Source organism: Schistocerca cancellata, chromosome 2, assembly GCF_023864275.1.
Source record: "Schistocerca cancellata isolate TAMUIC-IGC-003103 chromosome 2, iqSchCanc2.1, whole genome shotgun sequence".
NCBI classification, from domain to species: domain Eukaryota; kingdom Metazoa; phylum Arthropoda; class Insecta; order Orthoptera; family Acrididae; genus Schistocerca; species Schistocerca cancellata.
This window is the reverse complement of record NC_064627.1, coordinates 361,400,557-361,544,735: the sequence shown is the minus strand read 5'-3', so window position 1 is coordinate 361,544,735 and position 144,179 is coordinate 361,400,557. Positions and strand designations below refer to the sequence as shown.

At 41.2% G+C, this 144,179-nt stretch overlaps 1 protein-coding gene and 1 non-coding gene across 2 annotated transcripts; both read right to left on the bottom strand.

Moving 5' to 3' along the window:
* Positions 1–34,503: 34,503 nt before the first annotated feature.
* On the bottom strand, positions 34,504–108,466 carry LOC126161753 (uncharacterized). The gene is made up of 7 exons (XM_049917802.1): positions 108,229–108,466; positions 93,623–93,747; positions 76,195–76,361; positions 60,627–60,824; positions 53,009–53,195; positions 37,450–37,557; positions 34,504–34,970 (listed from the first exon to the last, which is right to left on the bottom strand). The coding sequence occupies exons 1-7, from the start codon at positions 108,382–108,384 to the stop codon at positions 34,853–34,855; spliced, it is 1,059 nt and encodes a 352-aa protein (XP_049773759.1). The 5' UTR covers positions 108,385–108,466; the 3' UTR covers positions 34,504–34,852.
* Positions 108,467–112,719: 4,253 nt separating this feature from the next.
* Positions 112,720–112,803, bottom strand: Trnas-gga (transfer RNA serine (anticodon GGA)). The gene is given in 2 exon segments: positions 112,720–112,754; positions 112,764–112,803. It is a non-coding gene; the product is annotated as a tRNA-Ser (tRNA).
* Positions 112,804–144,179: the final 31,376 nt, after the last annotated feature.

Below are 144,179 nucleotides of genomic sequence, written 5' to 3'. Positions count from 1 at the left end.
TGAAGAACTTGGCAGTATGAGCCCACTTATCAGTATGATGTTGCACCACTTGTGGCATGGATGCTTGTACTATTTGGTTGAGAAGGGTATTGTAAAGCTGTTGTATTCTCTCCTCAGGCAAGGTAGCTCACAGCTGTTGTAACTGGTCCTTGATATCTTGGGTACTGCCACTGGGATGGAGATGACATCTGAGCTGGTCCCATACATGTTCTATCAGGGACATATGTGGAAATCCCACTGACCAAGGCAGTACCTCAATATCATATAGACATTTAATTGAGACACATGTCATGTGTGAATGAGTGTTGTCCTGTTGAAAACTGGACCACAGTACTGTCACATGAGAGGCAACACATAAGGACATAGGATATCTGTAACATACCATTGTGCCATCAGAGTTTCCTCAGTCACTACCAGCCATCACCTGAAATCATACTGAGTGGCTCTCCACACCATAGAACCAGGAGTAACACCATTGTGCCTCTCCAAAGCAATGGACAAATAGGACCTCTTTCCAAGCTGCTGCCATACTCGTGGACAATGGTCATGTGGGGTAGTGCAGAAGCACAATTCACTGCTAGACACAGTGTTATGCCATTCATCAGCTGTCCATGCTTTCCAGTCATGGCACCACCCCAAATACATCCATCTGCATTGTGGTGTTAATGGGAGCCTACACATGCGATGGTAATTCCCTAGTTCAGCTGCTGCTAATCTCTGGCCAATAGTGCAGGGTAACACAGGATGTTGCAGGGAATCATGCCTTGTTCTCAGATGGCAGGTGCACATGTGAAGGTGTTATAATGTGCTTGGTGCACAATATTGGGATAACTCCTTGTGGTGGTCAGACATGGTCAACCAGAAGCTTGATGGCAGGGACATTCCCATGTGTCCAACATTAGGGCCCTATCACTCCAACTGACACACAAATCCGGATACTGCATGATCCAACCAGCGGCCAAATGGAGACCCACAGTGAGCTCTCTTTCAAACACTGTCACCGAGCGAGGTGGCGCAGTGGTTAGCACACTGGACTCGCATTCGGGAGGACGACGGTTCAATCCCGTCTCCAGCCATCCTGATTTAGGTTTTCCGTGATTTCCCTAAATCGTTTCAGGCAAATGCCGGGATGGTTCCTTTGAAAGGGCACGGCCGATTTCCTTCCCAATTCTTCCCTAACCCGAGCTTGCACTCTGTCTCTAATGACCTCGTTGTCGACGGGACGTTAAACACTAACCACCACCACCACCAAACACTGTCAGGTGCTGTTAATGCTGTCTCATACAAGTACATGGTAGTTCCACGTCCTTCACAGTGATCTCTCATCATCTGATACTGTTCACACCTTTTATGCTAGGGGAAGTCACAAAGTAAAGTGACTTTTGCAATTTTTCACCCTAGGGCTTGGTAAAACTGATAGTATCCAGGGCTGAAGTATTTTTTTCCACCACAGTTCTATACAATGTGTCATTCTTATTCCCCCATAAGTCACTGTATTGTAGCAGACTGTGAAACATGGCAACTCCATTGTGGATCTGCACCAAGCAGGAAATGAGGGCAGTGATTCGCTTTTTGTTTGCGGAATGTGTTAAATCTGTAGGAATTATTCATCAAATGCAAGCACAGTATGGTGACAGCTGTTTATTGCAAAGCCAGATCTATGAATGGATAGAGTGCTTCAGACAGGGAATAACTTCTCTATGTGGTAAGGAAAGATTGGGCAGGCCATCAATGTCAATAACTGAGGACAATTTGTAAGTCATTGAGGGTATGGTGATGGAAAACAGATGAATCATAGTGGACAAATTGCCAATACTTCACATATCAGGCATGGTTAAGCATATTCCACCTTACGTGAGATGCAAAATTTTCGGAAAGTATGTGCAAGACAGTTACCAAAATAACTGTTAGTGCAGGATAAGGGGCAAATGATTGACATCTCTCATAAACATTTGGCCTGTCATGATTGCACGGGAGATGGATTACTACAGCAAATCATTAGTGTGGATGAAACATGGGTGCCTCATCGCAAACTGGAAAGTAAGGGTGCGAGCATAGTTTGAAAACACCCATCATCACCAAAAGTTAAGAATTTTAAATGTCAACTATTAGCTGGTAAGATTATGCTACCACTATTCTGGGACATGGAAGGTGTGGTAACTGTTCATTTCACACCACAACAAGAAACTGTGAACACTGAGAACTATTTCGATGTGTTACTGAAACCTGCAATCAGATCCAAACACCACAAAAAATTATGAATAGGTGTAATCCTGCAGCAAGATAATGCTCAGCCACATTCTGCCAAACAAATGACCAAAACAATAAAGGAGTTGGGATTGGAATTGCTGGAAACCCCACCTCCCCCTCACCCTGCCCTATAGTCCAGACCTGGCTCCATGCAATTTCCATGTGTTTGTACCATTGACGGAAGCACTCAGTGGAATAAGATTTGCAGCCAATGCAGAAGTCATTCATATTGTACAAAATTGGTTACAGGTGGGACAAAAATAATTTTTCTGGTGAAATCAAAGTATTGTGAAACGTTGGACAAAGTACATTGAAGCGCAGGGAGGTTGTATGGAAAAATAACGTATGTTTTGGTTTTCTATCATTAGAACAGAGATTCCTTTACTCAAAGGTACCTTTACTTTTTGAGTTCACCTTGTATATCCTGTAAGGCCTGATGACAAAACTAAACAACAACAACATAAGCACACTCTTGTGGCTGTTCCACCTGTCATAGAGAATTGCAGCTCTAATCATTTTCGTGGCAGATGATGGTGTCTACAAGTACACAGGTACATTGACATTTGAGTATGTCTTCCAAGCACTTCACTGTTTTTGGCAACCAAAGTAATTTTAAACTGCCATGTTAATAATTTCTTGTCTGTGCCACATTATAAACACAAAACTCTCAAATGTAATGATACCTCTGCTTGTGTAATATGTGGATCCTTCATCAAGTACTGAAGCTATGACATAACAAAGTAAAAGGTATTGAAAGTCTCAATAAGTTCATGATGTTGCTCTGTGTTCCCAGTTATTTACATGATGTACCTTGCTTTGAATTCTTTAAAATTCATAGCATACTGCTCTGCAAAATTTAAGGATAAGATAGATAAAATAACATAGCATATTAACAATTTAGAGGAAATGAATAAGATGCATATTCCCAGAGGACTCCCAGTTGTATACAGAAAACTGGGTATCACAAGATGGAGAGAGTAAAATAGCAAATAGTTATGGTGCAATGCGGCAATGTTCTTCATTACAAAGTGGCTCAGAGACAACATTTGGATGGCGTCACATCAGGAAGATCTGTCAGGAAACTGGAAGAAGAATGAAGTATGATGAGTGAAGTTCAGTAGATTGGTATTGCTCAGAGCATTGTTTCACATGCATGGGAAGCATTCTAAACTACAGGCACAGCTGCCAATAGGAGAGGAGGAAGATGATCGCTACATTGTGCAACAGACAATTAGGGACCCTTGTCAAACAGTGGGTGCTATTGCAACCACTGCAAGAAGAGCAACATCACTCTCCATGGAGACACAGCAACTGCAGGATGTTGTCTTTACCTGATGAGTAGTGTTTGAATTGGTGGCAAAAGATAGAGACTGGGAAACAAGTAATGAGGCCAGACATGCTTTTCTCAGATGAGAACAGATTCAGTCTGAGTAGTGATTCTGAACATAACCTCATACAATAAGAAATAGGAACACATATTGCACCCAGGAACAGTCACAAACATGATTGCTTGGTGGTCCAGCTGTTACAGTGTGGGGAGACATAATGCTTATACTGACCTCCAAATATTTTAAAAGAGTACACTCACCACTCAGCATTAGTGTGACACTGTGTTCCCTCCTCATGTGTATCTTTTCATTTTTATGAATGACAATGTGTAACTGCTCAAACAGTGCAGCTGGAGCAGCTCACAGAACAAGAGGATATTTGATGAATGGATTGATCTGACCATTCCCCCAACTTAAATCCCACTGAACGGTTGCAAGATGCATTGGGGAGATGTATTGCACCACATCCACATTCATCAACGACCATACAGCAGTTGCCAATCACACTGGTGGAGAAACGGAACACCCCACCATAAGAATGCCTTACAAAACTTGTGGCTTCCTTGGGAGCATGCTGCAGAGCATGCATTGCCATCCATGGCCATGCATCCTATTATGGACCATGTCCAGCCTTTTGTAATGTCCTGGGGACCACCATAAATTACAATGATTTCAGTCTTATTATTGTCTTTGAATAAGAATGTCATTTATGTTCATCTGATAGTGTATGTTTTTCTGTTACCTTCTATACAATACCATAGCAGTCCTTCCTATGTATGGTACAACTTTCATTGAGCTATGATACTTGGCGATATAACACATCATGTGAAAGTCACTCTCTTCCTTCAGTTTTACGTACCATTGTAACTTAGCTGTTGATACTGTATGACAAACACACACACACACACACACACACACACACACACACACACACACACAGGCCAGCCACTGTGGCCGAACAGTTCTAGGCACTTAACTCAGGAACCACGCTGCTGCCACGGCCGCAGGTTCGAAACCTGCCTCACGTATGGCTGTGTGTGATGCCCTTACGTTAGTTAGGCTTAAGTAGTTCTAAGTCTATGGGACTGATGACCTCAGATGTTAAGTCCCATGGTGCTTAGAGCCATTTGAACCACACACACAAATATTTGAGTGTATGTGCATTCTAGCTCAAAATAGGTTTTGTATGAAAGCTAAGATAGAACTATGCATATGAAAAAATAATTAGAGATATAATCAATTTAGCAGCTAAATTACTAGAAGACATGAAACTTCATGGCAGATTGAAACTGTGTGCCAGACTGCGACTCAAACATGAGAACATTGCCTTTCACAGCCAAGTGCTCTACCAACTGAGCCACCCAAGAATGACTCATGACCCATTCTCACAGCTTCAGTTCCACCACTACCTCATCTCCTACCTTCCAAACTTCACAGAAGCTCTCCCTCAGACCTTGCAGAACTAGCACTCCTGGAAGAAAGGATATTGTGGGAACATGGCTCAACCACAGCCTGGGAGATATTAAGGGAGTGAAATTTTCACCCTGCAGCAGAGTGTGCACTGATATGAAACTTCCTGGCAGATTAAAACCATGTGCCAGACTGAGACTTGAACTCAGGACCTATGCCTTTTGTGGGCAAGTGCTCCACCCACTGAGCTACTCAAGCACAATACACGATTTGAAGCCATGAGGATGGGTTGTGAGTCATGCTTGGATAGCTCAGTTGGTAAAGCACTTGCCCATGAAAGGCAAAGTTCCTGAGTTCGAGTCTCAGTCCGACACACAGTTTTAATCTGCCAAGAGATTTATATCAGTGCACACTCCACTGCAGAGTGAAAATTCATTCTGGAAACTAGAAGACATTTTTATGTGTAGAATTAGGGTGAGGATTCCTTTTTATTTATTTGAGGATCTCAGTTGACTGGAATACAAATAACTTAAAATGTCTCTTATGAAGACAATTAAGCCAGTAATTGAAATATTGTACATTAAAATGGAGTTTTTAGCTCTCGTGTGTACCTGAAATAATATCCTCTAAGACTTGGAAGAGCAGTTGAAGGGAATGGGCAGTGTCTTGAAAGGAGGGTATAAGATGAACATCAACAAAAGCAAAACGAGGATAATGGAATGTAGTCAAATTAAGTCAGGTGATGCTGAGGGAATTAGATTAGGAAATGAGACACTTAAAGTAGTAAAGGAGTTTTGCTATTTGGGGAGAAAATTAACTGATGATGGTCAAAGTAGAGAGGATATAAAATGTAGACTGGCAATGGCAAGGAAAGCATTTCTGAAGAAGAGAAATTTGTTTAACATCGAGTATAGATTTAAAGGTCAGGAAGTCGTTTCTGAAAGTATTTGTATAGAGTGTAGCCATGTATGGAAGTGAAATGTGGACGATAAATAGTTTAGACAAGAAGAGAATAGAAGCTTTAGAAATGTGGTGTTACAGAAGAATGCTGAAGATTAGATGGGTAGATCATATAACTAATGAGGAGATATTGAATAGAATTGGGGAGAAGAGGAGTTTGTGGCACAACTTGACAAGAAGAAGGGATCGGTTGGTAGGACATGTTCTGAGACATCGAGGGATCACCAATTTAGTATTGGGGGGCAGTGTGGAGGGTAAAAATCGTAGAGAGAGACCAAGAGCTGAATACACTAAGCAGATTCAGAAGGATGTGGGCTGCAGTGGATACTGGGAGATGAAGAAGTAGCATGGAGAGCTGCATCAAACCAGTCTCAGGACTGAAGACCACAACAACAACAAGTAACCAGAGAAAAAAAAATTGGAAATTACATAATTGTTACATTTCTTATTTATTAATTTGGTTCCATCAGGTTGCACAGCCACCAAAAAATTGTCTGAATGTCAACATTTTACTACAATGGCTGTCATTAGATTAAGTCAAATTTCATTTTATTTTACTTCCTTTAATTTGATTTTAATTGTAAAGCCATTTTCAAATATATGGTTAGCACAGCACATCAGAATGCTGTACTTGGACCATGATTCATCAAATCACATATGTAATAGTATAATCACAGGAGGTTCACTACATTAATGGACTTGCAGAAACCAGCAAACTATTTAACCTTAAAAGATATAGTATATTTAAATTATATAATGCAACTGTCACTAATTCTAACTTCTATGCATTTTACCAAAAAGTCTCATTTGTTAACCTCTTAGGCATTATCTTCCTCTGAAAAAAACTTTGTAAGCAAATACCTTGCATATCACAATGAACATGTGTGCAAACTGATGCGGAGTTGTCAAGAATGGCAGTCAGTTTGAAAATTGTTAGTGTTGTTTTGATGTGGGATATTGCCATACGACTCTCACAAGTACTAATGCTGGTATTTTCAGGAGATGCAATGATTTTTATTTATTTATTTGTTTATTTATTTATTTAACCTGATTTGATTAAGGCCATCAGGCCCTCTTTTACATCAGACCAGAGTTTCACTTATACAGTACTTTTTTTACCTCATAGTTACCTAATAAATGATAATTTTAATATGACAAATAGTATTCAAATGATTTGAGTGTCTATAGAGACAATGTGAGTAAGTAATACTGATCATGAACTAATGCAGTTAATACTGGCAGTACTTCTACTACAACTTCTGTTGCTGCCACTAATATTGATAATGATAATGAGAACAATAACAATAATTATAGTGACAGATATAAAAAGAATTTACAGGTGTACAAAATAGATGTTTCATGATATAGCGAGGTGTGGGAAAAGGGAGTTTAAGGAGACTGTAAAAGCTAAGAATACTGGTAAATGAGGAAGATGTGTTTGGAGAGAAGGATAAATAGGAGCAATAAGTGCATACAGGTACAATGGTAGCCACTGTAGTTGATTCAGTAGATATGTCATTAACTGTCTGCTGAAGCTGGAGATGTTATTCAGTTCTTTAATACAATGTGGGAGGCTATTCCACAGTCAAGTTCCTACTACTGAGAAGAACTTAAAGAAAGTGGCTGAACGATGTAGTGGGGCAGAAATGATTTTGCTCTGATGGAGATGGGTGTTTCTGCCATGTTGTTCAGATAAGAACATTAAGGCTGAGGAAAGAAATGAGGAACAGTGTATGTTGATAAGGTAACAGGGAAGGCAGAGGGTATGCAAATCTCTGCAATTGTCTGCAGGCAGGCAACATAGCTGTACACATGATGGTGAAATATGATCAAATATTCAAACATCACAGATACAGGGTGTCCCACTTGAAAGAAGCCCCACAAACAAACATTTGCTTAAATTACACATAAAGACTCTGCATAATTATCAGGAAATGAAATGAAATGAACATGTTATACCATGTTCATAGGGAAATAAAAATGAAGGTGCTTAAGTGACCTCCCTTGACTTGTAAACACAGTTGAACACGATGCTGCAGATTGTCCAATGTTGCTGAGAGAACCTCTGGTGTCACTGTGTGGATTTCACGAATAATGTTCTCTTGTAAATCATCCTAGTTGTGTGGTTTGTTCTTGAAGATCTTGCCTTTTAGGCCACTCCAGAGGAAAAAGTCAGGTAGTGTTAAATCAGGTGACCTTCCTTTGCAAGTGACAAATGATTTGACTTCAGCTGCAAGCACTCAAGAGATGTGGAATGTGGTGGCATCCTGTTGGTACCAGCTAGGGTAAGTTCTTCATCATCCATCTGGTTCACAAACTCCCGAAACATTTTGATGTAAACTGCACTTGTTATAGTAGACTAGAAAAAATTTGGTCCGATGATGTGATGCTGTGATATTGCACAGAACATGCCAATCTTTAGTGAATACATGGGCTACTCAACCAGTGTATGTGGATTTTCATTACACCACAAACCTATATTCTGAGAGTTTAAACATCCAGAGATATGGAACCATGCCTCATCAGTGAACCATGTACGCTGCAATATTCCTGGCCTCTGAGCAATAAATTGCTGAAACCAACAGCAAAATGTAGCATTTTTGTCTTTCATGTTGACATTCAGTTCCTGCACAACTATAAACATGTATGGATACATGCCAGCGTTCTTCATAGCTCTGTGACATGTGCTCCATGACATGCCACATTTCTGAGCTAAACGTCATGCCTTTGCAGGAGAGGCCAACAACCATGGTTGTCAGTCACTTTTTCTTCCAATAATGGCAGCCATCCATCATTATGAAGATCCAACACTGTTTCACTGCTCTGCATCTTGTTCACTAACTTTTGTATGCAGCATTTTGGCAGTATATGCAGATCACCAAATCATTCAACAAACATTTGCTGACATTCCTTAATGGAACCAGTAATCCAGTATTATTTCACAAGAAACATGCGCTCCTTGACAGAATAGCAATACATTGTCACTAAACACTGTACACTGAGCTCCAGCCACAGTTACAAGTGGAAACACACTGCTGTTTCAAATGGCCTTGCAGAGAATAGTGTTGCCACGTCAAATGTCATGAATTATATGGTGCAGTTTCAGTGGAATTACCGCACATGTTTGTGGGGCCTCTTTCTGAGTGGGACACCTGTGTAATAAACTCAGGCATTCATAACCAGTTTCAGGAGTCATGAACTTTCCTGAGAAAGACCTTGCAGGATAACATCACTGTAATCAATAATTCTAGGACTTTCCACAAGTTTCTTTTTCATATCAAGGGAGAAAAGCTTTTTATATTTTTGTAGGGTATGGAGAGATGCTTACACATTGCATTTATATGCTCAGACAGATTTATATTTTAATCTATTGTTACTCCTAGACTCTCTGCTGAGGGTGAGAAGTTTATATTTGTCCAATTTGGGATTAAAGATGGTATCACTACCAACATACAATAATAGATAAAGAGGAGCTTGTCTTGAAACTTTGTGCTAATTGGGTAGTGCCACAGGAAGAACTATAAGTTTTGTGTGCTGCAGTCTGCAGTAGTAATCTTAGACTTATACCAGAAGATTACATTCCAATCAAACCTTCCAAATCAGTAAAAAATCATGGATACCTTGCAAATCTGGTTGATTTAGTTTAGCTGTCTTGAATAGCTTCAAAAGTATGGTGACTAGGATCAAAAGCATCCAGGTCTCCTATGAAATTCCAAACAATTTGACAGTATAGGGAATAAGATGTTACATAATTGTAGGAAGAAAATATTTAAGAACAAAAAGGCCTTACTGCTGTGTAGTAGTCATTGGAGGGGAATGTCAGGTCTGGTTCAGAACTCTTGGGAAAGTGGTTACCAGGTTACTAGCATTTTTAAACGAAGTGCAGGAATCATGGATTTCACCAGTGGTTTAGGCTCTTAGGGGAAGGATCCTGGAAAAGAAGATCATGTAGTTATTATAAAATTAAGAATGAAATCAGGCACATTGCAGAGAATGCTCCTCATACTATTGTACGCGGTTGTTTGAGCATTATAATAAGCCCTGGATGAAGTGTTCTGTGGAATTTATTAACAGAAAGCTTGGAAAATTACTCAGGGGACAGGACATTCAAACAAGAGCCTGACTGATGGATCACCCCACACTTGGTCACATGCTACACACCATGGTTTCCACTGAATACTTTCAGTAAGTGGCTGTTTGCATAGATAACTGCTAGAAGCATCCAGCTGGGCCAAAGTAGTATACATCCCATCCCAATGATTTCCACTGTTTTCACTAAGTCTTTTTAAAAGTAACTTCATTTTAAAGTCAGAGGTGCAGGCTAAATATAGTTGCACATGAAATAGCTACTAATATAACAGAATACTGCAGCTTGGACAAAGAACATGAAAGAAGATTCATTTAGTATCTTCCATCAAAAAAATCAGAAGCCTCACAAATAAAAATATGAATTTCTCATATCCATTCAGGGAAATGAATATTAGGAGGAATTACAGCAGCATGTTGAGCATGTAGAATATTATATTGCAGTCACTGATATCAAAAAGATTCATCTTGATGGATACAGACTAAAATCATACTACTGTAGAATCAATAAGAAGAATGAGGGGGGGGGGGGGGGGGGGTAGCTATATACACAAAAACTGGAGTGAAGGCCATTGAACATTCATCATTGTGATGTGGTGACAGCTTTTTTGCAAGGTGATTTGAAAGAAGAAATTAACGTTAAAATTCCCACAGTTGACTACGTGACAAAAACAGGCAAATATGAAGGTATTAAAAGACTCAAAAAAGCAGTGTATGGACTTAAACAAGGAAGTTGCTGTTTGAATATCAAACTGGACAAAGTTCTACTAAGTTTAAATTTCAGCAGGTCCACCACTGATCCATGTGCTTATCACAGAAACCAAGGAAGTGATATATTAATTGTAACTCTTTACATAGATGACATGCTGATATTTTGTAACAACATGCAGCAGAAAATTGCATTTAAAGAACAACTAAAAGAACAACTTAAACTAAAGGGCCTTGGAGAAGTATCCAACTGTCTAGGGATCCGAATGACAAGAGATCATAAGCTTGGACTTTTATGGTTGGATCAGACTCATTATATAAAACAGATTTTACAAAAGTATAACATGCAAGACTGTAATCAAGTATCCATTCCGCTTGACAATAACCAAGTATTAACTGATGAAATGAGCCCAAAAACAGAGAGAGAAAGAGATGCCATGAAGAAAGTCCCATATAAAGAAGCCATAGGTAGCTTAATGTATGCACAACTAGGTACTAGATGACAACTAGCATACACAATTGGAGTTGTGAGTCGGTTTAATAATGACCCTGGAATATTCCACTGGCAAGCTGTACAGTGAATCCTAAGGTATATAAAGGGAACTGAGGACTTCAAGCTACAATTTTCCAAAGAAGATCATGACATCACAGGTGCTGAGTGATGCTGACTGAGCTGGGGACATAGGAGATAGAAAATCAACCACTGGTTTTTTATTTATGTCACAAGGTGCAGCAATTTCATGGAATAGTAAAAAACAAACAACAGTAGCTCTCTCAGCCACAGAAGCAGAATATATGGCTTTAACTTCTGCGTGTCAGGAAGCACTTTGGCTGCAACTTCTGCAAAGAGAGATATCCCCTTTCCCAAAACAGGGCCCAATAAGATTGTTTTGTGACAACAAAGGTGCAATTGATCTGTCAAAGACAAGTGGATACAAAGGTCGCATTAAACATATTGACACCAGGTATCATTTCATCAGGGAAAAGATAGATACAGGAGAAATTACAGAGGAGCAAATTTCCACACATCTTGCAGGTATGATGACAAAGCCACTGCCAAGAACCAGACATCAGCAACTAACACAAGAATTTGGTCTCTGAGAATGAAGTACTGAGAGACATTGCTTCTAGTGTGGGTGTTGGAATTTAGAATTGAGGCCTCTGCTACATATTTATCTTTGCTGCAGTTGCTAAGACACTTTTATAGACATTCCTATTAACGTGGTTGTGTTACTTTCTTTCTGTGTGTGTTAATAAAAGTATTTATGTTAATTTTCAAACGGTAACAGCGTGTTTATTTCAAGTTCAATAACAACAATATCAAATGTACAAAAGAACATTCTCTGCAAATAGTTGCAGTCACTTCATAAATACACTGATTAACCAATAATGGGCAGAAGTACTGTTACAAACTAGCACAAATGCTGCATATAATGTTTTTTCTTCCCTGTTTATGTTGAATTTCGAAATGTGATTTCCTAAAAAAAACTTGTCAAAACAAACTCATACGGGCATTTACATGCTAACTCCTGGATCACAATTGGTATAAGAAATGCCTCCAGGACCATGTAAATGATTAACTATAAACTGGAAAGTTGAACTGACCTCAAGTTTAAAGACTATGTAACAAACAACAAAAAATATATAGAAAAGTAACTACAAAAGCAAAATTATTAAGTAATGACAAATTAATAAGCAAATCGGGTAATAAATCAATAACTACTTGGGAAATTGTGAAAAGGGAAATAGGTAAAGGCCTCAAGGATCAGGAAATAGTACTCAAAAATAGTGAAAATATGGAATTAAGAGGTGAAACTCTGGCAAATTACATAAATAATTACTTTTTGAGTGTATCTGTGTCATTAAGTAAGAACTTTACTAAACATGAGAAATTAACAGCTCCAAAAGTAAACAGTGGTATGTTGTTAACTCCCACAAATGATAATGAAATATTAAAGGTGACAAAGAGTCTAAAGTCAAACATGTCTGCAGGTGTGAATGAAGTGCCTGTATCTATAATAAAAAAAGTTTGCTAACAAATTATAAACCCCGTGGTACATATTGCCAATTTGTCTTTCAGTGGAGGTGTGTTTCCTCAGAGGTCGAAAATCTCTAAGATAAGACCACTGTTTAAAAAAGGAGATCCATACAAATTCTAGAGAAATGAATGAAAACCAGACTCATAAATTACTTAGATGCTTACAAACTTTTGAACTGCAATCAATATGGCTTTTGCTCGGGCCACAGCACAGGATCAACTACCCATGCATATACTGAAGAGATTGTCAGGAACCTCTACACTGAAAAATGTGTAGTGGGAATTAATTTAAATCTATCTAAAGCTGTTGTTACAGTAAATCACCAAATGCTGTTAAACAAGATGGAGGTAATAGGTGTAAGGGGAGTTGTGAGGCAATGGTTTGAATCTTACCTTCAAGATAGAACACAGGTGGTAGAAATCATCACAGAACATAAAAATCAGAAAATCAAGTGGGTTTCAGATGCAAAGAAATTGGAAATAGGTGTCCCACAGGGCAGTGTTCTTGGTCCCTTATTATTCTTGATTTATATAAATGACATAAAAAATCCAAATATTTCTACCAAAATAATGTTGTTTGCAGATGACACAAGCATAATTATAAGTGACAATAAAAAATCGTTAAACACCACAATTGACCTAGTCCTGAAATACATATAACAACTATTTAATGCTAATGATTTAACACTTAATATTAGTAAAACAAATTGTATACAGTATGGCAAAGCAACCCAAGATATGACCCTCCAGTTAAAACTAATTGATAAGGAGATAGAGATAGAGAGTGTGCAATCCACAAAGTTTTTGGGCATGCGCATTGATCAAAACTTAAGCTGGAAAGACCATCTCAAGTATTTATCCCACAGGCTCAATTTGGCATGTTTTGCATTGAGGATATTATCTAGAATATGCAGCAGAGACTGCACTAGACTGGTGTATTTTGCTTGCTTTCAGTCCATCATGTCTTACGGCATAGTGTTCTGGGGTAAAACTAAATCAAAAGCTTAATAGATATCTTCAAATTTCAGAAAAGAGCTGTATGAATCATAACACATAATTCTCCAAGAACTCATTGTAGGTCCCTTTTCAAACAACTACAAACACTCACAATACCATCACCGTATATATTTAAAAGCATTGTATGTACAAGAGCACATATGAAAAATATGTGTACAAATGAGGACTGCCACAATCACAATACTAGAAGTCTTAAGAATTTGTATATAGAAAGGGTAAGGACAACACAAACCCAAAAGCATGTAAGTTATTTTGGAATAAAACTTTACAATGCTCTGCCAGTATACATGAAGGAAGTAATAGATGAAGTAAAATTTAAGACTGAGCTTAAAAATTACCTTTTAAGCAAAACTTTCTATGACATAGATGAGTACTTTGATTGTGTGTAAATTTATTGCCAAAAATTTTAATTTACATGTCTAAACTTCTACTTTTAAAAATGCCTTGAAAGTGATACTCCACTGTTATGTTTGTGGTACTTGTATGATAACTGTTGTGACAACTCCTACATCATGTAAATGATTTACAGGAAGATAAGGAAATGTATGAACGAATGAATGAGATGGATCAGTGTTTATATTCACTCTGGGTTTTACCTAATTGCTTGGATGTGTTTGAGAGGAAGCATATCCCCATTAAAAAATTACCTGGGACAGGCTCAGCTAACTTCAATTGTAAAAGTATCACCCCATTGTATTGCTGGCATGCAGTGATCCTGATGGTCACTATTGTTGAAACTGGTTATGCAGGAAGAAATTGTGATGCTTCAGCAACCAAATACTGTTTTACAAAGGGAAGATTAAATTTTCTATTGCCTTCAAGCTTACCAGGTGATAAAAATTGTGGCGTCATAAGCACAGCATGTGCCACCAGGTAGTGCCACAGGCATCGATAGGTTGACAAGCCACTTCAAAGATGGCGCACGATCCAGCATCGCTGAACCAAGAAGTTGAAGTGGTGATACCAACAGAGAAGTGAATGTGCCAGTGTCACAGCAGAGCAGGCAGTTCCAAATCAGCTCGACTACCGAGAAGACTGCTCTCTACTTCTGTACTTCGTGCCACATCATCTGCTTCTAGTGAGTCCACACCAGCCCTTCATCTGTTAACATTCTAATGGTATAAGAACTATTTACTATCCAGCCCTAGCTTCTGGAATAGTAGTTGAACCTCAGGATCTGCTGCCTGAGTTGATTTGTACAAAGTTGAGTATCTGTCAATAAATGTGTGTGTTCCTTTCACTAATCATTATCAGTGTTCCAGTGTTCTCCTCTCATAGTTTTTCTCTCAGTACTCTATAAATAATTGATTATGGCTATGAGTAAAATCTCCTTCTGTAGTTGTATCAAAAGTACAATACAACAAACAGCCTGCGACAAGGATTGGATAGGATCTGTGCAAGTAACAGGACTAATTTTTGTTTTTGCCCCTCTCCCCACCCCCACCCACTCTTGTTTCTTGTTATTTGTTTCTTGCTGTTTCTTTTTGTATATCTAATACATTAGTGTGTGGACTTTTGACTCAGGACAGACACTGCTACTGAAACAAGTATGTTACTTTATGTGCAGCATCCAATTCTAATTCCTTGCAGGTATGGCTTCTGCGTCACAAGACAGTTCTCTAACGCATTTTATTCAGTTACAGAGCAAGCAAATCCAGCAGGTGCTGCATGCTATGACTGTTGTAACTCCTCAACAACAGCACAGCAGCCTCAGCTGCAGCCTCCAGCAGTCATCCACCATTTTGCAGTTTCAGCAAACAGCATGAGGACTGGTTGGAATACAAAGCTCAGTTGATGAACTGTATGGAGGCACATCAATTGCAAGGTATGAACAGCAAAACATTTTTTTTCTTTCTGTAGTGGGCACAGAAGTTTACAGGCTCAAAGTGAAATTGTTACTGACAAACAATCAGAACAGTTAGAGTTTGAGGCTTTAGTTTGGAAGTTAACCACTTATTTTGATGACATTCATGACTGCTGCAAAGTTCAAGTTTTTCCACCTTCAGTGGGCAGCAGGTCAAATTCGCAAACATTAGTGTGTGGACTTTTGACTCGGGACAGACGCTGCTACTGAAACAAGTATGTTATTCTGTGTGCAGCATCCAATTCTAATTCCTTGCAGGTGTGGCTTCTGCATCACAAGACATTTCTCTAATGCATTTTATTCAGTTACAAGGTTTAACTAGGCACTGCAAATTTTTGTGTCATTGTGGACAATCATACAGTGATATCATGCTGCATGATTCTATAACCAAAAATATTTGTGATGATAGAATTCGTGCCACTATTCTGAAGCAACGTGACATTCTATAGATACAGTGTTACAGTCAACTGGGCTCAGAACTCTTATAATTTAGATAAGTGTGAGACGCAAATGTACAATATTAATGAACTGCATAGTGACAGTGTTCATAGTGATGCAGGACATAAACAGTCCTGTGCTCACCCAGGCTGTGTGATACAGCATGTGACATCATGTACAGAGACAAAGAATGCCATGTCACAGTGGCAGACAGCCTGTAGGCAGAAAAACAGAGCAAAGTCTTGCCCAAAGTGCTTTAGTTACCATAAGCATGTTCGGTGCCAAAGTTGTGACGCTACTTATTATTTTTTCAACACAAAAGGTCATTTTCAGTCAGTGTGCATGAAAAAGTTGCATGGACAGCAAATTCCCAAGCAACATACCACTAAACCAATTCAAATCATAAATGTTGTCATGCCACAGCCTGCAATGGAACAGTGGCTGTAGTAAATGTTGTGAAAGGTCACCCGTGTACAAAACTTAGAGAACTCACCATAGTGCTCAGAGCCATTTGAACCTTAGTGAACTCCAGGCAGGTGATTTTCATGTGCCAAACAAGTCACACTGACGCAAACACAAGTCCACAACTAAATCTTGCCGACTTCATCTGTCGTGTATTGTAGTAGCTCACAGCAACAGGCAGGAAGGATAGTTCTCTCTTAGATGTGGGACATAGATGGGATAGGGAGATTGTTACTTTTACAGTAGCTAAGAAAGATGTCAAATTGCAACTGGACACTGATACTTCAGTTACTCTTCTGAACAAACTTGCTAATGAACAATTAGGTTCAAGCCGGCCAGTGTGGCCAAGCGGTTCTAGGCGCTTCAGTCTGGAACCGCACGATCGATACAGTCACAGGTTCGAATCCAGCCTCAGGCATGGATGTGTGTGCTGTCCTTAGGTTAGTTAGGTTTAAGTAGTTCTCAGTTTAAGGGGCTGATGATCTCAGATGTTAAGACCCATACTGCTCAGAGCCATTTGAGCCAATTAGGTTCACCAGTACTGAGTCCAGCTAGGCATGTGTTGTCATCTTATATTGGATAGGAAATTACATTTTTGGAAACTCTCAGTATGCCAGCTGCTTTTCAAGGTGTACCAAAGACAATTGTATTCCCAGTGCTTTCTGCCAAATCTTTGCAGAATATTTTTGGCTTTGATTCTTTTGGCATTTTCGGATCGTCAATCCACAAGTCAGTGTTGCAGAAGTTTCAAGCTCTGTGTGACAAATTCAGTGAACTTTTTAGTGATGGTCTCAGTTGTATGAACAATTTGACAAGGCCTAACCAAAGTATTGTCAAGCTAGGCAAGTGACTATTGCCATTAGCAAACAGATCACTGAACAATTATAGCAATGGCATGCTGATGAGGTCATCAAGCCAATCAGTGCAAGTCAGTGGCCTTTCCCATCAGTCATCCTTCCCAAACCTTCAGGATGTCTTTGACTGCATGTTTATTTCAAGTCAACTGTGAACTCTCGGACAGCGCCCTGTCCAGAGGAACTGATCGACAGATTAGGCAAGGTTCATTATTTTTCCAAGATAGACTTGTCAGATACTTACCTCCAATTGTCTTTTAATGAACAGACTTGGCAGATAGTTACCTCCCATTGTCTTTTAATGACTACTCAAAGAAATTTTTAGTTATGAACACTCATCTTGGGCTATCTGAATTTCAAAATCTGCCCTTTGGTAGTGCCTCAACACCTGTGATCTTTCAATGCTTTTTAAAACAGGTGACTACCAAGGTGCCTTCTTGCTCAAATTATGCTTGGACTTCCTGCATAAGAATATTTAACCAATCTCGTGTGTCTTTTTCAAGTACAGTTGTCAGCAGGCCTCACGTGTTGCAAAGACAAGTGCTCTTTTTTTCCAGACAGAAATATAAATATCTGGGACATGTCCTCAATGTCCAGGACAGTCACCCCACCCAAACTAATTTATGAGCCTTCAAAAATCTAAAAGAACAGCAAGCAGTGTAAGGGAAACTGGACTGCTACTTACTCACGTCTCTCAGGTTGCAGCTCCAATTCATGGGTTAATGTTCCGTTTGCATGGACCAAGGAATGTCAATTGGTTTTTAATCAGCTGAAATGGGTGCTACTTTGTAACACGTGCCTTGTACATTTTGATCCGGTTAAACCAGTGGTGTTGACGGTTGATGCTTCTTCTATTGGCCTACGTACCATTCTGTCACATCATGTCAGATCTACAGTTCAGCCAACAGCATTTGCCTCCAAACTTCTGACTAAGGCTCAGGCAAATTACAGTGACTGAAAACGAAGCATTGGCGAGCATTTATGGTACAACCATGTTTCATCATTACCTCTATGCAAGGAAGTTCTACTTGGTCACAGATGATAACCACTCACTTAACTCTTCCACTCAACCGAGGCTGTTCTGCTCAGGGGTGCAGGTACCGCAGTATCAATGATAGGGGGCCCCCGGGCTACAGGGGCCCTGACAAGTGTTAGCAAAAATTCGTAAAATGTTTTCCACAATCCCACTCAAGGTGCACACTTAAGTCTTAGGCCGTACCCTAAACTCTTAATTAACCGGGCGTCCAAATGTTGGCAACACTGAACGTCTCAGATTTCCCGCGGCGCACGTGGGCAGAAAACATCGATTACGGCATTTCTCCTTTTCAGTTGAATGAGATATCTATAAGCATTTACTTCAATCTGTGCATGACGTTCAAACGTTGTCAGTCTAGTGATTATTGGTTCTTTAATAATAATTTTAATTGTGAAAGAAACGAGCGAAAGAAAGAGATTACCACATTGGAGCTATGAAAAGATGAGATAAACAGTAGAAGGAGGAAGTTATAAAGAAATTGCCCAAAATTTCTTCATTTTTTTCACAGGGTGTCTACGTGGACAAGAAAAAAAAATTCCCGGATTTTTCCCGGATTTCCCGGTTAAAAACACAATTTCTACCGGATGAAATTACGTATAAAGCGGGTGAAAATACATCCGTGTTAAGTAACAATAATGCTTTCCCTCGGAGCTGTAAAACCTATCAGTCCTTTGAATCGTAAAGGTCTTATACCGGCGGAGGACGTCCCAGCACTTTAGCAAACGAAATCCATGAAAAACAATGCGTTTGGAAAGTTGTTTGATGCGAGACAATATGCACAAAGTTTATCTTCGTATTGCGAAAGTATATACACAAATTCCACAAATTACAGCACGGTAGCTTCCGAAACTCTAAAATAGAGATTGCGTTGAGCGATGCACTTTTGTCAGCCAGTCATAGCTCACATCACGTGATCTCGCTAGCGAATGACGGCAGTTATTCAGAGCACGAGGCCTACGAGAAAGACAGGCCGCGGCGCGTACGTTACGAAGATAGGCCGAGCTCGCTCAACTCAGCAAAGTGCGTTTCTACAGCGGTTAACTCGTAAGTAGAAGTGTATGTACGAACGAGAACTGCATCGCCTATTGGCATCCACTGTTATTAGTCCTACAATGATAGGAAGTCCGTAGGCCTACTAACAGGCTCTAATTTGGCAATTAAAATCGTGCCAAAATGATTATCAGTTGCGTAGAAAAGTCGAAGTGTTCTGGCATGAAGAGACTTCTGACATTGCTCAATAACACATTTTGCACATTTTTTTTGGACGTCAATTACACTTTTTGCCATCGATTGCATAATTTTTTATCTATGAAAGAACAACATTAAATATGAAAACTAACTTGAAGCTCGGTCTTTTTTTAGTGTGTGTTACACGTTAAGTCATATCAAATACAAATGTGCCAGTAAAATTTTAAATAGTGGCATAAATGACTTCTCTTCTGGCCCCGACATTTTTCAAATGGCTGATCCTCAAAGTGTTACGTTTTGAATGAGAGTTATAACGCCCTGTGATTTAAGAAATTCACTGCACATTCTCACACGTAACATAAATCATCTTGCGTGGAAATTTACTTTGTAAGTAACGCATCTCAAGCCCCTATTCGTAATATTTTCTGGTGATCTGTGAGAAGTGTAAACAATTGTGACGTGACGCACATCGAATGCACATTAGTTGTTACGGACGTACTGCATAATCTTCGACCTAAAGGCTTTGACGCTTTTCGGTGTCGGCAAACTGGTCTGTGCATTGTGTAAATTACCCATTTCTATATAACTAAACTTTTATTTTGGTGTTATTCTCTGATCTATGTTTCATTGCTGCAGTATTATTCGGCAGTAGTGGACTAAAGTTCTTTGTCAGCGTATCAGATCTTAACGTCAAACCTACAAAACTTTAACTGAAACCTAAAACAACGAAAAATCCCCGAATTCTAAAAAAATCCCGGGTTTTTCCCGGATTTGTCCCGGATGAAAAAATTCCCGGGTTTTTCCCGGATCTCCCGGATGTCCCGGGCCGTATACACCCTGTTTCAGCAATCAGATTCTGAGAATGATTTTCTTTCCAATAGTAAGTACTAAAAACTTATCTATCTCCACGGAAAGAAAAATACTTCTTGTTTATAATTTAGGTCACGTTATGTAGCGTTCTACGCTTTGTACCGTAGGACTCTTTATCGCGGAAATGTACCTATAACATACATAATTTTATTTGAATTACGGTAACAAACCATAGGGTTATATTAAGGGTGCGCATGCGATGCATGTCGCTCGAGAGCAGCTGCGTGTGAAAAGTTGTATCTAGGTCTATCGTTTATTCGAACAAATTGCAGAAGGTAAGTACATGCGAGCAGAGCGTTCGTAAAATTTGTACGCACGCAATACGCGTGTTTATAAAAAAAAAATATGTTGCATAATTTCATATACACAAGTTCTCCCACATAAGGTGTATATGCATGGATGTTTAATTTTGCGCGCTTCGTACAGAGTGTATTAAATAATTTTTTATCGTACACGATTAATAAGATGGTGATACATTAAATTTCTTTACAACAGTGAACTTGTATCAGGAAGAGCTCTCTTCCAGCCATCGCATCTGGTGTGGAAAGGGCAATGAAAAATAAAATCAGTCAATGTAGATTTTATTAAGTACATGTTTAGTAAAACAAAATTTTAATCAATACAGTACGGCACTACTGTTTAACCTCGTTATCGCGAAATCGCTCGAGACGAACTCATGGTTAACGTAAAGGAAATTTTTGTCCAGACAGGAATACATAAGTTCTAAAAGTAAATTTTATCTGTTAAGGCGAATTACAAACTCTTTTTCAGTCCCAAGTAATTAAATTTTATTTTAATAAAAACTTCCAATGTTGCAGTAATTTTTTTCCGAAATGAATGCTAGAAATGTAAACACAGGTCTAACTACCGATTGTTGACTAGTTTCTAACGTATCGTAGGGCAGGAGCCGCTTGTACGGTACATGTAATCAAAGGTTATAAAAGTATGTTTTACGGATATTTGCGCTTTGTCACGCTTAATGAAAACAAAATAAGGGCTGATACCTCCAACAGTAAAAAATAGTTCCTTGGGAGAACTGGCCCGATGGAAAATTCGTTGTAAGTAAGGACGATATCGAATTTTTCGAGTAAGATAGATGAATTTATGGGTTATAGGTTCGACAAAAAGGTCTGAATTAGCGACATAAATTCCAGGATGCTTTGGTGACTTTGCTGGTTACATACTCCTCAAGATCATTAATTTCGTCTTAGAGCTGCTACTAATATTTGTTTCTAATCTTGATGCGCCTTGGGAAACATAGGTCAATATGCGTACATACACTCCTGGAAATTGAAATAAGAACACCGTGAATTCATTGTCCCAGGAAGGGGAAACTTTATTGACACATTCCTGGGGTCAGATACATCACATGATCACACTGACAGAACCACAGGCACATAGACACAGGCAACAGAGCATGCACAATGTCGGCACTAGTACAGTGTATATCCACCTTTCGCAGCAATGCAGGCTGCTATTCTCCCATGGAGACGATCGTAGAGATGCTGGATGTAGTCCTGTGGAACGGCTTGCCATGCCATTTCCACCTGGCGCCTCAGTTGGACCAGCGTTCGTGCTGGACGTGCAGACCGCGTGAGACGACGCTTCATCCAGTCCCAAACATGCTCAATGGGGGACAGATCCGGAGATCTTGCTGGCCAGGGTAGTTGACTTACACCTTCTAGAGCACGTTGGGTGGCACGGGATACATGCGGACGTGCATTGTCCTGTTGGAACAGCAAGTTCCCTTGTCGGTATAGGAATGGTAGAACGATGGGTTCGATGACGGTTTGGATGTACCGTGCACTATTCAGTGTCCCCTCGACGATCACCAGTGGTGTACGGCCAGTGTAGGAGATCGCTCCCCACACCATGATGCCGGGTGTTGGCCCTGTGTGCCTCGGTCGTATGCAGTCCTGATTGTGGCGCTCACCTGCACGGCGCCAAACACGCATACGACCATCATTGGCACCAAGGCAGAAGCGACTCTCATCGCTGAAGACGACACGTCTCCATTCGTCCCTCCATTCACGCCTGTCGCGACACCACTGGAGGCGGGCTGCACGATGTTGGGGCGTGAGCGGAAGACGGCCTAACGGTGTGCGGGACCGTAGCCCAGCTTAATGGAGACGGTTGCGAATGGTCCTCGCCGATACCCCAGGAGCAACAGTGTCCCTAATTTGCTGGGAAGTGGCGGTGCGGTCCCCTACGGCACTGCGTAGGATCCTACGGTCTTGGCGTGCATCCGTGCGTCGCTGCGGTCCGGTCCCAGGTCGACGGGCACGTGCACATTCCGCCGACCACTGGCGACAACATCGATGTACTGTGGAGACCTCACGCCCCACGTGTTGAGCAATTCGGCGGTACGTCCACCCGGCCTCCCGCATGCCCACTATACGCCCTCGCTCAAAGTCCGTCAACTGCACATACGGTTCACGTCCACGCTGTCGCGGCATGCTACCAGTGTTAAAGACTGCGATGGAGCTCCGTATGCCACGGCAAACTGGCTGACACTGACGGCGGCGGTGCACAAATGCTGCGCAGCTAGCGCCATTCGACGGCCAACACCGCGGTTCCTGGTGTGTCCGCTGTGCCGTGCGTGTGATCATTGCTTGTACAGCCCTCTCGCAGTGTCCGGAGCAAGTATGGTGGGTCTGACACACCGGTGTCAATGTGTTCTTTTTTCCATTTCCAGGAGTGTAGTATTTATTACAACAATCATTTACCACGAATAGAGAGCATGAAGAAATAACTCACCAAAGAAAAGACAGGTACATTTTATAATGAAAAAGAACAATAAGACTACAGTATACGTAAATAAGTAACAGTTCGCGAAACTGTACCGTGAACGAACAGAGATATCTCTCGATGTACGCTAAACTCAGAGGCTTACTCTATGAGGCTTACAAATGGGGACAGCACAAATACAGAGAGGTCAATCAACGCACATTGCAGTTTTGCAGCTATTCCAAATTGATACTCGTGTGGAATGTTTTTTGCAAGCAAATCGTGAACACCCTTACGTAACACACAGGTCAATCACTGTCACGTTTACCGATCGGTGCCTTGGCAGTGGTGAATTCTATTTTACACTACGTTTTAAAATAAAAATAAAAATATTTCAATCTCCGGTGTGGACTAGGTCCACTCGGTTCCAAAAATCACCTCCATCGGTGGTGCCGAAACGCCTCTCCGGCGTGTTGTGGCTCAAACTAAGCCCTGTACTCCACTATTTTATTCACAATTTGACGATCCTCTTATGTTCTGAAGGAATCTCGCCCGTGATGTTGCGCTGCAGTATCAGTTACCCCGTGTATGTTTTATTATTGTTGTTATCGCTTGTTGGGCGCGAAGTCGAGTTTCTAGTATAACTAGATGGGTGAGGAAACTTTTCCAGGCACATTATCTGTTACTTTTTCAACGCATCAACGTCACGTAACAGGATCGTATAAGTTTAAAAAGTGCCATATTTTAAATGTCTGTCTTCTCTCACTCATGAAATATCTATATCAGAATCGACTTCCTTTAATGTCATATTCATTGGTAGAAAAATGTACCACATACGAATATCAATACTCTGCAAAGAAAGTGCTCCCACGAAATATCACTTGTATTCGTTGAATCTGCAGCCATGCGACAAGACAGGAAAATGGTGTTTTTTTTTTTTTTTTCACTGAATAAGATGGCGCAAATTAGGCCTATTTATTTCATCCCTTCCACCTCACCATTGTTCATCCGCCGTCTGCACTTCGCACCCCCCTATCGCAGCTATCTGAACAGCCATTAAAATATGACCCGCTTCGACGTTACACGTCATCAAGAGGCCTGTGGAACATTTTGGGTTCGCCGGGCCGGGTTGTTGAATTGCCATTTTTAATCCTACAGTCTTGAAAAATTTCCAAAAATTCTCAATATTAATTTTACTTCATTTTATTTTTAGTTTCATCTGGAACACATTGCCTGTCAGAGGTTCGGGAAATAGAAGAAACCCATACTGAATGTCTTAATAAGTCTGAGGGATTTCATAATATATCTTCGTCAGATAGAGGAAATTTTGGTGACAGCCTTACTGAATGCGAACGAAAAATAAATTTATACATTTGGCCCATTTAAACAATAACGACAGTTCAAAGCGATGTTTTTCAGCCTATCATTATTCATATTTCAATAATACTGGTATAAAAGTTTTAAGGCCATGGCTATGTTATTCTAATATTTTAAACAAACCATATTGTCACTTATGTTGATTGCAGATGGTCGAAGCAAATCATACTCCTCCGCATGGGTTCATGGTGTTTCAGTTAGAAGCAATTTTACGCAATGTAATCTGACCATGAAAACTCACAGCAGCATATTAACACAGCTCTATCTTTTAATAATTGGTTAGCAGGTAATGTCATCGATACTTTACTGCAAAGTGAAATTAGTAGTAAAGTTACTTTCTAGCGAGATGTATTGCATCGTTTTATTAATGTCATAATTACTTTAGCTTCATGCAATTTATCTTTAAGAGGCCATAATTCTGAATCTGGAAATTTCATGTCAATTTCACGTTTACTATAGAATTATGTTTCTCTTTTCAAAGAACTTCTTTTAAAGCCAAAATGTGAAATAAACTACTTAAGCCGTTAGATTCAAAATGAGATTGTTAATTTAGCCTACTTGCTACCGAAATTAGAGAAAATACTGTTTTAGAAATTAAAAAAGCTCAATTTCTGGCGATTATTTTGGATACAACTCAAGACCTGTCAAAAACTGACCAACTTTCTGTAGTTTTTCGATGTGTCCCGATAGCAGAAAATTATGATCGTGAGCCTAAAGAAATCTGTAGTGCAGAAGGGCTTAAAACTGCAAATTTTAATGCTATGAGAGAATATGGAATTGATTTGTTGAAATGTAGAGGGCAGGGTTACGATGGAGCAAATGTTATGTCGTGTGTGTATGGAGTATTACAAAACCTTAAAAGAACATGCGCCAAATACCGATTATATTCATTGTACGGCACATGCATCAAATTTCATTTAAATGATGCTGCGAAACGTGTTCCTGAAGTTTGAGTTTTTTTTCGATAATTTGGGAAAAATATATACCTTGTTTGGCAATAGTATAAAACGCTGATCAAAGCTGAGTACCGTAACGATAAATATCTAAAATAGAAAATTACCCTTAAGAAGGTATGCCCTATTAGAGGGTCTTAAAGACACGAGCCAAATCGGCTATAAATAAAAATTATTCGTTAATAATTACAACTTTGTACCAGATAAATTTAATTTCCAATAAAAAAGACGAGCGGGACGAATGTAAAAGTATAATTAATATTACAGACAACTGCGATTTTATGGTGCGTGTCGCCCTTTTTAATTCATTATCTGAAATCATTAATCCAGGCTCTGCAGCATGAAATTAATGACGTGCCGAAAGCTAGCATTTTACTAGGTAATGTTCTGATTAGAGTGAGCGAAGTAAGAAATCAAAATCCATTCCATGGTTTGCTAAAGAACAACAACCGTTTTCAAAAATAAAAGATGGAAGAAGACGAAGTGATATTTTGAAGAGTTATCAGATGAGAGAATTTCAGACGCGGAGTCGTACTTCAAAGTCAGTGTGTACTATTGCTGCTTAGATTCACTAATTTCTCAAACTAAACAAAGATTTCAAAGCCTCTGTGACCTTAGTAATACATCTGAAGTGTTACAACCGGAAAAACTCTTATCATTTTCAAATGAAGTAATAAAAAAGGAAGCGGAAAAACTGACTGCTAAATACAGTAAAAACATGCCATTTGACTGAATAATTAATTTCTTTGAAAATGTGCTTAAGACTGAAATTCAGAAAATCCATTCCATTAAGGAAATCACGGAATTATTACTGATTAAATTCAGGTAGCCTTGCATCCAGTTTTCCAAAGGTAATAGCAGCATATTTCCCATTTTTGACCCTTCCTGTAATAACTGCAACAGCTGAAAGAAGTTTTTCGAAATCGAAACTGATTAAAAACTATATTAGGATTTCTACGAGCCAAGAATGGCTTTCAGACTTGTCATTGCTGTCTGTAGAGGCAGAACATTTCGAAAAAACTAAAATCGTCTTCAGCTATGAATGATTTAATAAGCAACTTTAACGAAAAAAGGCGAGAAAAGTATATATTGTTTGGTTAAGTTGGCTCCTAGGAGTATTAATTGTAAATAATTACTTATCTATGTAACCTATACTTAATCAATAAATATTTATTTTATTCAAAATGAGAGGTTTTGTTTCTTTTGTGAAAATCTTTACCCTACATTTGATCTTCGCCACAGTCAGTTAAAAGGGCCCCACGAAATTTTGTTACAGGGCCCATCTAAGACAAGCTACACCACTTGTTCCGCCATACACGGCGCAGAAATTGCAATGATGGCCATTACTGTTGTCGAACTACAAGTACAAAGTCTTGTATCGCACTATGGCTTAACATTCTAACGTTGATGTGTTGTCAAGGGCCTGCAGGGGTGGCCGAGCGGTTCTAGGCGCTACAGTCTGGAACCGCTACAGTCGTAGGTTCGAATCCTGCCTCGGGCATGGATGTGTGTGATGCGCTTAGGTTAGTTAGGTTTAAGTAGTTCTAAGTTCTAGGGGACTGATGACCTCAGAAGTTAAGTCCCATAGTGCTTAGAGTCATTTGAACCATTTTTTTGTTGTCAGGGTTAATGGTGGACAAGGATGATCAGTTCGACTCCTCCAAAGCATCATGTTGTCAGACATATGCTCTGGACTTTTCTGCAGTTCACAGTTTTCCTATGGACTTTTGTTGCATAGCAGCTATGGATGTAGCATTGTACTGAATTACATGCGCACAGGGTGGCAATGGAGAGTGAAAGACATTGTTAAACTAGAAGTAGGCCTATGTCAATGCTTCGCTTACCATCGAGCTTTTTCGGTACAGAATGGTGTTTTACTGTTACACCCTGAAGTGAGCAGGCCCAGGCCATCATCCCACGCACCCCCCAACAGGTTCTTTTAAGGTTGCTGCATCTGGAACATTGGAGTATCCTGAAGACAAAGCAGCTTGTTCAACGTCATTGTTCTTGGCCGGTGATGGATGCCCAGATTTAACATGTGACATCAAGCTGCGCAGATTGCATGGAACAACAGACAGCCCACCTCAATTCTTTTCTGACTGCCATGTCCCAGCACGAAAATGCATCCACATTGATTTTGTAGGTCCTTTCTGGGACAAACGATGGCTTATTGTAGTGGATCATTCAGTTGTTTTCCCTTTGTGGTTCTGATGAGTTCTGTGGCTTCAACCAGTACTGTCAGAACATTTACTTCAAATGGTTGCTTTAAGGGCTTGCCGGAAGTTTTTGTGTCTCATAATGGACTGCAATTCACTTCACAGGAATTTGAACAATTTTGCATGGCCAATGATATTGAACATGTGACCACTGCACTGTTCCCCCCACAATCAAATGTTGAAGTTGAACATTTCGTGTGAAAATTCAAGGCGCAGATGAGTAAATTTCATGGAACTCACTCATGGGAGCAGGCCTGTCCAACTACCACATGAAGCCTCGAAAAGGACCTTCCCTGGCTAAACTCCTGCACAGCCACTGGCATTGCATCCTGCTTCATCTGCTGCACCCACCAACTAGGAGCACTTGTCAGTGCAAAGATTTTCATTTTCAGATCCATGATGCAGTATTGCTCAGGATTTTCTGGCCTGGACAGTGTTGGCAACAGGGGACCAATTCATGTGCCCTTGGACCAACATGTTCTTGAGTTCTTCCCCCACAGGTCGCTGCACAAAGGACATCAGAACCAGATGTGGTCTCTGAGGTTTCCTGATTCTGCCACTGCATTTTGTTTTACAGATTCAGCACACAGCCAGAAGCCAGAGTCACAGCTATCCACCACAGATCAGATGGCACATCAGCCCAAAGTGCTCCGATGGAGGTGGATGTGTTCTCATCCCCAGTGCCATCATCACAGCAGCCCATGTCACTGTGGGTGACACCTCAGCATGCTGCTGACTAGTGACACCAACACACACATTTATTGACGAACTCTGAACTTTGTACATATTGGCTTAGGCAGCAGATCCTTAAGTTCAACTACTATTCCAGAAGCTAAGGCTGCATTGTAAACAGTTCTTGTCCCACTAGAATGTGCACTGAAGACAGGCTGGTGTGGACTCACTATAAGCAGACGATGCTGCACGAAGTACACAATTAGAAGGCTCCTCTCCAAAGGGGATTCTCCAGCATTTGAGGCTCCCACCCTGGATGTAGGCATTTGCCCTCCCTGCAGTTTGCCAGTCATCCCTGTGGGGCTCTGGGTGAATGCTGGGGCATGGGTGGGAACCTGTCTCTGGCTTCAGTTCTGGTTCCTGCCCCATCTGCTGTGCCTGCACCCAGATCTCTCCCTTGCTGTTGGTTTGCACCACAGTCATATGCAACAACAGCCAGCAGATTTGTTGTAAGCGCAGCACGCACCACCAGACAGCACCACAGGCTTTGATAGGTCCACTCCAGAGACAGCATATAGCCCAATGATTGGTGCATCAAGAAGTTTCATTGGTGATTCTGCTGGTTGGTGCATCAAGAAGTTGTAGTGGTGGCACCGCCATAGAAGTGATACGTGCCAGCGCCACAGCAGAGCAGGCAGTTCCAGGTCAGTCAACTACCACGGAGGCCACCTTCTACTTGTGTACTTTGTGCCGCATCATCTACTTCTAGTGAGTCCACTCCAGACTGTCTTCAGTGAATATTCTAGTGGGATAAGAATTGTTTACTATCCAGCTGTAATGTCTGGAATAGTAGTTGAACTTCAGGATCTGCTGCCTGAGGTGATTTGTACAAAGCTAAGTATTTGTCAATAAATGTGTGTTTTCTTGTCACTAATCATTATCAGTGTTTCAGAGTTCTCATTCTCCTCTCATAGTGTTCCCTCAGGGCAATATCAATAGTTGAGGTGGCGAAGAGTAAAATCTCCTTCTGTGGTTGTATCAAAAGCACGATACAACAAAATAGTTTGACTTCCCTTACTTCTTCATTGGAGATGAAGCATTTCAACTGTCACACTATTTCATGCGACCCTACCCACAAAGAACTCTTGATAATGTTAAGGGAATTTATAGTTGTAGATTAAGCACAGGAAGAGAATCTGTGAGATTATGACACAGAAGTTCCAAGTCCTGATGAGTCCAATTCATTCTCAAACAACAGAAAGGATGGATGGTTGATATAATAAAATCTTTGTACATTTTACATAATTTCATTTATAAATATGAAGGTATTCAATACAGTTGTGGTGAACTACAGTGCAATAACCCTGAAATTCCCACTATCAGAATACAGCCAAGGTGAGTCATTGAATTGAATCCACAGTGTACTGCCTGAAGAAAGGAATTATTTCTCCAACTATTTTCTAACACCTTGTGCTTCCCTCCCATGGTTGTGGAAATACTGCCTCAACAATAATCTAGATTTACTATAATTGCTCCATTTATATTTTTGTGTATTTGAAGTATGTGTTTTTGTAAAATTTGTAATTGAATTTCTGCACATTTTATTTATATATAATTATGTAAACACAAACATTTTAGTTATGCTTTTATTAAATGTATTATTGTTTAATGAGTGCTTTTAAATCTTTGATCTCTATTAAAAATAAGATGGATTTCAAAGCATTGAATGCAGCACATATTTGTTTTATGTCATATTTTATTTGTATTTTTTTACTAATAATAATAACTTAAGTAACAGATTTACCTCCTCACCTAACTCATGACATGCTCTCTTCGAATAGCATTTAAATTTGTGTTGCATAGTACCAGAAGTTTATCCACATCTGCCACAAATTTTAAATTAAACAATGGTTCCCTCATTGCAGAAGCCAATGGTGTGAATGCAGCTGGGAGACTGGCAGTCTTGGAGCATAGTGCCTTCAGTCCTCCAGTATCCTTGTTGTGGCAACTAAGACACCACTGTGGAAGTACCCCCATCCAAGTGATGCCTTATTCCACTGGCAGACTTATACCACTTACGTTTGGATTCATCCTTCTACACATAAACCTAAATTATCAGCTTCAATGGGAGGGAAGTAAGTAAAAGAAGAGCATGAAGAGGCAAGTTGTATGTTTGGAAAATTCTGAATTAAAAGTAACTTAATAATGGAGTATAACACTGAATTTTTTATTTACAAACGGATTTCGGTACAGCAAGAGGTTTGTAAATGGCACTTTCCCACCCACAGTGGGCAAATACTGATCTGTGCTGTCATTTTGTCATCAGATGCTCATTACATCATTTTTAAAATAGACATATAATTAAAATTTATGATCAAAAGGGCAGATTGCAACTGACATTACAAAGTGATGAGCAGCAAATGGATAGCACATAGATCACCAGCATTTTGTATTTGCTATGAGATGCAGTATGTCATTTATTTATTTTATTTATTTTCTGTCCATATAACAAAAAGTTTTTGGACACTGTCAGGAAAATTTAGATTACATTACACTTATACAGTAAAATATTTACATTCTTTCATAACAACATATTGATCAAACACATGTCTGTACACATTATTTTTCAAAAGGGCACTACAAGTAGATCCCTTTATAGTGTAACACAATTTAGCCTATTATTGTTTAATTTAAAATTTGTGGCAGATGTGGATAAACTTCTGGTACTATGCAACAATTATAGTACAGTACACATAATACAGTGTATAATTACATTCTTTCATACCACTGATAGATCGGAGACATTGTCTATATACACTGTTTTCCAAGATGGCACTACAACTTAAAGTCTTCTATAGAGTAACAACACTTCTCTATTTATAATTGCTTCAGTCTACTCTTTAGAATATTTAGATTTACTTTAATGAGTTCACAATTGCTCCCATCCTGTGTGGGCTGTGGTCCGTTGCCTTTTTATAGGTCACAATTCTATGAAAATTTTCCCTTCCCCGTGTATCGTAGTTGTGTACATTACTGTTTCTCATATTAAATTCAGGATTTTGTCTCACGAACATGACTGTATGCAGTATATACATGGAGTACACCGTAAGAATTTTATATTTTCTAAAGATGTCTCTACAAGTCTCTCTCTTCTTTACCTTGGCTACCATTCTTATTGCCTTTTTTTGTAATCTAAAAAGTCTATCTATACGAACTGCTGATGCCCCACACCATATCTCAATACCATACTGAAGGTGCAGATGAATTAACACAAAATATATTTGCCTTAAAGTATCATGGTCCAAGAAGGCTGAGACTTGTTTCAGTAGATACACATTTCTACTGATTTTCTTGCAAATATTATCTACATGGTCTTTCCATGACAAGTGTTCATCAACAACAATGCCCAAAAATTTATGTGAATTTGCATATGCAAGACCTAATGGGGATGTAAATACAGTATCAGTTATGGCAGTATTATAACTGTGGATGAACTTCATTATTACCGTTTTGTCTTTATTTACAAGAAGATTGTTTGCTGTAAGGTATGCGGACAGAGTATTGAGACTGGTCTCAGTACTGTTAGCTGCAGACTGCCTATCACTGCCACAGCTGATGAAGGATATGTCATCAGCATAGCTTACAACCATGCAATTTTGGGGTTCAAATAAGTTATTTACATATACAAGGAACAGAAAAGGCCCTAGTATGCTTCCTTGAGGCACGCCACATTGAAGTGTCCTTAAGTTTGATTTGGTTGTTAGGAGCTGCTCATTAATTTGATAAGTTAGCTTTACACACTGTTTCCTGTCTTTCAAATAGGAGGTAAGTAGTTTCAAGGCTAGTCCTCTCAACCCGTACTCTTCTGGCTTACACAGAAGAATGGTATGATTCACAGTATCAAAGGCTTTACTCATACCTAGGAAAGTGCATATTACCTTGTCACTTTTGTCCAGCTTATTTAATATTTCATGTATAAAAGATGCTACTGCTGTTTTAGTAGATATCCCTTTTCTAAATCTATGTTGTAGGTTGTTTAACAGATTGTGTTTGGTGAAATATGATTCAACTTGATTTAGTATTACTCTCTCTAACAATTTGCCTAGTTCTGATGTTAATGATATTGGCCTGTAGTTTTTAGTGTCAGTTTTTAATCCCTTTTTATGCACTGGTATAATTTCAGTAATTTTCAAAAGGTCAGGGAATACTCCATTTCTGAGGGAGGTATTTATCAAGTGAGTCAGGGGTTTCACTAATTCATTCCTGCATTCCTTTAGCAGTTTAGGTGAAATGTCATTCCAGCCACAAGACATTTTTGGTTGAAGTGCTGATATGATTGCTAGGACATCCCTCTCAGTAATGCCGTGGATATAAAAGGGCTGGCTAGATTTTCCAAGACTAAAATTTTGTGGCCTGACATGAACTTCATTTGTACCAACTGTACTGAACTTTTGTATAAATTTCTCACACACTTCTTTCGGGTCATTTATTTCTTCACCATTTTCTTTTAATGTTATGTTGCTGTGTTCATAGGAATTCTGTTTCACACTTTCTCTATGCATTATTTTCCAGGCAGTTTTACTGATGCAGCTAGAGTTACTTATTTCAGACATATATTTCTGTGCTTTTAGGTTAGTCAAGGACACTCTGTACGTTTTTCTGAGCAGTTTATATTTTATTGAGAAATATTGTAGTTTAGTATCTCTAAAAAGTATATAGCAATCTTTCATTTTCTCCCTCAGTTCAATAATTTTAGAAGGGAGGTTCTCGGCTTTATGGTTTACAGCTTTATTTACTTTTTTAACTAAAGGACAGGTTTCATTTAAAGTGTTACTGAATAACAGAAATATTCCCATTTTTCATTCACTTCAGTTGCATTGTACATTGGTTCCCATTTTTCATTCCCTAGTGCCCTCTTAAGTTGAGAATAATCAAATTTTCTTTTACATATAACTGTATCACTTTCAGTTACATCTATGTTCCCTACATCAATTTCCATAGTAAGGGCTCTGTGATCACAAATGTAGTTTTCTAAGGTGTTTACATTTACTTTCTCTTTTCCTACATTTGAGAGAACATGGTCAATACATGTCTTTGTATTTGCAGTGACTCTTGTAGGTTCTGAGTTCATTTGTTTAAAGTTATAACACTGTAAAACATCCGTATAGTGCAAATAGTAAACACTATTATTTAATGAGTATGTTGATGTCTCCAATAAGCAACAAGTGTTTTTTATAAATTGCTGTCCTCTCCAGCAAGTCCTCTAGGCAATTTAGAAACTCTTCTGTGTTACTTCCAGGTGACCTATACAGTCCTGCTATAATAAGGCTGTTTCCATACTTCAGGTTTACTGCTGCAACCTCAAATACCATTTCAGTACTCAGATCGTCTATCCATTTAACTTTTTCACATTTTACATCATTTCTACTATAAATGCCTACCCCACCACTTTTGTGCCTTTTCTTGCAGTACAAGTTTATAAGTTGGTAATATTTTAGCCTGTAACCATATGCTTCCTCTTCTTGCATCCCAATTCACTCCCTAGGACAAGGTGTGGCTTAGTTTCATTTAGGTAAACACTCAGCTGCTCTGTTTTATTAGTTACATACTGGACATTCTGATATGCAAGAGTTAATTTATTATACTTTCTTCTAAAAAAACATCATTGTCTACTTTGTGACTGAGAATTCTGTTTAAGTCATCTTTTTCTTTGATAATTTCTCATATTTTGTCACACAAGAATTTTTTGCCTTCAAAATTTAGGTGCATACCATGCCTGATATGTAGGCTTCTTTTCAGTTTGTCTATATCTAATATTTTACATCATCTCTATGATAGCCTACATTCATTCTAAGTACTTTTTATTGTTGTAACTAGCATGTATACAAAGGTGCATAAGAAGGATCTGTGATATGCAGGCAGATTATACATCCAATGCTACCAAGCTGACAGATAGTCATCAGCCTTTTAACCATATGTTTTTGAATGATGTGCCACAGCACATATGACATATTGGTGGGAAACAAAAAAGAAATGTCCAAAACACAAGTGTAAGTAAATGTTTATTAAAAGAACAGCAATTTTTTATTCATCAACAATTCACTAAGGTGTACAAAATTTCTAGTTCTGTTGGAGTAACTATTCATCATGAGTACATCATTTTTTTGGTCATTTTTCATATGGAATGATGAACAAACTATGGTGCAGCTGATTCCCTGCTGTTTGTAAATTGATGTCATGAGAAGTTCCCCAAACTTGGAGAGTAGTGGCGTTCAGAATCTTGATTCAGTCACAGTAGTGGCCAAAACAGACAATAAATAAAGCATTCAGTAATCAGGAATTTTTTTGAAAAAATTACAAGATCAGACTGTAGCAAAAACAACAGTGCTGTAAAGTACTTATGGTGAAATCTTGAAAACTGCCTTTGAGATTTTGCCACTTTTCATTTCGGCTATTGCTTGCTCATAATCAGCTAGAGAGAAGATCTTGACTCCAAGTTTCTGGTAATCAATGTACCTGCAACAAAATGGAAAATGAAATTACTGTAGCTGTATTTACAATGATTTATACATCCTATTTATTTATTTTTATTTTGTTTCTTGTCAGTAACATAAATGCATCCTCTCTGGAAACAAATTATGACATGAAACTTGACTCCGCTATTTTGTAAAAATTCTGTTCCGGTATCTCTACCTCAAAGAAGGCAATACGGACCTTACGACTTATCTTAGAAGAAAGATTAAGGAAAGGCAAACCTACGTTTCTAGCATTTGTAGACTTAGAGAAAGCTCTTGACAATGTTGACTGGAATACTCTCTTTCAAATTCTGAAGGTGGCAGGGGTAAAATACAGGGAGCGAAAGGCTATTTACAATTTGTACAGAAACCAGAGGGCAGTTATAAGAGTCGAGGGACATGAAAGGGAAGCAGTGGTTGGGAAGAGAGTCAGACAGGGTTGTAGCCTCTCCCCAATGTTATTCAATCTGTATATTGAGCAAGCAGTAAAGGAAACAAAAGAAAAATTTGGAGTAGGTATTAAAATCCATGGAGAAGAAATAAAAACTTTGAGGTTCGCCGATGACATTGTAATTCTGTCAGAGACAGCAAAGGACTTGGAAGAGCAGTTGAATGGAATGGACAGTGTCTTGAAAGGAGGATATAAGATGAACATCAACAAAAGCAAAACGAGGATAATGGAATGTAGTCGAATTAAGTCGGGTGATGCTGAGGGAATTAGATTAGGAAATGAGACACTTAAAGTAGTAAAGGAGTTTTGCTATTTGGGGAGCAAAACAACTGATGATGGTCAAAGTAGAGAGGATATAAAATGTAGACTGGCAATGGCAAGGAAAGTGTTTCTGAAGAAGAGAAATTTGTTAACATCGGGTATAAATTTAAGTGTGAGGAAGTCGTTTCTGAAAGTATTTGTATGGAATGTAGCCATGTATGGATGTGAAACGTGGACGATAAATAGTTTGGACAAGAAGAGAATAGAAGCTTTCGAAATGTGGTGCTACAGAAGAGTGCTGAAGATTAGATGGGTTGATCACATAACTAATGAGGGGGTATTGAGTAGAATTGGGGAGAAGAGGAGTTCGTGGCACAACTTGACTAGAAGAAGGGACCGGTTGGTAAGACATGTTCTGAGGCATCAAGGGATCACAAATTTAGCATTGGAGGGCAGCGTGGAGGGTAAAAATCGTAGAGGGAGACCAAGAGATGAATACACGAAGCAGATTCAGAAGGATGTAGGTTGCAGTAAGTACTGGGAGATGAAGGAGCTTGCAAGGATAGATTAGCAAGGAGAGCTGCATCAAACCAGTCTCAGGACTGAAGACCACAACAACAACAACAACAACCTCAAAGAAAGAAAACAAATCATCTTCTTCCTCTATATTATTGGATGTATCACTACATTCTTAATGCATTCAAATTCTGAACCAACTCTCCAGATTTTTTTTTACACAATCCAGATGTTTTGAAATAAATTGTTTATCATTTAGGGCCAAGTGGATGAATAAAAGTTTTTGATCACATTACATCACAAGCAGCTCCCAGTTGCAATTAATTGTATTTCCATTTTAAATTTCTGTGCATGTGGTCATGGTTTTGTAATTCAGACTCCATTTAGCAACAGAGTTCACATTGCTTGTGTAGTTCAGTCATGCTGTATTATGCATCAAGATGTAATAAATAGAAACAAAACAACAAGAGCAATGTGGGAAAGACAAGAGAAGTAGACAGAAACAAGTATCTTGGGCAAAGTAAATATATCACTGTATATTGACTAGGAGGACAATCAATAGACAAATAAAAATAACAGAACAATGGGAATACAAGCAGTATACTGAAGAGTAGACACAAAGTTAGAAGGTATATAAAGTCTCTAGCAAAGAGAGACATTAGGTGTAGGAGACAAAAAAAGAGTAAACATATTAAAGCAAATTATCGTGTTGAAAGTGACAGAAACAGAGAATATACTGCAGAGAAAGTAAGTATATTTTGATTTATTCATTCACACAGTGTGTTGTTTGAATCACATCATGGAGGACCATCAGGAATGGGTAATGAGTCAAGTTATTAATTAACAGGTGGAAGCAACCACTGTTGCCTTCTTCTGTAAGGTTTACAACAAATTAAGACTAGTTTCACAGTAGTGGAGGCAAGATGAAAGAAGAAATGTAAATGCAATAAAATTTATAACCACCACTTCAAAATCAAAATGAGGATAAATAGATAATGTGGTGTAGAGCAACTCATAAGACTTGTTCCTGCCACCTTGTTGTCTCAGATACCTGAATACAAGCCACTGCATGTTGCCAGTGCTCCTTTAAATTTACAAACCTTGGACCACCTGTGCTGGTCTCAAAGCACAGAAATGCTGTAGCAGTCAGGTGTAGCTATACACTCACGTAAGTGCTCTTCTCTAAGGTAAATGTGATGTTTACATTTAGTATAACTACCAGTCTACAGTAATAATAATAGATAGTATTTACTTTGGTCCAAGAACACTCATCATCGCCCTTGCTTCTGGGAAACTCCACTGGTTGACATGAGTTCCAACAACAGAAATTTCATTCATCATTATCAGGAATGGCTTCCACCTGAAAAAAAAGTTGCAGAGATAGAATCTATATTCACAATAGAGAGAGTGACAGGTTGTACAAATGTAATACATGAACAAAGCTCTGAGCAATATTTGCAAATAATATTCTAGTATGACCTGAACTGTCTACTCGAAGATTTGATTCACCCAGAAAATTACTCTCATAGTGTTTGCATTCCATTTGGTATATTACTTTTTGTACTGGTATTTATAGCATTGATGATTACTACAAAAAGATACCAGACTCATGTAATAGAAGTAGAGATACAGCTGTAAGCTAAAAAAGAGAGAGAAAAAAAGAAGCAAACCTACCTAAAATAATTGAGAATTGGCTTCCTTTTATAAAAACAGAAATATGAATTAAACCATATCATCTTCATTTTCCTTTGCCTCTCTTGTCATATGGATTCCTCTGTCTAATTTAATACTGATTGCACACATTTACTTGGCCTATCTGTGAGCGGTGGTAGTCAACTGACTTTGTGCCACTCCAGAATGTTTACACTCGTTGCCAATATTAGCTATATAGCAGTATTGTGCACCATAACAATAAGTAGTCATTGTGAATATAGCGTTAACCTGTGTGTGCAGTTCTGCATTGTGATTATCAACATCATTTATAAAAGTGAGTGACGAAGCTATACCCGGCATTTCTAACGACTTGCAGTCAATTTTTGTTTCACTTCTGTAACACACAATTCTGCTACACATCCCTTTCTTTTATAAAATATAAGCTGGCTGCTCTGAGAAAAGGAAGCAGGGCTTGTCTCAGCAGCCAATGTGCTACAGACCGGTTGCAAGCTACTGCTCCCAACATCCTCCACTCAGGTGCGAAGTGAAAGTGTGCAGTCATTACCTGAAACCTGATGATAGACTAAATTAATTTATGTGGTAGATTCTCATTAACTGTTAATTAGTTTCCAAGAGGTTCCCTTGCCAAAAGGAACAAGAAAGATTCACTCCATGAACAATGCAACTAGACTAGTGTACCAGTTGTAAGCTTATTCCACCCTTAACAATAACAATAATAATAATAATTATTATTATTACTATTATTATTTCCTTTCTCAGACATTATGTCTGGTTAAATTATTATTATTATTATTATTATTATTATTATTATTATTATTATTATTATTATTATTATTATTATTATTATTATTATTCTTTCTTTCTTTCTTTCTTTTCTCAGACGTTATGTCTGGTCAAAAATGGAAAGTGACGCAGACCTTGATCAAGCGTGACTTCCTTTTAACTGTACGGTATATGTTATATTGCATTTAGGAACTTTCGGGTGATTGAACATGTATCAATAATTACGGATTTCTGTAGTTGTATATATAAGTTTGGATGTAGCTGTATTGCATTGATGTACTGGTGGATATTGTGTGGTATGACTCCTGTAGTTGATAGTATAATTGGTATAATGTCAGCTTTATCATCATCATCATCATCAGCAGCAGCAGCAGCAGCAGCAGCAGCAGCAGCAGCAGCAGCATCGTGGTTCATGGTGTGGGTTCCTGTTGTCATGTCCTAGTTCATGAACCACGGGCAATGTATGAGTGGTCAAGTAAGTGGTCCTGATGGTCGGGATACGAGTTACTTTGGAATAAGGCTGGGCATCTTGGACATATTCTGAGTCGTGGTCACCTCTGTGCTCAGACGGCATAGACTACCAGATCCACCGGTTAGTCCCTCAACCGTTAGGGGTAAAACTCAATGGGACCTGGGGCAAGTAAGGCTAGCAACCTGCTTCCCTGGTACTTTAAATATGATGCTGGCAACAATCAGAGCAAAATGCCACCTCTAACTGACCAACAAGGGACTCCTAAGATACGACTTGGCAAACAAATGGTAATGAGATGGGGAGCTATTAATATCAATGGGGGCTACTCTGGGAAGAAGGTAGAGCTGGCAGAGGCTGCAAGTAAGATGGGGCTGGACGTTTTAGCTGTTAGTGACATTCGGGTAAGGGGTGAGAAAGAAGAGGAAGTGGGAGAATACAAGGTCTACCTGTCAGGAGTCAAAGCAGGAATAGCACAATGGGGTGTAGGGCTTTACAGCAGGAAAGAAATGGTACCCAGCGTAGTTTCAATAAAGTATAAAAACGAATGACTGATGTGGATAGATTTGACAGCGTCTAGCAAGAAAATTGGGATTGTATCAGTATATTCGCATTGTGAAGGGACAGATCAAGATAAAATGGATAGTTTTTATGACGCACTCAGTGATGTAGTTGTTAGTGTAAAGGACAAGGACAGTGTTCTGCTCGTGGGTGATTTTAATTCCAGGATTGGAAATCGAACAGAAGGGTATGAAAAGATTATGGGCAAATTTGGAAAGGATATGGGAGCCAACAGGAATGGGAAACAACTCTTGTATTTCTGTGCCAGTATGGGCTTAGTAATCACACACTCCTTTTTTAAACATAAGAACATTCACCGGTATACTTGGGAAGGCAGGGGAACCAGATCTGTCATTGACTATATAATAACAGATTAGGAATTCAGGAAGGCTGTGAGGGACAGACGTGTATTCAGGGGATTCTTTGATGACACTGATCACTATTTAATCTGCAGTGAAATTGGTATTGTGAGACTGAAAGTGCAGGAAGTCAGGTCCATATGTAGGAGGATAAGAGTGGAGAAACTTCAGGATAAGGAAATCAGGCACAAGTACATAACAGTGATCTCAGAAAGGTACCAGTTAGTTGAATGTAGTTAACTACAGTCATTGGAAAAGGAATGGACAAGGTACAGGGACACAGTACTAGAAGTGGCTAAAGAATGTCTTGGAACAGTAGTGTGTAAAGGTAGGATGAAGCAAACAGCTTGGTGGAATGACACAGTCAAGGCAGCTTGTAAAAGGAAAAAGAAGGCATATGAAAAATGGCTACGTACTAGAACTCAGGTACACAGAGAAAGCTATGTTGAAGAAAGAAACAAAGCCAAACAGATAATTGCAGCATCCAAGAAGAAATCTTAGGAAGACTTTGGGAACAGGTTGGAGACTTTGGGTCAAGTTGCTGGAAAACCATTCTGGAGTGTAATTAGCAGTCTTCAAAAGGGAGGTAAGAAGGAAATGACAAGTATTTTGGACAGGTCAGGAAAACTGCTGGTGAATCCTGTTGATGCCTTGGGCAGATGGAGGGAATATTTTGAAGAGTTGCTCAATGTAGGTGAAAATACGATCAGTAATGTTTCAGATTTCGATGTACAATGGGATAGGAATGATGATGGAAATAGGATCACATTTGAGGAAGTGGAAAAAATGGTCACTAGATTGCAGTGCAATAAAGTGGCTGGGGTGGATGAAATTAAGTCAGAACTCATCAAATACAGGGGAATGTCAGGTCTTAAATGGCTACACAGGATAATTGAAATGGTGTGGGAGTCAGGACAGGTTCCATCAAACTGGACAAAAGCAGTAATCACACCAATCTATAAACATGGAAACTAAAGATTGTAACAACTACAGAGGTATCTCTTTAATCAGTGTTGTGGGTAAAATCTTCTCAGGTATTGTTGAAAGGAAAGTGCGAATATTAGTTGAGGACAAATTGGATGAAAATCAGTGTGGGTTTAGGCCTCTTAGAGGTTGTCAGGACCAGATCTTTAGCTTATGGCAAATGATGGAGAAGTGTTATGAGTGAACAGGGAATTGTATCTATGCTTTTAGTTCTAGAAAAGGCATATGACCTGGTTCCTAGGAGGAAGTTATTGCCTATTCTACGAGATTATGGAATAGGAGAGCAATTAAAGGTCTTTACATAGATAGTCAGGCAACAGTTAGAGTTGACGGTAAATTGAGTCCATGGTTCAGAGTAGTTTCAGGGGTATGACAAGGCTGCAACCTGTCTCCACTGTTGTTCATATTATTTATGGATCATATGTTGAAAACAATAGACTGGCTGGGTGAGATTAAGAAATGTGAACACAAAATAAGCAGTCTCACATATGCGGATGACTTAGTTGTGATGGCAGATTCGATTGAAAGTTTGCAAAGTAATATTTCAGAGCTAGATCAGAAATGTAAGGACTATGGTATGAAGATTAGCATCTCCAAAACGAAAGGAAAGTCAGTGGGAAAGAGATATAAATGGACTGAGTGCCAAATAGGAGGAACAAAGTTAGAACAGGTGGACAGTTTCAAGTACTTAGGATGCATATTCTCACAGGATGGCAACATAGCGAAAGAACTGGAAGCGAGGTGTAGCAAAGCTAATGCAGTGAGCACTCAGCTACGATCTACTCTCTTCTGCAAGAAGGAAGTCAGTACCAAGACTAAGTTACCCGTGCACTGTTCAATCTTTCGACCAGCTTTATTGTATGGGAGCGAAAGCTGGGTGGATTCAGGTTACCTTATCAATAAGGTTGAGGTTACATATATGAAAGTAGCTAGGATTATTGCAGGTACTAGTAGAGGGTCGGAGGAGTCGGGGTAGACCAAGGAGAAGGTACCTGGATTCGGTTAAGAATGACTTTGAAGTAATAGGCTTAACATAAGAAGAGGCACCAATGTTAGCACTAAACAGGGGATCATGGAGGAATTTTATAAGGGGGACTATGCTCCAGACTGAATGCTGAAAGGCATAATCAGTCTTAAATGATGATGATGATGATCAACTCCAAGTGGACTGTGATCTGTAGCTCTTTTTATTAGTCAGTACCTTATGATAACCACATCTGGTTCATATATTGTAATTATGAATGTCTCTGTTCATTATGCTCAGTTCATCATTCTCTTTTATAAAGACATACATATTCTTAAAGACATACAATGAATACACAATCTGGGAATTATAATTTTTAAAGTAATTCATATAGGACTGGTGTTTACTTACATTATCACTTATCCTAATTGCTCTTTTTTGAATACTGAATATACTATCCATGTAGACTGTGGGTTCCGCACCCCAAATTTTAACCCAATACTGCAAATGTTAGTGAATTAATCTGTAGCACTCTTGTTTAAGGTTAGAAATATTTATTGTATTTGAGAGCCATTTTAGTAAGTAAATATTGCAACTAATCTTTTAACAGATGTAGTTGATATGATCTTTCCACATAAGATGTTCACCAAACACAATGCCTAAAAACTTATGTTTATTGGATGTTTCAACAGCACAGTGCTTCAGTATGAAATTAATTATAATTCAGCAAGAACTGAATTACAGCAGTCTTGTTCTTATTCAGTGTAAGTTTATTCACTGTTATTCTGTGATCAATTCAGAGTTCTTTTTATTGCTTTTGTAGTGCTAGCTTTTCAGTACGGCCCAAGCATACTGTATCAGCAGAATAGTTTACTAGCTTTGAGTTTTGTGGCTGTGTTATGTGATTAACATATACAACAAATAAAAATGGGCCAAGACTACTTCCCTGGGGACTCCACAGTCTAGAGTTTTGTATGCTGATTTTACTGTTAGGATTTTACTTCCAGTGTTAAAAACAGTTTAGTAGACTGTCTTCAGTCTTGAAGATACAAACATAAGAAGTTTCGTACTACTCATATCATAAGTTTCTAATTTGGACAATAGTACTGCATGATTCACAGAATCAAAGGCCTTACACAAATCTAGAAAAGTCCAATGACTTTGTTTCCTCCATCCAGTCTGTTTGGCAGTTCATGAAAAAAAGTTGTAACTGCAGCTGTTATCGATCACCCTTTTTGAAACCCACGCTGTGAGTTTGTTTAATATGGAGTATTTACATGAGAAAGATTACATTTAGTCTAGACTTAATCTTTCAAGCAACTAGCCAAGCACTGAAGTCAATAAAATTGGTGTGTAATTATTTGTGTCAGGGATGAAGATTGTAAACCACTGTTACAGAATCTGAACATATTACCCCACCCATGTCAGTACATACTGGACCTACTATGTTCCACCAAGAAAAATATTAGCAACTTAGATATAAACTCAGACTGGCACCAACAGGATTCAAGGTCAAAGAACTCTCTACGAGTAATTCCCCATTCAACAAAACTATACAGTAAAGATGTCAAATATACTGGAATAAAACTCTACAATCATCTGCCAATAGCAGTGAAGAACATTACACAAGTGAAGGATTTTAAAGTAAAACTACAGTCACTCCTAATTAAACACTGCCTCTACAGCAAACAGGAATTCCTCAAAAACAACCGGCTTTAAGGAACTGCTCAACAAAAACATCAGATAATGGATCCCAAACTATTTACCTTATGTAACATAACTGAATGTTAGTTTTATTGGTATAAATGCTAAATTCTGGTACAGAATAAATATGAGACATAAGTACATTACACATGGATATAAATATGTAATCATACCAGTCTTTTTTTTAGTGCTATTACTACATGTTGGTTCAAATGGCTCTGAGCACTATGCGACTTAACTCCTGAGGTCATCAGTCACCTAGAACTTAGAACTAATTAAACCTAACTAATCTAAGGACATCACACACATCCACGCCCGAGGCAGGATTCGAACCTGCGACCGGAGCGGTCACTCGGCTCCAGACTGTAGCGCCTATAACCGCACTACATGTTGGATACACTTTATTTTCACATTCTTTGTTTAAGCTGTTTTACTCACATTGCTGGTGTCAGTTATTTGTTTAGCATAACAGTGTGCTTTTAGAGTCTCCAGGGATTTCCCGTATATTTTTCTTGTGAATTTCTACTTTGTTAGGAAGTACTTTAATCATTTGATAGAGTCCTCTTCTTATAAATGACTAATAGGTATCAAATGACCTGTTCTATATCATGATGTGCATTTCTGTACAATGTACACTACTGGCCATTAAAATTGCTACACCAAGAAGAAATGCAGATGATAAACGGGTATTCATTGGACAAATATATCATACTAGAACTGACATGTGATTACATTTTCACGCAATTTTTGTGCATAGATCCTGAGAAATCAGTACCCAGAACAACCACCTCTGACCATAATAACGGCCTTTATACGCCTGGGCATTGAGTCAAACAGAGGTTGGATGGCGTGTACAGGTACAGCTGCCCATTCAGCTTCAATGCGATACCACTGACGTATTGTGATGAGCCAGTTGCTCGGCCACCATTGACCAGACGTTTTCAATTGGTGAGAGATCTGGAGAATGTGCTGGCCAGGGCAGCAGTAGAACATTTTCTGTATCCAGAAAGGCCCATACAGGACCTGCAACATGCGGTCGTGCATTATCCTGCTGAAATGTAGGGTTTCGCAGGGATGGAATGAAGGGTAGAGCCACGGATTGTAACACATCTGAAATGTAGTGTCCACTGTTGAAAGTGCCGTCAATGTGAACAAGAGGTGACCGAGATGTGTAACCAATGGCACCCCATACCGTCACGCCGGGTGATACGCCAGTATGGCGATGACGAATAAATGCCTCCAATGTGCGTTCATCGCGATGTTGCCAAACATGGATGCGACTTATATGATGCTGTAAACAGAACCTTGGTTCATCCGAAAAAATGACGTTTTGCCATTCGTGCAGCCAGGGTCATCGTTGAGTACACCATCGCAGGCGCTCTTGTCTGTCATGCAGCGTCAAGGGTAACCGCAGCCATGGTCTCAGAGCTGATAGTCCATGCTGCTGCAAACATCGTCAAATTGTTCGTGCAGATGGTGGTTGTCTTGCAAATGTCTCCATCTGTTGACTCAGGGATCGAGATGTGGCTGCACGATCCGTTACAGCCGTGCGGATAAGATGCCTGTCATGTTGACTGCTAGTGATACGAGGCCATTGGGATCCAGCAGGGCGTTCCGTATTACCATCCTGAACCCACCGATTCCATATTCTGCTAACGGTCATTGGGTCTCGACCAACGCGAGCAGCAATGTCATGATACAATAAACCACATTCGCAATAGGCTACAATCCGACCTTTATCAAAGTCGGAAACTTGATGGTACGCATTTCTCTTTCTTACACGAGGCATCACAAAAATGTTTCACCAGGCAACACCGATCAACTGCTGTTTGTGTATGAGAAATCCGTTGGAAACTTTCCTCATGTCAGCATGTTGTAGATGTCACCACTGGCGCCAACCTTGTGTGAATGCTCTGAAAAGCTAATCATTCGCATATCACAGCATCTTCTTCCCGTCAGTTAAATTTCGTGTCTATAGCATGTCATCTTCATGGTATAGCAATTTTAATGGCAAGTAGTGAATGATTTAGAGGATCAAAACAAACAAATAAATAAATATTATAAATTAAAATAAATCTTTATACGCTGGTGGTACCTCAGTAATTTTTAAAAGTTCAAGAAATGTCCCCTCCTCACCAAACTTGCTTATTAAATTGGTTTTATTACTTAATTTTTTGCATTTCTGGAGTAATGTAGATGATATGTCACCTATGTTATTCCAGCCACTAGAAATTTTTATTTTGAGCTTTTAGATTATTTTCATTACCTCATATTCTGTTACACTCCTTAGGAAACATGAATCACTCAATTTAACTGAGTTTATTTGTAGTGTTGGTTCAATTTCTTCTTTGGATGCCTAAAATGTTTATGAAGGCCTCACATACTGTCTGACTTACTTATCAACATTCCAGTTTCTTTTACTGCTATCACTGCATCTTGGATACACTTTATTTTCACATTCTTTGTTTACTATATTCCAAGCTGTTTGACTGACATTGCTGGGGTGAGTTATTTGTGTAGCATAATAGTGCGCTTTTAGAGTCCTCAGGGATTTCCTGTATATTTTCCTTGTGTTTTCCTACTTTCTTAGGAAGTACTGTAATTTCATATCCATGAACAGCAGATATAGATTGTTCATATTTTCCTTTACTTGTGGATTTCTGGAGAAATTTTAATATTTTTCATTTCTTTAGATGTTTTACTATCGTACATGCCTGATTAAAACTATGGTTAAATATTTCATTAAAATGATCCTACTGTTTTATTAATATCATCTGATTTGTATACCTTTTGTCAGCCTCTGTGTTTCTTCAGTTTCTTATGGTGAATTTTTCTTTTATAAATGAATAAGTCACTATGTAGAACTATTTTATGGTCTGCCTTAATCTCTAGGGATAGAGCTCTAAGGTCCAAGAGACAATTCTTGATAGATCTTACCAATAGTTCTTCCCTATTTAAATTTGTAACAACATGGTCAATGCAAGATTATGAGTCAGGTGTTATTCTGGTAATGAATTTATGAATTGACATGGATATGGTTGTAGCATTGTAACATGTCAGAATACCCAAGATAACTTACATTATAGCTTAAAGAGTCAATGTTCACATCTCCAACATAATATGGCCTGTTTTTTGTTTGTTAATGGCTTATCCAGAAGTTCTTCTATGTGTCTGAAGAATTCATTTACATCACTATTTGATGACCTATATAGGCCTACAATTAAGCTGTTTTCACCTAGCTTTATTTTTACTGCTGCTGATTCAAACGATATCTTGACAGTGAGTTCATGAAACCAATCAATGTTTTCACACTGGACATTATTTCTAAATAAATGTCTACACCAACATCTTGTGGATCTTTCTACAGTAGTCACCCACTCACAATTTTATAATTATTTAATTTAAAGCAATGAATCTTTTCGGTCTTGCATCAAAATTCATTCACAATATGTAAGTGTGGATTACTCTCTCCTAGAAGTTCATGAGCAACAAGAGTTGTAGCTTATTGCACTCCAGACCATAAGGCCAGGGGTGGGGCCTGTCTCTCTTGAATTAATGCACTCTACAAGACAACACTCAACAGGTCTACATTATATGCACAAATGACTATCACTTGCATACAGGCAGAATCTGATTTCATCACTGAAGACCACAGCATGGCATTCCATCTTCCAAGTGATCCTCTGATAGCACCAATTGAGCCATGCACCTTGATACTGTAGCTTGTGTGGAAGATGGGCTATAGGTCAGTGTGCCCATAGTCCCACTGCTGATTATCAGTTCGCAACAGTTTGTGTTGACACATCAGGGCTCATAAGCCCTTTTATCTGTGCTGTAGTAGCTGTAAATCTGCCACTGCTGTCCTTATAATATGACAATTCTGGCAGGTGTCTCTGCTGTGTGGACATCCAGAACCTCATCTACGTGTGTAAGCATGTTCATGTGACCACTGACACCAGCAGTGTTGCACAACTGACACAGGATGTCCAACTTGTGTAGCAGTTCTCCAAAAGGATACTCGGAAGGCCACAGTTTGACCCCTTTCAAATTCGCTCAGTTGTCTCTAGGAAACACAAGTGGGTCTCCATGACATGATTGCCCACTTGCTTCACATTTTTGTACCACATTGAGCCTTCTGACTGTGAGCATTGCCTACTAAAGGGTAGGCACAAATGTTGCCCTGATAGCTATGCTACAATGCTATCTGTTGGCGGATGACACTGAAACCATTATCAATAAATCTACTGTCCCCCAGGTGGCATATGCCATCATCAGACCAAACTCCTCAATGTTGTCTCTCCAGGTGTGCTTTTTCTTTTTTCTTTTCTTTTTTTTCCTGGGCAGTGTACATTTCAAATTTTAACCTTGGAAGCCCAACTTACAGTTTTTTCCAATTAACTATTTCTGGTGTTTTATGTGTGTGTGTTTTTATTATTTGATTGTGCTTTTTACTTTTTTTTTGTATATTCTGGCTGGTAGTTAGTTCATGTATAGTTATGATATAACTCTGATGTCTTGTTCCCTGCATGTTATTTTCAATTGCAAGCTTGGAACAATTGTACAAGTCAAGTATTTTCACCATCTACTGCGGCTGTGATCAATAAAGCTAATGTTAACATCATTCAAGGGAGTTTTTGTGTAGTGTGGTTCCATCATATTAAGTACGCACAGGTTCTAATGGTCAAACAACAGTCTGCCCAGCTTGTACCGGTGAAGTGATGACCCCAGAGTGATTTATCTGCATAGTATCATTGGATTTATGAGCACTTAGAGAAGAGATTTGCAAAATGGCTGACGCGACAACCACTGTGTCACAATTGGCTGTAAGACTACTACCTTTTCTGGCCAAACATTCCAGCTTTCTGGTTTGCACAGGTGGAGGCCAATTTTTTCTAGTCTGGAATTTCTGCAGACACTACCTCATTTGCCTCAATAGTAGGCCAATTAAATCACCAGTATGCTGTGGAAGTGCAAGATATAATTACTTCGTGGCCAGAATTGATCCAGTGAGTGTCAGCACAACATGAAGAGCAGGTTCTCAGTTGGGAAGACATTGGAAACAGAAAGCCTGTGCAGTACTTGCGGCACCTAAGAAACAAAGTCAACATGTATACTGTTCTGGACAGCTTACTAGGTGCAATAAGGAGCACCGCCTGCCAAAGCAATTATAGCGTCACTGTCTGACACACCCTTAGACGTAATAGCAGAGTTGGCAGATAAAATCCAGGACGTGATGATACCAGCTCCTGTCAGAGCAATCACTGAGCAGTGCGCTAGCACAATGCCAAGTGTTTTGCACGCATATTACAACACCTTGGCAGCCAAGATCTACTGTTGCAGCAGATTAGCAAACCATTCATATTGCTAAAGCAATACAAGTGGCAGATGGCAAGTATGTGAAGCTGTTGAATGGATTTCCGGCTTTGACACGACCCCCTGGAGCACATAAGGAGATAAGGCACAGCACTGCCCACTACACAGAGATGACTGATGGTCCCCCCACGTCTTGCAGACCATGACATTTGGCTGCAGATCATCTTAAAATTGCAAAAGCAGAATTCAACAGTATGATTTGTGAAGATGTAATGTGGCTTTCAACAGCCCCTGGTCCTCACCACTACATTTGGTCCTGAAAAAGGGTGATGCATGGATGCGTTGTGGTGACTACAGAGCCATGAATGCCAGAACAATACCGTACAGATACGTAACTACAACTATGCATTGAGTGGTGCAGTTATTTTTAGCATCCTGAACTGTCCAAAAGTGTACACACAGAACCCTTGAGCTGAATGAGATATTCCCACAGTGATCATCACTCCTTTCAGCCTGTCTGAGAACAAATTTATGACTTTCATACTCAGACATGCTGCTCACACATGGCAACACTTCATTGAATCAGTGCTACAGGGCCTAACTTTTGTTTTCACTTCCCTGGATGATATTTTAGTTTTTTGTCATTGACAGAGCAACATTGGCAGCATTTAATGGAATTGTTTAAGCAGTTCAACACTATGGCTTTGTCCTGAACACCGCCAAATGTGTCTTTGGCCGGCCCCAAGAGGGTTTCCTAGGGTATAGGGTAACAGCAGCAGGATCGCTACCACAGCCAGAAAAGATAGAAGACATCTTACAGATTTAACCCCCAAATATGGCCAAGGAATTGCATCAGTTCCATAAAGCCTTCAGACTACCTAAGGGAGCTCAAGTTTTCACATGAAAGACACTGACAATTTTGGATGCACTCAAATTTGAATATTCAACACACTTCTTAGAGATATAAACTGTGTGACTTCCATAGTGTTCTTAAAAATATTCAACACTGGAGATGGAATTAAATATCCAATCAGTACATATTAAATTTAGTAATGTATATGTTTGCAGTAGATGGAGGGGACAGCCAATCTGTCTAAATAAGACTTCTTACTGAAGCCAGCTGCAGCTATTGGAACAGTTCACAGTTTAACAGTTCACAATTTAAAATTGCACACAATGTGTGCAAATTGCACACAATTTAAAATTGCTATATACAGATTACTTATGGGAGGTCAAGAGCCACAGAAAACTTCAATGGCAAGAGACATGGAACAATGGACAACAGATGAAAGGTGGATATTACACAGCAGTACATCTCAAATTCACATAAGACCATGGTTTAAGAGGACTCATTTGGACTGATCAACTATTTTCACCATCATTTGACACTACTTAAACCATATCTCCTTTTCTCTACATAAGAGATACACAGACTGTGGTCCACAGCCTTACAGATGTTACAAACAAAAATTTACAATAATGAATGATTATTCATTATTGTAAATTTTTGTTTGTAACATCTTTCATTCCATCCTGGAAAAGGAGGCATGGGCCTTTGTGGAACTACAAAAGGCATATTCCAGCATGATGAGGTTTGTGAAACAAATTATGTAAGCTGTTGGTTCTCTCTCTCTCTCTCTCTCTCTCTCTCTCTCTCTCTCTCTCACTTACGCCATCGTATTAGCAAATCTGTACCTCTGCCCCCCCCCCCTTCTCCACTCTACATCTGCACTGAATCAACATTTATGGTTCTTCTGCATGTGAATGTGATTCTAAGATAGAAGCTGATGTGAATATCTTGTATTCGTGTCCCAAATTTAACTGTGAAATATCAGATTTTTGAAGACATTGATGAATACAGGATAAACCCACCTTCAACCAGCTTCTACTATTTTGTTTCCAAAAGACATCTGCCTTTATGAAAAGATTGTTAATTTCCATGACAGTGTAGGGAAAAATCTATAGTTTTGAATAGTATTTATATTTTACAGTACCTTATCACTTATAATAAATTTAAGAAATAATGTGAATTGAACACAAATATCTAATTTACTTACACTATGCGATCAAAAGTATCCAGACACCCTCAAAAACATATGTTTTCATATTAGGTGCATTGTGCTGCCGCCTACTGCCAGGTACAGCGACCTCAGTAGAAATTAGACATCGCAAGAGAGCAGAATGGAGCGCTCCGCAGAACTCACAGACTTCAAATATGGTCAGGTGATTCGGTCCACTTGTGTTCTATGTCTGTACGTGAGATTTCCACACTCTTAAACATCCCTAGGTCCACTGTTTCCGATGTGATAGTGAAGTGGAAACATGAAGGGGCACGTACAGCACAAGAGCATACAGGCCGACCTTGTCTGTTTACTGACAGAGACCGCCGACAGTTGAAGAGGATCATAATAAGTAATAGGCAGACATCTATCCATACCATCACACAGGAATTCCAAACTGCATCAGGATCCACTGCAAGTACTATGACAGACGGGAGGTGAGAAAACTTTGATTTAATGGTCAAGCGGCTGCTCGTAAGCTACACATCACACCGGTAAATGCCAAACAATGCCTCGCTTGGTGTAAGGAGCTTAAACATTGGACGAATGAACAGTGGAAAAACATTGTGTGGAGTGATGAATCACAGAACACAATGTGGCGATCCAATGGCAGGGTGTGGGTATGGCGAATGCCCGGTGAACGTCATCCGCCAGCATGTGTAGTGCCAACAGTAAAATTTGGACGCGGTGGTATTATGGTGTGGTCATGTTTTTCATGGAGGGGGCTTGCACCCATTGTTGTTTTGTATGGCACTATCACACCACAGACCTACATTGATGTTTTAAGCACCTTCTTGCTTACCACTGTTGAAGAGCTATTCGGGGATGGCAATTTCATCTTTCAACATGATCAAGCACCTTTTCATAATTCACGGCCTGTGGCGGAGTGGTTATACAACAATAACATCCCTGTAATGGACTGGCCTGCAGAGGGTCCTGATCTGAATCCTATAGAACACCTTTGGGATGTTTTGGAACATCGACTATGTGCCAGGCCTCACTGACCAATATCGATACCTCTCTCCAGTGCAGCACTCCATGAAGAATGGGCTGCCATTCCCCAAGAAACCTTCCAGCACCTGATTGAACGTATGCCTGCAAGAGTGGAAGCTGTTAGCAAGGCTAAGGGTGGGCCAACACCGCTTTGAATTCCAGCATTACCGATGGAGGGAGCCATGAACTTTTAAGTCATTTTCAGCCAGGTGGCGAGATGCTTTTGATCACACAGTGTATCATGCTATTCGTTAAAAATTTACCATAGAAAAAATTGTGAGAGCTTGAGCTTTTAATTCTGTAGATATGAATTTCTGTATTTTCTCCATACAATTAAGTACACAACATAAATGTGTATCAGATGGCTGAGTGGAGTAAAAACTGTGGAGTGAGAGAAAAATAAAAAGACCCCACTAAGAAACTACAACCAAGATCTTGAAGGATTTTATTATTGAACCCTGCCTGACTTGTTTCTTTGGTGTTTGAAATCTCATGTGTTTGCTAAGAAAACCAACTTTTCTTGCGTGTAAATCAAAGATTAGAATTGCAATTTCTAAATAGAGTGCCCCAATTATGCTACAAGCCAAGAAATGAGAATATGGCATCAAAATTGTGTTGTACATCAGAGTTGTGTTGTATTTACAAATATATGAAACAGAATTGCTGGTCAGTACTTTACCTATAGAGGGCAAAATAATTGGTCCTGGCGACAAACACACATAAAAGTACACAACAACATCCTAGCTTTCAGAATTATTACTTCCCTCATTGGAGGGCAGAAAGATATAAGAAGAATGTAGGTTGGGGAAGGTTAAAAAGAAAGGACAGTTTCAGATCTAAGACAAGATGGACACTTTTGATAATATCATATTTAGTAAGAGGAGCAAGGGCAGAATTAGCATCAGCGAAAGCAAATTCTATTTTATATATTTTTGTTGTGAACTTACTTGACTTCAGCTTCCATAGGGGGCATTCCAAAAAGGAGCAGCTTTCCACCATCATTAAGCATTTCTAATGCTGTTTCTAAGGCAGGTATGGCACCACTGCAGTCAACAATAAGATCAAATTTGTATGATGGATCTTTCTGCATACGCTGTTTTAGTTCAGCAGGGCTGATGACTTCACATCCTGTACCTAAGAGCAGAATATGTAATATAGTTCATTATTCTTGATCTGAGTCACAAAACTGAAAAGTTTTCAAGGTGATTTACACACACACACGCACACAGAGAGAGAGAGAGAGAGAGAGAGAGAGAGAGAGAGAGAGAGAAAGAGAGAGAGAGAGAACTCTGGTGTCTAATTATCATGCAGTCTTAGGAAGCCCCCCTCCCCCCCTCTGATGTGGTGTTACAAGTGACATGCATGCCACAACAGATACATGGCAGTGGCATGGCATGCATGTGACTCAATGCTGATAGAAGTAAATTGGTACCATGTCCTCGTTGGATGATGAAGCTGTTCTGACTTCAGTCAGCTCAGTTATGTTATATGTAAATGAAGTGGAGTTACATCCATCTCTGTAGCCAGTTTCTAATTCAGCTTCTACATTTAAGTAAAAAATTTAAAACCACTGTTTTGGTATTCACGTGTGTTCTCCACTATGCAGTGTTTTTCCATTCGATTTTTAGAGAACTATAGGGGGAAAAAATTGATTCTTTTCCACCATATAGTCTCACATTACAGTTTGATAATGAACTTGCTCTCTTTCTGTTATTGCTTGTAGTTACCATACACTTCAAATTTAAGTAACCTACTGCACACATTTCAAAAAATTTATAGTGAAAACTATAGTCACTAACTAGTTTACACTTGATACATTTTAGGTCATACACAGCTGTACCTATAAAATGTAGCTCACATATCAAAATTATTTTTAACACCAGAAGGAGAGCCATGTTTATTTCCAAACTCTGGTAAGTAAATGACATATTTTTGGTAGTTGCCCCTGACAGACTACAATGCACCATACCTGACACTATCGCCACATGCTATGCAGAATTGTAGCTCATGTTTATCTTTTGTATGTTGTTTAAGAAGTCAGTTACTGTCACATTTTAAGTTAACATTGCATTAACAGTTATTTCCATTTTAAAACCAGAGACAGGCAATCACAGAGTAAGTGGCAGAGATACTACATACATCAACACTGTATTTTATATTGGGCGGGCACATGCAGCTGTTGAAAGGCATGACATTAAGAAGAATTATGCAGACAGCTGGTAAAATTCGTGTTTTATTGATACTTCTTGCTGATATTTTCTCTGGTAATACAGGCTCAGCCACTATGTTACCACCTGATGATGGCATAATGGAACGCGAAAACAAGTTGCCTCTGGAATAAACCAGAGATAAAAATACAGCTGTCAGTTTATTTGTTGCTGGCTATGTCTATATTGGCTCTCATCTCATCAATAAGGATGGATGAAGTCAATTTTTCTTGTCTGCACTAACTGTTTCATTCACAAAGTATTAAAAAACTGGTTTTGTTCACATATTGTCAAATCAATGGCTTGTATTCCAGCAAATAATGAATGTGAAATTGTATTTTGCTATTTATGTAATTATAAGGGGAATTTAAAAAAAAACTGAAGCATAATTACAGAAACCAGTACCTATGTGTCAGAAGTATTGACCCTGGCTGCTGAGACACTTGTCTCAATGTGACACAAGGTGGAAAGGCTGTCCATAAAATTCCTGGGGCTGCGATGTTAAGCAGTTCCACAGGTACAGCTGGATGTCGTCATCTGAGGTGAATGATTTGCCTCTCAGAGTCTTTTTAAGAGGACCAAAAATGGCATAATCACAGGAAGAGAGGTCTGAACTTTATGGAGGGTGGCCAAGAACCTCCCATTTGAATTCCTGCAGGAGTGCCGTGTGACTGTTGGCCGTATGACACTTTGCATTGTTGTGGAGCAGAATGACCTCAAGGGTGAAACTGCCTGGTCATTTTGATTTGATCGCTTGGCAAAGAGTCGTCAAGGTTTGTGAGTAACGTTGGGCATTCACTGTTGTCCTGTGCTGCAGGAAGTGAATCAGAAGGGGGCCATCTTGGTCAAAGAAGAACATCAGCATAACCTTTCCTGCACTCGTGTGGATGACAATGTCCAGCTGTATGTGTGGAATTGGTTAACATTGCAGCCCCAGGAATTTTATGACACAACCTTTCATCGCTTTGTGTCACAGTGGGACAAGTGTCTCAACAGCCAGTGTCAATACTTCTAACACACAGGTGCTGGTTTCTGCAATTATGCCTCCAGCTTGTTTCTTTTTGAATGCCCCTCATAAAGCATACTGTGTTCTGGATAATTGTGCACATGAGAGAGATGGTAACAACTTGTCAAACTGTGAAAGGATTTGAGCCTGCCACAAACTAGGATAAGAGAATAAGAAATTTGTCAGTAATAAGAAACTGAGATGCAAAGACTAATTATTTTGTAAGTGAAACTGATAAAGTGCTTTATCAGGGTAGCAAAATCTGAGGTGTTACTTAAGGCAGAAAATGAGCTGTCTTATTCATCTCCCTTTACATGTGCAATTTTGTTAATTTCATTGTTTTCTCTTGATTATTGTGTTCTATAGCTCCATCTGCAAATTATTCTGACATATAATAAAACAAACTAATTTGCTACTGCTGACTCTCTGTCACACTATCCGGCAGCCCATTTTAGAGCAGGGCTTCCTGAATGTGGTTTCATCAGTTCTATTTCTATTGATGTAAGTATCACTTTTTTCAGTAATGTAATTGATCAAGGCTATCATGTGGTTGGTTGATTTGTTTGGGGGAAGAGACCAAACAGCGAGGTCATCGGTCTCATCAGATTAGGGAAGGATGGGGAAGGAAGTCGGCCGTGCCCTTTCAAAGGAACCATCCCAGCATTTGCCTGGAGCGATTTAGGGAAATCACGGAAAACCTAAATCAGGATGGCCGGACGCGGGATTGAACCGTCGTCCTCCCGAATGGCTATCATGTGGCTTTATTCATGTGATGGAAAGAAAGCCAATGTCATTACTACCACTTGTTTATGAAACAAATGTGGGAACATTATCCCTTGTCATATTGTATAAAAAATTGTAATGCATGCTGCCACTGATGCCACATTCTCATCAGTCATTCATTTCATTTTCTGAGGACGTTTAAAATAAATAATTAACAAATTTTGTATTTATCTTTATACCAACAATGAATATACTATACATTTCCCAATATCAACCATCGACCAGTCATGCAAAGAATACTTCAGAAAATACAGCATTTCTAATTTTTATAGTAATCTGATCTCTTTTATCCCTAGTTGACTTCATTTATAAAATCGTTACCAGATTCCATCATAATTGCAATTTGCTAGATTGTGCCAGATGAAGCATGTGAACAATAAAAGAAGTGTAGGAGTTTCTCAAAACTTAACCATGCAGCTAGTGTTCAATGAACATTCCACTTCTGCAAAGTCGGCCTTAAGGTATTTAAAAAGTTGAATATGTATCCCACTTTACTTTTATTTTTTCTGAGCACACGGTACCATTCAAGAATTGTAGCTAAAATGTCAAAGGTAATTTGAGAACATCTGCAGCCTGAAAATTTACCAACACCAACTCAATAATTCTGGCATAAAACAGCTGATTGTTACTAGGAACTGTGGAATCTACCAAACTGTGTTGGTGGTTTTAATGGAAAGCACATCAAGATTGAAGCTCCCGCTAAATCTGGTTCAACATTTTATAATTCCAGTCCATAGTCGTGTTAGCTGTTTTTAGATGCAGATGGATTATTTTTATCAGCTGACACTGGTGAGTATGTCTGCAATAGTGATGGGAGAGTATTAAAAGAAAGTTGTTTCACTAAAGCATTGTTTGGGGAGATGTTCCCACTTCCAGACTCTAAATCTTTGTCTGAAGAATACCACAAATGTCAATATTGTTTTGTTCTAGATGAGGCATTTTGTTGTATATCAGTCATAGGCTGACTAAGTTACACTTTTAGCACAATGTCTTCCAAGTGCGAGTTGCTTACCCTTGGCTCGCAGGTGTCTCTCCACTGGAGACTATTTACAAATAGCACAATGGTATCACTTGTTGTGGATATGATACTGTGTACAAACAGTCTGTTGAGATACAGATTGTACAGGCTCCATCAGAGGGCACCAGACACGCTTCCAGCTAGCGCACACATCAGGAAACCAGTGGTGTGACCATAAAGGAAACAAATTAATTCTACACACCTTGTGGTCACAGACTTACTTCCATCTATTGGATGTTTAAGGTGAAGCACCACCTTCATCAGCAGCATTCAATTGCTTGTCCAGTTGTGGGCCAGGAAGTGGCTACACTCTTAGTTCATCAATCTGAACTCACTGAGACCAGCCCGTATGCTCCATCCTATCATCTTTGCATTCCTCCATCATTCCACATACAGTGATGACCTTTCTGCTACAGCATTCCCTCTTGTCCTTGTGCCATTCCCATTTCTTTTTGTGGCATCTCTCTGTCCTCTGGGCTTCATCCTACATCAACGCACACCAACATCTCCTCATGTGAATCACATTCTACACTCCCACTAATTCTGTTGCGTTTTCTCTTTGCAGCACTGGCTGGATTTGTCCACACACTGGACAGCATCTGCTTTACAACCTCGGGTCTTGGGTATCTGGGATTCAGCTGCAGCCACTCTGGACCTCCTGTTCCATGGGACCTCTCATGTCACCCCAGGGAAGTTGTGATGCAGGATCTGAGGCCTTCATCGAGCTGGCTTTGCCACCTGCTCAAGTGCGGCAGGGGGGAGGATGCGGTATACCAGCCATAGGCCAACTACATTATGCTTCCAGCACAATGACTTCAACCTGCAGGCATATCTTCTCCAGAGACTTTGTACAAACAATCTGTTGATACACCAGTAGTTACAGGCTCCACCAAGAGGCACTAGCCCTGCTTCCAAGGAGCACATGCATCAGGAAACCCGCAGTGCTGCTGTCGAGGAAACAAATTCTGTGTGCATGCCATATGGTCACAGGGTTACTTCCACCTGTTGGATATTTAAGGCAGAGCGCCACCTCCAATGGCAGCATTCAATTGCTCATTCAGTTCCAGGACAGGAGCCAGCTACACCTGTAGCTCATCAATCCAAACTCACCGAGACCAGCTGAGATGCTCCACACTACACCGCGTCATCTCTACACTACTTCACGGTACGCTGCACAGCGTGGCCTCCATGGACACTGATCTGCAGACTCCTGAGGTGAAGATTCCCTTGGAATTGGTATTATGACAAAACTTCATTTCTGTTACTTTCAAGTGATCAGAAACGATGTTTCAGTTGTTATCTGAACTACTTTGTTGTGAACTTTTGTCATGAATAAAGTGTTCTTAACATAAATCTGGGCCTCATCAATTATTAGAGTGTGCAACCCCAAAATGATAAGGATAAAACTTGGAACTAAATACTTTTCCTCTCACAAAACACATAATCAGTTACATTCTCATGGACAAGTACTTAATGAGAAGTACATACTTAATTACAGATTATCCAAGGTAAGGTCAGCAAAATGCTCTCTCAGTATGTTAGTTTCAAGGTTCTGGATATTGAATACTTCAATAAATTGTGACATGAATAAAATTGGTATGATAGTTCAGGCTTCTCGTTTGTTCCATAGCTTCATATGGATTCATGGTAATGTATCTAAGTCATCTGTGCACCACAAGGTAGAGCATGCTACTAAGAACTCGCATCAAAAGTCTTAAAACCAACAGAGACCCAGAAACAATGCTATGCAATTGATTATTCTACTAAATTGTTTCTTTCTTAGCATTGTCTTTTCAGAACAAAGTATCTGATATTACATTAGATCCAGCAAGTCAGTAGAAAGATTTGCACACATCTTTTATAGAAAACCAGCTTATATAATTATATATAATTCTATTTATTTCTATACCTTCAGTCTCTTTCACAAAAATATTAAATGGATTTCAGTTACTGTATCTGTTCATCATATTTCACTAGCAGCCCATGCCCACACTTTATACTGAGCATTTTCATTGTTGTATTAGCACTGGCGTGATCAAAAATACAATGATAATTTTTCAATAGACCAACAAAAATGAATATTTAACTTGGGACTGTTTCTCATTTTTCTGGCTGCAGGCACTCACAAAACCAAAACACAAACATTCGTAAACTGTCAGTAGCACAGCCGTGGCATGTGCCAAAAGTTGGAGCATGTTGCATTCATCTGGCAGTGGTGTGGCATGCCATATGACAGTTATGTTGCATCAGTCTGTGAGATACTGTTCCATTAGACTGTGCATGTTCCTTGTGCAGTTGCAAGCTAGATGCATGCCTTGTGCCAAGCAATGCTACATGCCACATGCCACATCATTCCAATGGGCACCCTGCCTTAAAATGAGGTCTTATAATTTGTTATGTCCTATCATCGATTACACATACACACTATGACAGCCAACCACTTCATTGGCTGAGATTTGCGTAATGTGTACGGGTGGCAGATCAGAGCCAATGGTTGGCTGGCTTTGGTTGTGGTTCGGTCTGCTGGTGGTAACATCAAAGAATTGGCAGTTGGCTGATCTTAGGAACCCTCTCATAGTGTCGACACCGGGTTGAATATTTATTGGTTCTGTAGCAATTTGCTGTGTCTCTGGGAAGTTCTTTGTCCATCTTCTTCTTTTTCTGACAATCAGCTTCTCACAATAAAATAAATGGTACACATGCGACAACTGCTAAATCCTCTTCTTCCCTCATAACATCAGCTGGTGATATCATAATTAAAACACAACTTATAACAATAAGAAGACATTAGCAATGTTGGAAAATTATCAGAGCCAAATGATCAGAGCCAACTGTGATTCCACATGGCTGAATCCCTTTGCCCCAAGCCATTAGTTTGGTGAGGATGAGAAGCCAAATGCACTGGAAACTAATGTTTGGCCGAATCCAGCATCTGTTGTTTATTGGTCTTCATTGGCCTATTGTGTACACACCTTAAGAAAAACTGTCTTTGAACAGCAGCTCATCAAAGAAGTAATTTCTGTGATCTCAAAAATGTTCAAACCTAGGTTGTCATCTAGCACTGCTAAGCATTGGTACAATGCTTCAGCATCTGTTGAACTCGTGGTAGTGAACATATTCTACAGCACTCATGGGGATATAACATGTAAAGAATGCTTTCTGTAAACCCTTGCCATAGATACTGGACATAAATGATTATGTGTAAGTATCACTGAAAATTATTCCCTGTCAATATTCTAGAGACATGAGTCCCTTGTGGTGAAATGTACAGCCAACATTGTTAATAAATCCTCAAAGTAAACAACACAGTTAGTATTAACATTGTATAAAAGTTGTTATTTGTGACAATTAAAATGCTTCATATGTATTGCTTTCTTAATACATCATTACTATTGAAAAATGCAACTTTATCAATGCATAGAAACTTAGTTTTGAAAGTCAGTGTTGCTGTACTTTTAATATTTCCATTGAAGATTTATAAAAGAAAGACACATTTGCACAAAATATCTATACACATACATTGTTAGAACATCCACTGTCATAAGACTGACCTAATTTAGCAACTACATTTCTTCTGTGCTCTACCATCTCACTCACAGTCACATTTTGGTAACCTCTAGCATGTAGCATTGCTGTCCAGAGAGTTCCAATAATGCCTGCACCCATTACTAAAATGCGCGAAGCCACTTTGATAGGTTGTATGCGATCCCAGCCATGGCAAATGCATGACAGTGGTTCCACCAGTGCACCTGAAAAGAAGAATCACTAAGTGATCACTCTGTTTGTAAAATCATTCATTCATTCATCCACACATCGTGTTCTGTAAACCCCACCAAGAAGCAGAGACTTCAGATGTATAGAACGAGTCAAGTTATACATTAACCAGCAGGGACAATCACTCCTCGCTGCTACTTTAAAGTCAGTTAACAACTAATTATGATTATCAGTAATCTACTAAAACTGAATTATAGTAATTACATCGTGGTAAAATTAGGATCCATTCAGAACAAATATTAGAATTACACGCTATTAACTTTCTTCAGTTCACGTATTCTATAAGCTATAGAGTGAGTAATAAGGTAATCTTTTACTTTTTTTGAAATGTTTTGAAATATTTTGAGGTTTTCTATTTCCTGCCTGATGTCCACTGGCACCCTTTTATGGATATTATTGAAACTCTGTTCTGAACCCTAGAGGGAAATTGTTTCTACTTCTAGAATTATGATAGTGAACTGCTCAGTTCACACTAAATTCACATTTGTTATTGACTATGAATACCATTAGAGTGTATAATTATGTACTGGTAAGTAAGTGTAAGAATCCCTTGATCCCTGAAGGGGCTTCTACAAATGTTCAGTTATCAACCTTAAACAATAGTTGTACTGCATACTTCTGCAATGCCCATGAAAATGATACCATATGACAGAAGTGAGGTAAGGTTTGCAAAGTACACAGCACACTACAGAGAGTTCTAAGTGGAAAGCATAAAAAACTGAAGTTTTTGAGTAACTTGTACACACACTGATGACACATCATATTTTTATTTATCTTGATTCTCAAGAACTTCACACATGGAACACATGGAGAATCTGCCCAATGAATTCTGCTCCCGGCCACTGTAAGTCAATTTTTTTTGGTCTGAATTAGCATAATGTTAGTGTTTTGTAACATTAAGGGTTAAGCTGTCAGCTGTGAACCAGTTGAAAGCCTGTTCCATTATTGCCCCGGCTGTGTATGGTATAGGTATATTTGGGCTCCCTGTCAATATACTTGTGTCATCAGCAAACATTGAGTTCTTGAAGAGTCCTCCAATATCCCAGCTAAATTTTAAGTGTAGACCAAAAACAGGAATGGATCAACACCAAACCTTGTGGCACAACATCTTTAATGTTTATGCACTCTGAATATAATCTTAACCCAGTTTATCATTTGCTAATGTGGCCCTCTGTTTTCTATTGACTCCATCTCCATCCATGTAAGAGAAAGGCCTTAATGCCATACCATTTTAGTTTCCCTAATAGATTTTTATGACCTACACAATCAAAGGCCTTTGCAAGATAACAGAAAACACCAGAAGGGTAGATTTTATTGTTTAGTTCTACTAGAATTGGATTTGTGAAGTCATATGTTGCCTTCTCAGAAGATAAACCTTTAGGGAAGCCAAACTGAGTTATTTTTAAGCATTTATTCTCAGAAATATGGTTCAGTATTCTGTTCCTCAAACTGTTTGAGAACATGGGAAGGAGGTAGATCAACCCATAGTTAGAAGTCAGTTCATCTTCCCTTTCATAAATTGGTATTACTGCAGCATACTTCAGCCTTTCAGGAGATGCATCTTGACTCATCAACTGGTTATAAAAGCAGTGCTCGATTTGTGATGTTACACACCAGTATGCTATACCAGTACCTCTGAGAAAGAAAAAAATCAAAACCACAGATTTTGATATGTGGTAGAATAGAACTATTTCTGTGGCTGAAATTATGTAAAACTACACCTACTTGGTGCAAAACTAGACTGTACTTTTTCTAGACATAGGCAGTGGCAGATGCTGTGGCCAGCTACCTCTGCTGCCTCCCTGCCTGCTCCGCCACCCTGCACAAGCTCCACTATGCTGCCATATGCCACTTCATTCAGTTTATTCGATTCTGTTCAGTTTGGTGTGTCAGGTACCCACTTTACCTGTCACTTTTCTGTTGAGCTTGCTCAGTTCTCTTGAGTAACATTCTAAAATCAATGTGCCTAAATTCTTTTCTGTCATTTACAATGGATAAAATAAGTAGTTATTTCAATAACAAACCTAAAAAACAAAAACCAGTCAAAGAAGCTGAAAAATTCACACCACAGCCAATGGACACAGTTCAAACTTGATCACCAGTTTGCCTTACAAAATTGAGTATGAAAGCCCCTGTAAATTTATTTTTGGACTTAGATGACATCAAAACTGTGACATCTCTTGGAATTTTTCTTGTTGTGGTTCACTGTCTTGAAAGCTACAATTTAGATGAAAAATTTTGAAGAGTAGACTAACTTCTGTGGTGTTTAACAGAGTTTCAATGACGACTGAACAAAAATCTGGAGTCAGAGTTATGTGTGATGCTCTTATGTGTGATGCTCTTCTAAGAACTTTCAGAAGTTAGTGAGGAACTGCAACACTTAGATGTAGACTTATTTTGTGCTAACAAAAAACTTAAGATATTGTTTAACACATTTATCGCTCAGAAAGTCAGCCGTGACAACTATCAACAACAAAAGAATTACGGGAATCAAACTGTATGAAGAAAAACTAAAGAACTTTCTATCAATCGTGTTGACTCTTATGACAACTTTTCACAAGGGACTGAAAAGAGAATGTTGACTGGGGGAGATGTCAACACAAGCACTTGGCCCAAAGACATTAAAGACAGTACTTTGGAGAAAAAGCAGTCGAGTCACCTGCAGTTCACTTTCAGTTGAACAAATGAGATATAATTAAAGAATTTTGTGAGTACGTTTCTGACAATTGTGGGAACTTTGATGAAAACTGTGAAAGCAAAACAAAGAATCTCACAAATTTTATTCCATTGACAACTAGTATCAAGACAATTCATGCCATGTAGTGAATGTGAGAGAGAGAGAGTTTTCCCAAATTAATTTGATCGTTGCTGGTGGTAGAGCCATTCTGTTAACAAAAACTGCTTCTTCACTATTTTCTGTGAAGTTGAATGGCCAATAATGAATCATTTTCACCCTTAAAAGTATGTGGAATAATGGCTGCTTCGCAGATGGCACTCCATTATAAACACCAACAGCAGGAAAAGAGGGAAAAGATAGATACACAATGAAAATCATGAAAATCTTTCAAAGCTTTGGACAGTTTTATAAACTGTAAGTTGAAACATTTATGATTTTCCCTTTTTTGGTATCTCATAGTTCACATTTACTTGTGTTCACATTGTAATTTCATTTTTGTAACAAATCATATACTGAGAAATAATACTTAAATTAATCAATAAAACATGTAGTAATTGATTGTTGGTGCACATGGGAATTTTATTTTTTACCAGTACAACACATTTAAAATGCTCAGAAAAGCATTAAAGTAACATTTTCAGAAGTCTAATTTTCAAAAACACCATCCAGAAGTCACAGTACCAGAACCTCTTTTTTTGCAAATCAAGCACTGTATGAAGGTGACTCATGATGGTGACAGATGAGTTGGCAAAACTCATGTCTGGTGTTGGCATATTCCACCTAAATAAGTTCACTGGATCCACTTTCAATTGACCAATTTTTCCTCTGTGCTTTCAGCTAGTGTTACGAATAATTCACTGAATTTAGTAGCCAGAGGTTTGAATTTCATATCATCTGTCTTATAGCTACTACCTGGGACTTCATTATTAGGACTGTACATCACAGTAACAGGCTTCTACAAAGACACGTGTAAAAGATAAAATATGTAATGAAATAACAACAATACTAGGAAAAGGACTGATTTCTACTCAACATAAAGATGACATGTTGAGTTGCAGACCAGCACAACAGAAAGACTGTTACACATTTAGCTTTCAGGCCAAAGCCTCCTCCAGAAAAAAAATGCACATACATTCAAACAAGCAAGCACACCTCATGCACACATGACTGCCATCTCTGGCACCTCAGACAGGAATTGAATAAAATATTTTTGAAGAGGAGTACATTTTTGTGTCTTACACAGTAAAAGAGATAGGAGGGGCAGGGGGAAGCTTTCATTATTCTTTCAATTCTCTTTTGTACTGCACCTGTTGACGTATAACATAAATCATCAGTTTTTTACTATTTTTTATGCTGTCTTCCAGCTCTATGTTGTATCAAACTTTTCGAGCTTGCATAACCAACAACATACAACCCTTTTTTGTTTAAAGTGTAACAATAATAATAATAATTCCAGCATGGAAACAAACAAAAATGAAGAACTATCTCCATTCATGTGAGTGAGACATTATGTCCTCTGGTGTGCGTGTTTGGGTGTCTGTGTTATTTTGTGTGAGACAGTGCATATTTACTGTGCTATTTTGTATTTCTATTCACCACACACTATTCAGCAGGTGAATTATTGTCTATCTTACTTTGTCTTTATTCTTCTTTTCCTTCAGCATTAATTATACCTATAGTGGGAACAGCTAATTATTAGCAGTAACCCATCCAAATTTGGCAATCAATGTTATTTATATACTATGCCCAAATACCCTCCCTCTAGCTATAAACTTCAATAACCATAAAGTAGGAAGGTTCTGTGCACCATATTTCAGTTCATGGTGTTATTTCTGTATGTAATCACATTGCAGTTACTTGTATGTCGTGTTTTTGAGGTGAATATGGGGAAAAGGTCTAGCATTTGCCTAGAGCTCTAGTCATGGGGAAACTAATAAAACAATCACACTTAGACTGATTAATGTACCAGACCAGTGGTATTAGCCCAGGTAACTTACCTACGAGCACACTGTGTGTTAAGCAGTATAACCAGATAATAAGCCATAATCAATGTCTTCAATAAACTGTTCTGTATATTCTCTTCCCTGTTTGCCACTACAATTCTCCCCCACCCTCCCCTATTAATTTTTCTGGTGCAGAGATAACTATTACCGGATGCTTTGCTGTGGGTCACATTTAGTTGTTTCTTCCCATGCAGGATTCCCACAGTATACTCTTTATAGTTACTGTCATGAAATACGCTGTCTACCTACTTTATCTTTGAAACCAGTCTGGAGTATTGTACTTTAAATGATCCCAGGTCATTGTTCTCTTGCTTTCTTGCCAGCTGTGTTTCCCCTCCGTACACAAGTGTTCTGTGGTCCACTAATTATCAGTGATGGCTACTAATCTGGGAGTTCCAGGTGATTCCTAGCGAGCACATCAGATTTCTGTGGGATATGAGGATCCATAACAGTGCTCACTGAGCATGTTCGGGACAAATGAGAAGAAAAAGTGGAAGAAAATGATTTTTTAACTACCGTGAGTAATTTAGTTCCTCTATGTAAAAGGGCATAATCTGGCTACAATTCACCATGAGCTGTGTGACAGATGATAGTGTTTAACATGCTACAACATGAAGAATCAAATAAATGCAGAAGCAACAGAAGTAATAGAAAGTTTCTAAAAAATTAAGTTCATCCACAAAACAAAGAGTATTCCAAAACACATTGTGAAGGAAGAACCACACTACCAACTGCATAGGTGGACAAGGTGAAAAGTTCTCTGTCTGTCACAGAGAAGACTTTTATATCAATGAAATTTTGTTTCTTTTATGTTGGTTCATGTTTTGTGTCAACATAACGAGCCATAAATTGATCTACACAATAATCTGGTTTATATATTCTTTGGACTAGTGATGTTGAGTGGGTTTAAATCCAGATAATAAATTGACATACTGTGTTATCTTAAAATTGTTTGTTTTGAATGATTTATGGTGAAAGTAAGTTCATGCAAAGTTGATAATTATAATGAGATTACTTCTTCATTTTCAACTATGAAGAAATGTGCTGTTGAATTAAAATATAGCTGTACTTTTTGTGAAGATTTATCCACGATAAGCATATCCAAAAACTTAAGCCACACAGGAAATGAAGAAAGTGTGAAGTGTGAGTAAAAGTACATGAAATACGTAAGAGTACAGGTACACTATGTGATCAAAAGTATCTGGACACCCCCAAAAACATACGATTTTCATATTAAGTGCATTGTGCTGCCACTTACTGCCAGGTACTCCATTTCACCAACTCAGTAATCATTAGACATCATGAGATAGCAGAATGAGGTGCTCCGCGGAACTAGCGGAACTCACGGACTTTGAACGTGGTCATGTGATTGGGTGTCACTTGTGTCATACGTCTGTATGCAAGGTTACCAAACTCCCAAACATCCCTAGGTCCACTGTTTCTGATGTGATAGTGAAGTGGAAATGTGAAGGGACATACACAGCACAAAGGCACACAGCACAAAGGCACACAGGCTGACCTCATCTTTTGACTGACAGAGACCGCTGACAGTTGAAGAGGGTTGTAATGTGTAGTAGGGAGACATCTATCCAAGCCATCACACAGGAATTCCAAACTGCATCACGATCCACTGCAAGTACTATGACAGTTAGGTAGGAGGTGTAAGGAGAGTAAACATCGGATGATTGAACACTGGAAAAATGTTGTGTGGAGTGATGAATTATGATACACAATGTGGAGATATGCTGGCAGGGTGTGAGTATGGCAAATACCTGGTGAATGTCATTTGCCAACATGTGGAGTGCCAACTGTAAAATTTGAAGGCGGTGGTGTTATGGTGTGGTCGTGTTTTTCATTAAGGGGGCTTGCATTCGCTGGTTTTTTTTTGTGTGGCACTATCACAGCACAGGCCTACATTGATGTTTTAAGCACGTTATTGCTTCCCGCCGTTGAAGAGCAATTAGTGGATGGTGATTGCATCTTTCAACATGATCGAGAACCTGTTCATAGTGCACGGCCTTTGGTGTTGTGGTTACATGACAATAACATCCCTGTAACGGACTGGCCTGCAGAGACTCATGACCTGAATCCTATAGGACAACTTTGGGATGATATTGTAACAAATCAGCCCTCGGTCACAAATATAAAGTCAAAGTTGACCTGGTTTTGATGCTGCTATGAGTGTCGTCTTCAGAATTAGACTAACTGTACTAAAACATTAGGTTTATAGTACATTAATTTTATTAAAGTTTGTACTGACTTGAAAAGATGCAGTACTTACAAGTCACACATTTTTTAATATGTGACTTGTAAGCACTGCATCTTTTTGAGTCAGTACAAACTTTAATTTTATTAATGTACTATATACCTAATGTTTTAGTACAGTTAGTCTAATTTTGAAGACGACGCTCATAGTAGCGTCGAAACCAGGTCAATTTTGACTTAATATTTGTGACCGAGGGCTTATTTGTTACAATATAATTCTGACACGGTCACTGAACCTTAGCAGCTATGTTCAAAGTTTTAACTTTGGGATGTTTTGGAATGCTGACTTCATGCCAGGCCTCACTGACCAACATTGATACCTCTCCTCAGGGCAGCACTCTGTGAAGAATGGGTTGCCATTCCCCAAGAAACCTTCCATCACCTGATTGCACGTATGTCTGCGAGAGTGGAAGCTGTCATCAAGGCTAAGGGTGGACCAACACAATACTGAATTCCAACATTACTGGTGGAGGGCACCACGAACTTTTAAGTCATTTTCAGCCATGTGTTCAGATACTTTTGATCACATGGTGTATGTAAGAAGGAAGAGTATAGTACATTTCACATAGAGATTTAATCATGGGAAAACTTTGAGCAACATGAGGCTTGGTGCCTTATATCACTCCTGTCTAGAGCCTATGTATCGGGAGAATGACTTATGCGTCCACAGTAACAGATGGTCTGGAGTGGGTTCAGTCGAGCATGTAGTTCTAATTTTCATCTGCTACAGGACAGTACGGCTAGCGTTTACAAGACAGGAAGTAGTAATTTGAACCCCCTAGCAAAACCCTTTATACATATTAGAAATAAACAGACAGGGTTTATAAGTGGGGAGCAGAAGAAGGTAGTAACAACAGACTAAACGAGCTACATAAAAATCTGTCATTTAACGGAGGTTTAGGGGATTTTTTGGACAAACATAAACAAAATACGCATTGTATTGCAAACGAAATGGGTGATGTATCAGCGGAAAATGTGACAGAACCTGATTGCCAGAAAGTCTTTAGCAACCAAGTTGAAGTCGAGTCATGTTCTGAGGAATGAGAAAGAACAGAAGCTGCAGAATTATGGGAAGTTAGTGATGTCAGTGTAGAAGACATACTAGCATCTATAAATGATGGCATTTGAGAGGCTATAAGGGAGAGGCAGGAAAATGATGACCAAACTGGGGCGTCAATCAATTAATTGTGGGAAAAAAGGAAGAGAGAGTGGAAAGGTAGAATGGCGAGGAAAAAAAAAAGGATTTGTCATTAGTGGACAGAATAGTTAGTATGGGGAAGAAAAGTAATGAGGCTAATTCTGCAAAAATCTGTGTAATTTCTGGAAACAGGGAAGGTTTCCATAGAAGGGAGGTTGTGAACAAGTTTTTGGAGGAGGGTTCTGACACTAGCAATGAAAGAAGGATGTAAAAGATACTTTAGTCCAAAATCAGATGTGAGCTAAGCTTAGAGGCCTCAGAGGGCATTCCAACCTATGCAATACTAGGTGTTTGACAAAAACCAGGTGCTCGAGTTATTGACAATGTTACTTCAATTTCTTTTTGTATTTTCAATCTTCCTCGTCTGTCATTCTGAGCTGAATCTATCACCTTTAATTTCCTTCTCTATCAGTGAAGGTAAAGTATTTGAAAGCCTCAGAGGGCTTTGTGGTATCTTATGACAAAATAGGTTTTACAGTGAGAGAAATGGGGGTCAAATTGTAATGGAGTGAAGTGATGACATAAGTATGTTTATGTAGGAAAATAATTAAGGTACAAAGGTGATGACGTAAAGGGAAAGTACAAAAAGGGCGCATTATCCTGCTGGAAGCTGACAGTAAGGACTGACTTTAGTACTATGAGAAGTTATTCCATGGTATGGAAGTCTACGAAGCATTAACGTATCAGTTAAAATAATGACAGATAGGAAGGAATATCCTACTGGAATATGTAAAAATAAATTGGAGGGTGAGTGAAATATAGGGAAATGAAAGTAACCAGATGTGACAAGTGCAGTTAATAAAGGAGATATTGATGATGAACACTAAAGTGTAGTGATCAGGAAAATTCATTTTGTAATGATGAAAAGGGATATGCAGTGGCCACATAGTTAAAGGAAGTTCAACAAATATGATGAAAAATATACCTTGATAGAACTGTAGAACATTTATTATGAAAGGAATATGAATGAATGTGGAGATTATATATATATATATTGTAAATAAAAAATTTTGATTTCTGTTCAATAGTGGTAAAAAATATGAAAAAGAAATAATGCAAAGAGAGACTGCATAAAAGTGGTAACTATGTATTATAAAACGTTTGTAAATAATTGCTTTACTGTGAAATGTGTTCTTCACAATTAAATGTTCTCAAGTTGAGATAAAGTAAAGAAAAATTTAAGTTTTGCTTTTGATATCAACTACTTTCTTTAAAAATCTCATTAACTCTTCTAAAGGCAATAAATTCTTAAAAAAAAATTTCTGGTACATTTGATCTTGTTAATTAAAGTAAAATAACGAAGCAATACTCTGTTGACTTGCTTTCAAGTCAAACGAAATATAAAATTTGTAAATAATTTCTTGTAATAGTAAGTGATTGTGTATTAGGATGTATGTAAAGAAAGTAGTCTTACATGGAAGTATGATTTCAGGAACAACACTGCATGTATTAAATTGAAGTACACAAATCACACTGCCTTTACATAAAAAAGTGAACAAGTAGTTAATTTCAAAAGACTTTCATGAAATGAATTTAAAAATGTTGAAAAAATATTAAAAATTGAATTTTTTTTTTGAAAATTTGCATCAATTTTGTCAAGTATGAGATGATTTTTCATAAAGACATTAAAGATTAGGATAGGTTAGTTGTAGACTGCTAAGTATGGAATAAGAAATTTGTAATATCAGTTTATAAGAACGAGAAATTTTTGAAAGATTTAAAATTTGAAGCCAGGATTGATAATTTGTATAAACTCTAAATGTTTGCAAAAAAAACTTTATAATCATAGGGGGGTGTGAGGTGTGGCACCTTATACCGCTCCTGTCTAAAGCCAGTGTATCGGGAGAACGACTCATGCATTCACAATGATAGATGGTCTGAAGCGGATTCAGTCAAGTACGTAGTTCTAATTTTCATCTGCTGGAGGACAGTAGTCTATAGAGACATTCAAGAAACAGCTCAAGAGAGTGTTTTTGTGAATTGTTCTGTTTATTTCTTGAAGGCTTTTTGTTTATTTGTGTTTTTACAGTTTTTTATGTGTTTTTAGCAGTGTGAATAATGTGTGAATGTGATCTAAAGTAAATATGTGGATCATTGTTCTACTGATGAACGCTGTACGAACTAGCGCGATAAAGTTTTGAGACAGTGTGAATGCAGATGATGGGGAATTTTGTATCATAATATGTTAAGTAAGTTTATGGTAAAAGGAAAGCTAATTTGACTGCAAATGAAAATAGTTAGTAAAGTAAAGTATAAACAAAATATAAGAGTGTTAAATGTTATTTCAGGAAAAGTACAGTTCAAAAGTGTGTTATTTGTTGACTGGTTAGTCACGAAAAGCGTGCACGAACTTGGGAGAATAATGTTTCTCAATTGGCCTTAAAGAAGACTGACCAATCAGAATGGAGTATTCTTCATGTGTCTTTCCTCTTGGAGATACAGAGTGAAATGGGCGTAGCCCAGCCTTTCAATGGTACAGTTATGTGTAATATGAGCTCTGAAGGAGAAGGGTCTGAATCAGAGGCTCAGACGGTTTTGCGACTGTGTTGGCTGCAGATTCCTTGACTTGCACCATAGGGTGGTGGGGTTTCGGGTTCCGCTGAATAGGTCAGGAGCTCACTACACTCAGCTGGTGGCTACACAGGTAGCAGAGGCTATGTGGCATGGACTGGGCAGTTTTTTAGGTTAGAAGGCCTCGGGAAAGTACGGGGTGGGCTGCAATCTCAAAGGGTGCATGGCAAATACAGGACGTGCTTGGATCAAGGAACAGTCGGAATTGCAATTGTAAATTGTTGTAGTTGTGCTGGGAAAGTCCCTGAGCTTCAAGCACTAATAGAAAGCACAGAAGCTGAAATCGTTATAGGTACAGAAAGCTGGCTAAAGCCTGAAATAAGTTCTGCAGAAATTTTTACGAAGTCTCAGACGGTGTTCAGGAAAGATAGATTAGGCAGAATTGGTGGTGGAGAGTTTGTGTCTGTCAGTAGTGGTTTATCTTGTAGTGAAGTCGAAGTAGACACTCCGTGTGAATTGGTATGGGTGAAGGTTATACTTAACAGCTGAACTAAGTTAATAACTGGCTCCTTCTACCGACCCCCATACTCCGATGATATAGTTGCTGAACAGTTCAGAGAAAATTTGAGTTTCGTAACAAATAAATACCCCACTCATACAGTTATAGTTGGCGGGGACTTCAACCTTCCCTCGATATGTTGGCAAAAATACTTGTTCAAAACCGGTGGTAGGCAGAAAACATCTTCCGAGATTGTCCTAAATGCTTTCTCCGAAAATTATTTCGAGCAGTTAGTCCACGAACCCACGCGAATTGTAAATGGTTGCAAAAACACACTTGACCTCTTAGCCACAAACAATCCAGAGCTAATAGAGAGCATCATGACTGATACAGGGATTAGTGATCACAAGGTCGTTGTAGATAGGATCAATACCGTTTCTTCCAAATCCACCAGAAACAAAAGCAAAATAATTTTATTTAAAAAAGCGGATAAAGTGTCACTAGAAGCCTTCCTAAGAGAATCTCCATTCCTTCCGAACTGACTATGCAAATGTAGACGAGATGTGGCTCAAATTCAAAGATACAGTAGCAACAGCAATTGCCAGATTCATACCTCATAAACTGGTAAGAGATGGAACTGATCCCCCATGGTACACAAAACAGGTCCAAACGCTGTTGCAGAGGCAATGGAAAAAGCATGCAAAGTTCAGAAGAATGCGAAATCCCGAAGATTGAATAAATTTACAGACGCGCGAAATTTGGCACAGACTTCAATGCGAGATGCCTTTAATAGGTTCCACAACGAAACACTGTCTCGAAATTTGGTAGAAATTCTGAAGAAGTTCTGGTCGTATGTAAAGTACACAAGCGGCAAGACGCAGTCAATACCTTCGCTGCGCAGTGCCGATGGTACTGTTACAGACGACTGTGCTGCTAAAGCGGAGTTATTGAACGCAGTTTTCTGAAATTCCTTCACCAGGGACGACGAATGGAATAGTCCAGAATTTGAAACACGAACAGCTGCTAGCATGAGTTTCTTAGAAGTAGATACCTTAGGGGTTGCGAAGCAACTCAAATCGCTTTATACGGGCAAGTCTTCAGGTCCAGATTGTATACGATTAGGTTCCATTCAGATTACGCTGATACAATAGCTCCCTACTTAGCAATCACATACAACCACTCACTCACCAATAGATCTGTACCTACAGATTGGAAAATTGCACAGGTCGCACCAGTGTTTAAGAAGGGTAGTAGGAGTAATCCATCGAACTACAGACCTATATCATTGACGTCTATTTGCAGTAAGGTTTTGGAGCATATACTGTATTCAAACATTATGAATCACCTCGAAGGGAACGATCTATTAATACGTAATCAGCATGGTTTCAGAAAACATTGTTCTTGTGCAACGCAGCTAGCTCTTTATTCACACGAAGTAATGGCCGCTATCGACAGGGGATCTCAAGTTGATTCCGTATTTCTAGATTTCCGGAAAGCTATTGACACCGTTCCTCACAAGCAACTTCTAATCAAGCTACGGGCCTATGGGGTATCGTCTCAGTTGTGCGACTGGATTCGTGATTTCCTGTTAGGAAGGTCGCAGTTCGTAGTAATGGATGGCAAATCATCAAGTAAAACTGAAGTGATATCAGGTGTTCCCCAGGGAAGCATCCTGGGACCTCTGCTGTTCCTGATCTGTATAAATGACCTGGGTGACAATCTGAGCAGTTCTCTTAGGTTGTTCGCAGATGATGCTGTAATTTACTGTCTAGTAAGGTCAGCAGAAGACCAGTATCAGTTGCAAAGTGATTTAGAAAAGATTGCTGTATGGTGTGGCAGGTGGCAGTTGACGCTAAATAACGAGAAGTGTGAGGTGATCCACATGAGTTCCAAAAGAAATCCGTTGCAATTCGATTACTTGATAAATAGTACAATTCTCAAGGCTGTCAATTCAACTAAGTACCTGGGTGTTAAAATTACGAACAGCTTCAGTTGGAAAGACCACATAGATAATATTGTGGTGAAGGCGAGCCAAAGGTTGCATTTCATTGGCAGGACACTTAGAAGATGCAACAAGTCCACTAAAGAGACAGCTTACACTACACTCGTTCGTCTTCTATTAGAATATTGCTGCGCAGTGTGGGATCCTTACCAGGTGGGACTGACGGAGGACATCGAAAGGGTGCAAAAAAGGGCAGCTTTTTTTGTATTATCACATAATAGGGGAGAGAGAGTGGCAGATATGATACATGAGTTGGGATGGAAGTCATTAAAGTAAAGACGTTTTTCGACGCGGCGAGATCTATTCACGAAATTTCAGTCACCAACTTTCTCTTCCGAATGCAAAAATATATTGTTGAACCCAACCTACATAGGTAGGAATGATCATCAAAATAAGAGAAATCAAAGCTCGAACAGAAAGGTTTAGGTGTTCGTTTTTCCCGCGCACTGTTCAGGAGTGGAATGGTAGAGAGATAGTATGATTGTGGTTCGATGAACCCTCTGCCAAGCACTTAAATGTGAATTGCAGAGTAATCATGTAGATGTATAATTTGCTGGTTTTAGTTGTATTACATGTTTCAAAAGTGTTTTAAAGTGAAAGCATATTTATTCCTGTGTGTTTTTTAGGAAGTACGAATTTTTTAAGTAATTTTGTGCATGAGAAGACAGTTATTCCCTATGGCATATTGAGACTAAAAACTTGAAGGCATTAGACACCAATAAACTTAATAGTATGGTGAGCATTTTCATTTAAGAACAATCTGTTCTCAGTAACTGTTCAGACTTTGAGAACTACATTACCATAAACTTGCTGATGTGAATGAAAGGGTTTGTGCATGACTGTATTAAGATTAACACGGGCTTGGCAGTGAATGTGTAAATTATCAAGGTTCAGAACATGCCGATGTTTTGCCAGTATTTCCATCTTTCATTTAAAATTAAGACCTTCCTCGACTCATGAAATAGTTAAGTTGTATGCAGCCTGGTGTGAGTTGCAGTATGGTAAGTTTCTGTTCCTACTGGCGATCTGCTGCAAGAAGTTCACAGGTAGGTGCAGGTAATGGATTAAAGTAATTGCGCCATCGTAAACAGTAGTACCACATTTGTTGAATGCTGACCAAAGGCAAACTCAAAAATGAATTTCTATGTAATTGTCTGACTATTTCAAAGAGAATACAGCTGATTTTATGTTTTAACTTGTTACTTTTGACAAGACATAGTACCACAACTTCATGCCATAAACAAAACAACAGTCAAAGCAGTGGCTGAAAGTTGGTGGCCTATTCAGAAAAAGATGCAGTCGATTTAATTTGCCAGAAAGGTTATGTTCAGTGTTTTCTGACATACAAAATTGTATTTTTTCTATGTATTACCTTGCAAATTGTAAAAAAAAAAAAAGAAATTACTGTTTACTATGCATGGCCTCTGCACCACCAGAAGGACAAACTACCTATGACTTATCTACAGTGCAAAAGATAAAAGAAAATTGTCTTTTATTAGGTCAATGAAACAAATGACAGATTTTAAGTACCAGTTGTTGGAACACCAACCTATTTACTAGACTTGAAACCATCTAACTTCCATTTGTTCTGATATTTAAATAAATCTGTCACTGGAAAACTTTCAGATATCAGTGAAGAAGGTATGGCAACCTTAGTGAATACTTTATGGATTTTTCATACTCTCTTCAGGAATGGAATATTTTCACTGGTAAAATGTTAGACAAATTGCTTGAAATGAAAAGGATTGACAGTGAAAAACAAGTATGCTATTGTACTAAGAAATAGTTGTTCACTAGAAGGTTCAGAGGTTTTCCACCCTGCCCTCATACGTAAAGTCAAAATAAATTTATAATGTAACCTACATATTCATGTACCGAGAAGCAGTAACAAAAAGAAGCATGAAAAAGAGATGAAGTAATGGATACAATAGTTTGACAAACAGTGAATATGGAGAGAAAGAAGAAATGCATTCAGCGTCAGTTTTAATTTTACTATTGCTGAAGTTATTTTTATTTTGTTAGATATTTCAATATTAAGATCCAACTGCATTTTCTGTAATATATTATTGATTAAATTTATACTTTAACTGTCAAGTTGGAAAATCATACACAGAAAAATCTTTTACTAAAGTGAGGTATTTCAATGAATAGTCGAATAGAATGTTCACGAAATGAAATACCAAAATTTACCTTGCTGTAGACTTATGTCATCAGTTAATTTATGAACTTGTACAGCAGGTATCACACAGTAATTTGCCCAACCACCATCACGAAAGCATCCCACTCCCGAATATTTCTTTGGAAGTACACAGTGAGTATAGTCTCCAACAGAACAGAACTGACAAGCACCACAGCCTCTGGAATTATAAATGAAAAAGAATGAGATTATAATCCTAAATATTAATTATGATTACAAAGGTGTCAATATAGTTCCATTATTATCTTTTTACTGCTGACATGTAACATCACACATGCCACTCTGGGGACTGTCCTATTAACTACATGTACATTCACTTTACAAATGAGGATTATTACAAAATATTACTCCAAAATGGAAGCAGTAGTTTAAGTTTAAAGATAAAATCAAACTGGTTGTTTAAATTTGGTTAACCAGTGATATGATATATAGTCATAGAGTGTTAATTATCACCTTGGGAAAAAAAATGCTTTCTTTGTTTGCAGATACATGCCAGTGATCCTGTACACACTGAAATCCCTACAGCACAGTATAACATGCCACAGCAGGAGCCAAAATGAAATGACACAGTTAACTGATAAATTGGAGATATGCTCCACCATTTTGTTATGGCTTCTATGGCAGTGTGCTTCATTACTGCCAAATAGGGATTTCAATGAAAACAGGTACCTGAAAACAAAAAATTATGTAACTCCTTTTTTTTTTAATTTTAGTTGATAATCAATCCTCCACAACTATTGCTCATAAAAATAAAACTATTAACACCAATAGCTAGTAAAACATTTCACAAATAATATAAAACTGGTATTTGTTATTCATGGCTCCCCTCAATTCCTCCAGATAGATACTAGATAATGCACTCGACGAGATAATAGTTGATCCCCCCCTGTCCCTTTCCTGTCAAACCTGTATTGTTCGCAATACACTCATGGAGCATTATATGCCAATGATAACACTAAAGGTAACAATTAAGAGAATAAGAAGAAACAGACAAAAATGAAGTAGAATAAGGAGGATAACGAAGTTACTAACATCTTGAGGAGGCAAAATAAAAATAAAATGCTCTTATTTATTGTAAGTGGACTTGCATGAAAATCAGATATATAACACATTATTTCCTCCAATTTTAATTTGTAGACATATTAGCCATCTGAGAAAATTAATTTAATTAGTTTCTACCAAGTAGTACATATGTAACATAATGATTAACAGTTAAAAATCAGAAACAAAAACCAAACAGTTTACTAGGGCAGAAAACTAACAAAAAACCGTTTATAAGGAAGAAAGCACTCTGAAAAGCACAATAAAAAATTAATTATTGAATTACCAAAACATAAAAGAAACTCGAGCTACAAATAAGGAACATTCATGTCACATCTACATGTAAAGTAATATTCTACAAGTATACTCTGAAGAGCACATTCAAACATATTTTACCTGACCTATATTATATTTGTTTTTCACTAATGAACTAAGTTTAAGAGGAATGGCCTTTCATACACCTGCATATGTATTATAATTATTATGTCATCTGTTTGATCTTGTTTTCATTGCATCTCCAGTATTTGAAACTTCCTGGCAGGTTAAAACTGTGTGCCAGACAGACTCTTTGTCAGAACCTTTGGCTTTCATGGGCAAGCAATCTACCGACAACTTCCCTTGCACAACTCATGACCTATCCTCACAGATCCACTTCCACCAGTATCTTGTATCCTACTTTCATTCTCCATTATCTGTTTCATTCTTTTGTAAACTAACTTGGCCTATAATAATCTTTCACTAAACTGTCTGTGTCACAACCTATCTTTCTCTATTCCATTATAAACAGCAGAAGTATCCTTATTGAGAACCATGTGTGTCATTACTCTAGTATTACATAAAATTACTAAAATTTACTTTGTGTGATCTTAAACTTTCCCAGCAAATTAGCTAATTGTATTGCTTACATGTTCCAGCCAAGTGAAATTGTGCAGCAACAATGGTGTATTTTCCATACACCAGCAAAGTACTGAACAAAATGGGCAGAATTTTCACTTGGCATCACATTAAATGCCTTTTCTGTCTACCTCTGAAAATGCATGCATTATTAGATATGGCAAAAGATGACTTAAGACACCATAAACCTAGTGTCTACCATGCTGCATGTAAATGTAGTAAAACACATTGGGCAGGCTGTATGGGCAGATGAAGAAAGGTGCCATAAGCACAGGAGACACACCTATCTCAACCAAACCACAAAATCTGCAGTTGCAAACCATTGCACTGCTACAAGGCACGACATGGAATACAAACAAACAGAAGTGCTAAGACAGACTATGTCATTTTGGGACTGTTTTCTAAAGGAGGCTGTTGAAATAAGAGTGGCTGCTTGCCTGATCTGATGATGATTTGAGGTGAGTGGCAGTGAGATTCATGGTCATCAGTGCCCTGATGAAAAGTCAGCATGCCAATCTCACGGGTGGGGATGAAGGCTTTCCCCACATGTTGAGCAATTTATTTTGTATTAAAGGCTGCCTCCCTTCCCCACCAATTTAGGGATGAGGACTGACAGTTCACAAAATTGCACCACTTTTGCAACACTGGAATCAGTATCTGTGAGGATGGTGGGCTAATCTCCATTGAGACTGAGGGCTGCCCTAATATCAGTATATAGGACACACATTGCCAAAATATGTTGAACTGAAAGTCACACACCACAAACTTCACAGAGTGGTGGATCCTCATGCCAGGAGGAGGAAGCCATGTATTAAAGGGCTAGGGCTGATGCCAAGTTTGGTAAGCAGAACCTCCTTCCAGCAGTGAGTCTGACGTGAAGTCTGTCATGCCTGTGTGGTCGATTTGAGTGACTGCAGTTTGTTTTCTATCATCTGCAACCATTCAGTCTCCTACTGATGCATCTGCCAGAAAATGAGATGATGGCATGCAATGGGTTGGGATATTGATGGACAGCACCACCCTGACGTGCTTCATCGGTGGCTTTGTCAGCCACATCGTTTCTCTGTATCCCGATGTTGCCAGGTACCCAGCAAAAGATCACCTCCTTGCCACAATGTTGGAGCCACTGTAAGGAGTCACGAACAAGCTGAATCATCTGGTTTACTGGATACATTTGGTGAAGTGCTTGTAGTGCACTAAGCGAGTCATGACAGACAAGAAACCTTGTACGGTGATATCTATGAATCCTCTCCAGTGCCATCAGAGTGCCATATAATTATGCATCTCTGAGAGAGAGAGGAGTGAGAGGAGTGAAAGGAGTGTGCCTTCCTCATGGTCCAGGTGGTGAAGTCAAGGCCCCCATTCTCTGAAACACACAACATTCCACCGCTGCACTGCAGTGGCCACTGAAGTTTGCCCAGTTCAGGAAGCAGGGGTTGCCAAGCCCATACCCAGCAACCAAATGCTGGGCCCCCGGGGGCTGGCCTGATCTGTAGAGATAGTGGCTCCATTCTCAGTTAAGTGTGAGGCATAGCACTCAGCCATCTGAAGCCACAAAATTGGCCAAGAGCAACTTCTGCATGTAACGGGGTTGGCAGAAGCACTGAGGGACTGCAGCACTTCCCACCCATCATTAAATGACTGTACCCCCCACTGTTCCAGCTGACTTGGCAAGCAGCCAAGTAGTGAGAAAAGGGTGAGGAGTGATAAGAGCATAAAGGAGGCACAGTGTAGCAAAGATGTTCATTTTACATGTATCACCTAAAGATGATGGTCAAGTATGCTTTCAAAATATCATGTTTCATAAATGACTGCACATGGTTGGAAAGCTAAGAGCAATACTCTTGAGGTAATAGTCTAGGATGTTTCCCACAGGTGTTTTGCAACCAATCTTCTTTGCAGACTGACTACATTTTCCCAGTATTCTATTGCTGAACTGAAGTTTTACTACTTGCTTTACCTATAATTGAGCCTATATGATCATTCAATTCAATATCCCAACAAACTGTTAAACCAAGTATTTGTGCGACTTGACTGCTTTCAGTTGTGACTCACTGATGCTGCAGACATATGACACTAGGCCTTAGTGCTTTGTGATGTAAAAAAAATTTAAATTTATGGACACTTGAACCAAGTTGCCGATGTTTGCACCACCTTGAAATTTTATTACGATCTGACTGAATATTTGTGCAGCATTTTAGAAACAGCACTTTATTATAGATAACTGCATCATCTGCAGGAAGTCAGAGGTTATAATATTGTCTGCAAGGTCATGAATAGCAGGGTCCTAATACACTTCCCTGGAGCATGCCTGAAGCTACCTCTACATCTGGCAACAGTTCTTCATCCAAGACACCTCTTTCCTACCTGCAAATTTCATTTGAGACTTCACACAATCATTCTTTCATAGCTGTTGGTCTGGTACCAAATCAAATGCTTTTTGGAAGTCAAAAAATATTGCATATCTACCTGACTGTCTCAATCCATGGCTTTCAGAACTGAGCTCAGTTTCACATGACTGATATTTTCAGAATTCATGCTCATTGGCATGGAGCAGATCATTCTCTTTAAGATACTTTATTACAGTTGAGCTCAGAATATGTTTTATATGTCTGCAAAAGATGTCACAGATATGACACACACACACACACACACACACACACACACACACACACACACACACACACACACACACAGAGAGAGAGAGAGAGAGAGAGAGAGAGGGAGAGAGAGAGAGAGAGAGAGAGTCTCTGGCTACTGAAGCCCCATTGGAGAAGCAACAGCATTATGGGGGAAGGAGTGGGCTAGAGTAGGGAGGGAGAGGGAGAGCAGGGTAGGGGTGGGGGATGGTAATGTGCTGCTTGTGGGAGCATACAGGGATGAGGTGGAGAGAGGGTAGGGCAGCTAGGTGCAGCCAGGAAGTTGGACGGAGGTCAGGAGGAGAGGGAGGGGGCTTAGCAGAAAAGGAGAGATGTAAAAACACTGTGGGTTCATTGGTGGGATAGAGGGCAGTGTAGTTTTGCATTGGAAACAGGGAAATGGCTAGATGGGCAAGGACAATCACTAACAAAGGCTGAGGACAAGAAATATGGGAACATAGGATATATTGCAGGAAGAGCTCCAACCTGCACAATTCAGAAAAGCTGGTGTTGGTGGGAAGGATGCAGATGGCACAGGCTGTGAAGCAGTCACTGAAATGAAGAATGTCATGTTGGGTGGCATGCTCAGCAATGGGTTGGTCCAACTGTTTCTTGGCCACAGTTTGTTGGTTTTTATTCATGCAGACAGACAACTTGTTGGTTGTCATGCACACATAAAATGAAGCACAGTGATTACAGCTTATAGATCACATAACTGGTTTCACAAGTAGCCCTGCCTTTGATGATTGTGACTGGATTGGAGTAGGCAGTGGTGGGAGGCTGTATGGGACAAGTCTTGTATCTATGTCTATTACAGGGATATGAGCCATGAGGCAAGGGGTTCTGTAGGGATAAACGAGGATATTGTGTAGGTTTGGGGGGAGGAAGGATAGTGGGTAGGATATTCCTCATTTCAGGGCATGGTGAAATGGCGAGAGGTAGTCAAAACCATGGCACAGAATGTGATTTCAGCTACTACAGTCCTAGGTGATACAAGTCAAAAGAGGATTGCTCCTTTGTGGCATGACAGTAAGACTTTGGGAGGTGGTGGGTGACAGGGGAGATAAGGCATGGGAGATCTGTTTTTATACAAGTTTGGGACGGTAATTTCAGTCTGTGAAAGCCTCAGTGAGACCCTTAGTATATTTCGAGAGGGTCCACTCATCACTACAGATGCGACGGCCATGGGTTACTAGGCTATAGGGAAGGGAATTCTTGATATGGAATAGGTGGCAGCTGTTGAAGTGGAGGTATTGCTGGTGGTTAGTACATTTCTTATGAATGGAGGTACTGATTTAGGCATCTTTGAGGTGGATATCAACATCAAGGAAGGTGGCTTGTTGGACTGAGTAGGACCAGGTGAAGCAAATTGAGGTGTTTGGGATTCTGGGTGTTTAGGAAGGATTCCTCTAGATGGCCTATAAATAGATTGGTATTGGATGCTGCCATGCAGATGCCCATCCCTAGCTCTACCCCAGATTTGTTTGTAGGTAATACCTTCAAAGCAGAAATGGTTGTGGGTGAGGATACAGTTGGTTGTAGTGACTAGGAAAGAGGTTGTAAGTTTGGAATCCATTGGTTTAGGAAAGGTAGTGTTCTATAGTGGTAAAGCCATGGGCATTGTGGATGTTTGTGTAAGGGAGGTGGTGCCAATAGCTGTGAGCAATGCACCAGGTAGTAAAGGACAAAAACTGTGGAGGGTCAGTGAAGGAAATGGTTGGTATCTTTAACATAAGAGGGTAGGTTGCGGGTAATAGGCTGAAGGTGTTGGTTTACAAGAGCAGAGATTCTCTCAGTGGGGGTGCAGAAACCAGCCACAAGGGGCATCCTGGGTGATTGGGTTTATGGACTTCAGGAAGCATGTAGAAGGTAGGAGTGCATGGAATGATAATGGTGAGGAGAGAGATGGACTCTGGGGAGATGTTCTGGGATGAGCCTAAGGATTTGAGGAGAGACTGGAGATCCTGCTGGATTTCTGGAATGAGACACTGTGGCAGGCTTTGTAGGTGGATGAATCTTACAGCTCGCTGAGTCCTTCAGCCGGGTAATCTCTGCAGTTCAAAGCAACAGTGGCGGAGCCTTTGTCAGCACATAGGATTATACGGTCAGCATCAATTTATAGGTGGTGGATTGCAGATCTTTCTTTAGATGTATGGTTAGTTTGTGTGCATAAAAATACATATGTTTATGTATTTTATTGACCACCATGGATCCTTGCTCCTTCCATCTGTGTCAATACAATAAAGTTTCATTATACCTAGCCAGAATCCAGTCCCACATACTGTCCCTGCAGTGTTGCTTGGTTCATGGAATCCCCACAAACATCATTACCATCCAGCTGCCACTCTTCATTCCACAATGACCTCCATCTGTCCAGATTCCACAAAACCTTCACTTTCACCAATGTAGTTCCACAAAATCATATCAGTGAGCCCTGAACTTCCTTGCAATACCTCCTGTCCATTTGCAAACTTCTCCTGCTATGCAAACCCATATTCCTGGATCCCAGATCACACATTGAAACTCTTGCTTTCCAGGAACTAGAGCAACAAGTACAATGCCACCTCAAAAAATCTCTGCAGCCTGTTCACTTATTACTCGTGTCTTGGACTATCACTATCCACCACCTTTACAACCACATGCAAATCTTCCCCACATCCCCCAATAGCTGACAAACCCTGTCTCGCAGACCTACTACATTTAGCCCACCTGCAAAAGCTTCCTCCCAGCACCATACAGAATCCAGAACCTAAACAGACACAAAACACAGTCATGAACCTTTACCTTTCCCCAAAAACCTTAGACCCACAAAAGTATCAGTCCTTTCCAAAGGCTTCACCTTTTGCCTCACTCCCAAGTGCAATCATGCAGGACTTGTTAAAGACCTTCTCTCCTTCTCCCAGTCCCTACATTTTCACCACCAACCCTACCAATCAACACAACCAACGACCAATGTTGAACTCTACCTGACAGTTCACACCTCCATCCAACTACGATCCACCCCCACTGCCCAGAATTTCTTAAACTCCAACCTTGCCTCACCATCATTCCCCAAAGATCTCAAGATGCAAACTAATCTTACATCTGAGGAATGATCTGCAATCAACACCTAAAAACTGATGCTGACCTTATAATTCTATCTGTTAACAAACACTCCACCACTGTTGTTCTGGACTGCAAGGATTGCTGGCAGAAGGACTATGCCAGCTGTGAGATTCATCCACCTGCAAACCCAGGCACAGAGGAACATTCCCCTCATGACCGAGTACCAGCTAGGACCGGAGCAACTGAATCACATTCTCTGCCATGTTTTTGACTACCTCTTGCCATGACCTGAAATGAGGAAGTCTCATTCTCGAAACCCAGCAGGATTTCCAGTCTCTCCTCAAATCCTTAGTCCCATCCCAGAACCTCTCCCCAGAGTCCATCTCTCTCCTCACCCCTACCACTCCTCGCAATCCTACCTTCTACATGCTTCCTGATGTCCATAAACCCAGCCACTCAGGTTGCCCCATTGTGGCTGGTTTCTGTGCCCCCACTGAGAGAATCTCTGGGCTCATACACCAAAACCTTCAGCCTATTACCTGCAACCTACCTTCTTCTGTTAAAGATACCAACCATTTCCTCCACTGACCCTCCGCAGTTCCTGTCCTTTACCACCTGGTGCTTTGCTCACCGAAATTGATGCCACCTCCCTTACACTAACATCTCTAATGTTCACAGCTTTATAGCTATAGAACACTATCTTTCCCAAATCAATGGATTCCAAACTTAAAACCACCTTCCTAGTCACTATGACCAACTGTATCCTCACCCACAATAATTTATCCTTTTAAGGTGTTACCTACAAAGAGATCAATAGTACAGATATGGGCACCTGCATAGCACCATCCTATGCCAACCTGTTTATGGCCCATCTACAAAAATACTTCCTAAACACCCAGAATCCCAAACCCCACACTTGATTCAGATTCATTGATGACATCTTCATGATCTGGATTGAGGATGAGGACACCCTATCCACATTCCTCCAGGACCTCCACACTTTCTCCCCCATTTGCTTTCCCTGGTCGTAAACAACCCAACAAGCCACCTTGCTCAATGTTGATCTTCACCTCAAAGATGGCTACATCATTACCTACAAGGGTGACTGGCATTCGCCGCAACACCTCAATCATCATGGTCAGCTGGAAATGGTGTGCACAGATCAGTACGGTGTTCTGCTTCTGCGGCCCAGCTCTACAGCCAATCAAAATGAAGTAATCCTCTGTGAAGCAAGTTCTTGCTGAAGCAGTAGAAAGCAGTGATTGGTTGGTTGGTTTGGGGGGGATTAAAGGGACCAGACTGCGTCGGTCATCGGTCCCTTTTTCCAAAAAAAAAAAAAAAAAAAAAAGTAAAACCACCCAAAGAGAATAAAAAACGAACAACAGGAAAGACGTCAGACGACACAGGACAAGAAATACTCCTACAGAGATCAGACGAAACAAATTAAAATCACACAGAGTGTGACAGTGGTTGGCCGACCATAGAGATAAAAAGGAAAAGCCAACCACCGAGAACACATTAAAAACTCAGCGTAAAATCGTAGGCCAATGGCCAGAATCAACACAAAAGAACAGAACAAACACTCAGAGTAAATAATAAAAACCCCCTGCCCGAATAAAACGGAAAACTAAGTCAGCCATACCAGGGTCATCACATAAGAGGGCAGGGAGCGTATCAGGCAGCGCAAATGTCTGCCTGACCACAGCTAAAAGGGGGCAGGCCAACAAAATGTGGGCCACTGTCAAAGCCGCCCCGCAGCGACATACAGGAGGGTCCTCCCGGCACAGTAAATAACTGTGTGTCAGGTGGGAGTGGCCAATGCGGAGCCGACAAAGGACGACAGAGTCCCTGCGGTTGGCTCGCAGGGATGACCGCCACACAGTCGTCGTCTCCTTGATAGCACGGAGTTTATTGGGCATGATCCGATTGCGCCATTCAGCGTCCCAAAGCGCAAAAACTTTTCGGCGTTGGACTGCCCGCAAATCAGTCTCTGGGAGGCCAACGTCCAGAGACTGTTTACTCGTGGCCTCTTTCGCCAGGCGGTCAACATGTTCATTGCCCGGGATACCGACATGACCGGGGGTCCACACAAAGACCACAGAGCGGCCGCAACGCGCAAGAGTATGCAGGGACTCATGGATAGCCATCACCAGACGAGAACGAGGAAAACACTGGTCGAGAGCTCGTAAACTGCTCAGGGAAACGCTACAGATAACGAAGGACTCACCTGAGCAGGAGCGGATATACTCTAGGGCACGAAAGATGGCGACTAGCTCAGCAGTGTAAACGCTGCAGCCAGCCGCCAAGGACCGTTGTTCAGAATGGTCCCCTAGAGTTAGCGCATACCCGACACGACCAGCAACCATCGAACCGTCGGTGTAAACAATTCCAGAGCCCTGATACGTGGCCAGGATGGAATAAAAGCGGCGGCGGAAGGCCTCTGGAGGGACCGAGTCCTTCGAGCCCTGTGCCAAGTCGAGCCGAAGGCAAGGGCGAGGAACCCACCACGGGGGTGTACGCAGAGGCGCCCGGAAAGGAGGTGGAACTGGGAAAAACCCAAGCCCGCAGAGAAGCTCCTTGATGCGTACGGCGATCGGACAACCCGACCGGGGCCGACGATCTGGCAGATGGACGACTGACTGCGGGAACAGGACACGATAATTTGGATGCCCGGGCAAGCTAAAAACATGGGCAGCATAAGCGACCAGCAAACGTTGGCGTCGGAACCGCAGTGGAGGTACACCTGCCTCCACTAGGACGCTGTCCACAGGGCTGGTGCGGAAAGCACCAGTGGCAAGGCGTATCCCGCTGTGGAGAATTGGGTCCAGCACCCGCAACGCAGATGGGGATGCTGAGCCATAAGCTAGGCACCCATAATCCAGGCGAGACTGGATTAACGCCTGGTAGAGCCGCAACAGGGTAGATCGGTCGGCGCCCCAGCGGGTGTGGCTCAAACAACGCAGGGCGTTGAGATGCCGCCAACACGCTTGTTTAAGCTGCCGGATATGAGGCAGCCAAGTCAACCGGGCATCAAAAAGAACACCCAAAAACCTGTGGGTCTCCACCACAGCAAGAAGTTCGTCGGCAAGATAAAGCCGCGGCTCAGGATGGACCGTTCGGCGCCGGCAGAAATGCATAACGTGGGTCTTGGCAGCCGAAAACTGAAAACCACGCGCTACAGCCCAAGACTGCGCCTTGCGGATTGCGCCCTGTAGCTGACGTTCAGCTGCTGCAATGCTTATAGAACTATAGTAAAGACAGAAGTCGTCAGCATACAGGGAAGCGGAGACAGAATTTCCTACTGCCGCAGCGAGACCGTTTATTGCAATTAAAAACAGGCAGACACTGAGGACAGAGCCCTGGGGTACCCCGTTCTCCTGGACGAGGGAGGAACTATACGAGGCCGCGACTTGCACGCGGAAGGTACGATACGACAGAAAATTTCTGATAAAGATCGGCAGAGGGCCCCGAAGACCCCATCCATGAAGCGTAGAAAGGATGTGATGACGCCATGTCGTATCGTACGCCTTCCGCATGTCGAAAAAGACAGCGACCAGGTGCTGACGGCGGGCAAAGGCTGTACGGATGGCCGACTCAAGGCTCACCAGATTGTCGGTGGCGGAGCGACCTTTACGGAACCCACCCTGAGACGGAGCCAGAAGGCCCCAAGACTCCAGCAGCCAATTTAAGCGCCGGCTCACCATCCGTTCAAGCAACTTGCAAAGAATGTTGGTGAGACTAATGGGACGGTAGCTGTCCACCTCCAGAGGGTTCTTTCCAGGTTTCAAAATGGGGATGACAATACTTTCCCGCCATTGCGACGGAAACTCACCCTCGACCCAGAGGCGGTTGTAAAGGTCGAGGAGGCATCGCTTGCAGTCCACTGAAAGGTGTTTCAGCATCTGACAGTGGATGCGATCTGGCCCGGGAGCGGTATCAGGGCAAGCGGCAAGGGCACTCTGAAATTCCCACTCACTGAATGGAGCGTTGTAGGGTTCAGAAGCGTTGGTGCGAAAAGAAAGGCTCCGACGTTCCATCCGCTCTTTAATGGAGCGGAAGGCCTGGGGGTAATTCGCAGAAGCGGAACTCATAGCAAAATGCTCTGCTAAGCGGTTTGCAATGACGTCGGAGTCAGTACAAACTGCTCCATTCAGTGAGAGCGCAGGGATGCTGGCAGGGGTCCGATAGCCGAAGACCCGTCGAATCTTGGCCCAGACCTGCGATGGAGTGACATGGAGTCCAATGGTGGACACATACCGCTCCCAGCACTCCTTCTTGCCTTGGCGGATAAGGAGGCGGGCCCGCGCACACAGCCGTTTGAAGGCGATAAGGTGGTCCATGGAGGGATGTCGCTTGTGACGCTGGAGTGCCCGCCGGCGATCTTTAATCGCTTCAGCGAACTCAGGCGACCACCAAGGCACAGCCCTCCGCCGAGGGGACCCAGAAGAACGGGGAATGGCAGACTCGGCGGCAGTGACGATGCCGGCGGTGACCGATTGAACCACCGCATCAATGGCATCAGTTGAGAGAGGCTCAATAGCGGCAGTGGAGGAGAACAAGTCCCAGTCAGCCTTATTCATAGCCCATCTGCTAGGGCGCCCAGAAGAGTGACGCTGTGGTAGTGACAGAAAAATCGGAAAGTGGTCACTACCACACAGGTCGTCATGCACACTCCAGTGGACAGATGGTAAGAGGCTAGGGCTACAGATTGAAAGGTCAATGGCGGAGTAGGTGCCATGCGCCACACTGAAGTGTGTGGAGGCACCATCATTCAAAATCGAGAGATCGAGCTGCGACAATAAATGCTCAACGGTGGCGCCTCGACCTGTTGCCACTGACCCACCCCGCAGAGGGTTATGGGCGTTAAAGTCGCCCAGTAATAAGAAAGGTGGCGGCAATTGGGCTATCAGCGCAGCCAGGACATGTTGCGCGACATCACCCTCCGGTGGAAGGTAAAGACTGCAGACGGTAAGAGCCTGCGGCGTCCACACCCTAACAGCGACAGCCTCTAAAGCTGTTTGTAGAGGGACAGACTCGCTGTGAAGAGAGTTAAGGACATAGATGCAGACGCCACCAGACACCCTTTCATAAGCTGCTCGGTTCTTATAATAACCCCGATAGCCACGGAGGGCGGGGGTGCACATTGCTGGAAACCAAGTTTCCTGCAGAGCAATGCAGAGGAAAGGGTGAAGGCTGATAAGTTGGCGGAGCTCAGCTAGATGGTGGAAGAAACCGCTGCAGTTCCACTGGAGGATGGTTTTGTCCATGGCTGAGAAAGGCGTGCCGGGACTGGGACGGCAGATTACGCCGCTGGGTCACCTGCTGCCTCCGATTGAGCACCCGTGCTAGTGCTATTGCTATTCACGGCGTCTGAGGGACCGGCGAGATCGAGGTCCTCAGCGGACGCCAGAATATCCACCTCGTCCTCAGACGCAAAGCTAGAAGGTAGCGATGGGGTGGCTACCACCGCGCGTTCCTTGGGCTTAGAGCTGCTCTTCTTTGATTTCTCACGCTGCTCCTTGGGTTTAACTGGCTGGGAGGGCTTCACCGATTCAGTCTCCGGGACTGAGGAGGATGGGGAAGCCCTTCGACCTGCAGATTGTGGGCACTTACGCCACTGCCTATCGTCAGCCTTCCCGCCGGTGGAAACCTGGGAAGGGAGGGACCCAAGGGACCCCTTGCGAGCGTGAGAAGCCGAAGAAGTTGGACACTTTTCCGGCTTAGAAGCGGGGACCGACGTCCCCGATGGGGGGGGATGGTGTTGCTCCTGAGGTAGGTGGCACAGGAGCAACCCGGTGGGTAGAGCCCCCCACTGGCAAGGGGGCAGGAGGAGTTGTACCACTCGTCGATCCGGCCGGAAGGCGCGAAACTGATGGGGCTAGCACAGGTGTTGTAGCAGCGGCGTAGGAAGTTGTCATTCGCACTGGATGTAATCGGTCGTATTTCCGTTTGGCCTCAGTATAAGTCAGTCGGTCCAGGGTCTTATATTCCATGATTTTGCACTCTTTCTGGAATATTCTGCAGTCTGGCGAGCAAGTTGAATGGTGCTCCCCGCAGTTGACGCAGATGGGAGGCGGGGCACATGGAGTATCGGGATGAGATGGGCGTCCGCAATCTCGACATGTGAGGCTGGAAGTGCAGCGGGAAGACATATGGCCGAACTTCCAGCACTTGAAGCACCGCATCGGGAGAGGGATATAGGGCTTGACGTCACATCGGTAGACCATCACCTTGACCTTTTCCGGTAACGTATCACCCTCGAAGGCCAAGATGAAGGCACCGGTAGCAACCTGATTGTCCCTCGGACCCCGATGAACGCGCCGGACGAAATGAACACCTCTACGTTCTAGGTTGGCGCGCAGCTCGTCATCAGACTGCAAAAGGAGGTCCCTATGGAAAATAACACCCTGGACCATATTTAAACTCTTATGTGGAGTAATAGTAACGTTAACATCCCCCAACTTGTCACAAGCAAGTAACCTGCGTGACTGGGCGGAGGACGCCGTTTGTATCAGTACTGAGCCAGAGCGCATTTTAGACAAGCCCTCCACCTCCCCAAACTTGTCCTCTAAATGCTCGACGAAGAACTGAGGCTTTGTGGAGAGAAAAGACTCCCCATCAGCTCTCGTGCAAACTAAGAATCGGGGCGAATAACTGTTACCTCCATCCTGGGACTTACGCTCTTCCCACGGCGTGGCCAGGGAGGGGAACGTTTTCGGATCGTACTTCTGAGCATTAAATTGAGCCCGAGAACGCTTAGAGACTGCCGGCGGCTGGCCGCCAGCGAGAGATGATGTACCACGCTTCATTGCGGGTCATCCGCCCTGATGCCACCTACTCCGACCAAGGGCCCTCCCCACGGGCGCCACCCAGCCACAGCAAAGGCCACCTGGCAGGATGGCCGTTGCCGGGAGTCCTGATACCCCAGGAGGATAGGCATCTACTCCTTGGCATACGTGGGGAGTTAACGGCGCAGGCATCATCAGTAGAGCGATCCCTGTGTTGTCAGGGGGCTACAACCAAGAGGGTACATGGCGGCCCCACCACAACGGACTGGCTACCGTGCTGGATCTTAGGTGCAAAACTGTCCAAGGTCGTCGTCGCAGTTAAAAGAAACACTGCAGAGGGCAGCGTGGTAATCGCACCCAGGGACATATCCCCGCCCTAAAGATCGAAAACGAGCGGGAAACCATTGCAACGACGTGAAAGCCGGCTAAAGGTCTAATTGCACGACGGATACAGTGCACCATGTAAGGCGCCCTTCCCCAATTGGCTCGCTCTTCGGAATAATTTAGAAAGATGGAGGTCAAACCCGAGAGGGGACCATCACATAAGGCCAAAACATGTGAGACTCCTTTTAGTCACCTCTTACGACAGGCAGGAATACCGCGGGCCTATTCTAACCCCCGAACCCACAGGGGGGTAGAAAGCAGTGACATCACCTGCATGGAACTGCAGCCACCACTGCAGCTGTTGTCGTCCAGTCCACCATTCACCACCACTCTTCTGACCAAGATGTCATGCTATAGGGGACCAGACCATGTCAGCTAGGCAGGACTGGACTAGGGCTTAATTTCGGGGTTTGTAGTGAGGAAATTTAATTTGGCATAACTCACATGCATAAAAGAACTTAGCATTCAAAACCAGTCGACTAATAACAATCCAGAACTCAACTTTTGTTTCCACTATAGTGTGTAGCAAGTGACTTCATTCTTGGCAATAGCAAGAACAGCCTTTTATGCCATCTAAGAATTATGAAAGAAGCGTTTGTTTACTTGGTGTTTAATCTGGAAGACTCTCTGAGTAGATTAAAGTTGTTTGTTCAAATAACAAAACTGATGAACAAACAATTAGTCAATTTAGTTGAGCATGTGTGTCCTGTGTTGGACATAAAAAGCGGCCCCTCATGAAATATGCCAAGGGTCTTGCTGTGCCTTCAGAGACCGTAATTACCCTCCCAGCCTTGTGAAAAAACATATCTCCCATGCCTTATACCTCCAGACACCCACCACCTCCCTAAGTCTCACTGGCCGGCCACAGAGGAATATTCCCCTCATGACTCAGTACCATCCAGGACTGGAACAACTGGATACATTCTCTGTCAGCGTTTTTACTGCCTCTCACCATGTCCTGAAGTAAGGAATATCCTACCCACTATCCTCCCCCCTCCCCCACCACTGCCTTTGAACCTACAGAATATCCTTATCCATCCCTGCACAACCCCTTGCCTCAAGGCTCATATCCCTGTGACAGACCTAGATACAAGACCTGATTCATACACCCTCCCATTTCAGTGACTGCATCTGGATCCTCCCCACTGACAGCAGCTTTTCTGAACTGCACAGTTGGGAACTCTCCTTGCAATATATCCAATGTTTCAGTAACCCTCCTAGCCTCAGCCTTCGTTAGCCACTGTCCTTACCCATCCAGCCACTTTGCTGTTCCTATTGCATCACTACACACCCCTCTATCCCACTAATGCTCCCACACCCTTGGTTGCTTCTCCCATTGTGCATCGCTGCTCACTGTCTGGCTTCAGTAACTAGAGACTGTAATCATGTGATATGAGTTACGTTTGCATGAATGTGTATATGTATGTTGTCTATTTCCAATGAAGGCTCACTTTCTGGCATTCTTTTTTGTTGTACTTATTTCTGGTTCTCTCTTTGTAAAGGAACTACTGAAAGCACATTTCATGATTTATGCTTTTGCTTTGCTATCCTGTTCAAATGGCTCTGAGCACTATGGGACTCAACATCTTAGGTCATCAGTCCCCTAGAACTTAGAACTACTTAAACCTAAGTAACCTAAGGACATCACACACATCCATGCCCGAGGCAGGATTCAAACCTCCGACCGTAGCAGCAGCGTGCTATCCTGTATTTTAGTTCCTGTGCCATCCATGAGTGATCGTATACTAACTTGGGTTCCACTGACATCCTTCACATAAGACCACAGTTTCATTGGGTTTTGTGAAAAGTCCTTCGATAAGACTGCGCCGTAGTTATCATTGAAGGATTTGTGCATTTGCCTTTTGAAAGCCAAACAATCTTCCTTTAGCTTCTCTCTAAATAGCCCTGTGATTCTTTTAAAGTTACCTGTTACCACAGAATGTGCCTCCCATCGTGTACGACTTCACTAGGCACATATCTTTCTAGAGTCTGGTCAGTTATTTTACTAAACTTGGGACACAGTTCCTCTAAATGTTCATCCTCAGAGCCAAAGGTTTTGAGTTCTCCAATGAGATATGACACTGTTACTACTTTATCCAGTCCACTGATCATGTAAAACTTTCAAGAGTACTTATTTTGACTTCCCCTTCATACTTTGATAATCATTGTTGCTGAAACCATCTCATGCTTACTGACATTTTACTGACATTTTACTAAACTTGGGACACAGTTCCTCTAAATGTTCATCCTCAGAGCCAAAGGTTTTGAGTTCTCCAATGAGATATGACACTGTTACTACTTTATCCAGTCCACTGATCATGTAAAACTTTCAAGAGTACTTATTTTGACTTCCCCTTCATACTTTGATAATCATTGTTGCTGAAACCATCTCATGCTTACTGACATTATTGTGAACATCCTTAATGAGGTTGAATTTATTTATTGCCATTAGACCTACAATATTTACTTCATGAATGGAATAGCATAGTAATGTGAATGTAAAATTTTCAAAGTCTTTGGCAAGGTTGCAGGCTATACAAACATTATGATATTTTGCATAGCCTATATAATGCCAGAAGTAAGTTCTTGAAGTTTTCATCTGTCATAAAGCAAGGTCAATGTCTGCATACCTGTTGGGGTCCACTGCAACTCTGTCTCCAGCTTTCACATGGTGTACTGCTTTTCCTACATCAACTACTGTCCCACTAAATTCATGTCCTAGAGTGAACGGTGTGTCAATGCAAGGATGTTGGCCCTGAAAATTTAATATAAAAGTTTGTTCATAATAAAACAACACATAATGACCAGAAAACAATGTATACACTGAATTAGTACAATATCATGTTTCACTAATTTGTTTATCAAATTTGTATGAGCATCATAATAATTAATCCTGTCATATGAAGAAAAGGTATAACAAGCAAGGTTACAGATCATAAAAACGTCTGGAGACTCCTTTTATTTAATGCATACATAGTTAATTTTTTGAAAATGAGAGAAATCATTGTATGGTTGGGTAAATTTTATGTTTCACAGGTACACTGAAACTCTTTTACATTAACATTTTAACTTACTACAGTTCAAACAATTTTAAATGGCCTCCTTTTATTAATGGGCTCACAAAGGATGAGTTGCCATAAGTGAAATTATCTAGCCATTGAAATTTCTAGACATTCATATTAGAGATGGGCAAACTGTTCTCTTCATAGATTACATTAGACTCTCACTCACTGGAAGGAATTACCTCTTTTTCGTGACTCACCTCTCACCATTCACTCACAAAAATAAATAAAATGAAGGCATTTTCCTTTTTCATTTTGGTCACTATACCTGTATTTTTATCTGACTTTGTACTATTTTGAAAGAATGCACAAAGAAGAGTAATAAGTTTATGTTACGTCCCAAGTAGTTTTGAGATTTAATAGTTTTACATTTTGTCTGCTGCAAAACTTGAAAAATATTGCAAGGAAAAGCAAAATTTTTTTAGTGGGAACATTTTAAAAATAATTTTGATTCTTGTTATGTTTCCATACTTTTATTGGAAATAAATACAATATAAAAACTGTAACATAATCTGTAGTCGTGATTTACAATCGGTATGACAATAAGTGTACAAAATGAGGAAAAATATCAAGCAGTATTATGATTTATAAATAAAATTTGACCTATTTCACATGAAATGGTTTTGTTTCTTTCTCAGTTCATTTTTGTCCTGCTTATAAAAATATACAATATTTTCAGAACCAATTGGTATTGTGTTGGGTACAGCAATTTCTTTCCCACCAGTTCAAGGGATCGATGTTACTAGGCAAGTATGCCTCAGATAAATATTTGCCTAATTTGACAATCACCGCATACCCCGGGTCATGACATTCTTGGAGTCGAGAACATACTCTGAACAACTGCTCACATTTTATCCACACCAGATAAGTTGTATAATCTGCCTGTATCTTCAAAGAAAACAAAAGTTGTGGTGTGGTGTGGTGTGGTGGTCAGGTATCAGGATCCAATTTCCAGCAAAATTATAATAAATGATCAGATAACAGAACAGTAAACTTGTTCAACTTTTTAGGAAATACTGTCTCATTCATGATGGAAATGGACATACAAAAGACAGTAGAAAGATCTAATTACACTGACAACAATCTATATAACACTTGGAACTAAAGTGTGAAAAAAACTGTACCTTAGTTCTACAAAATGATTTCAGTACCAACTAAGGCATGTGGAAGTGAGTTTTGCACTGTAACAAGTAGAAATGAACAAAGGCATTGGGGATGCAATTTCTAAGAAAAGTAGCTTGGTACACAATATCTGATAGGATGATGAATGTTGACATCAGAAGAACTAGGAGTGAAGAGCTTAAAGGAGCAGCTAAGGAATACAGGAACAACTGAAAGGACTTTGTAACAAGACAGGAGGATGACAGAGTACTAGAATTAATGATGAATTATTACTCAGGAAGACAGGAAAAGTGGAAAGCTAAATAATTTCAAATAACGTGACAAAGGCAAATGCCTAACAAATGCAAAAAGAAGAAGATATCACATATTAAAAATAATACAATTATTTAAGTAATTGTGATGTAATCGAAGACATTATCTGATCAGGTTAAATAAATAAATAATACAAATAAAACAAATAATATACACACACACAGTATCATATATCTAAAAGTAATTATGTAATGTACATACTGTTATTACATAGTATAAAAACAATAGCTGGTTAAAGCTGAACACAGAGAGGGAGACACTGAATCAAGAAAGCAAGCTGTAAGCTAAACCGGTAAACGATCCAAGAGTGCAGAGAGCAGAGTGACTCCTGAGTTACTTTGCAGTCCACTCTGTGTAAGCTTTGGTGAGCAGAGTGACTCATGGGTCACTTTGCAATCAGCTCCATGCAAATGCTGGGAGCATTGAATCATTCAGAGAGGAGTGACTTCTGAGTTGCTTTGTGATGTGCTCTGTGTCAGCAGTGGCTGAAGACTTCAATCCTTAAGACTCACATGATCACTGACCACATGTTTTGAGTGCAGTGCTATGACAAAGGATAAGAATTAACAACTCATTCAAAAGCATATAAACATTATCAAGGTAAAATTCACCCAAATGTTAATTAAACAATTAGGAAGGAGGGGTGGGGGGGGGGGGGATAGCAAAAATGGGGAGAAGTAAAAAGACGTGGTGCACTGGTGGAATAGAGAGCTGTGTAGTGCTGGAATGCGAACAGGGGAGGGGCTAGATGGGTGAGGACAATGATTAATGAATCTCTGTATGTCCATCTTTTTAGAGGTGGTTGTGGGAATCAGCTGTTCGATACAGGATGTCAAATTAAATACCTTTCAGCCATCTAGTTTACAACCCTATTTTATTTGGCAACCAGTTTCAGCATTTTACTACACCATCTTCAGGCCCCTGACTGACATGTAGGAAGATTCTACTTTGGATGTGTTCAAAACAAGGGCCAGCAGTACTGGTATTAGTAGAGTTTTGCTAGAGCGATCACTTCAACCATTATCTGTTGGCAGATAAATAAACATGAATGTTGACAGATGATGGTTGAAGTGATCACTATAGCAAAAGTCTGCTAATAATAGTATTACTGGCCCCTGTTTTGATCGAAACCAAGATAGAATCTTCCTACATGTTGGGCAGGGGACTGAAGATGGTGTAGTAAAACTCTGAAACTGGTTGCCAAATAAAATAAGGTTGGAAGCTAGACGACTGAAAGGTGTTTAATTTGACATCCATCACTAACAAAGGTTGAGACCAGGAGGGTTACAGGAATGTTGGATATATTGCAGGGAGAGTTCCCACCTGCTCAGTTCAGAAAAGCTAGTGCTGGTGGGAAGGATCCATATGGCACAGGCTGTGAAGCAATCACTGAAATGAAGGATGTTGTGTTGGGCAGCGTTCTTGGCAAGAGGTTGGTCCAGTTGTTTCTTGGTCACAGTTTGTCAGTGGCCATTCATGTGGACAGACAGATTGTTGGTTGTCATGCCCACATAGAATGCCAGCACAGTGGCTGCAGCTTATCTTGTAGATCTGATAACTGGTTTCACAGGTAGCCCTGCCTTTGATGGGATAGGTGATGTTAATGACCAGACTGGAGTAGCTGGTGGTACGAGGATGCATGGGAAAGGTCTTGCATCTTGGTCTATTACAGAAATATGAGCCATGAGGTAAGAGGTTGGGAGCAGGGGTTGTGCAGGGATGGACAAGTATGTTTTGTAGGTTCAGTAGACAGCAGATTACCACTGTGGGAGGGGTGGGAAGGATAGTGGGGAGGACTTTCTCATTTAAAGGCACAACGAGAGGTGGGGTAAGCAGGGGGGGGGGGGGGGAATGAGTATAGGGGTGTGGGTGCATTTGGAGGTTTTTCTTCAAAAACTCCTAAAACATGGTGTGTATGGGGAGTAGCAACTATCCTTTTCATACTATTGTTACATTCCATCCTGGATTTTCCATTGTTTGAATAATTCATTTATTTGCACAATTTTATACAGTGGTAGGAGGGTGTACCATGAACAACATATTAGAAATCCTGACAAGTGGGGGAGAGGGAAAGTGAGTATAGTGGTAGGGATGCATTTGGAGGTCACTTTTTTACATTTTTCTTGAAAAACAAAATCATGGCTTCCAGTAAAACATATCCCAGTGCAAAATTAAACTACATTAAATTTCCTATAAAACAGGTCCTATTCATTTGTTCTCTAGAAGTAATAATTTGCTCAAAGACAGGGAGAGAATACCGAAAATCTTGCATGATGAGTATATGCTGTAGCTTAGCTAGTTTTTGTAGGCCAATTTGAGGTAGTTTTATGACTTGATAGAACACAATTGCCCTACATAAATTGTTTGTCTCAACTTCTTCTATGCTTCTGAGGTACTTTGTAAACTTCCTCTATGAGTGTTTTCTGTGTTAATGCAGCATCCTGAAAAATTGATATATCTTCATTTTCTATTTTTTCCATGGCAGAAAAAAAACAGCAGACATTAGTAAGATACGCAAATCCATACATACACAGGGTCTGTAGAGCCTTTTTTTTTCCAGCTTGGGAAACATTTTTTTCAGCATGCGGCATGGGACACTGCTGCAACAACCTGTCACAGAATCTTGGTTCTGCTCGCTAATATCACCAGACAAGCTTTTCTGACCAGACAAGTTACCATTCCTTTTTTCTGAGTCACTGATCCCGATCATTTACTCCTTAGAAGGATGTGGTTCTCTGAATCAGTTCAGGAGCAGACCACCCATCTCTGATCCAGATGGACAAACTGAAGTGGCATCAGTATGTGGATAAGTTGAACATAAAGTTCAGATCTGCATATACTGCATCTGTTGACCTGTAAGTTGGATTACTAATATACTTTGCACAGTCTCACACAATATTGTCTTGTTACACAATTTCAGGGTAATGCAGCTAAGGTCAAAAAAGTATTTAGTCTATATAAGTGTACAGTAAGAATATTTTGCGAAGTTGGCAATGAACATCTTGCAGGAGCTTCTTCAGGGATTTTCTTACACTTTTGTGTCAATGTAAATAGTTCCTGAAGACATTTGTGGCTAATAATAAAAGTGAATTTAGAATGGACTGTGAAATTTACAACTAAAATTCATGAAGTAAAAGTAACTGCCATGTAGATCATTCATCCCTACCTAGGATTTAGAATGGGGTTTTACGTCTGGGTGCAACAGTCTTTAACAAAGTGCTGGTAGGCATGATATAGGGAACTAAAGCTCCCCAGAGATTAAAAACCAAAGTAACATATTACATTATTGTGTTCTCATGTAATTTATCAGAATACTTGGACTTGAGAACATATATTCCAGTTAAAACAAATAGTCATACTAAACAGTTTTTTAACATTTCTTGTACATAGACAGTTATTTACTGAAACCACCAAATTATAGAAATTTTTACTGCGATGCAGCAGGTGTGGATAGATTAGCACTTGTCGTGGTTTTTTTGTTAGTGCATTTTACAGAAGTAGCCTACAGTGGCTGCCCCTGCCTGTTAATCTGTAACTTCGTTCCACATCTCTAAAGGCACTTTTTCATGTATTTGCAAAATATAATGTATGAATGAATGGATTGTACTATGATTAGGACCATGCAAGCCAAAGCTATTAATTCATGCAACATGTCAGAACAAAGTTCACTGAAGCATGGTTACAAAATTTACAAACAAAATAAACTAAAGAATTAATAAAGAACAGAAGAAATTGTGAGAGTATATGGATAAATAACACATTACAAAGGAAAGTTCTCAACTGTTGCAAGGAACTTCTATACAAAATAGGAGTATACCTTAAGGAAACTTTTCAAATTAGGTTTGCAGACTTTGGATTTAATCACTCTTTTTTTTCATTTCTCTTGTAAGTCTGTTGAAAATGAAACCTGCTGAATAGTACACAATGCTTATTTATCAAAGTGGAAATTGTTTTTCTACCTAGTGTTCATTGAATGAATGTTGCAGTTTTTCCTCCAAGTACCATTCACTCACAGGTTGTGTTCCATAGCATGTCATAAAAAGTTAAGTGTTTGAAGCAGTCACTACAGACTACATCTGTAAAGTGTATATGAAGACAGCTATTTTGCAAAAAGCCATTGCACTTCTTAACTATCCAGTTGCTATTTTTATCCAGTACTTCATACTAAGCATGAGAAATAATAAGTGTAGTTGCAGAGTTTTGTACAGTGGTATGATGGAATGACACAAACACCATAAAAATAATGACTGGTGTGAATATGAGCACAAGGGAGGGGGTTTGTTCAATCCTCACAGTTTTAAGTTTTTACTGAATAACTCCTCTACGACCAACTGTTTGAGTAAAGAGAGCAAAAAGATAGTGAAAATCTCATGCAGCATGCATGCACTTTAGTTTAGGTGATTTTTGAAGGCCAGTTTCAGGTAGTTTTCTGACATGATAGACTACACCCATCCTATATCAAACTATTCATCTCAGTTTCCTCTACATCATTGTGGTACACTGTAAAGAACTATCATTTACACCCTGTATATACTGGTAAAGTTAAAAGTCTGATTAATGTAAACATTAGTGTTAGCCAGTGTTTACATACATGTGTTCAAATTTTCTAAAAAACTAAAGAAGGAGCAGATAAGATAATCTTTTACTTTAATTTTGAATATTTCAGGATTTTCAGTTTCTTGCCCGATGTCTAGCATCAATCTATAATAGACTTTTGCAGCAGAAGAAGTATGCATAGTTTATATGGAAATTATTTTTACTTTTGTTGTGGTTGTGAATTTCACAGTTCATTTTAGTTAATTATGTTATTAACCATGAGTACCTTTAGGGAGCAAATATATTGGCAAGTAAGTGTAAGAATCCCAAAATTCCTGATGATGCTTCTGCAATATGTTTGATTATTAACATAATATTCTTAAAGCACCATTCTGTAAACCTAACACTATTTTGACTTTAGCTGCATTGTCCCATTAAGGTTATGCCCTAGGACAGTACTGAGTGAAAGTGTGCACAATGTACTTGAAGTCCAATTCACAGTTCAACACAGTGAGGGAGATTCCTCAGTACAAAGCAGGCAGAACAGAGCTTTATGGTTAACTTATCCTTGCATTGGTGCAACCACACTCCATTATCCATATAGAGACCCAGAAATTTCATATATGGAGTTTGTTACATTATGCCCATTGATCTCTAATTCTGGTACTTATGTCACTTTCATATGAGTGGAATTATGTAATGTGTTTCTGTGTGATTAAGAGTGAAACTATTTGCTGATAACAATCATTGGTAGAGATGTCTATGGGCCTTTTATCACTATACTTGTACCACCCATAGAAATTGTTTCAGATATCTTCCACTGTCTTTGGTAAACCATTTATGTTGGTCAAGAACAGGAATGAGCCAAATATCAAACCTTACAGGGCTCTGTATTTAATGCTTCCCAATCCTTAATTTTGTTTTATTTTTGTGATATCGTTTGTTAATTTGACATCTATGTAATACATCTCTCTTTTGATTTGTCAATAAAATGTCACATTAAATGAGATGAGAACCTAAGGTTGTCTTATGTGGTTATGACAAAGATTCTGATTCCCACATATATTGAATGAACTGCTATATGCCTCATGATTGTTGGAATTGAAATATGACTATCGTGTTTCTGCACCTACGTGCAACACTGTAATATATATATATATATATATATATATATATATATATATATATATATATATATATATATAATAGAAGGAAACATTCCACGTAGGAAAAATATACCTAAAATGAAGGTGCTGGCAGGTCGACAGACACACAAACATACACACACACACACATATATATATATATATATGCTTGTGTCTGTGTATATGAGGATGGATATGTGTGTGTGTGCGAGTGTATACCTGTCCTTTTTTCCCCCTAAGGTAAGTCTTTCCGCTCCCGGGATTGGAATGACTCCTTACCCTCTCCCTTAAAACCCAAATCCTTTTGTCTTTCCCTCTCCTTCCCTCTTTCCTGACGAGGCAACCATTGGTTGCGAAAGCTAGATTTTGTGTGTATGTTTGTGTTTGTGTGTGTGTCTATCGACCTGCCAGCGCTTTTGTTTGGTAAGTCTCATCATCTTTCTTTTTAAATATATTTTTCCCACGTGGAATGTTTCCCTCTATTATATATATATATATATATATATATATATATATATATATATATATATATATATATATATATATATCTCCACACATATACAGACACAAGCAGACATATTTAAAGACAAAGACTCTTTGTCTTTAAATGTGTCTGTATTTTCAACGTACATGGATAACTGTTGGTATAGTACACATTCAAATACTTTAGAGAGAGCTGGGACTATGGAAATTGGTCTGTAACTTGAAGGTGAGTCAATATCTCCTTTTTTATATATTGGGACTACCTTAAACACTTTTAGGCACTTTCAGCTCATCAGGAAAATATCCCTCAGTTATATACTTTTTTATGCAGTATGTTAACTGAAACACAATACAATCTATTACTTTTTTACAATGTTACAAGAAATGTCATATATGTCTACACTCTCAGATGATTTCAGATGTTTAACTTTTTTTAGGACGAGACTACATGGGACCTCAGAGAAGGTAAACATACTTGTATTTACTAGTGGTTCACAGACATCTTTTGAAAGAATATCAGATGAGCCAATGACAGGTTTGGTGATAGCATTTCCTACTTCTTGTACTGATTTAATAAAGAAATCATTGCATTTCTGAGGGCATATACTGATTTCTTTATTTCTTTCATCTTTAGTAACACTATGTAGCTTTGCATTTATTCATGGAGTTCTCAATACTGCTGAAGTCGCGTGTGCTTTTTGCTTCCACAATGGCTTTTTTGCACTTATTCCTACATTGAACATAGGCTGATCTAGCATTGTCAGTCATCAGAGTTTTATGTATACTGTGCAACAACATAACATGGTTTTTCAGATTTGTTAGTTGTGCAGTATACCATGGGTTTTGTTTGTTTATACCCTTGCCTTTGGAGCCTTTGTCGATTATTTTGCATTTCTTTATCGGAATGCAGTCATTGAATTGTGTCAAAAATGCTTTGAAAAACCTTTTTCAAATATTAGTTTTGCTGACAGATCTTTACATAGACTATAATGTGTGTCACCAGACCATTGGCCAAACCAGTCTCTATTAGTAAGGGACTTACAAAACTGTCAATTTTATCATTTGTGACCGGTCTAGTGATTACCATTTTTGGAACAGACTTGTCAATGTTACTCTTATCAGCACAGATCCTACTTATGTAATTTAATGATACAGAATCACGATCTTAGAATGCAAATACTGTCACATCACATGATTCTTCTACAGTACTGAAACTGACAAAGATATTGTCAAGACATGCTTTATCTCTTGTGGGTCTATTATTGATAAAGTGCAGATTGCACTGTCTTAGAAGATTTTTGAGCTCAGTGACACTATGTTTGGCTGTTGTATCAAAATCTGCATTCAAATCTCCACCTATTACAACATCATAATGTAACCATTTTGTCTTTCTAAATACATCTAACAGCATGTCCAGTTTTTCCAAAGATACACTAATGTTACCCTTACGTGATCTCTATAAGGCAACATAATGCAACTGCTTAACAAGATTCAAAAAGAGATTGTGTAATGATACTGACTGACCTCTACTTACTCCTCTAAGAGTCTGGACCCGGTAGCTGAGTGGTCAGCATGACGGAATGTCAATCCTATGGTCCCGGGATCGATTCCCGGCTGGGTCGGAGATTTTCTCCGCTCAGGGACTGGGTGTTGTGTTGTCCTAATTATCATCATTTCACCCCCATCGATGCGCAGGTCGCCGAAGTGGCGTCAACTCGAAAGACCTGCAGCAGGCGAACGATCTACCCGACGGGAGGCCCTAGCCACATGACATTTCATTTACTGCTCTAAGATCAACTTGGATCAACATTTGGTTGTGAAAATCCACAGTAGTAATGTATGTCAGCCCACATCCTCTTTGTGGGTATCAGACACAACTTGTGCAGCAAAGGAGGTATCTAGTCCAGCCCCTAAACTTCAAGGAACTAACTAAGCAACAAAAATGAAGTGAGTACAATTCCTGACATGCTTTTCACAAGTGCCAGCAAAAAGAGAGAAATTTCAAGTCTCTCTCACTACTGAAAAAACCATAGAATTTTATTGATTAGATCTGTATCTAAGTGCACTTGTAATGCCTACCCTTGTTAACACAAAGCTCACTACAAAACTGCAGTGGAATTACATGGCTTCCTAAATAAGTGTTTCATTATGACTGATCAGCTGTCTTTTAGTTTTTGTGTGAGTCTAGCATAGATAACCATCCAGCACATCTATTGTGTCAATTTCCATCATTGTGCAATGTTTCTGATTCATTACTGATGCAGTTTCAGTATAATACATTTTCAGTCAGTACAAAAATGATGATAAATAAAATGGGAAAAGTGATCAGGAAAGAAAAGGAGAAGTTTGGTAAATGGTGGAATGTAATATAGTTTAATCACATGTCAACAATGAAATCACTGGAGTCAGTGCCAAGCTGGACAAGGACAGGGTAGGAAATCAACCTTGGCAACCATCCTAATATTCTGAAATTTTCCCGGCGTATTTCTTCTTCTAATAATTTCCGGGTATCAACCTTGGCAACCATCCTAATATTCTGAAATTTTCCCGGCGAATTTCTTCTTCTAATAATTTCCGGGTATGTCGACGGGATCCGGCTGCATACCCGGAAATTATTAGAAGAAAAAAAAAATCCTAATATTCATCTCCAATGATTCAAAGTAGTCAGAAAGGGTTTGACCACCACTCCAACTGAATATGCAGCCAGTGTCCTAAACACTGTACTAACAGTTGGTAGCGTCTTTGGAGCAGTACTGAAGTCTTAAATTTGAAAATACTGCAAAATTAAGTATTGCACAGCACCCAGATAATATCAGTTTACTTTAGTAATATCCAATGCAGGAAGTTTTACAGTTGTTGGAGTGTGAGGGGGAGGGGGTGGGGTTGGGGGGGAGGGGAGAAGTTTCTGCTTCTTTAAAATTGCAGATTCAATTTAAAATTGAATTCTATGTTAGATTCAATTCTTGCTGTTCAGATTTGGCCACTTGAGCGGACATAAGTGCTTTCAGTGGTTTATTTTATAGGTGTATGAATGTGGCATCTATGTACAAATCCAATGGTTTGACACTTTATTAGTCCTAGGATTTTTTTCCTCCATTATGTAACAGGAATTTCAGATTTTGTTAGTGAATGCTGTACATAAAAAAAAGAAACAAGTTAAAGCATGGTTCACATTCCACATAAAACTCTCAGTGTAAGTCAGTGGTCACCAGCAGCATATTGACTATTGTTGCAACATGGTGTGGTAAGCGCATCAGACTTAGAAGTAGTGACAAAGCATTTCTCTGTCTCTGCTGTCAAGTGATGTCAATGCTGCTGTGGAAGTACCAACTCTACACATTGGGCAATTGTCAGTATATGCTGGCTAACTGCCTGCCATCATGGTAGCATCACAATCCTCTTGCAGAGTGGCTTTGTCAACCGCTAGCACTTTACAATTTCCATCTGTGATGAGATGTGACCGACATGCTGAGTTAGCTAATATGAAGTCCAAAATGTACCGCAGTACCAACCAGTTATGAATTGTGGTCAAGCCACAAGGAGGCTACTGTGGGAAGTGTGAAACATGTGGTAAGAGGAAAGTGCGCTGCGTACATGCGCAGTACCACATGCGAAGTTCTTGTGGCAAACATCAGCTTTATCATTATTAGTAGTTGGCAGTTCAGACTGTAATGTTGGCGTCAGGTGACATGCTCTCAAGCTGCTGCTACTTCTCCTGGTGCAGCGCTCATAAGGGCATGGCCTATTTCCTTCCCCATCCTTGACAGAATCTGAGCTTGTGCTCCATCTCTAATGACCTCGATGTTGATGGGACATTGAACTGTACATTCCTTCCTTCCTTCCTTCCTTCCTTCCTTCCTTCCTGGTGCAGCGATATGCCTGTCTGACATTACAGCAAGCAATGCACTGCCTTGCATGGGATATGCAAGCAGAGGAATTTTAATAATGAAAGAAAGATGCATGGAAGGAAGCTTAGGGTTGAGCTTATCTTCAAGAAGCAGAGTACAAGCTGGGATTGGACAAGCGTAAGGAAGGAAATCGGGCATGTCCTTTTCAGAGAAACTAACGCAGCATTTGCCTTAAGTGGTTGAAGTGAACTACAGAAAACATAAATCTGGGTCGCCAGAGGAATACTTCAATCCTTGTCCTTCTAAATGCGAGTCTAGTGCCTTACCGTTGTGCCACATTATCTGATCTGCATCAGTTCCATTGGCTAGGGTTGGGCCGATGAAATCACATAATTGGGCAACGCAGGACCAGAAACTTGTGTCCCAACAGTTGAGTAACGGTATAATTCCTTCAAAGACAGGATTAAGTGCAACAAACTCGTGGGAATACGTGCCAAGACCTACAACAAGCTGATTTAGCTAGAAAAAAAAGGGAAAAAAAGTTGCAGCTGAAGTCAAAGAAATATAGAGCTACTATAAATTACTCGTTCACTTTCAAAGCTCTACATTTTCCTAAGTACTACAAATATGGTTGATGGATGAATAGAATCGTAATCTCAGCAAGCTTGCATTGTGCCTACCGGCTGGCGTTGCAATGCCTAGACAAAATGCAGTAAGCACTTGAGGTTGAACATTTCGCCTCTGGGTTGATATTCAGCGACGAAGCAATCCTCCATTTATCTGGAAACGTTAATCGCCTCAGTATGAAAGTGTGGGGTATTGAAAATCCTTATGAAATCGTGAGCGTGAACGAGGTAGCCAAAGGTTAATGTTTTCTGTGCAGTGTCACAGACGAAGGCGTAGGCGCCTTTTTTTCTATGACGGGAATCTCTTATCTTCATATGTTTTAGTTGTGCTTTTTTCCACAACAGACTGCTGGTTCAGAGAATTTTATCTTCCAACAAGACAGTGCACCAGCTCATTGGAGCATCGGTGTTCACCATCGCTGGATTGGGCATAGTGGTGAAGATGATATGGTTCCATTCCCTTGACCTCCATTTCGCCTAACCTAACGCCTTTTAACTTTTTCCTTTGGGCATACATTAATGGCTGTGTTTAAGTACCCCCCCGCTGCCAAGAACACTACAACAGCTCAGAGAACGCATCAGTGTTGCTGTGATGACCACTGACAGGATGTTTCTGCGTAAGGTATGGAACGAACTTTGTTACCGTTTGGGCGTCTGTTCTGTGACCAAGGGGATAGTCATAGAACATTTGTAGAGAGCAAAATGAAAAGTTGGCGAGAGTATACTTCTATTCATCAGTCAATCGTAATTGTACGTGTAATAGTTAGGAAAATATAGAGCTTTCGAAACGAATGAATTATTTACAGCAGCCCTGTATAACCGTACATTGTTGGCAACGTCGGGTGCAGCAGACATATACAGATGAAGAGATTGGCGCTATATAGAAAGAAGTGAGGGAGGGCATCAAATTAGTTTAAGTCAGAGGCCCATGTAAAACATTGGTAGTACTGCATTAGTACACGCGTATACAACACAGAAGAATTCATTATAGCAGCAATTGCTACAATGTAGTGTTGGTCTCACAGGTTGCAAGCTCGAAGATGTTATTTGCTGTTTTGTTATCGGACCAGCACGGCACCAGCGTTGACCGATTAAACCTGTGTAGCATCAGTGACGAGAATATTTCAGCGTGTTATTACGTATTCTTTATGAGCTATTAGCTACTATGAACCATCTCGAAGAAAACGTGCTCTTAAACCTCTTTAGCGTGTAGCGTCAGACAAGTTTGTGTTACATAAAAGAGGCAGATGAAATTTCTGACACAGTAAAACTGTGTGCCAGACCGATACTCCAAGCTGGAAACGGAGAGATCCAGCGCTCTACGTAAATCAATTAAAAAGTTTCAATGCGCCGTATGCTGCGTTGCACACAGAGTATATTCAGTGAAGTGCCGCAGTGAGGTACACCGGCACCATGCACCGACTCAACCGCCACTAGAGGCGTCGCGATAAAATTTTCCCCAAAACACAAAAGCGAAAACTGAAGTGTTTCCTGTAAAGACGAAACAAGGAGCAGTGGCTAGGGCACAGGTCTCGTAATTGTTAGCGGAATAGCTTTATCTCCTGCCCGTCTATCCCGATTATGCTTCCCGCGTTTCCACTGATTTCTCCCCTAATAAATTGTTCTTTAAACAGGCCAGGGCAGCTTTCTTTTCCCCACGTTTTCCAACAGCGCTTATGTTCAGCCTCTAATAATCTGGTCGTCGACAGGACATTGAAATCTGGCTTCCTTTTTTTGATACATTAGTGCGGATAATGGGGACGTACTCTGTTCAACAAGCTCCCTTTCTAAACATCTGGATACTAAGGAAATGTTAAGAGCTGGTTTCTATGTGGCGTATTCACGATATTAAAGAACTATTTTTACACGCACTTGCACCCTAAAGTAAATTTGCAATTTTACGTGATGGTACATCGTCTAGTAGAGCAAATTGCTAGCAGATCAAAAGTTTTTAAACGCCTTTAGAAATGTAAATAGATGTAAGGTTCTTTGCAGCCAGACTCCAATGACGTAATTAAGTATAAAATAACAGTCCACAAATAATGGTAGTACGGAAGATTGTAGACAGAGAGAAACAGCTACCGGTCATGTAGTCAACTCACCTTCAGCATGTGCAAATCGCTCCCACAAAAACCGGCAAACGCTACTTTGATGAGGACATCGGTATCGTGACTCACTTTCGGGACGGGCACGCGTTTTAAACTCAGTGACAATGTCTTCGGATCGAACTGCAGCGCATCCATAACGTCTGCCGGCATCTCTGCACTGCTACTGTCTCACGCACTACACTCTCACTTCTCGCGTAACCGCTGTGCTGACCTGACGCTGTCTCGTGCTTTTAAATACCGCCTTCGGCAAGTCACGTGACCACCGACGCTGCACCTCGAAGTTCTTAACGGCAGCGCAGCCGAAGCATTCACGTTCAGCGCCTTCACCTTCTTTTCAAGAGACAGATAACATTCTTCGGGAGTCGGATAAACGCTTTCCTTCGAAAGCGCCGGGCCATTCCAGAAGCTTCCCTGGTAGGCGGTACTGACTTCCCCCTCTCTGCTGCTCGCGACAACAAGCGCCGCCTACAGAGGCCGTTAATGGAACGCCAGGATCTCTAGCTAACCACAGCGAGATTATGCCCTCTAGCCAATACACTTTAGCTCAATCTACGCGGGCAACACAGATTAAACATTTTTCGAAAAATACTCGGAGAGTAATCCCTCTAATAACTTTACTCGCAAACATTACTATCGGTCAACCTCTAAGAGCACTTTAATATTTTCGTTCTATTTTATCTAGCATGCAATGATTGCAGAAAGCCAATGATTATTAAAAAAAAGGTTTTTTTGTCACAAAATATAATTTACTGTTGCAATCACTATTATTGTTTAGATATTTTTGTACGACGAATCCCTGAAAATAATTCCCTGTATGAAGTGCGTTTTTGTAGTACTACGATACTTCTAGCCGTATGACTGCCGTTTGTGTGCTGCTGGATTGTCCTGGTGCTTTTACTGTAATATGAACACGCGCAATTTTATAATCAGTGTGTGTCTCTCTCTATAATTAATAGCGAATTTGGCTGTAACCCTTATTTACGGATTTGTTTTTGTCCTCTTACGCAAAATTTCTATCTACGAGGACAGAAAATGTCCGTGAGTAAAAGTTACTAAGAAATTCGCAACTGTCGATAGGGAAGGATACATTAGTAATTATAAAACTGCGTGTGTTCATTTTACTCTAAAAGTACCAGAATAAGGTAATAACTCACACATCGCAAACATAACGGAGAAAAATACCACTGTACACGAAAAACACACTTGATAAATATGATTATTTCCCGAAACGCGGCGTTTGGAAAATAAACCCAGAAAAATCTTGACTGGCAGCATCGGTTATTTTTAGCTTGGTTCAAATGGCTCTGAGCACTATGCGACTTAACCTTTAAGGTCATCAGTCGCCTAGAACTTAGAACTAATTAAACCTAACTAACCTAAGGACATCACACACATCCATGCCCGAGGCAGGATTCGAACCTGCGACCGTAGCGGTCACGCGGTTCCAGACTGAAGCGCCTTTAACCGCACGGCCACATCGGCCAGCGGTTATTTTTAGCGTTACAAGCAAATAAACTGATGAGCTGGAACCTTACGATCGCCGCTCACCGCCAAGGTCGAATGCCTCCTGGAGATTTTGCGGGAAGGAATGTAAACGAAAGAAAGGCGAATAGGCAGTCATTACAGGGAAGAAAAGGGCTGCAAATACGGAAATCCACTGATATAATCGGTTTTGACCAAGGGAACATTGTTATCGTTCTGCGGCTGAAAACGAGTTATCTCTGAAACGGCGAAGCTGCTCGCCTCTTGGCGTGATGCTGTCATGAGCACCTATGGAAAGTGGTTGAAGGATGTCTCATCACAAAACGTAGAGGTCAAGCGTCCTCCACTGTGTAATCAAGGAAAGGCAGCGATCTGTGGCAGATTTGACGACAGAGTACAATGCTGGTGCAGGCACGAGTGTTTCGGAGCACACTCTTCAAAGGCCATTATTGAACATGGAGCTCCACATGTTCCTGTGTCGACCAAAAGACATAGTCAGTTATGATTCCAGTGGGCACAGCATCACTGAGTTTTCACCGTGGATCAATAGCGACGCGTCGTCTGTCGAATGAATCGCATTTCTTGTTACACCAGGTCGATGACTGGATCCTTCCGCGCCATCATCCAGGCAAATGGCTGCACGAAACATGCACCGCGCCACAAATGCAGGCCGGTGAGAGCGGAATTACGAGGAGCGTTTGAAAAGTCCGTGCAAAAATAATAACTACTCATGTGTTTGGGGTAAACCTTTTTTATTTTTCGACAGTCTCACTTTAGACTTATACACTTCGTCCAACTCTGTTCTAATTTGTTGATCCCTTCCGAATAATAGGAACTGTCCAAGTCTGCAAAATGGCTATTAGTTGCTGCAATCACCTCCTCGTTTGAATAAAATCTTTGTCCCGCCAGACAGTTCTTCAAATTCAGGAACAAATAGTAGTCCGAGGGAGTCAAGTCTGGAGAGTAGGGGGGATGTGAAACGCGCTGGAATCCTATTTCCATTAATTTTGCGACCACAGCTGCTGGGGTGTGTGCTCTTGCATTGTCGTGATGGAAAAGGCCTTTTTGCGGTCCAATCGCCAGCGTTTTTCTTGCAATAACGATGAATAATATTCACCAGTAATAGTTTTACCCTTTTCCAGATAGTCGATGAGGATTATCCCTTGCGAATCACAAAAGACAGTCGCCATAAACTTACCAGCCGAGGGAATGGTCTTCGCCTTTTTTGGTGCAGATTCTCCCTTGGTAACCCATTGTTTAGATTGTTGTTTGGTCTCAGGAATATATTAATGTATCCATGTTTCATCCACAGTGAAGAAACGACACTTAAAGCCCTGAAGATTCTTCCTGAACATCTACAAACCATCCTTGTAACACTTGACACGATTCGGTTTTTGGTCAAGCGTGAGCAATCGCAGAACCCACCTTGCAGATGCTTTCTCATGTCCAAAAGTTTATGCAAAACATTATGTACTCGTTCATTCGAGATGCCCACAGCACTATCAATCACACACCTTAACTCTTCCGTCATCCATCACCATATCATGGATTTTATCAATGATTTCTGGAGTCGTAACTTCCAGAACGTTCAGCATCACTTGTGCCCATATGGCCACTCCGAAAATTTTGAAACCATTTATAAACTGCTCTAATCGAAGGTTCAGAGTCACCGTAATGTTTATGAAGCTTCTCTTTAGTCTCCTGAGGCGTTTTCCCTTTCATAAAGTAATGTTTAATCACCACACGAAATTCTTTTTCGTCCATTTTTTGACAATCACTCGACTTCCTTGATTCACACGAATGCCAAACACAAAGAAATAGACAAATATGGCTGAAAGTTGGTGTGCGTTCTTCCATGGAGTAAATATCTCTGAAGTGAGATTGTCACGTGTTTTCGGGACTTCGCTGTGCGTGTGTGCTTTTCGCAGAGTTTGAAGTTTATGATATCAAGAGTTTTGGTTGTGTTTCACCGTTTGTTGATGGTATAACAGCGATGGTGAATTACTGTTGTTGCTACGGATGCAAAGAAAAATATGTGAAAGGAGTGATAGTAACTTTTCATGGGTACATACCATGTAGCTCTGATTATAGTTATCGTATTAGTAAGAGACACTACATATGTTTAAAAATTTCAAAACGCATTATAATTAAGGCTTGATTCTGTAGACCTATTTTCTACGATTTTATGACTCTATAATTGATATTACGGCTCTTACAAAAGCTTACAAACAATCTCTTCCTCTCGTAAATTTGCTAGTGGAACAGGAAAGGGAATGGTTAGTTGTTTCAGCAAATACTATCCTCCATGCATTTATCAGTGAAAAAATGGCTCTGAGCACTATGGGACTTAACTTCTAAGGTCATCAGTCCCCTAGAACTTAGAACTACTTAAACCTAACTAACCTAAAGACATCACATACATCCATGCCCGAGGCAGGATTCGAACCTGCTACCGTAGCGGCCGCGCGGTTCCAGACTGTAGCGCCTTTAACCGCTTGGCCACCACGGCCGGCATTTATCAGTGACTTGTCGATTATGTATATAGATTACTCAGTTTACTATTTATTTAATAAATTGGGAGCAAGTATGTAAAATACGTAAATAAATACTTCAAAGTGTCACCAGTAAGAAAAATTGTGCTTTAGGTCGCAAAAACGAGAAAATAAATACGCAGAAATAGCAGAAAAAAAGGACGAATTAGCAGGGATATAATCGCTAATGTGTGACAAATTCGGTGTTTTCCGGACACTTGCAAAAGTACTAGCGTACTGTCAAGTCGTTTTGTAAGACTCACTGCAAAAATGTACGTCAGGCTCTGTAATACTATAAAGTGCAGTATCATCCCGAAAACTACCAAAAATCGAGTGCATCTGAACTGTGACACCTATCGCAAAGAAGCAGGTTGGTTCAAATGGCTCTGAGCACTATGGGTCTGTGGTCATAAGTCCCCTAGAACTTAGAACTACTTAAACCTAACTAACCTAAGGACATCACACACATCCATGCCAGAGGCAGGATTCGAACCTGCGACCGTAGCGGTCGTGCGGTTCCAGACTGTAGCGCCTTTAACCGCTCGGCCACTCTGGCCGGCCAAAGAAGCAGGATGTAATATCACTTGCCCTTAAAAGTTACGTAGCTGGTTTACTCCCGGTATCAAATGGATACTGTTAAAATGTTTGCGCAACATATATAAATAATCCACGACACGTACGAAAAGAATCCGCCTGTACTAGGGATGTAGTGACATTCTAAATATACAGGGCGCTATACGGACCAACACACGACGTCCCGAGATCACGCGACCAGGCCGGCAATGTATGTTGACAACACAAAATCTGTTCTGCGCATGTGAATGCTCACTCCAGAGATATTTACTCTATGGTTCTTTCCAGAGTTGCTACTAACTAAACATGGTCTCGATACGCGCCGCTGGTGCCATCTCTCGGACTTTGCACAGACTTTTCAAACGCCCCTCTGTGGTGGTAATCGAAGGCATCATGACAGCAGTGAACTACGTGAACATTATTGCGGCCCACCTGCCTCGATTCATGCTTGAAGTCTCCCCATACAGCGATGACATCTTCCAGCAGGATAACTGTCCGTGTTACAAGGGCAGAATCGCGTTGCTGTGGTCTGAAGAGCATTATAGTGAACTCACATTGATGACTTGGTCAGCAAATGTGCCTGACCTGTACTCACTGGAACATACACTCCTGGAAATTGAAATAAGAACACCGTGAATTCATTGTCCCAGGAAGAGGAAACTTTATTGACACATTCCTGGGGTCAGATACATCACATGATCACACTGACAGAACCACAGGCACATAGACACAGGCAACAGAGCATGCACAATGTCGGCACTAGTACAGTGTATATCCACCTTTCGCAGCAATCCAGGCTGCTATTCTCCCATGGAGACGATCGTAGAGATGCTGGATGTAGTCCTGTGGAACGGCTTGCCATGCCATTTCCACCTGGCGCCTCAGTTGGACCAGCGTTCGTGCTGGACGTGCAGACCGCGTGAGACGACGCTTCATCCAGTCCCAAACATGCTCAATGGGGGACAGATCCGGAGATCTTGCTGGCCAGGGTAGTTGACTTATACCTTCTAGAGCACGTTGGGTGGCACGGGATACATGCGGACGTGCATTTTCCTGTTGGAACAGCAAGTTCCCTTGCCGGTCTAGGAATGGTAGAACGATGGGTTCGATGACGGTTTGGATGTACCGTGCACTATTCAGTGTCCCCTCGACGATCACCAGTGGTGTACGGCCAGTGTAGGAGATCGCTCCCCACACCATGATGCCGGGTGTTGGCCCTGTGTGCCTCGGTCGTATGCAGTCCTGATTGTGGCGCTCACCTGCACGGCGCCAAACACGCATACGACCATCATTGGCACCAAGGCAGAAGCGACTCTCATCGCTGAAGACGACACGTCTCCATTCGTCGCTCCATTCACGACTGTCGCGACACCACTGGAGGCGGGCTGCACGATGTTGGGGCGTGAGCGGAAGACGGCCTAACGGTGTGCGGGACCGTAGCCCAGCTTCATGGAGACGGTTGCGAATGGTCCTCGCCGATACCCCAGGAGGAACAGTATCCCTAATTTGCTGGGAAGTAGCGGTGCGGTCCCCTACGGCACTGCGTAGGATCCTACGGTCTTGGCGTGCATCCGTGCGTCGCTGCGGTCCGGTCCCAGGTCGACGGGCACGTGCACCTTCCGCCGACCACTGGCGACAACATCGATGTACTGTGGAGACCTCACGCCCCACGTGTTGAGCAATTCGGCGGTACGTCCACCCGGCCTCCGGCATGCCCACTATACGCCCTCGCTCAAAGTCCGTCAACTGCACATACGGTTCACGTCCACGCTGTCGCGGCATGCTACCAGTGTTAAAGACTGCGATGGAGCTCCGTATGCCACGGCAAACTGGCTGACACTGACGGCGGCGGTGCAAAAATGCTGCGCAGCTAGCGCCATTCGACGGCCAACACCGCGTTTCCTGGTGTGTCCGCTGTGCCGTGCCTGTAATAATTGCTTGTACAGCCCTCTCGCAGTGTCCGGAGCAAGTATGGTGGGTCTGACACACCGGTGTCAATGTGTTCTTTTTTCCATTTCCAGGAGTGTATATCAGGCGCCAGATGCATGGCACTAAACAACTATCTCGTAATTTACGGGAATTGCTTGACCTGTGCTTAGACATCTGGTGCCACATACTTCACGAAACATGTAACGGACTTTTAGAATCCACGCCAAGCGGAACCTCTGATGTACCGTGTTTCAAAAGTGCAACCACACGCCGTTAACATTCATGTGCTCACGCAATTTGAAGCAACGTTAGCGCTCGCGCGGCAGCATTTACACCGCCACGAATTGGCTTTCGTTTTCGAATGGTCATGCATTATTACACTGGGCTATAGAGTCAAATCAGTCAGTGTCAAGGTCACGCTCCGGAAAGTGAGCTGATAGATAACCAGGGATTACTGGAGAATCAGGTGCGTAAATAGTTACATGTTGAAGAGATGGTGTAAATGCCGCCCATGCGAGCGCCCCAAGGAACAGGTGTTCATAATGTTTTGCCTCATCGGTGTACAAAGCATTATGAACGTACACGGAGATCATCTTTCTCAGCGTCAATTACCCAGCACAGTTGAGCTTCAACTAATGTCACATCATAGTAATCCTTTGTGTGAGCACAGTGCATTAACATTGTAGTTCAAAGACTATGGTGATGAAAGTCATGGGATAGCGATATGAGCATATAGAGACTACGGTGGTATCGAGTACACAAGGTATAAAGGGGCAGTGCGTTGGCGCAGCTGTCATTTGTCCTCAGATGATTCACGTGAAAAGGCTACCGACGGATGGCCGCACGGTGGGAATTAACCTTCGACCATAGATACTAGTAGACTGGCCTTGCTGTGCAGAAGCTAAGGGGCCAGTGTGGCTCCAACATAAACCACGTGACTGTTGGCAAAACGTGGCGGGATTTCAAATCAGCGGTGTGCCATCCTATGTTTGTATCGGGTTTTCCCCACATTTCTCAATTGACTGCCAAACGCTTCCAACAAAAATTACTTTTTTATTTGTGAAAAATTATGCCAGAGCTACATTTGACCTGGATTTGTTCACAGTACCACTTATAAAATGTAACAAATACATCGAACGCCACTCTGGTGGGCAGCGGGAAGAAATTACTATAAACTATCAATTAAAGTAAAATGTCGTTAAAATTCTTTTAAACAGTAAGAGTGGGCTCGTGTCAAAACTTGAAACATTGGATTCGCCACGTTTTGAGCTCTAGTCACTTATAAAAGAAAATGGGATATGGGAATTGTGTCAACTATAGGTGTCAAAATTGTTGTTGACTTTAGGAGCAGGTCCATTTTAGAGTATCAATTTTAGGTGCACTTCAAAGGTTCAGTTCCCACTATTTTTACAAAAGTTTAAACTATCAGTTTAAAAAAAGTGATATTTTAGATGAAAGGTGAGACTTTGAAGTTTCAGAAAATAATTTTGGAGCCTAGTTTTAAAAATGACAGACACTGTAAATACAAATTATAGATATACATTGTAAATAATAACTAACCTATCAAAACACTTCTCCGCGAAGTGCTTCGAGCAAAGGCGCGTATGTGCAGATGGCTTAAAGTTTTTCCGTTTCAGGGCCTTTATCCAAAGCTGCCTTCATCCTTAGGGAACCTATGAGTAGGAACGAGAAACGATTATACTTACTTCTGTAACCGAATTATCACAGATACTTTCCAAAATGTAATATGAGTCTGACTTTACAGGCATCACTTTCAACACTTTAATTTACGTGATACTCTATTTCAAGTGCAAAAAACATATAAAAGTCACTTCAGCAGATTTCAATAAACGCATCTACACTATCATAGAAACACTTACACGTGAAATATAATGCCATATCCCCCGACAAAACGCTGAGTACAGCCATAAGCGCAACACGAAACAACCATGTTTTGCCAACATTCACGTGACTTCAGCCCAGAGATGTTGGAGCCACGAAAATGACGTCAGGGCCAGTCTATTATATTTATGGTCGAAGGAATTAACAGACTGAGCATGGAGCATTCTATTTTCGGAAGTCGTTAGGGAATTCAATATTTCGCGATAAACAGCAGTGGTGGGGTAGAGGGGGGGGGGGGGGGACAGGGACACGTCCCCAGACGCTGTTAATATAAAACATAAAACATCGCTAGTTAGAACATTGTACTCGTGTTCATGACCCGCGCAATTTGGAACTGTGGCCGGTAGATGGTTGCAGTAGAGGCACTGCTATTCCTATTCGATATAATTTAAACATGAAGGTTGACAATCTGTTACTTGTACAACGAACGTGACGAACGTGATCAATTCAGCAGTTGTTTGTAAGCAAACATTGTTGTGTTTGCTTCCCGCTGCGCGTTAAACAGGAGACAACATGAGCGGTTCCAAACGACAAAAGACACTTCACTGGTTTCTTTGTAAAAACTTAGAAGGTGAAAATTAAATTATCATTGGAGAAGGAGCATCACTTCCAGTGACTGTGGATTCAGCTTCTACTAGTAATTTCTCTGTAAGTAATGTAAGTGGTTTATGTGATGTGATGACGAGACTATTGTGATGAATATCAAATCGGTCATTTGGTGAGCAGAAGTCGACATCTGACGGATAAGGAAATATTTCAATGGTTAATGTGCATCTGGGTACCTCCTACCAGATTTTGCTTTCCGCAAGTTGCAGAAGGCAAACGGCTAGAAGAAAATTGGCTGGCCTGCAGCAACAAATTAAGCGACGGATTTTGTAAAGCTTGCATTCTCTTCGGAAGAGCGGAAGGAGGCAACAACGATGTAAAATTAGGAAGCTTAGTGAATCTATAAGAAAGTAACTGAAATTACACACAATCACCAACAGAAAGAGTATCATAAGAGGAATATGGTTGCTTGGCAGAACTGTTTGCATGTGATTGAAGGGAGGTCAACAGATGTTTTAACGGGAACGGATGACGTCAGAAAGAAAAGAGTGGACCAAAACAGAAGAAAACTAATCCCAATTTGTTATGTGGAGCGCAGAATGTATCCTTGCAGGGCCATAGAGATGACGGATTGTTGATTGGTGAACGCAGTCAGGAGACGGCCATTGAATCATTGGAATTTACTTCAGAGGAAAACTTTCGTGCGTTACTGAAATTTCGAATTGACGCAGGCGATGGAATATTACTACAACACATGCGCCGGCCCCTGTGACCGAGTGGTTCTAGGCGCTTCAGTCTGGAACTGCGCGACCGCTACGGTCGCAGGCTCGAATCCTGCCTCGGGCATGGATGTGTGTGATGTCCTTAGGTTAGTTCTAATTCTAGGGGACTGATGACCTCAGATGTTAAGTCCCATAGTGCACAGAGCCATTTGAACCATTTGAACAACACATACAGTCGGTCTCAAAAAATCCCAGTTACATCAGTAAGAAAACACAAAATTATTTAATGGATTGCCATGCTGATATTATTACCGGAAAAATGGTTAATTCCATAAAACAATCCAAATTTTTCACCATAATAGCAGATGAGACAACTGACATATGCATACGTTTCTTTGATGTTGAGAACAGCGTTTTAAGAGAATAATTTCTAAAATTCATTGTTGTTACTAACCTGACGGGTGAAAACTTAGCAAGAATCATCCTGCAGCATATTGAAGCAAATGGCATTGAGGTAGCTGATTGCCGAGGACAATCCTACGATGGAGAAGCGAATATGATTGGTAAATGTAAAGCACTTCAAGCAACTACACTCCTGGAAATTGAAATAAGAACACCGTGAATTCACTGTCCCAGGAAGGGGAAACTTTATTGACACATTCCTGGGGTCAGATACATCACATGATCACACTGACAGAACCACAGGCACATAGACACAGGCAACAGAGCATGCACAATGTCGGCACTAGTACAGTGTATATCCACCTTTCACAGCAATGCAGGCTGCTATTCTCCCATGGAGACGATCGTAGAGATGCTGGATGTAGTCCTGTGGAACGGCTTGCCATACCATTTCCACCTGGCGCCTCAGTTGGACCAGCGTTCGTGCTGGACGTGCAGACCGCGTGAGACGACGCTTCATCCAGTCCCAAACATGCTCAATGGGGGACAGATCCGGAGATCTTGCTGGCCAGGGTAGTTGACTTACACCTTCTAGAGCACGTTGGGTGGCACGGGATACATGCGGACGTGCATTGTCCTGTTGGAACAGCAAGTTCCCTTACCGGTCTAGGAATGGTAGAACGATGGGTTCGATGACGGTTTGGATGTACCGTGCACTATTCAGTGTCCCCTCGACGATCACCAGTGGTGTACGGCCAGTTTAGGAGATCGCTCCCCACACCATGATGCCGGGTGTTGGCCCTGTGTGCCTCGGTCGTATGCAGTCCTGATTGTGGCGCTCACCTGCACGGCGCCAAACACGCATACGACCATCATTGGCACCAAGGCAGAAGCGACTCTCATCGGTGAAGACGACACGTCTCCATTCGTCCCTCCATTCACGCCTGTCGCGACACCACTGGAGGCGGGCTGCACGATGTTGGGGCGTGAGCGGAAGACGGCCTAACGGTGTGCGGGACCGTAGCCCAGCTTCATGGAGACGGTTGCGAATGGTCCTCGCCGATACCCCAGGAGCAACAGTGTCCCTAATTTGCTGGGAAGTGGCGGTGCGGTCCCCTACGGCACTGCGTAGGATCCTACGGTCTTGGCGTGCATCCGTGCGTCGCTGCGGTCCGGTCCCAGGTCGACGGACACGTGCACCTTCCGCCGACCACTGGCGACAACATCGATGTATTGTGGAGACCTCACGCCCCACGTGTTGAGCAATTCGGCGGTACGTCCACCCGGCCTCCCGCATGCCCACTATACGCCCTCGCTCAAAGTCCGTCAACTGCACATACGGTTCACGTCCACGCTGTCGCGGCATGCTACCAGTGTTAAAGACTGCGATGGAGCTCCGTATGCCACGGCAAACTGGCTGACACTGACGGCGGCGGTGCACAAATGCTGCGCAGCTAGCGCCATTCGACGGCCAACACCGCGGTTCCTGGTGTGTCCGCTGTGCCGTGCGTGTGATCATTGCTTGTACAGCCCTCTCGCAGTGTCCGGAGCAAGTATGGTGGGTCTGACACACCGGTGTCAATGTGTTCTTTTTTCCATTTCCAGGAGTGTATATCACAGGAACGGCCGTTAGCAAGTTACAGTCACTGTGCTAGTCACAGGCTCAAATTTTGCACTAAGCAAAGCCTGTACTCTAAGCAGTACCATCACTCTTCGTTGCTGGGCCGCATGGCGGGCGACAGTCAGGTTGGTATCCCAATACTGTCCGCGGCCTCACCAAACCAGTCTTTGCTGGTTATGGGGGCGTATTTCGAAGCGAAATCATCACTGAAGACAATTCTACTCCAGTCAATGAGATTCCAGGCCGAAGACGTGTCTGAAGACGCCCCGGACAGCAGTGGGATACCAACCTGATTGTCGGCCGCTGCCCGTACCGACAAGTGGGAGTGATGATCTAGGGTCCATTTCTTTTCTTAACAAAACTTCTTTGGTTGTCATCTGCGGCAGTCTTACAGCACAGCAATATGTCGACGATGTTCTACACCCTGTATTGTTGTCCTTCATGGCAAGCCATCCTGGGATTACATTTCAACAAGGTAATGTTCGTCCGCACGTGGCGAGAGTTTCTCATGCTTGTCTTCACGCTTACCAAATCCTTCCTTGGCCAACAAGGTCGCCGGATCTCTCCTCAGCTGAAAACATTTGGAACGTTATGGGCAGGGCCCTCCATCCAGCTCGGGATTTGGACGACCTAACGCGCCAATTGGACAGATTTTGGCACGATACGCCTCAGGAGGACATCCAACAACTATATCAATCAATGCCAAACCGAATAACTGCTTGCATAAGGTCCAGAGATGCGCCAACTTGTTGTTGACTTGCTCAATTTACGAAGCTCTTTCTCTTGAATAAACCAGCCAGTTTTTTTGAAACTGTAATCATTTGTTTTTCTGTACATGCACATCACAACTACTGATTCCCGTCTCATTTGAATAATTCCTTCGTCGTGCTCCGTTTGTTTCTTTTTTTTTTCTTTTTTTGTCTTGGAGTGTATCTTCCTAAAAATAGTAGTAGTGGGCAATGAGGAAAAGAATTAATGCAGAGGAAAAAACTAATTGCGGCCATCATGAAAATGGAAGGAGATGAGAAATAAAGAAAAAGGAAAAGAATGAGGAGCTTAAAAGTAACAGGTCAAGGAGACATAGTTTTTACCACAGAAATAAGGAAACCATGCTCTTGATATAAGAAAACGAAGATGTTGAAGGATAAATGTTTGTAGGTAACCGCTGGTTGGGCCACTTTCATTTAACACCATTGACCTAACCAGTAACTGCGTAAGATAGCAAAAAATCGAGAAGCGAAAATATAAGAAAAAATGCTTCGGGATATTTTTCATGGAGTCTTATCTTTTGCATCTTACGTAGACTTGGTAACTTCTTCAAAGAACTGATCGCTTTAGTGGAGAAGGATAGAATTACGATATTATCCATTGACAATGGACAGATCGCATTTTCTATTGCAGTTGCGGTGATGTGATGTTTGACACGTAGTACTCAGGTTCAGACCACGGTAGGTGGTAAACACCTCGCTTGTCTGGCTGTACCTATGCTTGCTGAGTACCTTTTTCTTCTTTTTTGGCACTACAGGTCTTGTCGACCACTTGTCTCCTCCAATCCTCTCTTGACTTCATCATCAGCCTTGTCCAGCTCTGCAGTCCTAACTTTCTCAGCTCCGTCTCTACATCATCCAGCCATCGCAGTCTAGGTCTCCCCACTGAGCGACTAGCCTCTGGCTTTGCAGCTTGCACCTTCTTTGGCACTCTTTCTTCCATTCTCTGCACGTGCCCCAACCACTGTAACCTTTGTACCTTTACATCTCCAATGACTGGTGGGTTTTTATAGAGTGCATACAATTCTGCATTGGTCCTAATTCTCCAAGCACCATTTTCATACACTGTCCCAAGTATCTTGCACAGTACTTTGCATCCTCATGCATCCAGGCCATTTCTAAACTGTTATGTTATTGTCCGCGTTTCTGACCCATACATAACGTTTTATAATCGTTTTGATAGTTGTTGTCTTCAGTTATCTTGAAATGTTGGAGGGTCACAACATGTTAAGGAAGTTATAATAACATCTGTTACCTGCAGCTGTGTTTACCTTTATCACTGTTAGTGCCATATTACCTTTCGTAACCACTCCTCCCAAATTCTTAAATTGATTTACTCTTTCAGACACTTCAAACTGCTCAACGCCTTTCCACCTTGTTTTGTTTCTGGTGTTGACCATATACTTTCCTTTTCCATTACTTATGACCAAGCCAAGTGCAGCCGCTTCGCGTTCTAAAATAACGTAGTTTTCCAGCAAATATTCTCTATTTCTCCGAAGCATGGCTATGCCGTCCGCAAATGCCCTATTCTGAGTCGTCCTGTTGAAAATAATACCATCTGTTTTGCTTGGCAGTTTTCGCATGACAGCCTTCAGTGCTAAGTTAAGTAATGTCGGTGATTCAGAATCTCCTTGATTAAGATTGGGAAAATATTGGAATACTTGCTATTAGCTTTTATGTTGAAGTTGTTGTTGCTCAGAGTCATTTTCTCATGGCTTATTAGCTTTGGTGGTATCACCAGCTCCTATAAAGGTTGTAAGTAGGCTGTTTATGTTTTCTTATTGGCAACGTTACGTAGCGCTCTGTATGAAAATCACTGGCTGTGCTGTGTGCAGTCTGTGGCTAGTTTGCATTGTTGTCTGCCATTGTAGTGTTGGGCAGCTGGATGTGAACAGCGCGTAGCGTTGCGCAGTTGGAGGCGGGCCGCCAGCAGTGGTGGATGTGGGCAAGTGAGATGGCGGATTTTTGAGAATGGATAATCTGGAGGTGTGTCCATCAGAAACAGTACATTTGTACGAATGGATGTCATGAACTGCTATATATATATTATGACTATTAAGGTAAATACATTGTTCTCTATCAAAATCTTTCATTTGCTAACTATGTCTATCAGTAGTTAGTGCCTTCAGTAGTTTGAATCTTTTATTTAGCTGGCAGTAGTGGCGCTCGCTGTATGGCAGTAGTTCGAGTAATGAAGATTTTGGTGAGGTAAGTGATTTGTGAAAGGTACAGGTTAATGTTAGTCAGGGCCATTCCTTTGTAGGGATTTCTGAAAGTCAGATTGCGTTGCGCTAAAAAATATTGTGTGTCAGTTTAAGCACAGTCTTGTATAAATGTTCAAAAGGGGACGTTTCATAAGGTGTGAAAAGACCACTTCTGTTGACATTGTCTTAAACCGCTTTAAAATCCACAAACAGTTGATGCGCCGTTATATTGTAACCATAACACTTTTCCATTACTAATCTAAGTGCTATTCCTCTATGGTTATTGCAATTTGTCCTATCGCTCCTTTTACATATAGGTATAATAATGGAAGTGTCCAGTTTGTAACCCTTTTGAGTCAATTCATGCATTTTATTTGATATCTCTGTGCCACCATACTAGAAAATTTCACTTGGTGACTTATCTCCCCTCACAACTCTGTAGTTCCTCATTTCCTTGACAGCTACAAACACTTCTTCGAATGCTGATTCCTCTTCATCATCATTGCTACCAGCCTGCTCCCCCAGTTCCTCTTCTTCAAATTCCAGGATTTCCCCAGGTTTAAATGGTTCTTTAAAATATTCTTCCCAAGTTTCTATGATTTAATTTCATTTTCAATCATTTTTCCTTCTTTATCCCTGCATATCATTGTCCGAGACTGCCATTCTTATTTTATATCCTTTATTCCCTTAAACGTTCTTCAAACATCCTTTTCACTTTTACATTCCTCAGTGCCTTTCAGTCTATTTTATTCAAATTCTCTATTTTTCCTTCTGCAAATAAGTTTTGGTATCTGTCTCGTATCTTCGTAATTTTGTTTGGGGGTCCATGCAAGTCGCTAGAGCATCTTCTTCGTTGCGTTGTTTAGTTCCTTAGTAGCTCTCTCACAGTTATCATTGTACCACTCACTTCGTCTTACTCTGTTCTCCAGTTCCAGCTTGACTCCCATCACCTGCTGCATTGTTCTTCACGTTACTTGCCTCTGGCCTTCAGGGCTACCTCCCTCCCCAATGACAATTACTGCCCAATGGCAGCCCATTCTTCACTGATGAGAGCTATCGATGTCGGTCGGTGAGGCCTGGCACGAAGTCGGCGTTTCAAAACATCCCAAAGGTGTTCTATAGGATTCAGGTCGGGACTGTGCAGGCTAGTCCATTACAGGGATGTTATTGTCGTGTAACCACTCCGCCACAGGCAGTGTATTATGAACAGGTGCTCGATCGTGTCGAAAGATGCAATCGTCATCCCCGAATTGCTCTTCAACAGTGGGAAGAAAGAAGGTGCTTAAAACATTAATGTTGGCCAGTGCGATAGTTCCACGCAAAACAACAAGGGGTGCAAGCCCCCTCCATGAAAAACACGACCACACCATAACACCACCGCCTCCGAATTTCACTGTTGGCGCTACACACGTTGGCGGATGAGTTCACCGGGCATTCGCCATACCCACACCCTGTCATCGGATCGCCACGTTGTGTACCGTGATACGTCACTCCACACAACGTTTTTCCACTGTTCAATCGTCCAATGTTTAAGCTCCTTACAACAAGCGAGGCGTCGTTTGGCATTTACCGGCGTGATGTGTGGCTTATGAGCAGCCGCTCGACCATGAAATCCAAGTTTCCTCACCACCTGCCTAACTGTCATAGTACTTGCAGTGGATCCTGATGCAGTTTGGAATTCCTGTGTGGTGGTCTGGATAGATGTCTGCCTGTTACACATTACGATTCCCTTCAAATGTCGGCGGTCTCTGTCAGTCAACAGACGAGGTTGGCCTGTATGCTTTTGTGCTGTACGTGTCCCTTCACGTTTCCATTTCACTATCATATGGGAAACAGTGAACCTAAGGATGATTAGGAGTGAGGAAATCTCGCGTACAGACGTATGACACAAGTGACACACGATCACCTGACCACGTTCGAAGTCCGTGAGTTCCGCGGAGCGCCCCGTTCTGGTCTCTCACGATGTCTAATGACTACTGAGGTCGCTGATATGGAGTACCTGGCAGTAGGTGACAGCACAATGCACCTAATATGAAAAACGTATGTTTTTGTGGATTTCTGGATACTTTTGATCACGTAGTGTAAGTGGAAGTAGTGCCAGAATTAGCTAAGATCCCAAGCGGTAACCACCCCCATACTCCCAAGAATTGAGCCCCCTAGGGGGGACTGCACTTTGTCTGGAGTCTCACCAACAGATCAGTCTGACATGGGTGGCCCTACCAGGAGCACAGCTCCCGCCACCATAGCTCAGTGGATCATTGATACACACAAATACACAAACATCCCCACCAATGTTAAGGTGGTAGTCCATGGGAAGAGCTTGCTGAAAATAAATACCCTGATATTAGCAAACAAACTACTGTTACAGCTGTGTTTCACAGAAGTGTTCGCGGCTTTTTTGTATCGTTCCTCAACGCTGTGTTGCAGTACGTCCAATGGTAGATATCCGACAGGACCGCGTACTGGAACCGAGACATTTGCTGCAGTGCTTAAGGCGCCCGACTAGTATTTGAGAGGCAGGCGTTTAAAATGTTCATCCCGCTTCTAGGATCAGGTTTCCTTGAAAGCAGTTGAGGCGAATGCTGTGATGGCTCCGTTGAAAAGGACAAGGCCTATTTCTTTTTCACTTTTGTCCAATCCGTGCTTGTGATTCGTCCTTAGTGATTTTGTCGAGGTTTGTTAAACCCTGATCTTCCGTAATTACTGATTAAAATTTTACGTTTTCTATACTGGAGGTACGTTCCTAAATTATAAACGGCGGAGAGCATAACAATTCGGAAACCTCCTTCTAGAGGGAAAAAAAGGAAGATTAGTGATTCAAATGGTTCAAATGGCTCTAAGCACTATGGGACTTAACTTCTGAGGTCATCAGTCGCCTAGAACTTAGAACTAATTATACCTAACTAACCTAAGGACATCACACACAACCATGCTCGAGGCAGGATTCGAACCTGCGACCAGAGCGGTCGCTCGGTTCCAGACTGTAGCGCCTAGAACCGCACGGCCACTACGGCCGGCGAAGATTAATGTTTAACGTTCCGTCGACAATAAGGTCACTTAAGACGGAGCACAAGCTCGGATTGAGGAGGGAAATTGGCCACGCCCTTTCGAAGGAACCATCCTGGCATTAACCTTAAGAGATTTAGGGCAATCACGGAAGACGTAACCAGGTTGGCCAGTGTGTTAACCTCTGCGCTACCTCGCTCGATTTGAGGAAACGTCTTAATTAGCCAGAAGTGCATTATTTATTTTTCCATGATAAACTACACATTACCTTTTTCTACAAGTCTCTGAAAAGTTCATGTGAAATCCATAGCTACAGAACGTGAAGAAGATGGCCAGCGTTTCACAGAGGGGAGGGGAGGGGGGGGGGGGAGGGCTGGAAGTAGTTTGCGTCAAACTGGCAATTTGGGCTGGATGGGAAGCTTGCTGAGATAGCCGAAGCGATTAAGGTGACTGCTTACATAAAACAGGAAATCGAGGTTCGAATAGCAGTCTGACAAAAATTTCCCCCTGTCACCACTCGATTATTTCAGTGCCCCCAAGCGGCTGACGGAATTTCTCTTTCGTCATGTACACTACTGGCCATTAAAATTGCTACACCAAGAAGAAATGCAGATGATAAACGGGTATTCATTGGACAGATATATTATACTAGAACTGACATGTGATTAGATTTTCACGCAATTTGGGTGCATAGATCCTGAGAAATCAGTACCCAGAACAACCACCTCTGGCCGTAATAACGGCCTTGATACGCCTGGGCATTGAGTCAAACAGAGCTTGGCTGGCGTGTACAGGTACAGATGCCCTTGCAGCTTCAACACGATACCACAGTTCATCAAGAGTAGTGACTGGCGTATTGTGACGAGCCAGTTGCTCGGCCACCATTGACCAGACGTTTTCAATTGGTGAGAGATCTGGAGAATGTGCTGGCCAGGGCAGCAGTCGAACATTTTCTGTATCCAGAAAGGCCCGTACAGGACCTGCAACATGCGGTCGTGCATTATCCTGCTAAAATGTGGGGTTTCACAGGGATCGAATGAAGGGTAGAGCCACGGGTCGTAACACATCTGAAATGTAACGTCCACTGTTCAACGTGCCGTCAATGCGAACAAGAGGTGACCGAGACGTGTAACCAACGGCACCCCGTACCATCACACCGGGTGATACGCCAGTATGGCGATGACGAATAGACGCTTCCAATGTGCGTTCACCGCCATGTGGCCAAACACGGATGCGACCATCATGATGCTGTAAACGGAACCTGGATTCATCCGTAAAAATGACGTTTTGCCATTCGTGCACCCAGGTTCGTCCTTGAGTACACCATCGCAGGCGCTCCTGTCTGTGATGCAGCGTCAAGGGTAACCGCAACCATGGTCTCCGAGCTGATAGTCCATGCTGCTGCAAACGTCGTCGAACTGTTCGTGCAGATGGTTGTTGTCTTGCAAACGTCCCCATCTGTTGACTCAGGGATCGAGACGTGGCTGCACGATCCGTTACAGCCGTGCGGATAAGACGCCTGTCATCTCGACTGCTAGTGATACGAGGCCGTTGGGATCCAGCACGGCGTTCCGTATTACCCTACTGAACCCATCGATTCCATATTCTGCTAACAGTCATTGGATCTCGACCAATGCGAGTAGCAATGTCGCGATAGGATAAACCGCAATCGTGATTGGCTACAATCCGACCTTTATCAAAGTCGGAAACGTGATGGTACGCATTTCTCCTCCTTACACGAGACATCACAACAACGTTTCACCAGGCAACGCCGGTCAACTTCTGTTTGTGTATGAGAAATCGGTTGGAAACATTCCTCAGGTCAGCACGTTGTAGGTGTCGCCACCGGCGCCAACCTTGTGTGAATGCTCTGAAAAGCTAATCATTTGCATATCACAGCATCTTCTTCCTGTCGGTTAAATTTAGCGTCTGTAGCACGTCATCTTCGTGGTGTAGCAATTTTAATGGCCAGTAGTGTATATATACAGCTGCGAAATCACGGATATGTGGTGTCTGTACTTTCAGACATGTCCGAAACAATAGACATTAGGCATATAATAGTTATTGGCTATAATTGTCAAGATACCTGTGAGAAAGATGTTACCAAAAGCTTCTGCATTATGAAAAGATTTAAATGAATAATGTTTAGTAAGCGTCTCAATCTTCTAAATGTTAACTGACTCATACTTGAATGACAATAAATACTCCACACTTTTCCATTAGTGTCATCTGTTCATTCATTCCATGTCAGCAACAAGACAAGTGTCGTTTGCTCAACCATTCATTCGACTAATCATGCTCCACGAATTCCACCTTGACGGAATACATCCAGAGTCATGGAAAGTGCCAAGGTTCATATTCACAGAATTATTTCGGTGCTGTTGTCTACAGGAAGGCTACAATGTCGGAATATTGACACGAATTGCAGGAAGACCTGCAGAGGATCGTCGATTGATACAGGTACTCATCCTGAAAGTACATAAATGTAACGTATTACGCATAATTAGGCTAAGAGGGAACACTACTGTTCGCTTACACTATTGGAGACAAATGGCAGGGAACAGTAAATACCGTAAAATACCTAGGAGTAACCATCCCGGGCGACCTAAAGTGAAAAGATCACATAAAACAAATAGCAGGATAAGCAGATTCTAGGCTGAGATTCGTTGCAAGAATCTTGAGGAAACGCTCAAAACACTTGGTGGACCGGTTCTTGAGCATCGCGGAGAAGATCCAACGAAGAGAGGCGCATTTTCTCACGGGATCGTTTATTCTGTGCGAGAACATTACGGAGATTCTACAAGAGAGGCGGTATGCATCACGGAGAGATTTACTGTTGAAATTTCATGAAGGTAGTTCCAAAAGAAGTCGGGCAACGTTTTTGTTACTGACACGAAACGATCACGGTGGAAAAGTCAGAGAATTTAGATGCTATACGGACCTTTGCAGACAATTATTCGTCTCACTGAGCGTTCGTGGTTGGAACTCAAAGGGGGGAAAAGTAGTGGTTCCGTAAGTACTTTCGGTCATAGACCGTAAGGCTGCTTGCGAAATAAAGATGTAAATGTAAAGGGGATGGATAAAAATTTGAAAATACAACCAAAAATGCATACTTGACACTCAAGGCTGCACCTTGCGCTGTTGTATTGGACTCCGAACGGCACCTCAATATGGCGCAAATGTCACTCGTGGTCAGAACAGTGTTCTCTGTAGTTGTGAGAGCATTATGTCGGAGCTCAGAGTTAGAACGTGGAATTGTTTGTGCTCTTATGGTGGGTATTTCCGTAACCAATATAGGCCGGCCGCTGGGGCCGAGCGGTTCTAGGCGCTTCAGTCCGGAACCGCGCTGCTGCTACGGTCGCAGGTTAGAATCCTGTCTCGGGCATGCATGTATGTGATTTCCTTAGGTTAGTTAGGTTTAAGTAGTTCTAAGTCTAGGGGACTGATTACCTCAGATGTTTAAGTCCCATAGTGCGTAGACCCATTTTTTGTACCAGTATAGTCGAAGTGTTTGTGTTTCAAGAGGCACCCTATCGAAGATATACACCGCGTACTGGGAAAGCGGAAAAAATTATGCCCTAATGCACAACGCGGACGAAAGCGTGTGGTGTGCGATTGTGACAGACGGTCATTGAAGAGAATTGCATGGAAAAATAAGAGGACGACAGCTGGGAAAGTCACTACAGAACTGAAATGTCGCACTCAGCAACAAAACAGCACGAACGGAGTTCCGCAAGCATGGAATTCCAGGGCGAGCTGGAATTGGTTCAAATGGTTCATATGGCTCTGAGCACTATGGGACTTAACATCTGTGGTCATCAGTTCCCTAGAACTTCGAACTACTTAAACCTAACTGACCTAAGGACATCACACACATCCATGCCCGAGGCAGGATTCGAACCTGCGACCGTAGGGGTCACGCGGTTCCAGACTGAAGCGCCTAGAACCGCACGGCCACACCGGCCGGCTGAGCTGGAATTCCAAAACCATTATCAATGATCAATTGCCCGTAACAGAGAAACGTGTTGACGACGCCATACAACCTGAACTATGGACTAATGGATGAATGTCATTTGGCCGGATGAGTCTCGTTTCACACTGTTTCCAGCTTCTGGCCGAATTTACGTCCCAACAGCGAAACAAGGCGGGACTTCGGTGACGATTTGGGCAACCCTATTGTAGTGTCTCATGGGCCTCTTGGTTACTCTGCCAGGGCGCATTACTGCCAAGGATTATGTCAGCATTTTGAGTGTTCAGGTCCATCCCATGCTACAATATTTGTTACACAGTGGCAATGTTGTGTTCCCCTGTTCACACAGCTCGCTTCGTCCAAGTCATGTCCTGTGAGGATGACGATAAATTGTCACATCTCCCTGGGCAACTTCAGTCACCAGATCTCAATATTATTGAGCCTCTGTGGCCTCCATCATCGTTATCTGTAAGTGTCACTATTTTGCAGGTAGAGTGGTGTAAGATTCCCTTGAAAACCGTACAGGATCTAGATTTATCCATTACGAGAGGACTGACAGCTGTTTTGAACTTAAACGATGTTTTTGCACCTTATTAGGCATGGTAACATGTTGTGTTCTTGATGTTCCCATATTTTTTCCACTCCCTTTAGACGTATTAGGAACAAATGCTATATTTCTATAAAATTCGTTTGGGTGAATACAGCCAACAGTGTTTCGGTTTATGTGACAGGCAGCTTTCGTAATGATGAGTACGTTGCAGCTATATATTTACTGAATCTTCCTGACAGATTGAAACTGTCTGCCGGATCGAGACTCGAACTCGGGACCTTTGCCTTCCACGGGCAAGTGCTCTACCGACTGAGCTACCCAAGCACGACTCACGACCACTCCTGATAGGTTTACTTCCGCCAGTGCCTCATCTCCCACTTTCCAAGCTTCACAGAGGCTCTCCTGCGAAACTTACAGAACTAGCAGTCCTGGAAGGAAGGATATTGCGGAGACATGACTTAGCCACAGCCAGGCGAGATGTGTTACAATGAAGTATGCGCTGATAAGAAAGTTTATGACAGATTAAAACTCCGTGCCGAACCGACACTCGAACTCGGTACCTTTGTCTTTCGCGGGCAAGTGCACGGCCATGTGAGCTACCCAAGCAAGCCTCACGACCACTCCTCACAGCTTTACTTCCGCCAGTACCAAAAATGGTTCAAATGGCTCTGAGCACTATGGGACTTAACATCTATGGTCATCAGTCCCCTAGAACTTAGAAATACTTAAACCTAACTAACCTAAGGACATCACACAACACTCAGTCATCACGAGGCAGAGAAAATCCCTGACCCCACCGGGAATCGAACCCGGGAACCCGGGCGCGGGAAGCGAGAACGCTACCGCACGACCACGAGCTGCGGACCCCCCAGTACCGCATCTCCTATATTTACTGCTGGGTCCCTATCCAACCAATTGTAGTATGGCAGGGTTGTCTTGTCATTCTATGCATTAACTGCTTAGTGAAATCATCAGAGAGCGATATTGTATGCCTACAACTAAAACCGGTCGTGACAGCTTGAAAAGAAACTTGCACTGCAAGAATAGAGGGAAATCTTTAATATTTAACAAATCAATCAGAGTTTGTCCGACTTAAAGAGACTTATGTGCCACAAAAGCTAACACATTCGGATAACGAATGGCGCCAAATTCTAATATTCCCCTCTTTCCTCTCCAATCGTAATACCTTTCCCAGTCACTTACTTACTCTTTATTGGGAAAAATTCAGCCATCATCCAAAGGCCTTATTATCACCAATGGTGCCGAATAAAGCGCAAAGAGGAGTAATGGCACGAGATATATACTCTTATTTGAAGTCTCTAGCACTATAGTTTGTTAAGCTTACAGGAACCGTGGTTTCATTCCCATTTCAATCACAAACATGTTCACATCAGGCAGTCACTGTTTCAGCTGTCGAAAGGTTTGGACAGAGGGCAAAACATGGAAGAGATATGAACGATTTGGCCGATGAATGAGCGTTTCTTCATTGGCAAACTGGTGATGCGTTTTCCTACTGGTCTACTGTGCGACTCACGTCTTCGCCTGCACACCTTGGGGACAGAAAAACAGCAGTTTACGGCACGTTTATAACAACATGGTGTAACATTAACATCAGATTGAGGTAAACGCTGCGTTTTTTTTTTTTTTTTTTTCAAAAAATGTGACTATACGCTAAGATATCCTGTACGATCATTTTCTCCGCGACTGGTAGAGGTGTTGCACACTAAGGTCTAATTATATGTAAGAAGGCTCCTTATACAACAGATTTCAGGACCTCAGCGACAAACATACCAGAAATACTAGGTTACACATAGCACATTACTTTCTGTGAAAACAATTTTTAATCAATCGTTCATGGGGTATGTGCATTTTATTAACGGCTTATCTGAATAAATCTGCAACAGGTGTTTTGACAGTTTGACCTGGGTCTCGTTAAATGGTTAGAAAATTAGCAAAATAATTGTCCAACTCTGTCGAGTAAAGCAGGATTGCATTTAACGTCATGAAATGTATCGTTATTGCTATCAGTTTTACTCTAGTGGCAATTTGGTTAATGTATACCACACTCTTGACATACTCCTAAAGAATAAAAAATAAGGGATATTAAATCAGGCGAACACGATGACCACGCAATAGGACCCAACTGACCCGTCCAACGTGTCCTAAAGTCGACATTTGGCTGTGCTCCAGCATAAACACAGAAATGTTCTGAGGCTCCATTGCGCTGGAACCAAAGGCTGCTGCACACAGTAAATATCTGTAGCTACATCTTCTTGATTATTGTGCAGTTCACGCTTAGGTGTTTGGCAGAGGGTGCTTAAAACGGCTTACAGGCCATTTCTCTACCAATCCACTTTCGAATAGCATGTGGGAGAAATGAACACGTAAATTTCTTCAGTGCGTGCTTTTATTTCTCTTATTACATCAAGATGGTCATGCACCTCTTCATCCGAAGCAAATTGATGGCCATGAATGTCTTTCGTCAGGACTCCAAAAACATGGAAATCGCATGGGGAGAGATCGGACTGAATGGACGATGTGCAAGGGCTTCCCAGCGAAACTTCAACAGCCTAGTCGAACCAACAGGCACGCCAGCTCTGGGGACGTCTTGATGACCTTTTTCTTTGACTGCTCATTGGCTTTCTGGAACACGACAGTACGTGGTTACTTTGCAAAAATTGAAGCGCGCCATCAAATCCAAACGTAGAGAAATGTTGATGGAAGGTATCATTCTGTTGCAGGATACGCCCGAACACATGTTGCCAAGACTGTTTCGATTGTGCTGCAGAAGTTTCGCTGGAAAGCTCTTACACATTATCTATTAGTTCCGATCTCCCCCCATGCGATTTCCATATTTTAGGAGCCTTAAAAAAAGACATATGTGGCAGGCGACGAAGAGGTGCTCGCATGGTACAATCATGGCTCCGTAGGTAACCGCAAACATTTTGCTCTGGTGGCACTGACTGTCTTGTCCCACAGTGGAATAAATGTATTAAAAGTTATGGCAATTACTTTTGAAGTAATAACGAGTTTACTTAATTTTTTCCACCTGTCTCGTTTTAATTTGACTGCCCCTTATAGATTCTGCACTTATTTCCACTTCACTCAATGCACGAGCAATAGCTAATTAGAGAGCTGAGACTGTTTATTATATAAAACAAAGTAGAAATAGTTATGAGTTTCAGTCACATATGTTTTAGGGTTCCATACCATAATCGGTAAAAACGGAACCATTATAGGATCACTTTGCTGTCTGTCTGTCTGACTGTTACGACCCTTTTCTCGGGACTGGTAGAGGTACTGCATACTAAGGTCTACGGTCTGTGTGAAAAATTTAAGCTTTAAGTCAGTTCAGTCAAAGGAAACGGCCCTTTATGTCACATTTTAATACTCGCAAACTTATTCATCAGAATACAGAGCGTTTCAATATGAACATACAGGTTTTAAAGCCTCGTAGCCTTTATTGCATTCAGCTTACATTATTATGAAATGAAACGATCGTATGGCATTTATTGGCCGGGGGTATCCCCTTCGGGGTTCGGCCGCCGTCTTGCATTATTATAAAAATGCATTAAATGAAAGAACAACTCAAACAGTTTTCCTTACAACTGTTCAATGTGAGCATTATTCGTCACACAGCACACATCGAGCTGATAGGCGAGTTCTTCCCAAACCATGATCGGTGTGTCTGAGGTCATTGTTGCAACAATTGTTTCAGTCCTGTTTCTGAAGTCAGGTATTTCAGCTTGTAGCGCAGGTAGATCCACGTGATCCTTTATGAATCACAAAGGTAAAAATCGCTTGGCATCAGATCAGATGACGGTGGAGGCCATGCGTTTAAGCACTGTCATCCCGCCCCTTGCAACCAACGTCGTTTAACCAATCGTGTAGTGTGTCATGCCAGAGACGGTGCACCATGCTGCTGCCAAATAAAGTTCTGTGGTTCAGCTTCTTCCAATACAAAGAAAGAGCCATATACCTCGTCTCCTACCTTCCAAACTTTACAGAAGCTCTCCTGTGAACCTTGCAGAACAAGCACTACTGAAAGAAAGGAATGCTAGTTCTGCAAGGTTCGCAGGAGAGCTTCTGTAAAGTTTGGAAGGTAGGAGACGAGGTACTGGCAGAAGTAAAGCTGTGAGTACCGGGCGTGAGTCGTGCTTCGGTAGCTCAGATGGTAGAGCACTTGCCCGCGAAAGGCAAAGGTCCCGACTTCGAGTCTCGGTCGGGCACACAGTTTTAATCTGCCAGGAAGTTTCATATAAGCGCACACTCCGCTGCAGAGTGAAAATCTCATTCTGGAAAGAGCCATAGTTCTAACGCATAAAGATACGAAGCGCCAGCTACAGTTGCTGCATTGAAAAAGAAGCGCTCTTAAACTTTCCGCTGGGGCATGACACAAGGAACTTTTAATTTAGGGAAGTCTCGTTTCAACTGTGCCATCTCGTGGGGACTTGGTGACCACCAGACACACACATTATGTGTGTTCACATTTCCACTTACATGAAATGTCGTGTCATCACTGAAAACGACACGACCCAGAAAAGCTTTATGGTCATGCACCAACATTTTGTTTGCAAAGTTGGTAAGTAGACCGTAGTGTGTAGGCTTTAGAGCTTGTAACAGGTTTAGAAACAAAAATATTTTAGCTACTCTTTCATTTGATGTACTATTTGCAATTTTAAGTTGAATATAATAAATGCTACAACGTGTTAAAACAGGTATATTCATTTTGAAACACCCTGTGTAGAATAAAAAATTTGGAAAGAAGCAAGGTTTCAGAATACAAGTAAAGGAAAAATCCGAAAATTGTTCATTTGTAATTATCACACTAAACAATATTTTTTGCCATTTGTTGTACGTCTATTGTCTGTCCGTCTCTTTCTCAGTAACGGGTAGAGGTATCGAGTTGAAATTTATATCAAGTACTGTCTACGATCTCTTAGCGGTGTAAAAAGTTTAAACTTATCTGTCAGTGCAATCAAAAGATACGGCCGCCTGTAAAGACCACGTTTGCTCCGGAACTGGTAGAGGTAACAAGCTGAAATATGTGTCTCGTACTAAGTTCTATGATTTCAAGGTTGTGTGAAAAATTTAGGCTTGTAAGTAAATTCAGTCAGAAGATACGCCAAACGATGTCGCGTATTTTGATACTCGCAAACTTACTCATCAAAACGTATAGGGTAGGGTATTTCTGTTTGACGTATAAGGAACCGCTTGAGTGCGAGGTCCCAAAAAGCCAATAGGTCAATGATATTCATGGTATTCGATGCTTCACGTATTTTCTACGGTGCAATTGCAATATTGCTTGCTAATGGCAGTAGGAGGTCGGACTAGAGGTATCCAATGATGAGCACAGCTTGAGTCTATGGAGCGTAGTTGAACTGCTTAGTCGACGAATAGCTCACGACATTGCCAAAGTGCTAGTGGTGTTGATACAAGGCAGAGCTAAAGAAAGTAAATACTGCATTGTATCAATAACAACAGATGCCAAAGTTGACATTTTGTTGGAAAGCAATCCCAGGAATTTCGCAGAGTGAGAAAAAGTGACAGATGAAATATTTGCGTCTCTGCAAGATGAGTCAGTGGATTGTGCGGTGCTGTATACTCTCGACTGCGCGGGCAATGTACGTGACGAGTACAGTGATGATGATATGTGCTTAACAAGTGTAATAGCTATTAAAACAGGTGTCGAGCAATGTAGTTCATCATCCTTGTCGGACAGGGAGCCACAAATCCCGTCTCCATTGAAATGTAGTAAAGGAGCAATCATTGTCCAATAAGCGGGTAGTATACATAATTACGTACATGGAAGATCATCCGCAGCATAATCAAAAAACAATTATGAACAGATTTCGGATAAGTCCTCAGCAATATGACAGCCCAGATAGTACAGTAAGCCGGTTTCAAATTTGTTTCCAGATGTAAAGTTCAAGTATATAAGCTTGATCAAAGCTGGAATATTCATGCCTGTTAGTTGGATTCAAGCTTGAAACAAACATCAAAGTTGGCAGAGTTCATGCTATATTTCAAGCTTGACTTATCAAGTTTGGCTCCAGCTGTATCTACACACGTGGAATACAGCCTGATATTTACAGCTTGTTTTAAGCTACGTAATTATTAATCTGAATTTATTGAACCTAATTAATTAAATAAATATCAGAATGGAAATGGTGTGAAAAAAGTAACAAGACACGTATGTTTAAAATTTTTTATTTTCAAAGTGTTTAAAATTGTTTTATTTTAAAATTTAATTAATCTGAAGCCCATCCGGCCCCAGCACACAGACCAGAGCAGGATCAAATATCTCTGACTTCTGCTGGTATAATGATCCTGTAACAGGTAAAAGAAAATGTTAGCCATACCTAAACATAAAAAATGTAAAAAGTTGAAACTGATCAACCTAAATATAATTTATGCCCCAGATTAGCAAAATAACTTCACACTCACTGATGTAGTAAGAATCATTAACTAGTATAAACGTCACTGAGTAAGCAGCTGCTTCTGGTGACTTCATTCCAAAGAGTTTTTAAAGTAATTTGAAATAACTTTTTGTTTGAAATTTTTAAGGTAAAGATGTCATTTGGGTAATTTTGCGATGACTTCATGAAGAAGCCAGAAAGAATATGATATTTCTTTACGTTACGTAATAATATTTAACATTTGTAATATTAACATACCACTAGAGAAAAATGCACCAGCGTACCTGTAATACACTACATATCTTCTTCAGACCCGGTGTAGCGGTAAGGCAAGGGACGCCACACACTTTCCGAACTATTTTCCAGTATAAAACAAACTTCACAACAGTAAACAATCATTAACGCACGTCACAAAAGTAAAATGGCCGTAAACCTAGCAGAGTCAGTGCAAGGCTTATAAACACTTGTGGTGCTTCCCGTGGACGTCTATGGAAGCTGTGCTGCGCGTGCATCTGCTGTACAGCCTTCCAGGGAAATTACAGTTTATTTCAAGCTTGGGAAAATTATTTTCATTCAAGCTAAATTTTTACAGCTTGATGTAAACTGTGTAACAGGTTGATTTTTCAATCTTGAATTTTCAACTGAACCTAAACTCAATATCCACCTTGAAATAAGCTGTGTAACAGGTTGATTTTTCAATCTTGAATTTTCAACTGAACCTAAACTCAATATCCACTTTGAAATAAGCTTGAGTGCTAGCTGGGAGTGTACTGCAGGGGTGGCGAGATTTGCAGCCCATGTCCGGGTCCGAATGCCATAAGCGTTCAGCCTGTCTTCACATTCCCCGGTCCCGGGTTCGATTTCCGGCAGGGTCAGGGATTTTCACCTGTCTCGATGTGACTGGGTGTTTGTGTTGTCCTCATCATTTCATCATCATTCATAAAAGTGGCGAGATTGGACTGAGAAAAGGTTGGGAATTTGTACGGGCGCTGATAACCGCACAGTTGACCGCCCCACAAACCAAACATCATCTTCACATTCCCCCACCGCCATGTTGCGCAGTCTGAGCGTGTGGAGGGGGAGACGGGAAAACATGGAACGCGCCGGATTTCAATGGCAATACAGTCGTATTGTGTACGACATGGTTTTGTATTTCACGTTTCCCAGAATATAGATCACAAACAAAAGAAGTTTTTAGTATTAATTAGTTATTGTTGATGCACTTCTAACAACCCTACCAAATTTAAAAATGATTGTGGTGTTGCTCACGCTGCTAAATACTGCACTTTCGGGCAACAACAAAGTTATTATGTGGCAGGTGTCATTAGAGCACAGTTAATAAAGTCATTTCATGTAATAATGAATAAACTAGGCACTCATCTTTTCGTGTTTTCCACGCTGGTCTCGTTGTAAAATCATGGCTCAATCGTCGAAAATCTAGGTGGTGATGATTCCAAGCTCGGATGCAAAGAGGACTAGGTTTTATTCTGCTATATTCAAAAGTTTTATAGATGTGTTTCACAAACCATTCTTGAAGATTTGAAAGTTAGCACAATGGTGATGTAAAAAAGTAATCAGCACTCCGAATTTAAGTTACACTTCCTTTTTATTCCTTTTGTTGCAATATCACGTAACACACAAAACATCACTTCGCAATACAAAACATACTTGAAAACATCTTCCTCACTGTTAAAGTTCACATTTTATAAGCTGACTACAATTAGCGTCCTTTCCACATGACGTCCAAGACTTGACTTTCTCAAGGTCCGACTCTCTAACTAACTAACTAATAACCGCTTACGCGCCCAAAAATCAGAGTTACAAATACGTCAAAGATCATAGTGACAAAAGAAAGAATTCACATAAGAATAATATCATTGCAACATAAACATATCGATGTATCAAAGTACCTCTACATTAATGAAATCAAATCTGAATGTTTTCTCAGAAATATGTCAACTACTTTACAGAAACACAGTAGAATATTGCTGGTATCGAGAGGTTGAGTTGAGGTGCCGTAATGGTTACGTAATTCAAGTACCATTACACACTGAAGACACAATACAACATTTATATGGTATAAAGTGTCAGCATATGGACGGACGCAGACAATTTCACAGAGTTTGGCACTCAAGTTGTCACCTAATCGTGACTTATTTATTTTCTTAATCGAGAAAAAGTCTTTCACACTAATACCTCGATCGAAATATCGTAGCACTTTCACAACCTCATTGTCGGTCTCTAAAACAGTTGAAAACCAGATGTAAGATTGACATTGTCCTCAGAACCTTTATACGTAAGACTATCGTTGTAATTCTTGCAAGGCCACAATGAGTTCTTCAGACCTCGCATTTCTTTAACGACAGTGAGCTTAGGGAACTGGAGTGTCTTTGTCGGAATGTGTCCTACAGCACGATTTTCTTTTTAAACGCATCCCCATCAAATCAGAAAGAAGTTACCTTGCAATGTATTACTGCGGGCAGTGTGCAGTCAAGGGCACTTAAAAGTAAAGTCTCCAATCCATTCCGGATGTTCTAAGTTTCGTTCCTGAACTCCTCTTTTCTTCATAAATTCAACAATAGCGAGATTTAAATTGAAAAATCGTTCCCTGCCTGCCCCTTGACTTATCCAACATACCCTGCAGTAATACACTCCTGGAAACTGAAATAAGAACACCGTGAATTCATTGTCCCAGGAAAGGGAAACTTTATTGACACATTCCTGGGGTCAGATACATCACATGATCACACTGACAGAACCACAGGCACATAAACACAGGCAACAGAGCATGCACAATGTCGGCACTAGTACAGTGTATATCCACCTTTCGCAGCAATGCAGGCTGCTATTCTCCCATGGAGACGATCGTAGAGATGCTGGATGTAGTCCTGTGGAACGGCTTGCCATGCCATTTCCACCTGGCGCCTCAGTTGGACCAGCGTTCGTGCTGGACGTGCAGCCAGCGTGAGACGACGCTTCATCCAGTCCCAAACATGCTCAATGGGGGACAGATCCGGAGATCTTGCTGGCCAGGGTAGTTGACTTACACCTTCTAGAGCACGTTGGGTGGCACGGGATACATGCGGACGTGCATTGTCCTGTTGGAACAGCAAGTTCCCTTGCCGGTCTAGGAATGGTAGAACGATGGGTTCGATGACGGTTTGGATGTACCGTGCACTATTCAGTGTCCCCTCGACAATCACCAGTGGTGTACGGCCAGTGTAGGAGATCGCTCCCCACACCATGATGCCGGGTGTTGGCCCTGTGTGCCTCGGTCGTATGCAGTCCTGATTGTGGCGCTCACCTGCACGGCGCCAAACACGCATACGACCATCATTGGCACCAAGGCAGAAGCGACTCTCATCGCTGAAGACGACACGTCTCCATTCGTCCCTCCATTCACGCCTGTCGCGACACCACTGGAGGCGGGCTGCACGATGTTGGGGCGTGAGCGGAAGACGGCCTAACGGTGTGCGGGACCGTAGCCCAGCTTCATGGAGACGGTTGCGAATGGTCCTCGCCGATACCCCAGGAGCAACAGTGTCCCTAATTTGCTGGGAAGTGGCGGTGCGGTCCCCTACGGCACTGCGTAGGATCCTACGGTCTTGGCGTGCATCCGTGCGTCGCTGCGGTCCGGTCCCAGGTCGACGGGCACGTGCACCTTCCGCCGACCACTGGCGACAACATCGATGTACTGTGGAGACCTCACGCCCCACGTGTTGAGCAATTCGGCGGTACGTCCACCCGGCCTCCCGCATGCCCACTATACGCCCTCGCTCAAAGTCCGTCAACTGCACATACGGTTCACGTCCACGCTGTCGCGGCATGCTACCAGTGTTAAAGACTGCGATGGAGCTCCGTATGCCACGGCAAACTGGCTGACACTGACGGCGGCGGTGCACAAATGCTGCGCAGCTAGCGCCATTCGACGGCCAACACCGCGGTTCCTGGTGTGTCCGCTGTGCCGTGCGTGTGATCATTGCTTGTACAGCCCTCTCGCAGTGTCCGGAGCAAGTATGGTGGGTCTGACACACCGGTGTCAATGTGTTCTTTTTTCCTTTTCCAGGAGTGTATGTGAATTATCCATACTCTTCGTTTATTTCCACTGACAACTGTTGCAGCTGATAGTGGAATAATCGGTCGACTTCCGAAATTTTACTATTCGTGTCACTAATTTCTTCAAGCACTCAAGCCTGCATATTTAGCACAAAGTGCTTCTTGATGTACAGAACAATGAATTCCGTCTGTCGATCGTTATAATTTTTTGCACTTTCATTGTCACCGAAAAGTTAAAATTCTTTCTGCATGGTACTATAATGTCGTTTCGTAGCAAACAACCAGTTCCCGTCGCTTATGCGAGCTGAAAATTCCCGTCCCTCTCTTCTGCATATCCATTCATTTTAAAGGATTGTGACGGTGGATCTCTAGGCTGCCTCTTTTTGCGCAAACAGCCACAGGACCTGTGAACGTTCTTCATCCCACGAACAAATAGCGAAGGGCAAACAGTGCTGACACTACGATTCTGCCCAACTCAAGAGAGTTGTGCCGACCGCGAAACGCCGCAGCGCAATGTTAAATGAAATGTGGCGCTGTTCCGGGTACTTCCGAGAATGACCGAACAAAGCCGAGTGACAGGCCGGCCCTTGGCCCGCACGTGGGCTGCACATGCTGCAGGCGTGAAGTTTGGCACGCCCTGGGCGGCCGTGATGTAGTGCATAAGAAAAACCACGGATATTCAAGAGAGGACAAAACGTACTTGTTACAAAAACTAGTGTTTGCGCATTTCAAGGATGCTCAATACATGTTACAGCATGTGCATTACAGTGACCTATTATGCGCATCAAATTGCGCACTGTCCGCAGCTCGTGGTCGTGCGGTAGCATTCTCGCTTCCCGCGCCCGGGTTCCCGGGTTCGATTCCCGGCGGGGTCAGTGATTTTCTCTGCCTCGTGATGACTGGGTGTTGTGTGATGTCCTTAGGTTAGTTAGGTTTAAGTAGTTTTAAGTTCTAGGGGACTGATGACCATAGCTGTTAAGTCCCATAGTGCTCAGAGCCATTTGAACCATTTTGGAATTGCGCACTAACCGTGATTTCAAGGAATGGTTGCATAATTTCAAACAGTGCTACAGAATTGAAAAATACGTAAGATATCGAAATTTCAAACAAAGCTTCACCTTGACAATGTACAGCAAGCTGGGGAATTGTAGATGAGATAAACATATCCCATCGTTCAGTAAGGAATTTGTTTTCAATTCCGATCAATGGGGATTTGAAGAGGAAGTTTCTATGAAAGGAAACCTGGGAATTAGATGTATCAAGAGAATTGTATCAAGATTAACTAACATCAATGCCTTCTTTCTAGGGGGTCCGCGGCTACATTTCACCAAATCGTGTAAAATAATGACTAAAATTATTGAATAAAAATGTGAAAATGAAATTCATCATTTTTTTTCGTGTGAAAAACATGTGTACTTTTACTTTAGGTCGTATTCCCAAGCAGCCTTTGCGGTTCCTAAAAGAGAACGAATACACAGTTTAGAGCCGGAGAATGCGGCTTCTCTGATCGACTGTTTCGCAACAATATGGGGGTCGTTTGTGCGCCGGCTCACGGCGCTAGATGCGCTGAAACCTTCTACGCATGCGCGGAGAGAGCTTTGTCGTATTTATTATGTGAAAACGCTGCAAGTACTCCATTGGTTGCAATATCCTGTGGAAGTGGAATAACCAAGAAGCGTTACGAAAGCTATTTAGAAATGGGCTTTATGGAGACAAAGAAAGGTAAAGCTTAGTGTGTAATATGTGCTCGAGTCCTTCCGAACAGTTCAATGGTTCTAGCTAAATTGCACCGTCATTTTGAAGGTACTCACCCGGATTTCCAGGCTAAAAACATCAATTTTTTCAAAAGGAAGAGTGCTGAACTAGCTGCTTCTCAGCATTGCATGAAAACTCATGCAAAAACAATTAATAAAAATTCATTAACAGCTTCTTTCTTGGTTAGTTATCGAGTGGTAAAAACAGGCAAAGCTCATACCATTGCAGAAAATCTCATAAAGCCGTGTGTTCATGATGTTGTTTCTTGCATGCTACACGAATTGGGAACATGGCACGTGCATTAAGAAGTTCTCAGTTCCCATGGGTTTCGCTCTGAAATTTAAAGTTACTGTGCTCTTGACTGACGAGGGGTCCGCCATGGATTTTCGACTGAAGAAGGGGTCCGCCAGCTGAAAAGGTTGGGAAGCCCTGCCTTAACCCATTCATATACAATTATGCCTACTGCTAATCTGGACAGTAAATTGGCTGGTAAGTTATTTATTGTGCTGCGAGGAGTTGGAGGTGCTCTGCCCCCTCCGATTCTTTCACATGTGTGTGATCTTGCAAGGGCAAGAGGGAATATTCACGTCACGGCAAACAAGAGTGAGAAAATGGGCGTAGGAGAACAACTACTATGCTATGAGCACTACTTTTGCTCAATATCTGGTCAAAATAACTTGCTTTTGTTTGATTCCTGGTCTGCATATAAAAATCATACTCCTGAAAAGTCTGTGATTCTGCAGTTCATACCACCTGGAACCACTGGACGAATTCAGGATCTAGATGTTACTTTTTTCCGTGCCTAAAAATATATGTTACCGCTACGCCTTAAAGGATACACAGTTTTACGATACGCTCTGCACCTCCTGGACACTCATTTTGTGTTGCCCTCTTATGAGTCATTAGCAGCTAATATTTTCTGTCATAATTATTTAACATAACACTTTCAAATGAGCTTTATTAAAGACTGAACTTGCGACCTCGCATTCAAGGGGTTCCTTGTTAGAATCAAGAGTACTCCCCCTGATTTAGAATCATAAAATGTGACAAGAAGTAAAGTTTAACATTCCAAATAAAGAAAAAATCTGAAAATTGTTAACCTGTAATTGAATCGGTAGTTTGAAGAAGAGAACGAACCCAAAAACCTCCTTTTGTGCAGAAATACAAAAAAAATTCTCCTCTTCTTATTTTTAAGTGTGTGTTGACCCTACAGTTATATGAGATTCTCTGTATTAACCTCGTATCTCAGTACCTTTGATAGACGAGTTGGACTCTTCTGAAGGACGCTTCACAGTATTAAAAATTGAGGATTAGTTCCCTTCTTCAGACTGATTATAAATTGGGCATTAAAACTTATTGTTACAACATCAGGAATAGTTATACATATTTTCACAAAACACTCGTAATACAACACACACTGATAAGCCAAAACATTATGACCAACTGCCCACCGTGACATTCCATACCGCCTGGTAGCGTTGCGCGCGCGTGACAAAAGCGTGTTACCGGA

Excerpts from the sequence above, each read along its gene's own strand:
- LOC126161753 (XM_049917802.1), bottom strand. The coding sequence starts at position 108,384 with ATGCCGGCAGACGTTATGGATGCGCTGCAGTTCGATCCGAAGACATTG. Across the intron at positions 93,748-108,228 it reads GCGATTTGCACATGCTGAAG|GGCCAACATCCTTGCATTGA; the intron begins GTGAGTTGACTA and ends TTAAATTTTCAG. Across the intron at positions 34,971-37,449 it reads ATGAGTGTTCTTGGACCAAA|GTACATTGATTACCAGAAAC; the intron begins GTAAATACTATC and ends ATTTTGTTGCAG.